We start from the raw sequence: 121,700 nt of genomic DNA, 5'->3' as shown, positions 1-121,700 counted from the left end.
GACAATTTTTCCCAACCATCATCAACCAAACATGCATTATTTTGAAAGGTGGGGCAGTCGTCACCCTGACAATATGTCTTTTTATTAATAAAAAGGACAGAATGTTCTGTCATAGGCTGGTAACCAGTCTCGGGAGGAACCAGCCTCTCACAAAGTCAGCTGGGATAGGTTCCAGCTTGCCCTCGATACCAATGAGAATAAGCGGTGTTAAAAAAAAAAAAAATGGTTGGATGAATGAATGAATTGGATGTATGTGAAGAGATTTACTATTGAGTTCCAATCAAATCTCATCTATATTTCACTTTCACGTTGTTGCAGTGAGCTCATGAAAATCTAACTTGTTACTTTACTGACAACGTCTTATCTGATTTCCTGCTTTGATTGCATCGTAATTGCTTTAAATGCCTCTAATTTACCGTCAAAGATTGTTCGCCTAAATGCGCAACCCGGGAGTAAATAACAACATGAAGTACACCGGAATGCTTTGCGTGGCAAGGCTATATTGTTGTATAACAAGGCATCATTTTAGTAATTCGATGATGACTTGCTTGAAGTACCGTGCAAATAAGCTTTAATTGTGTTTTGGCTGAAACACATTATTGCAAAACACAAAATCTTAACTTCAACTGTACAATAAAAAACAAAAACATTGAAGCTGTGACGTATTGTAACCCGTGTGTTGCCCTCAATGCCAGAGGATCATAAAGTATTCTGTGTGGATTTTTCCTAGTGTTTTTTTTTTAGCTCCCTATTAGATGGGTTAATGATTAGTGTAAGAGTAATTTTCTGTCATTACTTGGGAGTGACAGCAAACCATTAACCTATCTGTCGCTGTACACTGCATCTGCCCCTAGCTGATTGTATTTTGAAACATCCGTATCGAGCGCAACAAGAAATTAAATAACACTGCAAATGTGTGCACTTTTCTTTTCCCCACGAGTCACACTCAGCAATGGATTTCATGACAGATGTTCACAGGAGTGGTGTTATAACCTAGCTTCTCTTCAAAGGTCCATCTTGAAAATGGCCTCGCAAGTGTATCTGCAATAAAATCCACACTTTTCCCTCCTTTGGCCATTGTGGTTTAAAATAAATCTAGAATATATTTTAGATTTTTGAATGGTCGCCAGTTACTAATTTCTCGGGTGTTGATTCCGCAAAGCGCTGCCTCCTCACGAGTGAGTATCCAATCACAAGACCTACAACCCAAGGCCTGCAAGAAGGCCTTACTGAGATCTGATTGGCTATCGCAACTGTCTCTCAACTGTAAACCCCCCCCATTTACACAGAAGAGACGCCCGCATGATTGTATCTGAAGGCCTCGGACGAATAGTGCGTGCTTCTGGTATTATGAAATCTGCCTGGTAACACAATTCAGCTGAATTCTGATTGGATAAAAACTCTCACCTAAAAATAAAACATTACGACACAATATGACATCAATGTGAATAATATGATCATGATTTCTTGATTATGTTGGGCCAGCAGAGAAGGCTTTGAAAACTTTGAGAGCCCACCATTGATAAAAACATGTTAAAAATTATGAAGGAGTGTTATCAAAACTGTGCAATATTGTCATTGGAAAGGCGAGCCAATCAGTTCATTATGTGGGGCCTTCCATTTTGAGCGTAAAAATAAATTGGTGTTACTGTATTTCAATTGATGTTTTAGGGGGGAGTCCGGATCAGTGCCCTGGTCAAGAACCGGAAGTGACGAAGAAGTGTAAAAAAAAAAAGTGAAAATTCAAGCTATTTTTCAAAAACTAAATGAACTTTGCTCATTTTCACATCTCCTCGATGGACATAATGACTAGCTACAAAGAAAAGCGCGAAGACCAAGTTATCACTCTCATTCACAAAAGACTATGCTGTGATGATCGCCCCCCGATGGCAAGGAGGGGTACTACTTCTCACGTGAGCAAAAGCTCCATAGTAGTCTGCATCTCCGTCTGCATTTGCGGTGTGTTCTTCGTTCATTTCCGGTCCGACGTGCCGACTAGAACTCCGACGTGACAGTTGGCCACCACAGCCAACGTCAAATTGGTGTGTAGAGGCCTTTAAAGCCCAAATATTGCTCAGTGAAAACATACCACGTGTTCTGCGTGATAGCCGTAATGATGTGCTTCCTGCAGCCGTCCTGGCACGGCGAATGCTCTCGCTGTGGCTCAACAACAGTCTCGAATGTCAGATAAATGCTGTGAGACCTCAAATAAACCGAGGATGACATTTCTCTTTGTTTAAGTGTTGGCTACGCTAACAGTCCCTCTCAGCCAGTTAAGCCTGCAAGCATTAGTTTGGCCGGTTTGAGCAGTATCCCACTAATCCCGGAGACTCGGGGGAGGGTGAAAGGCATTAGCAGCTGTGTACAGCACTTACAGGTTGTGTGTGCATGTAATTTGTGCCAGGCATGTCCACACAGATGTGCCACTCAAAGTGGGGGCGCAAATGGTTGAGTAGGCTCACCTAAACGGTTACAGGTGGGCAAACCGTTCATTGCCCTGCATGTCAGTTTTCCGTTTAACTAGAGGGAAACGCCACAGGTCAGAGTTGTATAATTCATGTGCATGAGACTCCAAATGATAATTGCCGAACATCTGACGATTGAAAAAAAATCAACGTGCTTTCCTCACTCGAAAAACTGCACTTCAAGTCAACTTCTAAATTTGGCAGGCACATGTTTTTGTTTTTATTGTTTCCTCTCATGATTTGCTTGGGGCAGTTTTTACACTGGATGCCCTTCCGGGCACAACCCATCCAACTTTTATTTGGGCTTGCAGTGGCTGAGGTGTGAGGCACTGATGGGGAATGCAGTACCTGTCACTAAATGTATCGATATGAAAAAATAAAATATTTTTATTAAAGGGGAAGTCAACCCCAAAATTTTCTTTACAAAACATGTTCTATGCAGGCCCACTAGTCGAAACACGTCATTCTGATTAATATTGCTTCTGCGGAATATAAATTAAACCGTAAAATCCACCCATTTTTAGCCATCTAAGGAGGTAGCCATTTTGTCACTTCTGTCAACTGAAAATGACATCACAGTTGCTCAGGGCTCAGATAACGACCAATCATGGCTCAGCTTCAGAAAATATGCGAGCCTTGATTGGTCGTTACTTTCATCCCAGTCCAAAAATATGCAAATTAGGCGTACTCTAGATTGCCCATTGCGTGAATATGATTGTGAATGGCGGTGTGTTTATATGTGCCAGAGTTTGGCCACTCTACTGAGTGACTATTATGCACAAAAGGGAGACAAATCTTTTCACCTGACACAAACCTGCTGTTTTTGGAACGCCGCTGAGAGACAAACAAACCGCACCGACCTCCTGACTTGTCGACGATGACCCCACTCATAACATTATGTTGTTGAGCTCCAAATATGTAAAAGAGATTAACCTCTTGGCTGCCCTTCCCTTTGCATGTGGGAAAATTCCTTCTTACATCCCTTGCAGCTTTGGCTTTCATGCTGCGGGACCAAGAACGCAGACACAACTCTTGGTCTAATCAGACTAAAAATAGGAAGATGGCTGACTGCTGCTTTACCACCCAGGGATGTGTCAGGATTAACGGTGAACGCTCACTGAATGGAGGCTGCCATTTATCAAGTCGGCTGCCATCCTGATCTGACCTGCTGACAAGCCCGCCCTCTCTAATCAGAAGCATTTTGTAGTGAGGTGACTTTAAAGCTCTAAAACATTTTCTTACGACAGTGTTGTGCTTAAAATGTTTTGAGCAGATTTTTTTTTAAATCCAGTCATGGGGTCTGCATAACAAATGCTTTATTAACAATAATCCCCAGAGTTTTAGCAAATTAATGCCACATAATATTGACTGACCCATAAAACATGATTGATTGTTTTTTGTATTAAATCAACAATGTGTAAAACCATCCCATTAGTTCAATACAACTTACTAGGGTGTAAAAAAAAAACACAAAAAAAACAACCCAAGTGTTAAAATCGTTCTTTTTTTTGGGGGGGGAGTATATAAAATCGAACTGAATCAAATTGTTCCACTTTGAAATATATTAAGATAATTAAAACGAAAAAAATTAATAAAATAATTGCGTCATATTCTCTTGAACTCGGCTTAACCACAATGAATCCCACTGTTGAACCAAATAGTTCCACTTTTAAATCAAACAAGTCCTTGGATTATTATTATATTTTTTATTTTTTTTGCACTCCGCAGATCAACTTGTCTTTTGCACACCCTTACAATTTATGCAATTCACACCCCACTCTCTCAAAAAAAGTATCTATATATATATATATATATATATATATATATATATGGACTTCATTATTTGGATATTTCCAATATTTAGACTTTAAATCCTTTTTTTTTCTGCTGAGGAGTTGTAAAACCGCTTTATAAGACCGTAACGACTGTGTGATATCACAAGCCCTCTGCTCATGAGAGGATTACTTTCCACTCCATCTTCCGCAGCTGCTCGTCGTGCCTGCAGATATTCCTGCGGCTGTTCTCCCTCAGGATGCTGATGCTTCATATCAAAAGGCAAAATGCATCTGGCCAAATATCTGGCAAAGTCGTCTAAATCGCTCAGTCACTGGCCACAACATTGGGTACACTTGCACAATGAATGAGACTGCATGCAAGAGCTAAAGTTAAAAAAATATATATAATTGGAAAAAATATATAATTTTTGCTGCTGTTCTTTTTATGAAATAATAAGCTCGCCTTTTGATTTTGTCGAGCGTCATTTGAAAGTCAATCTGTCGCTCATCATTCTTCTCTCTGGACAACCGAAAGGCTTTTCCATACTGTCAAAACAAATTGTGATTTAGTGGCAGTTTGGGAGATAATAACACTTTGCTCTAATTACTTCTGCAGTGGTTCGTCTAATGTGAAGTGTGATTGACAGCACCTTCATAAGTTATTCAAGACAATATTACTTTATTGATCCAGAGGGAGGTCTCACATCATTGTTCGCTGGAGTTTGAATGTTTTAGAAGTGGGTTTGGAGCACTTGCCCAATTGATAAATGTTAAGGAACAGATCGTCAATTTTTTTAATTTCTTGGGATTGTGGCATTTTCTAGCAGCTTTTTGAGATCTTTTGGCTGACATGATTTGTGTTCGTTAAATTCCAACTTCCAATTTCTTCATTGAACAGGCATGGAGGTAATCAGTGAAAATGAACGTAGCGTTCCAAACTATCTGATTGGCCACAGGTAATTCAAGATTTATTGTGGGGGACAAGTATGTTTTCCACAAAGGACCAGGTAGGTTTGAATTTTATTTTCTTCAATAAAAGGAAAAAAAAAAATCATAATTCTGAAAACTGCATTCTATGGTTAATTTGGTTATCTTTATCTGAAATGTATATTTGTTGGATAATCTTAAACATTAATGTGGGGATGATAATAAATGTGAGACAAAACATGTTTGTACAAATATGTATTAAAAATGTGATGCATTTAAACAGCAAAAAGGTATTTCTGGATATGTCTCTCCACATCGTGATCTCTATTGTATAACTGTTGACAGCGGCAGCTCATCAGCCTGATTTGCTCCTTAATATTCATTTGTGCTATCCATTTGAAGTTGATACTCGAAAAAATACATTTTGATTTACAACAACATCCACAGCATCAGGTAAACCTCCACAAATCTTTAAGATTCACTACACGATCTGTATTTGTGTTTTTGCTCAGATTGTGGGCCGCAGCAGTTTCTGCAGTCATCAGCATGAGCATTGAAAAGAACGAGGTCACCGATGACAATAGAGGGCTGCACATGAACACCAAAACACTCATCTGTACCCAGCTAAAAGACTGTCTGCAACATAAAACCCAAATCATGGCGCGTTTGGATGACCCAAGATGAATGTGTCATTTGTTATTCAAGGGAGTTTCTACGTGAGTGGGATTGGTAGTCCATTAAAAAAAAAAACATCTTTTGTGTTTGGCTTTCTGTCAGGTTTTTGCATGGTGGAGGAACCAAATACAATATGTTTAATAACCAAAAGAACAAAAAAGGCAAACTCTGATATACAAAAATAGAAAAGCAACAAACACTAGAAAAGGCAAACTTGGAATTGACAAACAAAAGCAACTTGACTTGTCCAAGGGGACATGACAAACGACATGCGACAACAAACAATGAACAGGCCAGGACTGAAAAGAACCAGAAAACTAAATACAAACAAATTGACGAGGCAAACAAGGAACACCTGGACAAGAAATAAATGGTTGGAGGGAGCTGATTGGTCAACAGAAGGGAATGGATTGGGTAAACAAACGCAGGTGGACACAAGAAGCAAGACAAGAAAAACATGGAACTAAAACTCAAAACTTAAAACAACACTTACATTTACAACAACACTTCTGAATTTATTCATTCATTGGGTAAAAAAAAATAATAATCCATTCTATGGCTGGCAGAGTGGTACCATCAAGACAAACGGCACAATTAAATGAAATTTGTCCATACACATCTTTATCTATTCACCAAAATATATTTTATTTATTCTCATTCGGTACGAAGAAATCTTACTTTGTAACAGAATAAAAAAATCAGTACTATTTGCCCTTGACAGCGGTAATAAAAGATGAAAACATCTGTCAGACTTATAATTGTATTCGTTTGTGCAGGTGTGCCTAATATTTTGACCTGTAGCGGAGATAAAAAGGAAGCATCAGGTCCTCTTTCACTCGTATGGATATGAGGTGGATGCATTTTATACCCCCGCGGCTCAGATCTTTCTAGAATATCAATCAATTCTTGGCCATCACTTATTTAAACTTCACCCGCAGCGTCAGGCACACCGCAGAAAGACAACGGGCTGCAAAAACACAAGGTTAGTGTTACGGAATACAATTCTCATTACTCAGGACTCGCAAAAAAATATTGAAAAATGAGAAGAGCTCAGGGGGGAAAGCCCAAAATTGAGTTCTATACCCAGACTGAGAGAGGTGCAATCGTCAAGGTCAAAGTTAAAACAAAAGTCAGTCACACTCAGAAAGTTTATGATATTGACTTTTTTTTTTATGAGTCCTGGGAAGAACTTGGCTAGCGGAGCTAACTCGAAACTCGGCCAGTGATTTTCAACTCCTGAAGTGTGGCACTTGGAACTTATTCAATTCAAATTTGTAACGTTCCGAACAACTTTACAGCCAATGTCAAGTGATATCTAATTGTAAAAACGCTCGACAAACAGCATGATTAAGCACCCCAAAAAAAATTAATTGGGCATTTTTTTTCATGGATGGGGCAGGACTGTTCAACGGATGGATGGAGCTGCAAACACAAGTGAAGTCGCCCCCTGAGTATAAATGTGTTTAAATACGGGTAACAAACTGTGCTTTTTCATCCTTTTCAACGATTATGGTCTTTAAAGTATTTTTTATATATTTTTTTCCCCAATCTTGTTCTTGCACGGTATGTTATTTTGGTAATTGTAGTGAGCCACTCTGTTTTTTTTTTTTGTTTTTGTTTTTTTATTTATTTCATTTTATTTATTTTTTTTAATTTTCTTTTATTATTTTTTTTTTAACTTTGCTTTTAAGTTTGTTGACTCTTGTTTATAATGTTGCTTAATAATCTTAACTTGTGCCTCTGTAAACTCCAGTTGCGTCTTATCTATCATCCCCGAAGCATCGTAGCTTCTCAACATGCTTTTTGGCAAAATCAACTCTGATTAGTGTCACAGAATTTCAGTGATTTTTGTGGATTTCATCCATTCATTAATGTAAACAGCACCAACAGTTTTGTCCATGTGTGATTATATATCACCATAAAAAATGATCTGGGTCATAAAATCAGTTTACTGCAGGCAACAAACTCCCTTGTGGAAATATTACAGTGTAATGCATTTATATAGCATGCGCAAAAAACTCATTTTGTGGCATGTTGATTGGTTCGTCAAGGTATAAAAAAAAAAAACATTTTCATCAGAACATCTTATTATTCAGTCGAGCTGAAGAAACTGAAATTTTATTGTTTTCTGCGAGGCTGTTTCGCTCCACTGGGTACATTTAATTACACAAAGTGCTATTTCATTAACATTTCTGGTGAGGAAATGAAATGGACTCCTCCACGTGTCCATTAAGGCTGGAACCATGCCTGGTGGAATTTCAAATGGATCACCTGCTCTCGTCTATTCATAGTTCCACTCACTCGGGCGGCTTCATCTTTGCTGTTTAAACGTAACACGGGAAGCTATATAAGAACACACACACGCACACACACATGCACGCACAACAAAGGAGTAGAGATGCTGCGATGGAAGAAATGAAAAGAGCACTGCAACATTGCGAAAAACAAACTTGAGGTTATGTGAACTGACCAGGGACTACAAACTTGTCCTCGTCTTCCTCTGTCGGCTGAATTCATGCTGGAAATTTCCACGTATCCATCCATTATCCGAGCCGCTTCTCCTTCGTGTTTATAAGAGTACACAGAAGACGAATGGGAAAAAGGGCAAAAGGGATGTGCGACGATCGCATTTGTTGTATTAAATGTTTATCGTAGGCCTATAGCCAAATTACTTTTTAAAAAGTGTCTCGCGACATCACTGCTCACTGCATTTATCAACGGAATCAGTTTCAAACAAACATGACAAATGATTCATTCAAAAGCACTTGAAAAAACAAATTCCCTTCGGAAAACAGTCTATCAAGCAAAAACTTCAGTAGCTTATCTTGCAGTTAAAAATCTGTATAGAATGACCATTTTGAAAAAAAATTACTAAAAAAAAAAAAATCAAAAACATTATTATTATGTGTTTTCCCTTAATGATCATTTCTCAAACGTTATTCATGCAGCGCTTTCCTAAAAACTAGTCATCCTAACTCCTAATGGATTCATAACAACCAAAAAAATGACCTTACTTGGAATATTTTACAAAGAACATGTCATTGTTTTTATGGCTAGCCTTGGCACGTGATCATAAAAAGAACAAACTTTATTTGAAAAAAGTTAAGAAAAATATATTTCTCAAGGTTCTGTTGTTTGTCACTTTTTCAAATAGTAGGTTTTGTCCCTTTTCGTCGAGCCTGTGAGTCGGCGTGTATATTTTTAATTTCTGCAAATTATGGTTGACTGTTCCCTGTTCAGAAAATTTGGAGGTAATTACTGATTAGGATTTCTGTGGTGATATTTTTAGGTGGAAGAAGGCATGTCAGTAATTAGATTGGAAGTACATCTGAAATCTGAAATACATCCGTTTGCTGCCAAAGAAGAACACGGCAATGGAAAGAAAGAAAGCTTCTTCGTGGCAATTCAGGACATAAACAAAAATTTTGTTTCAGTCACAAAAGCAAATGCCGCTGAATGCATTAGCCAGACTGAAAGAAAACTGAAAGACTGAAAAAGCAGTGGTTAGTCCGCACTTAACTCATTCAATCCATAAGATGTATTTATACGTGTTCAAAATTGTAGTCCCCGCCTCCCAAAGACGTATTTATACGTCTTAGCCTTTTGCGTCAGAGGTCCATGTTTTTAAATCTTTAGAACACAATATTCCTAGGCCTTGCAAAATCAGTCAAAAGCCCAAAAAACCCACTGTGATTGAGGTGTTTCCTCTTGCGAAAACGGCTGGGATTAAATGAGCTAAGACCAACTCCGCCAACCGGGGAGTGGGATCAACTGACCCCCACCCACCTGCGGCTAATGGCAGTCATTGATTGTGACCATCGAGTTGACATTTCACTTTCTCTTGTCTCCTCCCTCTGACATAACACGACCAATATCCTATTGTCCTCCGATTTATGTTGTTAGATTTTGCATTGAAGCCCACAGAGATGGCAGTACATGGAAAAAATATATACCATAATGTTTTGAGTGAAATTAATTAATTAAAAAACAGACTACTACTATATTTTCCAGACGATAAGGTGCACTTGTATATAAACCGCAGCAATGATTTTTGAAAAAAAAAAAAAAAAAAAGAGATACAACCCACACCAGGCTATAAGCCACAGTTTTCTATGTCGGAAAAAAATGTTGTATACTGCATGTGCAGAATGATTTAGTTTTTTTTACAAAAACAGATTATTAAAACATTGCCTTTTAACACGGCAACAACTTTGCTTATTAAAACAGAACAGACCCAAGAAAAAAAAAAAATCAAGATTTAATGACATCAAGAGTGCGCTCACCTCCACAAACTCGGAAATATTTCTTCTCCACTTACACAGGTTGAAACGATTAATTGCATGTTTTGCACTTGATGATAACTCACAATTTGATTATAGTCCTTGAAACGTATGAAGAAGTCTAAAGCAAAATCCCAGTATTTTATCAACTCGTCCAGCCAGTGCTCTGCAAACCAGAGAAAAATATTTGACGAGATATCCAAATCAGTGCAAACTGTTCAAACTTTCTGTCATAAATGTTCCGCCTGATACTGAAAAAGATCTGACAGAGATGCCTCAATGGAATTTAGACAAAGTTCAAAGTTCACATTAGGCCGTGTTAATGTTTTTGTATTTTGAAAAAAACTTGACTTCTATTTACTAAATGGCGTACAGCAGCGCTCTGGTGTCTTGTGGTGCGACTCACACACTAACACATTCACAAATACACAACAAAGCGTATGTGGCGTGAGAAAGGCAATGCGAGGTCCCAGCGTTTTGGAGAGGACACCCGGAGTACACAGAACGCGTCTCTGGAGACTTGCCTCAGTCAACTCAGCCGGTGGTGCATAATTACTGGAAATGAGATTCACACAGTGTCAAACACAGGCCAACACATGGAGCCTGTGGAGCAAAGACTTCTGGGCAAATCGGGGTCATTTTTACCATTGTTTGTGTCCTCATGTTGGGGGGGGGCAGGCACTCGCTGTGACAATAAATGAATATTCTGCCCAAGCCTTCAGTTCCGATGATGAAATCTGTTTTATTTCGACTTTGCGCTTGGCATTCACTTACCCTGGGTTGGATTCTAAAAATGTCCGACCCGCCTCGGCACTCTCAGACCCCTCAGGGTTGCTAATCAAAAACTGTCAGTCACTCCAAAGTCGAATAACCTCAGGAATAGATTTCTTTCCCTTGTTTGGCAGCTGCGAAGCTGTCATCTGTCATTTCCCTAAAACGACATCGCTGCTCTGTAAAAGGAGACATGGCAAGATGTGAGCACTGCCATCGAGGTCATTTTGACTTCCATCCGTCACTCTGTGGCTTGCATCGTGTTGCACGGGCATATAATGGCATTACACATTAATAACTTCCAAGTCAGAGTTGCGTGGTTAGCAGGGTGGGAGAATACGGTTTTGACTTCCGTTTACAATCTTAACTTGACTAACCTGCATGATAAAAAATGAGGCAATGGATAGAGTCCAGTGGGTCACTTAGCCAATTTGTTTGCAACTGGCATGGGATCAATGCCTTGTTCAAAATTGCTCTAAGTCCACGCAGTCCGTTGCAATAGACTCAGGCGCCCCCTTAGACCCTGAACAAGAGAAGGACTACGAAATCTCTGGCGTGCTCGAACGTAATAGAATTATAGGAATGTAGCTCAAAAAAAAATAATTTTATTTCCCCTCTTAATCCGTTAAATCTTCAGTCCACCCTCAAATAAATGTTTGATTTTCTATTAAACCTCATATGAGATACAAAGACACACTAATATGTTGGGAGAAAAACACAAAGTATGCGCTCCAAAAATGCTGTTGTTATTTTAGTCGATATGATTCACTGCAAAGGTTAAGCCAAAAATAACAGATAGCTTTAATCTTGGGTAAATAGTGCTTAGAAACCTCGATTTGTTTGTCTATAAGCCGCTCATTGTGTGCCTTTTGCCCCGTCATGATACCAAACTCGTCCAAACACCACGCTGGATGCAAATATTTCCTCACTCCTCCACGAGTTTGCTGGGAAACCGTCGGCAACTAGGCATGCTGCTTATATAGAATGACAGACAGTCCCACAAATGCAAATAAAAAAACAAATACTACTTTTTGGAACTCATAAACTCCTGGCTCCAAACAAGCCAAATAATCCATTTCTAATGCACAATTTCTTTCATAAAATATTCTAATTATAGCCTTATATAAATTGTTTGTGGCATGGCACAATGGTAGAGTGTTCGTTTGCCAACCTGGAGGTTGTGGGTTTGTACTTCATGACCATGTTGAAGTATCAGTACCTGCGCCTAGTTGTATGATATTGATTCATCCCCCCTCCCCCCCCCAAAAAAACCACATTGATGAACATCCCTCCTAACTTGCCATGAATGATTATGGGAGAAAACCAGATTACCCGCAGAAAACCCACCCCGGGAGAACATGCAAAGGCCACACATGAAGGCCAACCCAGAATCTCTGCACTTGCAGGCAGACATGCTAACCAATCAAACACCTTGCCAAGATATAAATTTTCTCCTTCACTAGTTGGGTCAAGTGTTCATTGGTTAATTAAATTAAATGCATGAATTACAATTAAATGAATGAATCCATCCATCAATTATCCAAGCCGCTTATCCTCAAATTTATTAAATGAATTAAAATTAATTGCAATAAATACTACACACTGCACAATTGGGTTAGTGAAGTGTCCTCTGTGTAATCAATTTCATTGGTTGTTCGGTCAACCGATAAAATTGGTAGATCATGAATTGGTAATGTAACCAATATAAGCTTAACCAACTCAACAAGTATTTTTTAACAATCTGTTTTTAGAGTGGACATGGTATGAATTAAACACTTTTCCTGGGCAACATTTCTTTTCCCGCTGTGAATGATTTGCATATTCTCGTAAATGAAATTGACATTGAGTACGATAGACATTCTGTGTGTGTTTCCAAACGTCTATTTCAAGGAGCATCTCACCTGTGAAACTGCTGGCACTGTTGTGATCAGTGAGGCAAATCTCAGCCGACGTTGCCTTGATAACTGAAAACCGCCTTTGTGTGCGTTCTATTTTTATACGCAAGGTCTGTGAGTTGAAAATGATCAGATTCCCGCGTGGCTTGGGATCAGTAGACACAATCAGGTCAGGTGTGTTAAAAAGGCCGCCTCCGACATGCAACTTTAATGGTCATCAGCAAACAGAAGAAGTTGCCGAAACTTTTGGTTTATTTCATCATTTTCAGTTGCAAGTGCATTTTCTCTCTCTAAGTTTGCATTTTGTATTTTAAAAGTGTCTGACAGAAGAATTTCATCCAAATAAATTCCCCATATATCTTTCTTGTCCTTTGTCTACTTTTTGGGGCACCAGAGAAAATCACAAAGAAAAGAGCAAAGGGATTTTTACTGCAAGGCCTTCATTTACTGGGACCCAAAATGCTAATGCACACACAAACTGCCAAGAAACAAGAGTCAACGCAAAGAGCCCGAGAAATAATCCTAGTCATTTATCAGATTTATATTATTATGATAAAATAGTAATTTTCGGAATTTTGTCCCAGATCAAAATATGCCATTAAGTGAGCCACAGTTTGTCGCCGTAAGGCTCGTGAAGAAGACGGTTTGTAAGACTGCAAATTATATCCTTGTTAGACACAAAACTTTGCATGTAAGAGTTTACATCATTCAAAATCCTGAATGAATGTTGTTGCCGTGTGTGTGCATTGCAGTCAACAATACACCACAATTTGAACGATTTGATGAACGATTTGGAGGAGTGGTCTCCAATCGTGGGCTGCGGGCCACTTTGGACCGGGCTGCGGCGGGCCGCACAGATGAAAGGGAAGAAAAATGCAGTACTTATTTATTTATTTGGAGGCATTTTGATCGAGTTAGAATAGACAAATATTGGAGTTGCACAAGTGAACACCCCCCCGAGCAAATGGGATATCGCGATGTTCAGAATTGACAAATCACATTCAAACGTGTGTCAAATTGGGGTCATCGCACACATGCCTTTGATTAACCCCAAATAAATAAAAAAAAGGCCTTTCTACATGTTTTATGGCATTCTTGCCAAAGCCTGAAGGTTCCATGCTAAAACTTGCAGATATTTTGAGCTGTTCACAATAAAATACCTTTCACCTTCCTGTTAAAAAAATAAATAAATACAGTCCCAAAGCATGATTCTGTCACCATCATAACCCAATGTAGGTATGGTGTTCTTTTGTTGATGAGCAGTCTTGTGTGAAATTTCAGTCAGAGTCAGGAAAAACCTTCATGCTTCTGAAAAATATGCCAAGAGAATCCTGCTAGAACATCCGATTTTTTTTTAATGATTTAATTTTGTGTTAACTCCCATTAAAATAAATTTTCAATGTATTGGGTAATTCTAAACACAGCGAAATTCCAGTTATGAAGCTGTGTATAATTTTTAAAGATAGTGATATGCAGCATATCACAGAAAATTGGCATTTGGACAGTGCTATGTCGACTTTTTACGTCCACGACAGTCCTTACAGAGAAAGGAATACTATCACTGCATAGACCACCTGTTTTGCTTTGAAAACATTATTGCTTCTTGTAAAAAAAAAAAACAACATTTCTTTAAACATTCGACACTCGGAAGCGAGCAGCGAGACCATTTGACCTTTTGAAACAAGCGTCTTTTTGAAGATTCAGGTATGAAGTGATATGAAAGCACAATATGACCTGTGGCAAACTGAATTGCAGTCACTCTGCTGAGGCGTGATAAGTAGGCACAGTCACAGTCTACATGAGAGATTACCATACTGAGAGAGTGAGGGGAGGAAAAAAAAAAGAATTAGAGTGTGTGCTGCTGCACTTTAGGGGAAGGTGGGCAAAGGCTACTGGAACTGAATTTAAATCAAGCGCTGACTACATAAATAGAGAGAAATGTAGCTCAAACATCAAGTGAACTTGATGTCTCTTAGGCCCGCCGTATTTTGAGAGCGGTGGCTAAAAGAGACTGAACTGTCACGCAACGTGTTGGGTTGGGCATCTAGGAAATATTAAATGGTGTCTGACACTGGTTTTGTTGCGATTGAAAATTTGAATCAGTAGTGAAGAGTATTGCAAGGTTGTAGACCAGCCAACTGAAAATGCACAAGTTTTCACCCGAAAACATAAAAGTACAGTCATCCTTAGGCACGTTGCGCTTCACTTTCACTGCTTCTGTGTTTTGGAAATTTTTCCAACACATACATTAAAAGAAAAAAAAAATATATTTTTCTAATTTATTTATTTTTTTTTTAATTGGGAACCATGTTGAAGGTATAGCAACGGAGGCATAAATCCCCCCGAAAAAAATAAAAATAAAAAAACAATTAAAAACAAAGTCTACTTCTTCGCCGTTTTTCACATTTTTGCGAGAGGTTCCGGTCCCAATTTACCATGAAAAATGAGGGATTACTGCACATTTCAGGTTTGCACAAAAGTGTCAATCTGAGTCACCTTACACCACAAATGCTTACCAATACACTGGGTATATAGTAAACCTGGATTTAATGTCACGAAAATGTATATACAGTATTTAAAAATGTATATTTAGCATTTCCTTCATATGTGCCAGTGGAGAGAAAGCAAAAAATGTGTAGAGTCTCTTTCGGCAAATTGCACAATTGCAGCCAGTGAATCAATCATTGCCAACAGCCTTCAGCAATAACCCCACTTTCTCTCTTTTTATGGCCTGTTTTCTTTGTTTGTGCTTCTTTCTTGACGATCCCGTAATGTGTTGTGGTTCACTAAAAAAATAAATAAATAAATACAGTACTGTGTAAATGTATGCAAAGCCTCCAGCCCAGTGGTGGGAAAACTACGGCCCGGGGGCCACATGTGGCCCGTTAAATGTCTTAATCCGGCCCGCTGAACTTGAAAAAAAAAAAAAATGAATAAACCTTTTTTAATGTTTCATCTTATAAATACTGTGGTTTTTCAAAGCCAAATATATTCACTTTCATTTAAAATTAAATGTAAAATTAAAATTAACACTCCATCCATCTGCACCCCGGTCCGGCCCCTCTGTCAAATTTTAGAACCCATTGTGGCCCGCCAATCAATCAAAACGTTTGCCCACCCCTGCTCTAGCCTGATACAGGTTCGCAGGTTTCCCATAACGGTGTGTCAGTAGATGAGCGGTGCTCAGTCAGTAATCTTTTGCTTTACTTGAGTCGCGTTAAGCTTCGGCACTTCATGCGTGGGGGGGGGCCGTGTTAGCCAGTTCTTCAAATTGCGGAAGGATTACTTTTACTTTTGTCAGACATGTGGCTAATGAGTCAAATCAACTCAATTGTTCATTCAGATTGAAGAGAGCAGAACATGTTTTCCTCCTGCACAAGTATAATAATATAAGACCAGGCCTTTTGATAGAGGTCAAAAGCCTCTCGGCAGAGCGGAGTGCAGCAGAAGACACGGTTGTGTATCATGCACACTTTGCTTTAATGATCAATCATAGGTGGTATTAAAGATTTATAGTGCAGCGTGTTGGGAAAAAGTGCTATAGCGCATGATCATAATGAATCCATAAACTTAACAAATTCCTGCTTTAAATTGAATGAAACTGGCGAAGCTCCTTTTTTTTGTAATATTACAAATCTCAAAGTAACTGTTTTCTTTGACGAGCAATTTGGATAATCAATGACTTCATTTGAGGAGCAATTTACTCATTTTTTGGAGCAATTTCTCACAGGTTAATCAGGTTATATCAAATGATAAAAATATGACTGCATAACGGGGCTGAATGTAGGGCTACAGCTCGGCAATATTTCAGCATAAATATCCTTGGAGTTTCCTTCTTGAAAATTCAACATTTAACCTTCAACTTACAATTTCTTGTAAGATTTCATTTTGCGCATGCAGCTAGAACGGTTTCACAGAACGTGCTGGTCCTGCAATCTGAGAGGCACATTCACTGCTGCAGACACATATTAGCCATTTGGCTGCCATCGTTAACCAATTACAGTAAACGCGGCATCGACATAAAGACAGCGATGCTTGATTATGGCACGTTAAGGAGCAAGGCGAGAGATCCTGTCGACACATAATCGCCATTCTGCAACAGTTGGCTGACTGACTTTATGAGTCATCATAGCCACAACAGATGTGATCACCCTTGCATTACTGGAACACATGCACTGCAGCGAGCTTCCCATTTAAATTTTTAGTTTTTTTTCTTTACAGGACGAGAGTGGTAAGGTAATACTCTGTACACTGTGTTCTTTGCAAAGAAATGAGTTTGGTAATTTGTTCAAATGTGGCGTGCCCATGATGACAGGAAAATCACCCATTTATAATCCTCATTCATTTTTGTGTGTGAGTCATACAAAAAAAAAAAATGGAAAGAAAACCGTGTATGGATGTAGCCACCAAGGGTGTGCAGCGGTCTTTGGAGGGGCATGTGCTCCAAGATGTAAAAGGGTCATATGGAACATTTATGAAACAAAACTCATTTGTGCGGTATGGAATGGTATGGTCACTATCCTTCAGTGCACAGAAGCACTCAAAGGAACAAGGATCTATATAAATGAATACACAGACTCTGTAAGGGAAGAAAAAGCAGTGAATGCCGGAACTGAAAGCTGTTAAAGAAATGGGAAAAAATAGCCTACCCATGACATGATTACCGTATTTTCCGGACTATAAGGCGTACCTGTATATAGCTGCAGCAACTCTTTTTGGAAAAAAAATCATAATAAATTTAAAAAATAATAATTAAAAAAAATATATAAAAAAAAAAAACACGATATACAAGCCGCACCAGGCTATAAGTCGCAGTTTTCGATGTTGAAAAAAAATAGTTGTGTACTGCATGTACAGAACGATTTTGTACTGTGAATGCACATAAAGGTACGTTAAAAAAACAGTGCCTTTTAACTTTGCTAATTAAAACAGAACAGACCCAAGAGAAGAAATAAAAAAATCGAGATTTATTTAGCGTATTTTCTGAACTATAGAGCGCCCCTACTGGTGAAAGAAAAATCCACAAAAAAGCTGTACCGTTGTATTAGCCGCATGGTTCCAAATCTAGGAAAAAAATTAGCGGCTTATAGTCCGTAGTTGGTTATCCACCCCCGTATCAGTACACCAAAATCACCAGAAGATACTTAATCATATTCATCTCATCTCGGTGCGAACAAAAAGTTACGCAAAAAAACACTACACATGGCCTTAAATATGATATAGAACCTGAAACCAATTTATTTCATAGTCTAAATAACTTTCACTTTTACATGGACGAAATATTCAATAACATGACCAAGGTTGAACATAATTCGCCATACAATAGCAGAAACTTATATAAATGTCCAACAGATCAAGCATTACGAAATGTACCAGGGCTAAATGCACGTTTTTGTTGTTTTTTTTTTTGTTTTATTTTTGTTTTGTTTTTTTTGCAATGTGCATTCATTCAGCCTACTTTGACAAATTCTTTATTTTTCAACTTTGTGTCCTAAGTATTGTGTTTTCTACTTTTCTATGTAATGTTCAGTGATTGCTTCATAGCCTTTTTCATTTTGACCGACTTGTGGCACGATTTGTCGACATAGTTCAGTTTTCTGTCAGGTTTTTGGCTGTTGAGGAGGAGGATTGAGGTGGACCCAAATCCAGGGAAACACGGTACTCAGACGGAAAAAAATATCAAAAGTGTAAAACAATAATCAAAGTAACAAATAAATACTATGAAAAGGACACAGAAAAAGGGTACGAGAGAATCAACACGACAAGCATACATGACAACCAACATCAACAGTGACCCAACAAGAAGGGACCGGAAACAGGGAACTAAATACAAACTAATTAACGAGACAACGAGGAACACCTGGACAAGACGCAAATGCTTGGAGCGATCTTATTGGTTACCACGACGGAGTGGGACGACTAGCACAGATGTACACAATGACCTTAACGAGACAGACGGGACAAATGAAACGAAAGTTAAAAACCTAAACAAACAAAACCGATCTATTTAATAGAATGCGTCATACTCACCATGTGCTTTGCTAATCAAATTTGGCCGTAAAAAAAGTTCTGCTCTGACCAACCTATCAGCGGTTGTAAAACGCTGATGTCATCAAAAACCTCTTCGCTGGCCTTTGGAGGTCAAATTTGATATCCGACTGGTTCAATATTTGCTGTTATAGTTTACCTTACATCGGCCAGCATTTTGATTCTGAAGGTCTTGGACAAATCGGACTGACTCGCCAACATAAAGAAGCTGAAATATGATTGGGCGAAAAAACTGTGCAGCCAGGAAACATAAATACAATTGCTTGCGATAAACCAATATAATTCCAGTGGAACTTCTTAAAATTTCGATTGTAAATGCAGGTCAGAGCTTTCGATCGTGTTGAGGGCAGCAGAGAGTTGCCGTGTTGCTCCTGATATCTTGGGAATGAATAATGAAAACACATGAAGGGACTGAGAACTGTAATTGTTTTTCTTTTCTTACAGTTCTTATCTCGATGATTAGAGGCAAGCAGACTAAAGAAACACTTTGTACTTGCATTAGTCTTAAAAGTCAATGGTATAAAATGACTTGATTCCGGACAACACTCACACACACACACACACACACACACATTACAGAATGTTATTTGTAATTCGAATGTTTCTTTGAGCGTCTGTCCCATGATACATGAACAGGTCCAGATAATAGCTCTGCAATAAAACCTCCCCTTGGGATTGGTTAACCTCTTTTGCTTTTACTAATGGCGACTGAATCACGCTCCGGTAATTACATCACATCTATGTAAACAGCAAAGACCACTTGTGAAGAATCCAATCATGGAGGAAAATTTGCATAACATGCACACAACATAACTGTCGCTAATTAGGAAGGGTAATGTGACACAAAGCTCATTGACCCACATACGGTCAGCATTCACTTTTTCAAATACTCGCCGGCAGCGACAACATTAGGTAAACATGCACGGTCTAATGAGATTCAATACAAGAGGTAGAGTGCGTGTCCTCATAAGGGTCACGGGAAAGTTGGAGCCTATTCGAGTTGAGAGGCGAAGCACACTCTGGAGTCGTCACCAGTCAATCACTTATAGAAAATTTACCTGAATGCCCTGCGCAGATTATATTGACATGGAAGCATATGGAGGTAGAAATCGAATGGGGAAAAAAAAAATCTAAAATCCATGTACCGGTACACAGATAGGAAGCAGCGCACCCAGGAGAAACCAAATGTCGGGAATAAATTAATATAATTTCATGGAACAAATGTGTGGTTGATGTGCGTGCATTCATGCCACTTGATTCATCCCCGTGCATTGTAAGGCTTTTGGGGTTTTTAAGCTCGCTGTAGCTTGACGGCTTGACCTAGGGGAATTTCTACAATTTGTATGCGCCTGCCCATCCGCTTTAACTCTGCAGTTTACCTGCGGACATGTTCCCAATTTTAACTTTGAATGAAGTACTCAGCTTTCACTTCCAGTTACTTCTACAACTGGCCAAATGACCCATTGATAATATGCTTATCTCCATGAACCAATGTGAGCAAACTTGGCTTGTTAAAAAAATGCCTCAAGACACCGCAAACACAAACATTATATACGCTAACCCCAACAACAAAGCAAAATGCTTTTCATTTACATTTTCAATTAGTTATTGAGGCAGCCTTGACGTGAGGAGATTTTGAGTGGACTGATACAATTTGCGTGCGTGCGCACGCGCGCGCGCGCCTACGTGCGTATGACGTGGGTGGAGCTGCAGGTTCTGACCTGCTCTGGCTGACTCTGGGAGCCAGTTGATGGTCCAAATGAAGCCACCAGCGCACGCAGCTGCGCAGCCAAGAAGACATGCATGCCCATGGCGCAGAAATGGAGGAGCTTATATTTATTTTTGTTTCCTCCTGATCACCAACCGAGCCCTCGAGCGTGTTGCCAAAGCCTAAAATGTTGCTTATCCTTTTTGGGAGTGTTTTACGCACGACTTGAATGGCGCCGATGATGACCCGGTGACTTGAAAGTTACATTTTACGTGTGCTATTTGTTCAGTATGACAGACTCAAACTTAAGGAACGACAGCATCCACGGGATTTATTTCACGGAATCTCTCAATGGCTCTGCATTGGACCTTATGTTTCGAAACGACAGCACTACGACGTGTTCGAACTTTACGTTGGACTCCCAATCCGTGTGGCTCGTGCTTTTTCTCGCTTTATTTATTTTGGTGGCGATCGTGGGCAACATTTTGGTTATCTTATCCGTGCTGTGCAACAGCCACTTGCAAACGGTGACTAACTTCTTTATAGTTAACTTGGCGATGGCGGACTTGCTGCTGAGCATCGTGGTGCTGCCCTTCTCCGCCTCTCTGGAGGTTCTGGGCTGCTGGGTGTTCGGCCGGGTGTTCTGCAACATCTGGGCAGCGGTGGACGTCCTGTGCTGCACCGCCTCCATCCTCAGCTTGTGCATCATCTCCGTGGATCGCTACATCGGCGTCAAACACTGCCTCAAGTATCCGAGCATCATGACCGAGAAGAGGGCGGGCGTCATCCTGGTTCTGGTGTGGGTGTCGTCCACAATCATCTCCGTTGGACCGCTGCTGGGTTGGAAAGAACCGCCGCCCGTGGACGAGAGCATCTGCAGTATCACCGAGGAGCCCGGATACGCGCTGTTCTCCTCCCTCTTCTCCTTTTATTTGCCGCTCCTGGTCATCCTCATTATGTACTTTCGGGTCTACGTGGTGGCCCGCAGGACTACCAGAAGCCTGGAGGCAGGCGTCAAGCGGGAGCGAGACAAGTCCGTGGAGGTGGTTCTGAGGATCCACTGCCGCAGCGTGCTGGAGGATGCGCGCGCGGTCACCTCCAAGAGCAACAAACAGCACCCGTTCAGGAGCTCGCTCTCCGTGCGCCTTATGAAGTTCTCTCGGGAGAAAAAGGCAGCCAAAACCCTCGCCATCGTCGTGGGCATGTTTATTTTGTGTTGGCTGCCTTTTTTCTTCTTTTTGCCGATTGGTAAGTAGCGCTAATATAACGTGGATAATGCTTATTTCTCTATAGTGCAGTGATGTGCTGACGTTTTACACCCAGTAACAAATGTTTCATTCGTTCATTTGGACCATCAACTGGCTCACAGAGTCAGCCAGCGTAGGTCAGAACCTGCAGCTCCACCCACGTCATACGCACGCAGGCGCGCACGTGCGTACGCACCTAAATTGTTTCCAAAACGGTTTAGGTTTTATCCCTCGTGTTGAGACTAACTGAACCGCTGATTACTGGACATTTCAATTGAATAATTTAGCTTAGTTTATGTTAAACATGAATAAAACTAAAAAGTACAATACTTAAAGAATAAATAACACAAGTAAAAATATCAGCAAACACAAAAAGGAACAAAACAACACAAGCACGTAAGACATTGCCTCCTTAGAAATACCTGATCATTTCCCGCACATGTTTGAAAAGGCATATGAGGAAGTATTCAATAATACATCAAAACTATTTAGATATGTTCAAATCTACTATCTGTACAATACAGTTCTTGTCACAATAGCATATTTAAATTCCAATATGCAGATGTCCTTAATAAATAACAAAACATTTGCTTTTTGCTTAATATCGTTTAGTTTTTATGCTTGTTTTGACAAACAATGCACCTTAAAACCTACTTTTCCCGCAACAGTGGGCATTAGATTTAACTATAATACATCATCTTACCTATAGCGACAATTTTATCGTAATATATAGAGATATAATAAATATGATAATGATATGCATCACATTCATGGTTAAAAAAAAGTGTGTTGCTCAGTAACTTGCATAATAATTCGACCAGACTAAATGTTTCACAAATATCAATTCTTTAACATTGAATTCCAATGTATTGAAAGTTAAATACAACTGAGCTGTATCTAGGCAGATTTGGGCACGACTGCATTTTATTTCCACCCCTAACCTGCGGGTCCAATTCATTAGTCCAGTATTGAGCCTTATTGATGCTTGCTCTTGGCCAAAATGAAGTGAGTCAGAAGGAAGCACAGAGCTGGACACTCCACCCTTTTATGTCAGTCAGCCCACCGCCCTCCGTCCACGATCTTGAACCAGTTCCGGCCTTGACCCTCCGCCTTTACTCTCCGAATTGCCTCTAGTTGTGAATATTTATCGGCTTTTATGTGTCAGTCCTACGACCGACTGGTGATCTATCTGTGGTGTACCCCACCTCAAACTTATTGTGAGCCTGTGGAAAAAGTGGTATAAAAAAAAGCATGGATGGGATGGTGTAGATTGGACTAGCAAAGTCAAAAATGGAAGACTGCTCCCTTCTTGGACAAGCTTCACTAAAGCCAGAAAAAAAAAGTAAATTTCTTTTTCTGACCTTCATTGTACAATCCACACTCATACATTACAAAGAGGCCGCATGGAAACTCATCTATCTCACAGTGTTTTTTTTCCAACTGTTTTTACCAGGGTCAAAAATGAACAGGAATCTTTCCAAGCTTTAAAAGTTAAGCGCCAAGCAGACAAAAACAACACTTTTTGCCCAATTGCATACTTTTGGGAGCGTAGGGTCTTGCTACTTGGACTCCAAAGTTTCCAAAAACGACAGTTTTGCTCAGTTCAGGACAGTATTTTTCTTTCTTAATAAATATTTGTAAAGTGTTTCACAAATACAAATCAGTGTTGTCACCGCTTTTTATTGTGGCGAGAAATAGAGCATCACCGCTGAACAACAGTCGCAATATTGATAACAGTGCCAACCAAGAAACTTGATGCAGCTCTTTGCACTGGATATCATTCTAATGGTTTGGAGGAGGGAACAAAAAAATAAATCAAAGGGTGCAGAAAGGTTTGTGCGAACTCTGCAAACAATAGTGAGAAGTAGCAATGCAACACCACAAGTGACTGGTCGATATAAGTACAATGTAATTCCGTACGCTGTAAGTGATTCCCAACCATTTAGGGGTGCTGCGGGAAATTGTCCAATTTCACTTCATTGGTCTGGAAGCGATGTCTTGTGACAGGTCGAACAATTAAATGCTCTCCCACTAGATGGCAGGCGCTACATAGGCTGTGTAGCCACTTCTTGTCAAATTTTAATTTGGTGGTGCAGCTTGAGAATTTCCCAATGTCTTTATATGCAATGTAGATGGAATGCAAAAACATTGCATTTGATATTTTTTTATTGCAGTCAATGCAAACACTATTAGCCTTGATTAAATCTCGTCTTGTGTTCGTTTTTATTTATTTTTTTTTGATTTTGTAATCCACTTGTCAAACGGTTGCATGCTTTGGAGGTTTTAGATAACAACAATCAATTTAATAAACACAGTTTTTGCATTAAATTTGTTAAAAAAATGACATTAATAACCAAATCAACGTGAATTCACTTGAATTTATTATGAGTCAATAGTGTGTAAACACAAATGTTATCATAAATACGAAATAAAATAACAAAACACTGACTTTAAAGTTAAATGAATACGCCAGTTTTTATTGAACATCAGCTTTTGAATCAGTCATTTAGATAAAAGGGAACAAAATGACACCATTCACCAAAGATGAAAACAAGCCACTTCGATATTGTCTGTTAATCGGTGTCTTGAGAAGCCTTAATTGGTGCTTTTGTTTCTGGGAGTCCCTGGTGTGACCACTGATGAGGAACCATCATGATACTTTTATGACATCCAGACTATTTTACATACTAAACACTCACCCCCCCTGAGCCTTGCATCACATTTTCCACCCTCTCTTGCATTTTCTACTCAAGCAACTCCATTAGGATTTTGTTTGGCAGCAGAACCGTTTGGCGTGGAGGAAGCATCTTGTGCGCGTGTGTGGATTTTCTTCGGGTACTTCAGCTTCCTCCCACATTACAAATGCTTTTTCGGTTCATCGAAGACTCCAAATTGTAAATGGTTATTTGTCCAAGGGTGCAACATACACGCTACCTCTCCCCCAAAATCTGCTGGGATAGGTTAAAGCTCACAATATGCACTACAAAAAATGTTTGGGTGGATTATGGGTTGTTGGTCATTTCGAAAAAAAAAAATCATGTTCTGAAATGTTTACACACATTGTGAACTGTATACTGGGTATCGTATCGTTTTCACAAGCAAACCGTTGCCATCAAAATACCTGCCTATAACATTTGAACATGCTTAATTTTCCTTTTCGAGGTCTGCGCTGCTGTGGGTGTGGTCACAGCCAATTCAAATCATGAGTAATCAAAATGGCTCCTCACTGTCTCTTTAAATGGGTTAGTTGCACACAAAAATTTTGATGTCGTGGCATGCGCATCGGTGCCGTGACAGCCCTGCGATTGGCTGGCAACCAGTTCAGTTTTTACCCCGCCTACTGCCCGGAAACAGCCGGTGATAGATAGGCTCCAGTACCCCCGCAACCCTTGTGAGGAGAAGCAACTTAGATAATGGATGGATAATAATAATGTGTTATTTCTACAACATTTCACGGGGTTTGATTCTTGCTGCTTTTATATTTTATATATATATATTTATATTCTGTCTGCCTGCACCCAAATTCACCAAATGTGCAGTAAGCAAGAACTGAGCTAGATCGACTTTTTGCACCAAATTGTCACTGGGCCAAGCGTATCCCCGAAGACACATCCGATGTGGCTCTGGCCAGCTTGATGGAGCCAAATTGGCAGATACGCACAGCGAGCCTTAAGTGCTCTCGAGTGAAAATCAGGATCCACTTGCTGCCAGGGGCTGCCAGGATGGCCGAGTGGTCTAAGGCGCCGCGTTCCGGACCCAGTCTCCCCAGGAGGCCTGGGTTCGAATCTCGAATTTCCCCATTGTGGGACTAATAAAGGCATTATTATTATTATTATTATTATTATTTATGAAAATAGAACCCAAGAGTTTCCCCTCTATATCTTACAAATGCTCACGCATGTTTCTCTTCCACTAGGCTCCTTCTTTCCAGCGATGAAGCCATCAGAGACAGTATTCAAGGTGGTCTTTTGGCTGGGCTACTTCAACAGCTGCATCAACCCCATGATCTATCCCTGCTCCAGTAAAGAGTTCCAGCGGGCTTTCACCCGCCTCCTCAGGTGTCGCTGTCGCCACAGGCGAAGGGCTCTGCGTCGCTTCTATGACCAGAAATGGCGCTCGGCTGTCAGGGGAATGGCGTTGGAACAAAGAGGAGAGCATGAGTCTGGCTACACCACGCACAGCTCCTGCGGCAGCTCTTTGTTAAGCAGGCCCGGGGGCAGTTTAAAGAGATGGAACCTATTCCCACCGCTGCAGAAGTCCTCCTTTCAACTCAAAGAAACAGTGAACAACCTGTCGAATAAAATCAAGGGAGGCGCAGGGAGAGGCAGCACACCTGCAGTGGTCGATGCAGTTTCAATGGGGATTTACAACGTCTGTGAACAAAGCAGTTATCACATCTATGACTTGGCTGAGTGTTACGGACTGAAGGAGACGGACATTTAATGGATCACAAGTGGACACTTGATACTCGAAAAGCTCTTTTGGACCATCTGATCAGTTGGATTCAGAAACAACACAATAAATAAAATAAAGAATACGATTCGGTACAAACCTGTATCCAAAATGATGCTCAGTTTTTTGAATGTCTTAGAATGACGGCATGATCGCAGCACAAATGTGACGATAAACATTATTTTTAGCCTTTTTGACCACAATTGGTTGAACATATTGTTTCAGTTTTGCTTGGTTCACACATGTTTCAATTTTACATTTTTATAATTATCTGAATGTTGGTTTATTTTGACAATGCATAATGATACAGAGGGAGCAGGTGCTGCAAATTAAAATAATGTATTGTTACGGTTGCATTCAATGCATAAATTTTAACTCATTTAATCCCAGCCGTTTTCATTAGAGAAAACCCCTCAATCCCAGCCTCTTTATGGATTTTGGCAGATTTTGCGTGGCCAACAGAATATTGTGTTTTAATTCTATAAAAACACGGCACTATGACGCAAAAAAAAAAAAAAAAGATAAGACGTATAAATACGTCTTTGGGAGGCGGGGACTACGTTTTTGAAAAGGTGTATGTATGTTTTATGGATTGAATGACTTAAGTAACGCATTTTCTTGGCCATTATAACTGTCAATTCAAGTGCAGAGCGCTACTGTGAAATGACCAAGCATATATATTTTTGTCAATACTGTGATTGTTTCTTTTGTGTGCAAATTAAATGCAATTAATTTTTCATTTCCCTGATACTAAATTTAATGTGGTTTCAAAGCAGAATGTCATATTACATTTTTTTAAATGTCATATGGGGATTAACACAATGACCTGCGCCTTCCAGCAGATGATACTATTGCTCCACTTCTGTTAAGCGAATATTCACGTCACAGTAATGAAAATGTGAAAGACATCTTGAATCATTCTGATTGGGGGTAAGTAAGGTAACACACACACATACTTTAATATAAAAAGGATAGACAGTTAATCATTTTCCAGTCGTGCCACAAATAGACCTTAAGGTAGAATGAGGACAGAACAAAATACACAAAATATGTATTTATTTATCTCACACCTTGTCTTGGACTTTAATTAGCTTTGTTGCAAATTGAACTCACTTACATAATATCATTTGGAAAGAATGTGTACATCTCATTTAGAGTTAAAGTGTTTAATGATATATTTCATGTTTTTTTTTTCGTTTGTTTTGTTTTAGACTCTTGTTGCTTCCTAATTCTATTTGCGTTCTAATTCAAATTATTCTACTTAAGGAGCAATGTCCACGCTAAAAACAGTTGGATTCAAAATAACAAAATTAATAACACAATTTGGATAAAAAATGGACCGATCTACTTTAGTCAATTTGATCCAACTTTCTGGGTTGTTTTTACAGAAAACAACCCCAAAAATGAGTAGTTGGGTCAAATGGACCCAATAAACTAATTGGTCCATTTTTTACCCAAATTTGTGTTATTTTTAACCCAACTGCTTTCAGAGTATCGTGTATGGTTGTTGATGTAATTCAGGATGATAGTTTCACACAAAAATAGGGATTGGGAGCTAATGTGACATTTTCAACATGATGGCATCAATATCTTCCAAAGACACGCAATATAAGGGACAAAATCTTAATAAAGCCAACACTGGAACAGTAAATGTCAAATTCAGGAATGCAAATGAATTCATAGTTGACAGATGCATGCCACTTTTCCACATTTCTAACTTGACTCTACTCATCTCTGTTTGGGGTAGTAAGAATTTCACCACTTCCAAATGCTACAGTAGGAAAACTCGGGAAATCACAGGGCATTTGAATCTTCTGGAAAAAAAGAGACACTAACTGTCTTACGAACAACAGGTTGAGGAAAATAAAGCTCTCCTGTGTTTACATCTAAAAGGCATTTTTTTTTTTTACTAAGACTGAGTGCACCAAGACGAATCACTGCAGTGGAGTGGAAACTGTAGAGTGCAATAATGCAGCATCCATAGCGACAACAGGGTGAGCTTACAAATGTGTCCTTTCTAGATCTGTATTTTCAAAAGTTATACAGCGTATTGAACGAATAATTGAGCAACACAATGGTTTAAAACATTTTGAAAAGCACCAATAGTGAATAGAGCCTTGAAAAAAGACATCATACAGTTTCCCTGGTATGTGGCGGGCCGTGTATTTCGCACCTGGGCCATCAGTGAAGACCTATTTGAATAAATCCTCCTCATAATACCATCATTTATGACACCACGGCTGGACAAATAATAAACAGAAACACACTTACACAGTACTAAGTGAGTGTTGGACGACCAAGCTTCTCTTGAAAGACCCGTCTTGAGAATGGCCTCGCAAGTGTTTCTGCAATTAAATCCACACTCGTCTCTCCTTTGGCCATTGTGGTTTAAAAAAGCAAGATATATTTTAGATTTTCGAACGGTCGCCAGTTACGACTTCCGGGTGTGTTGATTCCGCGTAGCGCTGCCCTCTCACTAGTGAGTATCCAATCACAAAACGCGTAGACCAGCGAGAAAGCTTACTGAAACCAACTCGTGATCTGATTGGCTATCACAACAGTCTATCAGATCTGAAATCCCATTGGTTGAGACAGGAGAGATACCGGCACGACTGTATATGGAGCCTCGGAAAGAATAGTCCGTGCTACTGGTCTTTTGAAACCTGCCTAGCAACACGAGCTAGCGGAATTCTGATTGGATAAAAACTTTCACCTAAAAAATATAATGTTGGGATATAATATGACAGCAGTGCGTGAAGAATATGAATTTTTTTCTTGATTATGTTAGGCCAGCAGAGAAGGATATTCTTCTTATTATTATTATTATTATTATTATTATTATTAATAATAATAATAATAATAATAATAACCACTGGTTAATAAGTGTTTTTTTTTCATTAAGAAATAAAATGCCACAAGACTACATAAAGGGACGAAGATTCTCAAATGGGTCAGCTCTCAACCATTTGTCCCAACTCACCGCAAATATTGTATTATTTATCTGCACAGTCATTTGCTTCTTTCCTGTTATGTGATAACTCCATCCCAGGGGATATTCCAGGTCGACATACCCTACAGCCCATGAACATAAGGAATGCCTTACGAAAGGAGCGATTAAAGAAACTATACAGGAAGGGATTTAGTGAGGAATTGATATATCCCAGCCATAAAAATATGTCCCAGATCACCACTTCTGTACTGTAATCAATAAAGGGGTCCACGATGTTGACAGTAAAAAATGGCATCCAGAAGATGAGGAAGACTCCCATGATGATGCCCAAGGTTTTCGCTGCCTTTCGCTCTCTCCTCATGGTGTTACGGTGCTTTTTCTTTTTGCTCGAGTCTTTTCCCACTCCAGCGGCCATCTGGCTTTCCATGGCGCTGATCTGCCTTGCCTGTCGTCGGGCTGCTTTGAATATCTTCCAATAGGCGACCAGCATGACAGCCATGGGCAGGTAGAAGGCTATCAAGGAAGCCATGACAGCGTAGATGCGATTGACTAGGAAAACACATACGTCTTGAGGGAGCAGAATGTCAACTCCAGCAATATGGAGGCCGAGCATTATCGGACCGAAGGAGATAAGCAGGGGGACAACCCAGCAGATGACAAGGAGGAAAGCGACTCGCCCTTGAGACATTTTTAAAGAATAAACTAGCGGGTTGCAGACGGCATAGTAGCGGTCAAAGGCGATGCAACTCAGATGGAATATGGAAGCGGTACAAAGCATGACATCTAGGCTCGAGTGAAGCCGACAAAAAAGGGAGCCAAAGTACCAGCATCCTTCCACTGTCCGAATCATACTGTAAGGCATTACGACCAACCCCACGAGGCAGTCGGCCACAGCGAGGGACATGACGAAGGAGTTTGTGGGCGACTGCAGCTGTTTAAAATAGGAAATCGACAAGACCACCAGAAAGTTCCCCACCACTGTGCAGACGATGCCGATAAAGAAGAAGCCGTACAGGATAAACCGAAACGCCTGGTTCCTCAACATGGCGCAGGAATCCTGTTCGAACTCAAGTGTCGTGTTAGCAGCGTCTTCAAAGCTACTGTTGTCCATCTTCTTGTTCAACCTGTCAAAAAAATGCAGATTGTCAATGACACCACTTATTTGGGATTGTCGGGCAAAATGAAGAAATTGTAACAATAAATGAGTGGGGAGACGAAACTCTGGGCTTCCCACCATAAGCTGGTGCCCTACGATCTGACCCCGGATATGTGGAAGAGAATCCTGACTCGTCACAGCATCCAAACGGTCAAATGATTCCCCTTAAACTTGCAGCAGTACATGTCCAATCGATTTTGTGATTTCGATATATTGATACTCAAGAGTATCAATTGGGTTTTGACTATGCTCAAAAAGTATCAATATTAAACAATAAATGAAAAATTTATTTAATTATTTGTGGTGTTCCTCAAGGTTCCATTTTAGGTCCACTATACTCCCTGCATAATATATATATATATATATATATATATATATATATATATATATATATATATATATCAAATTTAGCAACATGAATCATTCAGTTGTTTTCCTCTTTCGCAGCAAGCCGTGCATTCATGTGTGTTGCACAGCAGACGAAACATGACAGAATTTTGATGTTTCAGCTGACTTGCAATTGACTTTAATGAAGACCATTGGGACAATGCAGTGATGCTAACGTGACACTTCAGAGAACACAATCACCGCAAGCTTTGTTTTACAACCCCCAAAAATCTGTTTATAAAAAAGGTAATTACTATAGAGCAAGCCTTTGTTTCCAATCATTAAGGATTATGACAGAAAACTCTTACGTCCCACTTCAGATATGACAAAAATCACACTTCAGTCAGCCTCTTGCATCATGACATCCGAATCTGCAATTTGTTTGAATCTATCGTTTTCAAATTTGACAATATGGATTTTTGCATTAAAAATGTTTTTTGTCCTGACCATCGATGTAGCTGAGACATATTTTGTTTGTGCAATATTTCTTGTATTCATTTTACAAACTATTGATTTCGACACATTTTTTTTCCAAAAAAGAAAGATGCACCTATTTTAATATCGTACCAGTGCGATTATTAGCTTCGGAAAGTACTTCAAATAATTTGAAATCTAAACATGATTCCTATCCCCAGTAGATAAAAGATGCTCTTCGAAAAAATTTTAAAACAAAAACACTCACTTGCGTAGATGAAAGAAGATGGTCCGTCCTCATGACGCTCTCAAAAGCAAATCCTTCCAGCTAGATTGAGACGGAAGGGATGCGAGAGGTGGGTCTAATGAATACATGCCACTATAATCACCGGAAGCAGCCAATGCATGTTTGCTTGCATAGATAAACAAATTGCGTGAGGAATTTCGAAAGAAAAAATATATATTAACTCACATTTATGTATATTGTCATTAGTCTGTTAATCAAATTTCGAAATATTTCATTAAAAAGCTATGCCAACTATTTATTAGAAAAATGGATAGATTTTGAGGGAGTTGCCTGAAAAAAAATATTTTCATTCAAGAATTGTGTAAAATGTCTGAGTAACTGTCATATACAAGAAAAGTTAAGTATTGTGTCATAAAACAAAAAGGAAACGGACGAAACCTTTGTAGCTACTGTTACAGAATAGTGTTTTATGTTGAATTTAAAAGTGTTGGTCATTTCTAAAATCAATTGATTGGTACCAGATTTTGACATCCTTTGAGGAAAAAACTTGTACACTCTACCCGTCAACGGGAAAATGACTAGGTTGCATCACGAAGCTCATGGAGTGTAAAAACGGCGCCAAACATTCATGTGAGTGACTTCCTGCAGTGACTCCTGACAAGGAAATGCTGAAAGTCACTTCTCAAGGTTACAACTCCAGACCTGTCCATGCGGGGCAGCCTAAATTCAGTTCCCATCGTGACAGGGTGAATGTGAACGTGAGTGGATGTCTGTCTATATGTGTACGAAGTGTACCTTATGTCTGCTGGGATAAAGTCCAGCTTTCAACTCTCCACACGAAAAGGTTTGTATTGTTATTATTCATCCTGTATTAATTTTAGACTCACAATAGATCAACATGACTTCCTTCCATCCATTTTCTGTACCTGATCCTACATATTGTTCAGGGTCCCAATGAGCACCCTCCGTTGAGCACCATATGAATGCCCGGAGCTTCAGACAATCACAGGCATATCTCAAGTGTGGGGGATGTGCTCTAATTAATCCTGGGGGGATTGATAATGAAGGCTGTAATAAAAGCCACATTGGCTCAGCTTTCAAGTGTCTATTTTCCAGACCAGCTATTCATATGTGTAATACAAGTGTGCTTTAAAGACTCAATAGCCTTTCTGCGCATCTGCGCTATTGTCAGCAAAAAATAAAAGGACAGCGCAGAGCTTGATTCCAGGCCATATTTATTCTCCAGGGGTCAATAAAGTGCTCTGTCAAACGTGATTACACATTTCATTAGAAGCAGTTTGGTACAGAATTGTGATTACTCCAACACCCTTGAGTCAGGGTCATTGAAGTCGAAACAAAAATGCTGATATTGCGTTTTCCCTTTTACTGTAATAAGTCAGGTACTGCTTTGAACTGGTTTCATTTATTTCATGTCACCATGGGTGAAGACTCCTTGTCAGGAAGTCACAGGTTTGATTGTGGCGTTCCTCAAGGTTCCGTTTTAGGTCCAATACTTTTTGATTTATACATCAGGAGTTTTCACATTCTGAGAATGTTTATTTTTGCTGACTTGAGAATTGATATTTTAAAAGACAAAGCCTGATTTGAACAGGCCTTCTCTCAGCTGAAACATTATTTTACACACTGGAGAGAAATAAGGTAACATTTTAATTGTGAGGATGAAACCGTTTTTTTTTCATGTACAAAATATACTGGTCTTACTCTGAACAGTTCAGGATTTTCACTGTCACTTGAAGGCATTCATCAGCAATAAACATTTGCTTTTGGATTACTGCACTTCTGTCAAGTTTTTTCCCAAATCATCAAGCAGCAAAATTATTTGCTTTACTTAAATTAGGAGGGAAAGGGAAAAGTAGGACATTCATAAGTAGGGTTAATTGTGGCTTGTCATCCCAATTGCAGAGAAACAGGCAAGGCAAGAGAATCTCAAAATGCTTTTTTACAGTTTTTACAAAAACAAATACAAAAAAAAAGCAAACAAAGGCACAGAGTACTTCCAGATACCAAAAACCAAAACTGACATACTGTATAATATAAACAAAGACCAGACAACAGAACAGTCTACCATGGAACAATGAACAAAGATAAAGTGCACAAAAACATGGAGCTCACAGGGACGAACACAAGTGACTGGAAAAAAGCTGATTGGTCAACACAAGGAGCGGGGCTCACAAGTCCAGGTGGAGACAATTAGCTTAATAAGCAGAGACGGAAGGCACAAAAAGTAAACGTTTACACACAGAACTCCAGACAACATGAAACAAACTAAACGAAAACAAAATGCAAGGCATCTACATATACTGTGTACACATACAGATCATATCAAGTACAATACACATTTTTTGCCATGTTTGCCACTTGGATGACTTCATCAGTCATGAATTAGTGGCTGGGTAAAGTCACTGTCTGTCATGGTTCTGGACATCGACTATAAGTCTTTAAGCGTCAGTGCCAAAGTCACTAGTGTCAGGGACATGACTGCCAGTGAGAGCACTACAGGCCGAGAGGCATCTGGAAGAATGCAGAACAACATGGGTGAATGCTAACGATAAGGCAGAAAAGAAAACGTCCACTTTGACATGACATTCTATAAACGAAAAATATTGTCTCAAGTCAACATTTCTAATACGATACCTGCTCGAAGACTTCCCGGTACAATGTTTAGGGAGGAGCTGCTGAGTTCAGCGGCAAGTCCGGTTGTTGCATCGCTAGCGGACGGAACGACAGATTGACTTTGGAACACAAGAGTCATGTTGGTAATGATTGATCCGTTCCTTCAGTGAAAAGAACACAAAGAGCATTATTGAAAAGCAAGTCTTTGGGACTGACCTTATCATATAGAAACACATTTTTCCTTACCTAAATGAGTTAACAAGAGATCGCCTGAAAGATGAACCAAAGAGGTTCTCACAGGCTGTGTTGACCTGAAAGAAACAAAATGAAAAAATCGTACAATTAAAGCTATAAGACATAGAACCGGTACTGCATCAGGAATTCATACTCAAACGGATGCAATACTTCAAATCAATTGATACAGAGACACACTGGAATGTGTCCACAATTTACCTCTGAGACTACCGTTGAAGCCAAATTGTTGAATGCTACTGAGAACACGTTGGCAAGATCTGATGTAAATGTTTGGTCTAGACTAAACACAAGAGGGAGGGTTCCTTCATTGGATGAGGGAGGATTTGTATTTGCAGCAGGGGCATCAGTTGTTGTTCCAGATGTTTCCAATGTTGTGGTTGCCTCTACAACTGTAATGATACAAATGAGAGAAAACAATGTTTACAACAAAAGCATGTTGGTAAAGTTTTGAGGAATAAGGACAAATTCTTACAGGATGCGGCAATGGTTGACACATTCAGAGGGAGGGAAAAGTTGGCGTTGCTGCTCGCCTCAGCCAGGGTCCTCTCGACAGAACTCGTGTTTGCAATTGTGGCGAAGCTGTTGAATATCAACTGAGAATTCACCACAATTGAACCTTGACTGGAAAAAAAAATAAATAAAAATAACATTAATCATGTGACAGCCATGTGACCTTGGACGCAAATGTTGCTGCTTTGCCAAAACGGCAACAAAAATTCAAGTGATGAATAGAGGAAGACTGACCATGTGAATGGTCACAAATGCAAACGTATCATTTTGTTGCTTTGTGATGCACTATGAATATTGGAACTTACCGAAAAGAAAGGACTTCAGTCCGGATGAAGTTTCTTCCAAATTGTCTCGAATAAACGGCATTTAGCTGAAAATAAGAGATATAATATGAGTGTTTTTCCTGGGCCATTTTAAAGGGTTAATGGTTTCCTCTTAGTATATGCATTGTATGAACAGGTGTGAGCGGAATCAGTCTTTATAGAAATACATCAAGGATGGGCTACCAGCGGGTCGTGGGCCGCATGCAGCCCCCAACCTCACTTTGAGAGGGGTCTGGCCGGAGCATATTGTATTTAATGAAGTTCATTTTAAAAACAAACACTATTCGAAAAATTACCTCTTGTTCTATTTGGTTCGCCAATGCTTGAAACTCAGAAGAAGATGGATCTGAAAGTTGTGGCCTGAAAGTCTGGTCCAAATTGAATCTGAGGTCAATCCTTGTGGCTGTAGGATCTGGTCCTGTAGACGAGCAAAAAAAAAAACAGTGAATGAATTTTCTTTTTTATTCTATAGTTTTGTCTATTAATGATGAGGAAACAATACCTTGTGTTGCTCCTGATGGTGAAGTATTTTGTGGTAGAGTGGTCACAGTGAATGGAGGTCTTGTCACAGCTGGAGGTGTAGTTGCAATTTGAGATGGAGAGGTCGCATTGACTGGAGGCGTTGTGACGATGGCTGGAGGTGTGGTCAGATTTGCTGGAGTTGTGGTCACATTGACTGACGGCATTGTGACGTTGGCTGGAGGTGTGGTCGCATTAGCTGGAGGTGTGGTCACATTGACTGGCAGCGTTGTGACATTGACTGGAGGCATGGTCGCATTTGCCGGAGGTGTGGTCGTATTGACCGGAGGCATTGTCATGTTGGCTGGAGGTGTGGTCACATTTGTTGGAGGCGTGGTCACATTGACTGGAGGCGTGGTCATGTTGGTTATAGGTGTGGTCACATTGACCGGAGGCATTGTCACGTTGGCTGAAGGCGTAGTCACATTGACTGGTGGCATTGTGACATTGACTGGAGGCGTGGTCACATTTGCTTGAGGTGTGGTCAAATTGACTGGAGGTGTGGTCACATTGACTGGTGGCGTTGTGACATTGACTGGAGGCATGGTCGCATTTGCCGGAGTTGTGGTCACATTGAATGGAGGCATTGTCACGTTGGTTATAGGAGTGGTCACATTGACCGGAGGCATTGTCACGTTGGCTGCAGGCGTAGTCACATTGACTGGTGGCATTGTGACATTGACGGGAGGCCTGGTCACATTGACTGGAGGCATTGTCACGTTGGCTGGAGGTGTGGTCACATTGACTGGTGGCGTTGTGACATTGACTGGAGGCATGGTCCCATTTGCCGGAGGTGTGGTCACATTGAATGGAGGCATTGTCACGTTGGCTGGAGGTGTGGTCACATTTGTTGAAGGCGTGGTCACATTGACTGGAGGCGTGGTCACGTTGGCTGAAGGCGTGGTCACATTGACTGGTGGCATTGTGACATTGACTGGAGGCGTGGTCGCATTTGCAGGAGGTGTGTTCACATTGACTGGAGGTGTGGTCACATTGACTGGAGGCGTGGTCACATTGACTGGAGACATTGTCACGTTGGCTGGGGGTGTGGTCACATTGACTGGAGGCGTGGTCACATTTGCTGGTGGCATTGTGACATTGACTGGCGGTGTGGTCACGTTGGCTGGAGGTGTGATCACATTTGTTGGAGGTGTGGTCACATTGACCGGAGGCATTGTCACGTTGGCTGGAGGCGTGGTCACATTGACTGGCGGCATTGTCACGTTGACTGGAGGTGTGGTCACATTTGTTGGAGGTTTGGTCACATTGACTGGAGGCATTGTCACATTGGCTGGAGGCATGGTCACATTGACTGGTGGCATTGTGACATTGACTGGAGGTGTGGTCACATTGACCGGAGGCATTGTCACATTGGCTGGAGGTGTGGTCACATTTGTTGGAGGCGTGGTCACATTGACAGGAGGTGTGGTCAAATTGACTGGAGGCGTGGTCGCATTTGTTGGAGGCGTGGTCACATTGGCTGTAGGTGTGGTCACATTGACAGGTGGCATTGTGACATTGACTGGAGGCGTGGTTGCATTTGCTGGAGGTGTGGTCACATTGACTGGCGGCATCGTCACGTTGGCTGGAGGTGTGGTCACATTGACTGGAGGCGTGGTCACATTGGCTGGAGACGTGGTCACATTGCCTGGCGGCATTGTTACGTTGGCTGGAGGTGTGGTCACATTGGCTGGAGGCGTGGTCACATTGACTGGAGGCGTGGTCACATTGGCTGGAGACGTGGTCACACTGCCTGGCGGCATTGTCACGTTGGCTGGAGGTGTGGTCACATTGGCTGGAGGCGTGGTCACATTGACTGGAGGCGTGGTCACATTGGCTGGAGACGTGGTCACACTGCCTGGCGGCATTGTCACGTTGGCTGGAGGTGTGGTCACATTGGCTGGAGGCGTGGTCACATTGCCTGGCGCCATCGTCACGTTGGCTGGAGGTGTGGTCACATTGGCTGGAGACGTGGTCACATTGCCTGGCGGCATCGTCACGTTGACTTGAGGCGTGGTCACATTGACTGGAGGCATTGTCACATTGGCTGGAGACGTGGTCACATTGCCTGGCGGCATCGTCACGTTGGCTGGAGGTGTGGTCACATTGACTGGAGGCATTGTCACATTGGCTGGAGACGTGGTCACATTGCCTGGCGGCATCGTCACGTTGGCTGGAGGTGTGGTCACATTGGCTGGAGGCGTGGTCACATTGGCTGGAGACGTGGTCACATTGCCTGGCGGCATTGTCACGTTGACTTGAGGCGTGGTCACATTGGCTGGAGGTGTGGTCACATTGGCTGGAGGCGTGGTCACATTGGCTGGAGAGGTGGTCACATTGCCTGGCGGCATCGTCACGTTGGCTGGAGGTGTGGTCACATTGGCTGGAGGCGTGGTCACATTGGCTGGAGACGTAGTCACATTGCCTGGCGGCATCGTCACGTTGGCTGGAGGTGTGGTCACATTGGCTGGAGGCGTGGTCACATTGGCTGGAGGCGTGGTCACATTGGCTGGAGACGTGGTCACATTGCCTGGCGGCATCGTCACGTTGGCTGGAGGTGTGGTCACATTGGCTGGAGGCGTGGTCACATTGGCTGGAGACGTGGTCACATTGCCTGGCGGCATCGTCACGTTGACTTGAGGCGTGGTCACATTGACTGGAGGCATTGTCACATTGGCTGGAGACGTGGTCACATTGCCTGGCGGCATCGTCACGTTGGCTGGAGGTGTGGTCACATTGGCTGGAGGCGTGGTCACATTGGCTGGAGACGTGGTCACATTGCCTGGCGGCATCGTCACGTTGACTTGAGGCGTGGTCACATTGACTGGAGGCATTGTCACATTGGCTGGAGACGTGGTCACATTGCCTGGCGGCATCGTCACGTTGGCTGGAGGTGTGGTCACATTGGCTGGAGGCGTGGTCACATTGGCTGGAGACGTGGTCACATTGCCTGGCGGCATCGTCACGTTGACTTGAGGCGTGGTCACATTGGCTGGAGGTGTGGTCACATTGGCTGGAGGCGTGGTCACATTGGCTGGAGACGTGGTCACATTGCCTGGCGGCATCGTCACGTTGGCTGGAGGTGTGGTCACATTGGCTGGAGGCGTGGTCACATTGGCTGGAGACGTGGTCACATTGCCTGGCGGCATCGTCATGTTGGCTGGAGGTGTGGTCACGTTGGCTGGAGGTGTGGTCACATTGGCTGGAGGCGTGGTCACATTGGCTGGAGACGTGGTCACATTGCCTGGCGGCATCGTCACGTTGGCTGGAGGTGTGGTCACATTGGCTGGAGGCGTGGTCACATTGGCTGGAGACGTGGTCACATTGCCTGGCGGCATCGTCACGTTGGCTGGAGGTGTGGTCACATTGGCTGGAGGCGTGGTCACATTGGCTGGAGGCGTGGTCACATTGGCTGGAGACGTGGTCACATTGCCTGGCGGCATCGTCACGTTGGCTGGAGGTGTGGTCACATTGGCTGGAGGTGTGGTCACATTGGCTGGAGACGTGGTCACATTGCCTGGCGGCATCGTCACGTTGGCTGGAGGTGTGGTCACATTGGCTGGAGGTGTGGTCACATTGGCTGGAGACGTGGTCACATTGCCTGGCGGCATCGTCACGTTGGCTGGAGGTGTGGTCACATTGGCTGGAGGTGTGGTCACATTGGCTGGAGACGTGGTCACATTGCCTGGCGGCATCGTCACGTTGGCTGGAGGTGTGGTCACATTGGCTGGAGGTGTGGTCACATTGGCTGGAGACGTGGTCATGTTGGTTATAGGTGTGGTCACATTGACCGGAGGCATTGTCACGTTGGCTGAAGGCGTAGTCACATTGACTGGTGGCATTGTGACATTGACTGGAGGCGTGGTCACATTTGCTTGAGGTGTGGTCAAATTGACTGGAGGTGTGGTCACATTGCCTGGCGGCATCGTCACGTTGGCTGGAGGTGTGGTCACATTGGCTGGAGACGTGGTCACATTGCCTGGCGGCATCGTCACGTTGACTTGAGGCGTGGTCACATTGACTGGAGGCATTGTCACATTGGCTGGAGACGTGGTCACATTGCCTGGCGGCATCGTCACGTTGGCTGGAGGTGTGGTCACATTGCCTGGCGGCATTGTCACGTTGGCTGGAGGCGTGGTCACATTGCCTGGCGGTGTGGTCGCATTTGCTGTATCATTCGTCCCATTTACACAATGCGTGGACTCCAAAATACCTGCTAGGAGCAGAAGGAATATGACAGCTTCCATTCTTCTCATTTCTTCTTCCTGTTATGAACAAATTAAATGATAAATTGGACAATCAATATCGTTGCGTACTCATCAGACTTTTGGTAGGCCTTCACAATTTATTGATATGTGAAACAAGTACTGTAAACAGTCATAAAATAAATCCTAGTTTGACGAAAAGAATAACGTTTATTGTTCCCACTGTTTTATTATTTTTTTTAATTGGAGTGATCGTTTCCACTTCATCTATCAACCAAACCATTGACCTTGAAATAAAAATGACATTCTTAAAGCAAAAAATATAATTTGGCCAGTTCATGGTCATCGCTGCCAAAATTGCAAAGATTCTTCTCAATGGCTTTGGCTCATGGATGGCCGAGTGGTCTAAGGCGCTGCGTTCAGGACCCAGTCTCCCCAGGAGGCCTGGGTTCGAATCTCGAATTTCCCCATTGTGGGACTAATAAAGGGCAAATTATAATTATTATTATTATTATTATTTGCATTTGCTTCCTTCTTTTGCAAAAAAAGAAAAACCTGAATGATTCAGCACAACCTGATGGACCACCTTCAAAAGCTCATTTCACTCCCAAAACAGTCTACCTGTCTCAAAACTAAATTTGTTTCTCGTGAAAATATCCATAGATGTTTTGTCAATGAGGCAGGGGTCTCGCTAAGAGAAAACAATAATGCATACATTTGAGAGAGAGAAAAAACATTTACCTTCAAAAAATAATTAAAAAAAAAAAATAAAGCATGGATCTTGATGTTTTCTTTTGAATTTCATGCTGATCTTGTTGGTGTCACCAGCAAGAGCAAACCCAACTTTGCATCAACGAGACCGCAACTCTACAAACTCATCCACAACTGACCAGCAGGATGGCCCAGTGTGGAGCTGGTCATCACTGGTGACCAGCTGGTCATCACGGGTGACCAGCTGGTCTTGCTGGTGACCAGCTGGTCTTGCTGGTGACCAGCTGGTCTTGCTGGTGACCAGCTGGTCTTGCTGGTGTCGCCACCTACCAGCAGGGCAACAACAGCCTGTTGGCCTTGCCGTGTCTTTGCCTCAACTGGGGGAGCGTCTTACCCAGTGAACCCAAGTTCAACTTTTTGAATCGTGGCTGTTTTGTTTTGCCGCTGTTTTGTTCTTACTGGTGACACCAGTAAGACCAGTATGAAACACAATAAAATGTTGTTGATCTCGGCAGAGTATTTTTTTATTTATTCATTTATTAAGAGCAAGGCTCATAGCAGGAACTTCCTCCTAAGTTTGACATCCCACACACTTGACTCACACTACCAACGAAAGTGTAACCATACAAAGTAACATTTTATTACGCTAGGATACATACAAATGAAATGTATCACGTATTCTGTACATTTAAGAAATATAAATACAAACAAAAATCTAACCCAATGCTGTCAAAAAAATTGTTTCATCACCACAGTAACACTTTCAATGGTTGCTGTCGTCGCCATCTAATTTTGACAATTTCGCATATGATGACTTCCACAATGAAGTCATGCTGACATGTTTCGGAGAGCATAATCATTTGACAGATAATCAACGCATACGATTCGATAAGCAAGATCTATTTATTTGGAAAATTTGCTCCATCATTGTGCTTAGTTTTGTAGCAAAATATAGCAACAGTATCTGTAATTACGGAAGGCAGAATTGAATTCAAATAAAAATCAGAGCAAATGTTTCCACTATCCGGAATGACTTGACGCTGAAGGAGTTCGGCTGACATTGTAGTCTCAGATATTCCGAAATTATGTTTTTACAACTGTCATTTTTTTTTTTTTTAGAAATAATAACCTGAAACTGTTGGATGTGGTACACTCAACGCTTTTTTTTTTTTTTTTTTTTTTTACCATTAATGCGATTTTTTGAAAAATAAATAAAATCCTCCCCAAAAAGTTTTGTTGTGGTTGTTATTATTATTTAAACACGTTATTTTTATTTTATTTTTTTTTGCAAAGGTGATGGTTCGCAGAATAAAATCACCACTTACCTCACAGATGAGTACGACGATGATGTGTTCACCGCCGTTAAGTCAATACGCAAGTGGTTACAGTATGCCATTTATATGCCATGTCATATTGGGGTTTTTTTTGTTTTGTTTGTTTGTTTGGTTTTTTTTTGGAATGGGATGTGTTTTAGAGGATTGACCAAAAACTCGCTGAACTTGTTCTATCTTGTTCTAAAAATGATGCAGTCTGACTCATTCGGAAATGGGTCGCTTCTGATCTCCAACAACGTGTTGCACATTCATGAGGTGTTGAGTGCATGATGACATTGCTGCTTGGGGAAAAAAAAAACAGTGTTTATCATGTTATAGTTCCGATCGCTTGCTGTATGTCTATTCAATACATAAACAGGAGTAGGAATGTGCATATGTGGTTGTAGATCATGCATCATAACTGTGGTATAGGTGGGCATTAGTATATAAGCGAGTCATCCGTAGTTGGGAATATGGTCAAATGTGTGGAATTGATTATCGATGAATAATTTCTTGTGGAAAAACGGCATACCCAAAATTGATTGCAAGCGGTAGAGGCACGATCAGTGGCGCAAAAGGTAAGTATGGGGCTAATGCAGCGCATCGGGGCGCCACGCTAGCGGGAGCGCCAAATATTTTTGGAGTGTGCATTTTATGGATTAAACGGCAGTTTGTTCACGGGTCTGGTTTGATCTAATCGCGATTACTAATAGAGGCACGTCACTGATGGGCGCCCATGCGCTCAGTGGCTGTCAGCGGCGCCCCCCCCTCCCACCCTTTCTGCCCGCCGCGCGCACACACAGACTGAGTCCAGTGCGCGCGCCCTCGAGAACGCGAGCGGCGAGTGTTTAGAATTCAAACGTCTGACGATCCTAAAGATGGAAAATTAAAATACAAAGTGCTCAAGGGCACAAAACCGAAAAAAAAGGAGAGGGAGAAAGACTATGCAGGCACAAAAACCTGCTTTTCAAAGTGGTTAAAAGACAGGAGGAAAGTTGTGATGAGTCAGCGTAGTAAGAGTCACATATGGCTCAATGAAACGTATGTAAATCTATTTATAGGCGACATATAAAAAATGAAATCGTTATTATTATTTAGGTGCGGTGGGGCGGGGGACGCCTGTTATGTGTCTGCATACCCCCCAGAAAGTAGGTAGTTGCCCCCCGGGCACGATTTGAGGTCGAACGACCACCACGTGACATCCGTACAAGCACTATGGCATAATGAATCTGATCATCAATGCATTTGATGTAGCAAATTTGTCAAGATGTTATGAAGGGGGAAAAATCACATTGTGCAAAACAAAACAAAACAATTTGGTTAAAAATATATTCACATATTTTCGCAAACCAATTCTCTCGCTATTGGGTGTGGGGACAATTATAGTAATTATTATACAGTTGGGGTATGCCGGCCATCGGGGTTTTCGGGAAAATGTGTTGATTTTCCCGAACGGCTGGTCGAACCGCGCGTGACTGCCTCCCCGGGTCGTGTGACGTTCACCGTTTTGCTCAGAAATTCCATACAACATTGCGGGGGTTTTCCTGTTTTGAGGTCAGAAATACACGTGCCTCTCTAATTATGACATCAATTGAATAGATCCATTATTCTTATTTGGCAGAGCAGCATCGGTGTGGAATGTTGTCAGGACAAGATCTGCAGCTGAGACTCACACTTCTCGTAATTTTGTGTTGAAAGCAATTGTATTATATTATTAAGGTATTTAACTTGACAAGCCAGAGACACTGGTGTCACTTTTAGACAATTTTTTTCTTACTGGGTAAAGCATCAACCTAAATGGAATAAACCACAACAAAAAGCTTGGTAAAGTGGAAATTGGGTGCTGTAAAACATCTGCCACGCATGACAACGGTTTCAATTATCTAAACATAGTGTCTCAGAGACATGGTATTTGTTTTATTAAATGACCAAAGAATACAGAAGGTGAAATTGTAAAAAGGTAAAATGTTTATTTGGACATGTTCCATTCCATGTACAAGGGGAAAAATATACAGTACTAAAAACCGATGACCCTGTCTGGTCCCATTTTTTTTTTTTTGCTGTTGTTTCCCACTATGATTTCCATTTTAGATTTAAAATGTATTGTTTTATGATTTGAACGCCAATTTTTCAGTTCAATACTTTAAGTACAATAGTCTGTGAGATGGATTAAGAGGAAAACAATAAAATAATTGAAATATCTATTGGTTAGCCACATAGCATTACTCCCCAAGTTATTTCAAATTTACGGTCAAAATTATGTTTTTTTTTTTCCTTACCCAAACATAAAAAAAAAATGACAAAGGTAATTTGTGCTGTTAGGTTATTGATATGTTGAGGTACATGAATAGATCACACAACAGTGCTGGATTAACAGTGTAGTCAGACTACATTGGGGACTGAATGATTCTAAAATTTCAGTGAAACAACATAGATGGAGGCCAAACATTGGAGTGGAGTTGACAGTCAAGAAGGCCGACAAGCAGCTTGTCTATGACAGGACATTAGCAAGTGCCGGAGTCCCAAATGTGGCCATTGGTTGGAAATCATAGGGGCCTGAGCAGCAACTTGTGAACAGTCAAGTCAAACGAAACCTTGAACTCGCGCCAGTCAGGTCATCATTATTGCGCTAGCGTGGGGGAAACCCCCTGTGTGGGCCTCCCCGCCCCCGGAAGCCACCTCTGTCTCCGCGGAAGTTTGGTCGGTTTCTTTCCCGACCTCTCTCGCCACCTCTCCCCGCGTTGGGACCACTGCGCCCCCCTCTGGGTGCTCCGCCGCCACGGTCCGACTTCATTTTAGAAGGCGATTTGGGCCGAAGTCGCTCTATTTCCTCGGTGCAGCCGGAGAGGTGGGATTCGGGCAAAACAAAATGGGAGGCGTAGCTCTCTGGGTTGAAGTTACTGTTGGTGAGAGTGGGACCCACTGTCAGCCAGCCTGTAGGAATGGGCGGGGGGGGGGGGGGGGGTGACATCATCCACTTAGAGATTTTTCCCAACCTAACAGAACAAGAAGAGACACAACCGCAAAATCCGAACAAACGTTTATCGCACCAGGTCTGATGGTCGAGTCTCGTCCAAAAAGGTGCAACCTCCTGCGTCCTAAACAGAAGTGCTCAATGATGTGAAAGATCTCAACGGGCTTCTCGACGTTTCCCATCTCGGGCTCCTCCGTGATGATCAAGTCGATGTCCACGTTGGCATGAATGAAATCGCCGTCTGTGCTTCTCCGCACCGTTCCTTTGATTCCCATCAGGCAATGTTCCTTGAAAGAAGCCATGTGTCACATTTTGGTCTCATTTTAAAGTCACACTTCATATATAGTTTGAGTCGCTAGTGATGGGAAAATGAAGCTTCAAGATGTTTCATGAACCACTTGTTGTATTTTTCAACTCCTCTAGATGGCACTTTTGGTTTAAATAAAGGGTTTCAAAAAATGGCAAGTCAGTGCGCTTTCGGCGCAATGTTGAACAGAGAGTGTCATCCACAGGAGTCCAAAAATATTACAACTGGTTCATGAAGCAGATTTGAAGCTTCGTTTACCCATCACTATTAGTCGCCTTCCTACTTTGTCACAATAAAATGTTTAAAATGTAATGTCTCAGCAAGATTCCAGAGTACTGGTATCTAATTGTTTTTAAATGATTTTTTTTTTTAAATTTAGTTAAGGGGAAAAAAAAAAAACTACACAAAAAAGTCATTGCCAGTGAACCTACTGTACAGTAATTATCGCTTCTGCCCCCCTTGGCAGTCATAACACATTTGCAGGAAGTAGTGATTAGGATTTTGCATCACTGTGGAGGAATGTTGGCCGACTTGTATTCACTGAATTCTTCAACCGCTGGCATATTGGAAGGCTTTCAAGCATGGACTGCCTATTTCTGGCCAAACCTCAGCATCAGCCTTGAAAATAAAAATGGATACTCGACTGCCATTTTAATGTGCTGTACCTTGGTCCTCTGAAATACTGCTTTTGGGTCCAGTGCCTTTGTCTTGCCTGGGTTATTCTTGTTGGTCTTAATCCAGCAGATGTCTTCACAGCGCCTGAAGCCCCATTTCCTTAAACACTGCAAACATTGTGTTAAGAGTGAACACGATGGCCAAAGGTTAAGATTCAGAAATCAATAAAAAACGTTTTTAAAAAAATCCTCTGAATGCTCACGTTTTGAAGCTCAAATGTGGAGGAAATAAAAAAAAATTGTTCATTGTAGCACCGATGAAGCAATACTGTAGTTGACGGATTTCTCAAGAAAGAGTTTAACCTCCTGAGTCAGTCAACAAAAGTCCAAATACTCCTACTGCAACACTTTGTGAATAATCCGTTGAACAGGATAGCCATGTAAAAATAGTTGTGCCTAAATGTAGCATTCCCCCGCCCCTTTTTTTTTTTGCTCACATTAGCAAAGGGCCAATTTTCAGAGGTCTCTAAAATTTGTTTTAAGCATTATTTTTTTCTAACTCTGCATCTGCATGCAGGACAATCGTGCTGACAGTCGTCTATTTTAAACTTGCTGAACAGACTTTTTGACTTAAGTGTGTGGTCAACAACTATGGCGGCAGCGGCACAGACTCAGTGAATGTGATGTGAAACGGACTGATAGCCAATTAGGAAGCGACTTGAAGCTCCGTTTCCAGACAAAGTGAGGAGTAAGTATGACATGTCATGTTTTTGCACCCCGATTTAGCAAGAACCACTTATTACAGACTAGTAAACTATTTAGCAATAAAGTACATAAAAGGGTTCCTGCAGACTGGCCAAACAGGGAAGTCTGTTTCTCTATTTGAGGATCACCAAGTATGTCATGAACAGTGGCGCTCTGGAAATACCCGAAACGCAACCAAGTCATCACTCCACAAAATTGTCTATTTGACTCACTCAAAGTAAAAAAAAAAAACACAAAACAAAACTAAATCATAAAAAGCATTCCTTGAGACATGAACTCATGAGCCCAGCGAATAAGACGGAGTGAGAGGCGGAGTTACCATTCGTCCCAAGTCCAAGCCTTCGCCCGAGCCGCACCAGAGGAAGACGAAGGACCGAAGGGCAGAGATCTCTTCAATTTCAAGCTTCATGATCTACAAACCACACAGAGGAAACTTAGGAATAGTCCTTCGTTCCGTTCATTTTAGGACACTTTGCCAGTTTTATTATAATTGCAGCCGAGTTGGAGCCAATGCTAGCGGATTTCTGGTGTGTGTGTGTGTGTGTGTGTGTGTGTATGTGTTGGGGTACCAGTCACCAGCCAATTGCAGGACACATCCAAGATAACTTGTGTGCATTCAATGAACCTAACATGCCTGTTTTTGGCATGCCGTAGTGAGCCACAGTACCTGGAGAAAACCCTGTAGGTTTGCACCCCAAACCTCAGATCTGTGAGGCAGGAATACAAACCGCCAGGTCACCCCACTGCCACGGGAACAGTCCAAAAATAAAATCAAGTCAAATAAACGTGTGCACGTCGGATAAGTGGACAGTACTGGACAGTTCAGCAAGAAGGTTCAGATGAGCGCATGTCGCCCTCTGCTGGACAAAGATGGGTAATTTGCACAGTACTGCTATTCCAGTGCAGCTGCTCACGTCATGCCCAAGATAAAGTGGGCATGCAAAAACGTACATCATCCCAGGTCCAGAAGCGCTCTGTGTGGCTGATGCCTGACTCTCTGTAGTATTCCTCAAGAGGAGGCTCAAGCAGGATGACATCAAATTCGCTTTTTAAATCCTGCAGGTCAAAGTGCTCCAGGTCGGCCTGCAGGTACCTGATGACGACACACATGGCACAAACACCTCTATGTCAAGGTTTGCAGTGCGGTCAAAACATATTTTCTGTGACGCTGCCTGACTAGTTGGTCATTTCAAACCGATTATAATTAGTGCTGTCAAGTGATAATGATGTAAATGCAGTTAATCATGTTTTTCAACTACAGTTTTTTTGTGACGCTTGTAGCTTGAATATCATGTAATTAATGCAAAATCACCAAATATGAAGTTTATTTAATTCAAAGACTGTTCTTATAGTTTTCTTTGATTCTTGCTTTGGTAAGTTGGCTTCTCCTTGGCGGTGTAAAAAAAAAATGCCTTGAATATTTTTTTTAAGCTGAGGCACACAAATTACTGGAATATTCATTTCAGCTTTGGTGAAAAAGTAGTTCAATACAGTTGCTTAGCGTACATGGGAGGGGTGTTGGTAGTCGAGATGAGTTCATCCTTCAGTCGGATCAGCTCTCGCAGTTTGGGGTACTCCTCAAATCGATCAGCCAAGCCTGATCCCCACACAGGAAAAAAAAACGTAAAAAATGAGGCATGCAAATTCACCATCACTTGCCTGAGAACAATACACTCACCGACATCTCGAATGAAGTTCTGTGGCCTGTGGCCCGTGTCGACAAAATGCTGACAATAATCATTGTGAGGGTTCAAACTCTGCGTACCCTGAAAGTAAATGAACGCAGCGAGAACAGACGGCAACATTAAAGTATATACACGTGATGCTGTCAAATAAGATCCAACACAAGAACTGTGACTAATATTCTACATTAGCAACACTGTCAGAGCGATACAAGCAACACAAGTATAATTTAAGTACTGCAAAACTAATGTCGTTTATGCACAAGAAAGTTAGATTCCAACCTTAAGAAAAGTACTTGAGTCCTTGTAGACTTCCTCGTATGGATTGCTCTCCTCAGCCGGCACCACCTCCACCTCATCCTGACACACAGCAGCAGAAGTATTTGTTGGTAAGCACAATCATCCCTATTAGTAAAACAATGCAACCCAAAGCAAGAGTTCATACGGAAATTATGATGAAATGACAACCCAAAAATTATTTTTCTGTTCCATCTGGTGCAAGCATCTGCTTGATACAATAGCGTGCACCAGTTGAAAACGATAATTCCTTGCAATGGTAGTTATGGCATACTTCAAGGGGACGCCAACGCTCACCTTTTGTTCCTCCACATCTTCCTCAGTGTCTTCACCCTCAGTCAGAGTCTTCCTCTTGGATGTAGGGGCGGAATCATCCAATGACGCCCTGCAACATTCACAAAAACCTGGGTGAAATATGACAGAACCATGCAATTTCCAGCAGACAAAATTTGGATGCAACTGTCTAGGCCTCTGGCTCTATGACTGCTGACACCTTGAAAACTGTTATCAGACCAGCCTTAAACAAGTTAAATGCCATTTTCAACTCCAAATGTGACACGATACCAGTAACGGTTGAAAGTCACGCCTATAAATGTCGAACAGATCCTGGTCTAATACATGTATGTGGAAATCAAGACTTGTTTATGATATAAATCCATACATGCTTTGACTGACATTTATTGACAGCACCTGATAAACGTTTTGTTGTCAACTAGTAGTTTTCACAGACCGAATTGACATGAGATCGAGCAAGCTCGATGCTTATTATGATTAATCCTGATGGAAATGACAAACATGCCGCATCCATGTGGTTTTGCAACTTCTTACCTGCACGTTTCTCTTGTCTCTTCAATCTCTTTGAGTTCTTCTTTACTGTTAAGCACAGCCCCGATGCTATCTGCACTCTCAGCTCCCAACTGTAGACAAAGTAAAAGTGAGTAACAAGTTTAATCGTTTCGCCGTGGTTATGCATGTTCCTCATTTGCATATAAAAACACAAGTTGAGTCTAAAGTAACTCATTAAAAGTGCAGGTAGTCATTTCAACTGACGTGCATTCTGCACAACAATTTTCTGCATCCACACACGTCCTTGCATGCAATTTGCATTTTACTGTGCTATGCACATCATGCGTTACAATCACGCGTAATTGAGAAGAACATATTCCAACCTTCCCACGTATTCGAATCAAAACACTGGAAATTATTTTAGCAATTTATCGACGGCTGTATTATATTATTGGGTTAGCCGCTGTTCTCACAACAATGGTTCCGAAGCTGAAGGTACATGCCTGTTGAGCTAAAAGCTGCCGCCTAAGTTTTTGTCGCTCGCGGATTTCTTGCAGTCGACTGTTCATTTCGTCAGTTTTTTAAGTTTCTGCTAAACCAGCCGAATCCAATTTAATTTATCGGAATGTTTACAAAAGTGACCTGCTAGCAGTGACGCAAACGACTAGCAAGCACACGAGTAAACTACGATGGAAGCGCTCGATATATTCACCCGGGCGTTTTGGTTAAAACAGAGGGGAGGTGGGTTTGTAGGTTTATTAAGCACCAGAAAAAAACACTGATCTTTTTTTACTTCAACTTATGCTAATTAATTGGTTGTCTTAATGAAATACACTCCATTCATGTGCTATTACCGATGGAGATTTTTTAACAATGCAGAAATATCAACGGATGACACCGCCCATCTGAAAGTGTTTCGGCGTACGCTTTTTGCAGAAATAAGCAGTCCCCTGTAGGCGTCTTCCAACTGGGCACCGTCGTTATGACGTTAGCTGCCGGCTTTTCCTCTCCAATGAGAAAGCACGCTACTGTGTCCTACGTACGGAGATTTTCTATTAGAGTAAGAGAGTCTACTCAATAAAAATAGACTGTTTTAATTCATCGAGTGTTAACTGCTCTATCCAATTCAAACCCTCCTTTTTAACCTATATTCAATTGAATACACTCCAAAGACCATGATGAATATTGTGTTATTATTGCAAATGGGCTCTCATTTTGTATTTGATATCTGCTACACTTTCCCCAAAACAATGGAAGCAAAAGACTGGGAAGGTTGAGGAATGCTAAAAAAATAAACTGCCCATTTTGAATATTCCACCGGTTAATAGCAAAAAGGTGAGTGTGAGCATGTCTAAAAGTCTCAGATGTTCACAGGTAAGAATGGGGCTAGGTTCACCACTTCGTTAACAACTGTGTGACTAAATACTTGTGCAGTGTTTCTATCTACAATTAATAGAAATTAGAGGATTTTAACATCTATGGTCTATAATATTCTAAAATGATTCAGTGAACCTGGAGAAATTTCTCTAAATGGGCGGGAAGGTGAAACAACAACATTGAATCTTTAGGACCTTCCCTCAGTCATGCACTGCTTTAAAAAGCAACATCATTGAGTAAACAGTAAAGCATATTGTCATGTGGGGTCAGTAAAATTGAGGAAAGTTTTGTCAGTTCAGAGTTTGTCGCTGCAAGTTAAAACTCTACCATGCAAAGCAAATGCCAGATACTATATCGACAACACATAGAAACTGCGACAACTGCTCTGGGCCCAATCTCATCTGAGATGGAGTGACACCAAGTGGAAAAGTGGGCTGTGGTCTGACGAGTCCACATTTTAAATTGCTTTTGGAACTCGTGGATGTCATGTGTTCTGGGCAGAAAAGGAAAAAGGCTGTGATGATATGGGGGTGTTTTAGTGCCTATGGTGTTGTGAGATGTTGTTGTCAGTTGCTATGGTCCATTATTGTGACACAAAATGTTGGGCAGGGCCTGATGTCTGGTATATATATATACGCTGGAGTTGCTCAGTGAGACGTCAGAACGTTAAGCTTTCTTCCTTGTCTGATCGTTAAGTTTTCTTTCATGGTATGCTGCACGTAGTCCTGTTCTCTGTTGGTAGTTTGTATTTTTACATATAAAGACTTTCGCAATTCAACTTGTGTCATGTCAGTTTGTAGATCCAAATTCTGCTCCTCACACGAAACCTCTCTGTTGTTACTTTTTATTTATGCATACAAAGACTTCCTTTGCCACTTCATCTCCTGTCTGTTTCTGGGTCCAAATTCTATTCCTCACGTGATACTTGGCATGAGTAATTCACTCATCTGCGAAGGCGTCATAAATGCCGAAAAGTATAAACAGGTTTTGGAGCAACATACTTTATGCTGCCATCAAGAAACTTCTTTATCAGGTACGCCCCTACTTATTTCAGCAAGACAATGCCAAACCACATTTTGCACATGTTACAATGATGTGCCTTTGTATAGTAAGGAAGCACTAAAGTCCTAAACTGGCCTTCCAGAAGTCCAGACTTCTATTGAAAATGTTTTTGTCATTATGAAGCACAAAATATGACTGCAGACAACTTCTACTTCAAGGAAAAATAGGAAAGAATTCCACCAACGCAGCTTTATCAATTAGTATTTGCAGCTCTCAATAGATTATTGACTGTTGTTAAAAGGACAGGTGATTTAACACATTGGTAAAAATGTTCACCTTCCCAGTCTTTTTGGGCTCGAATAAAAAAATTGAGTGAATATTTGCAAAAATCATTGAATCATTTATATATATCTTGTCCTTATCGTGAATTTAAATGAACGTAGGTCGAAGAAGATTTGCAAATCATTGTACTGCATTGTGTTTTAATTCACGTTTTATCATATATCCCAACTCCACGGGAATTCAGGTTTGTATTTTTAGTGACAATAATTTTGTTTTGTGACATTTTGATATTTCATTTTTATTTATTTTGTTATTATTTTATTAAGTATATTTGTTGTACACTGAGTATAATGACAATAAAGGGCAATCTGATTCTCCTTTATATTTGCGTAAATGCAGGTCTCTCTTTTAATAGGCACTCTGATTTTTTTAACATGCACAAATTAAGAAACAGCAAGTAGGGGAGATGAAAATGATTTGGTGCCTCCTGTGAAAAAATAGCAATTGAAAACAGTCCCTACTTTTTAATTAGTCTTCATCGACACGTTTCGAATGCAATTAGTGCGTGCACCATTTGCACATGTGTGTATAGCATCTTTTTTTAGGGAGTCAACCTTCTTACTGTATTTGCTCACACGCGTAGTTGCCTACTGTAATGCTGCTTCATTGATTTGCTCCCACCCCACTCTCCCTCCTGTCCCACGCCAGGGCGATGCGTCTGGCTGGGAAGCTTCCTTCTCCTCATCTGATGCCATTCCCGCCGCGTGCGAACCTCCGTCATCCAAGCGCCAAATCCCCGGCATGACTACGATCTTCCTCGCCCTCACGGCGGCGCTCCTGTGGCCGTGCGGCGGCCACTCGTCATTTATTCAAGCGGTCGGCGACTGCGCTCAGAGCCGTGGCACCGGCGCGACGTACCGGGGCGCGATCGACCTCACCGAGTCCGGCGCGCGGTGTATGAACTGGAGCGAGGTGGGAGGCTTCACGGAGCGTCACCCGGGCAAAGGTGTCGGGGAGCATAATCAGTGCCGGAACCCTGACGGCAGAATTCGAGCTTGGTGCTTCTTCCGGAACCGGAGAGGCAGAGTGGATTGGGGCTACTGCGACTGTAAACAAGGTAAACACGCATGCAGCCGACCTGGAAACACATCACATGTAAGGAACAAAAAAAATAATTCTCTGTTTTTCATGCATGCAGTGCTGACATGCAATTGTAATTATGATTTCAAAGTTGTTTAACATTGCTGGTCAATAAAAAGTAGGCCTTTGGCACCCTGCAATAACGTTTATTGTGTTACTAAACCAATCCAGGACTTGGAAAATCTCCTTATGTTGACCTACTTTGACACAATAGGTTTACACAAGCAATTTATATTTCCGTAATTAACAGCGATTAATCAAAAATTTCAATTACTATTTTTTGTGAAGCATGTATCATATTTACTTCAGTAATATCTTGAAATTAATGTAAAATCATCAATATGAAATATATTTTAATTCAGAGACTAATTGCTTTCTTTGATCCTTGAATACAATCTAAACCAAGTCATCTTTACGGGCATTTGTCTTAGAAACAATTCTCAAAACTTAAACAGTACATTTAGTTCTGGCCATACGTACGGCACTCCAGCAGTGATGGTTTGCAAGGCCCAGTGGGAACTTGAGCGGGGTGTTATCTTCTTTGATGATATGGTACAATATTTGGCAGGCAAATTATTTTTGAAGTTAATAAAACTGAGTTAACTGTGTTAAAATATTTAACTGCATACAAATTTCTAAATGAATCTCGTGAGTCAACGCTTGAATTTTTACAGCCCTCGTAAAAATATATAGTGGTGTTACAAATACCTTCACTTTTTATATTAATAATAATAATAGTGCAAATGTACTGACTGCAGTGTGTGCTTCATTTTCGGGTGAATCTCGAAATGCTGATTTTTATCAAACAACATAATCATTCTGCATTGATAATTTCTTTCAATTTCAATCCCTGCTTGCTCACCCGGTATAGTTTAAGCAGCAATCAAATGTTGCTGGTCCTTTATATCTTTAATACATTTGTAGCATCTTGTAATTGTTAAGTATATTCAGACTTTCAACCCAAATTAGGCAATTAATTAAATCAGACTTTTAACGTATTTATAACCACGTATGAAAGCAACTGATAGGTTTCCTTTTACTGATAAACGGATCGTATTGATGATGAAGCCCTGCTTTTACACGAGACGTCCACTGCTCTGCATGCCAAGGTTCCGTGCGTCTGCAAGGGGGCCGCTCCAAACTGGATGGCAGGGTGGAGGTCTACCTGGGCGGAGTGTGGGGGTCTGTTTGCAGCGACGACTGGCGGGATGAAGACGCTGCAGTCGTGTGCCGGCAGCTGGGCAAGGGGTGAGTCTGCACGCTTTTTTTTATTTCACATAAAAAGACCCCCGGTTTTGTGCAACCATCTCTTGCGTAGCATACATATTCGATGCAGGTGCACCATAAAAAATCACAATGCTACGCTGTCTTCAATTATTTGACAGATAATGAGCGCATGATTCAAAAATTGGTGGGGATGTTTAAGAATGGCCCTTTACGTCAGTACTCCTTTTTCGTTTTTTTTTTTTTTTTTCTTTTTGTCAGTGACCTTTGCATTCCAAACCTCCATTCCCCGGAGGTATTGGAATACCTTTAGCTTTCCATTTATTTACTTTGTTACCACCACCCCTGCTATTCACTCTCTCACACCCATCTCAGCCTAAATCAGAACTTACTTTTTCTTTCACCTCAAAATAAATCATTATTTATTGTAGCACTTTGAATTGTGGAAGTTAAAAAAAAAAAAAAAGGTCACCAACGCATGGTGTCATGACTTAGGGGACCACGTTGCACACTTCCATCTGTTGACACTAAAATGAGCTTTGGCACACATGCTTGCATTTTCATGCAAGAGGCAAACTCATAGCAGAAAGCAGAGAGAGCAAATGTCAGCCATATGTCTGGCAGAGTGGCCGCAGCGCTGATGGGCGTCACATGGACGGTTATTGGACACTGCAGGGTGCAAAAGTGCTTACGGTATATTTGCTCGGGAATGGCAGATCATGAACTTGCACGTGGCTAAAGGGCATCGCAAGCAGCTTGAAGCCTTTCCGCTTTCAAAAGCGCACAAATGAGCTATTCAGCAGGATCGGAAGGAAACACTTAACAATCAAAACGGTCACACTGTTTCCCTGCCAAATCATTTCCTAATTTGAATTCTTTTCCATTGCCTGGATTTATATTTTGAACCCCAATTCTCCCCCCCCCCCCAGTTTCTCAGGCCGTGCTCATGCGCTCCTTCTGTCTCGTCCGAGCATGGCTAAGTTCCACTGGCGGGCTGTCCGCTGCCAGGGAGATGAACCTGATCTGCTCCAGTGTCCCAAAACCACGTGGAATGGAGGCGAGTGTTCTATGACAGCAGCTGTGACCTGCACTAAGCAGCACGGTAGGTTGACCTTCTGAACGGGGAGAAGGTTTGGATGGATTTGATCAAATTCTTCGAAACAAAGTTGTACGTTTCCGTTTTCATCAGATGCAGTGATGCTACCAATAAGGCTGGTAGGCGGCCGGTCAATGTCCGAGGGCACAGTTGAGGTGTTCCATGCGGGCCAATGGGGCTCCATTTGCGATGACCAGTGGGATGACAGTGATGCAGAGGTGGTGTGTCGACAGTTGGGGTTGAGGTGAGGGCGCACGCTTTTAAAGTCACAAGATAGTCATCAAGCAGAAGCAGCCAGACAGAAAGTCTCGTATGTTGCTTTAATACTTCCTGCACTTTCTTATTTCCTTTCAGTGGTGTAGCACGGGCATGGGGCCAGGCCCATTATGGAAAGAGCTCTGGCCGCGTTTGGCTGGATGAGGTGAGATGTACAGGAAATGAACTCACTGTGGAGCAGTGTCCGAAAAGTGCTTGGGGAGAACACAACTGCGTCCATTCCGAGGATGCTGGCGTCTCTTGCAGCCCTCTGACAGGTGAGGGAAGCTGCCTGCTCCATCATGAATCAGTGGAACTTTTTTTTTAGGGAGAAATAAGATGACATCAACCCCTTAGATCGGGGGTGGGCGAACCTTTTGATAGACGGGTCACAATGAGTTGTAAAATTTGACAGAGGGGATGGAGTGATTTGGTAACCTCACCTCATCGGAGAAAAAAAAAATACATTTAATTTTAAATGAAAATGAACAAAAGAATTATGACAAAATATCTGTCTTTAACACACCACAGTATTTAAAAAATAAAACATTAACAAGGCTTATTCATTTAACTTTTTTCAAGTTCGGCGGGCCGGATTAAAACATTTAACGGGCCACATGTGGCCCTCGGGCCGTAGTTTGCCCACACTTGCCTTAGATATTGCTCATACTCTGTCAAAAATAAAAAGGAACTTGCCCTCATCACCCAAGCACCATCTGGCGCATATACAGTAGCAGGATGCAAAATAATTTACGTCACCAATGACTGCACAGAAATCACTGAATCTTAGATCAAAATTATCAGCTCTGCCCACCGGGTGTCCAATTATTTAAATTTTTTAAAAATAATAATGGTTGCATTCTGGCATTGCGTTTTCATGCTCTACCATTTTTTCTGGCACCCTCCCTCATTTTGAAACATCCACGTGTGATTAATTGAATTCCTTCAAATTATCCGTAGCTATGAATGTGAGTGCGATTGGTCATTTACCTCTATATATATATTTTCCCACCTCATACTACCAAATTCCACAGATGGTACCTCTAGGTTAGTGGGCGGGCCTGGAGGCTACGAGGGACGCCTAGAGATCTTCTATCACGGACAGTGGGGAACAGTGTGTGATGATGGCTGGACAGACTCAAACACTCAAGTAGTGTGCCGCCAACTCGGTTACAGGTAAATAAGATGTGTATTGTCATTTCCTATCGCTGCATTATGATACATGTGTGGACCGTGCAGATTTGGCCAAACTCTGGTCCCTGAAGGACTAGACATCACGCCGGTCCCTCGCTTTGGAGTTGCGTCTGGTCCGATTCTTCTGGATGATGTGAGCTGCACAGGCAAAGAACCCAGCTTGTTGCTGTGCAAACGGGAGGAGTGGCTCCGTCATGACTGCACACACCATGAAGACGTTAACATCGCATGTAATGCAGAACGCATTGGCGACGGGCTTCCAACAAGTAAGACTCAATCTTATCTGACAGTGATATTTAAACTGCCAGATATACTCCAAGTGTGCACACAGAATATATGTAATATGTAATATACGGGCATGTAGGTAGAAGGTCACTATGGCTTTAAAGGGGAAGTCAACCCTCAAATATTCTTTGCAATAAAATGTTCAATGTGCCGATCTATGCGCCTTCACTAGTAGAAATATGGCATTCTTATTAAATGATTATTATTTTAAGCCTCTCTTAAAGGAGAAATCTACCCCCAAATTAGGTCAATTTATTCTGAGACCACTCGTTATAGTGGGTTTGTTTCAAACGTTGCATTGCTATGTGTCTAACTATGAATTTAGGACGTTTGCGTTAAAAAATCTAGCGTGAGTATTCTTACCTCATTCACTGCCATTGACGGATATAGAAGTCAAAAATGGCATTCATCTTACCCGGGTTGGCAGTGAAAGAATGTAGATTTATTACTCAAAATACGGTGAGTCAAGATTACCTCAAACTTGGTCATCAAATCATTATCATTAAAACAAGAGCTCAAAATATTCAGAGAGCGATTCTACATATGCATTAGAAAATTCCATTCATCCATCTATTTTCTATGGTAAACGTCTTTATTAGGGTCACAGGTGAGCTGGAGCCTATCCCAAGTATTAAAGCAGATGCTTTTTTTTAATCGTTACAGTATGTGAAGTTCAGCGCCAATGCTACACACTGAATTCTCCCGATTACACATTTGCTATACACAATACATTTATAAGTCATAAAATTAGAATGAACAAACCATGGATTATCATTTTCATTACTTTGTACAAGAATCTACAATTCAGAGACCCTCTACTGACCCCTCGGATACCCAATAAACACTAAACACCAGCGCGGGTTGCTAACAAGCCCCTGGAAATTTGAGATAATTAACCACAACTTCTAATTTTGTGCTCAAACAATACATGCTATAATGATTTACTGATCTTATAGTGGTTTTATTCTTTGTGGTTAATGCATTAACTATTCAGCCTGCTCCTGATGTGTATAGCACACATATTCCAGAGCAGCCAAAGTCTTCATTTACACCAATTTCCTCTGTCTACTACGTCATAGCGACACTTGTTAGATCTTTGTCAAACTCAACCTGCACTCAATTAAAATCTCATCTCAGAAAATCCGACATCCCTAAAGTGGTGGATGGTGATGTCATGCGAGATTTTGCAAGCATGTCTGCTGATTAGCCTGCCCTGCAGTAACAACTGGAGCGATTGTGAATGTACAGTGTCTGCTTGCCTTGCTTGTGACCAAATATTGCATGCAAGCATTTGTGGGCCCACATATTGCTTTCCCAAGTGGAAAACTGCACCTCACCAGTGTCACTCCTGGCAAAAAGAAGTACGGGGGAAGGGTCTCGGGTGTTAGCACCATTAATCACGCTTATGCCAATGGCCTCTGGGCGATAATAAAAGAGAAAGGGCCTCCAGCAAAGTTGTTTTAATGGGTTCGGTTCGGTTCCCTTTGCCACTGCTGAATGCATCATAAAGTAAATTGTATGTGATAAGTCACAGCAGTGAATGTATGTGCGACTTTTCTTTGGTGAGAGATCACACAGTGGAGACAGAAATAGCAGTTTCACATGCTGGGGGTTTATTGATGCAGCTTAGGTAGCTTTGGCATGAGCCTGAGGAACATTCTCGCTCGCTCAAGAATTATGTCATTACTGCAAAGCATTTGTGAGTTTCCTTGTGTGTGTCCAAAATCAACACAAAGCATTGTAGATTGCTTTGTGTTGATTTTGGAAAGGACGGGCAATGTAGGGCTTTCAAGTTACACTGTGCGTTTTCTTTAGTTTTTTTTTTCGTTCTCTTGTCGGCCTGCTGAGGTCATCATAGTGCATAGATGTTGTAAGAAAGCAGACAAAGATAACAATGAACCTTCCTCTACTACCACCATAGACGTTTACTTGGCGAGCAACCAAAAGCGGGCGGCCACAGTGAACCCCTGATTACCCGCTATGTGTTACACAAATTGCATGATGTCACTCAAGCAATCAGTGAAGAAAGACAAGTGTCCTTAAATGTGCAATGGAAAGATGTTGTTACAAGGGATACTTTTACAGTCATGTGACTGATTGGTCGTTAGCGTAGGTTGTACCGCACTATTGTAACAATTGTCAGCTGTGATCCTCAATCTGCTATGCATAGGTGGGAACGTCAGTCCGTCAGAGCTTCCGTCATTATTTCATTTTGAAATGCTGTGAATTGGGCATTTGGAGACCGCCATCCACTCTGATTATACGTATCTGTGTGTGATCCCAAATAGCTGGGGATGATTTTAAAACTACAATACAGATTTTAATCATAATAATGAGTTCAATTACCTTATTTTTTGGACTATAAGGCACATTTGTATATAAGTCCCAGCAACTCTTTTTGGGGGAAAAAATAAATAAAATAAAATAAAATAAAATAAAATAAATATATATTCTATTTTGAAAAAAAAATGTTTACTTCATGTACAGAATGACTTTTAATGTGAATATTGTCTTAAGGTACATAAACTTCATAAACTTCACATAAAATTCTTAAAACAAAGCCTTTTAACACGCCTTTTAAAACTTTGCTAATTAAAACAGAACCGTCCAAAGAGAAAAAAAAATAGAGATTTATTTAAAGAATTTTCCACAGAAAAGCCGCACCTTTGTATCAGCCACATGGTTCAAAATCTAGGAAAAAAGTAGCGACTTATAGTCCAGAAAACACGGTTTAAAGCAAGCTGCACGATTTCTATGATTAATGCTGTGAATAAACCAAGCAAAAAGACAAAGAGCAAGAGTGTGCATTCAACAGAGAGACTTTGGGAAAACGTGGTGTTTTTCAAACCAGACAAAAAAAAAAAAACGCAAACGGAAAAGTGGGGTGATTTTCAGGAAAGTAGGCACGTGCTCCAGCTGTTTCCTTTGTTACAAACATGAGTGAACATGACTGGCTTTTCAGAAGCATAGAGCATTAACTAGATAGGGACGAAATCACTGCTATGATCCGAGTCATGGTCAGTCGAAATTCTGTGTTTGTGTGACCTTTAACAATAAGGGGGTGGGGCGGTTGTTCCAGGTCGAGTTTTTCCTGGTGGATGTTGGGGAGCATTACAAAGACAGTTACTTCACTTTGTCGTGTGTGTATGTCAATGTGTGTGTTATCCAGGTGTCCCAGTGAGGCTCGTGGGAGGAGAAAGCCCCAGAGAAGGGCGGGTAGAAATCTATCTGTCTGGGCAGTGGGGGACGGTGTGCGATGACGGATGGACTGATCGAGATGCTGAAGTTGTGTGCCGACAAATGGGATACAGGTATGCGAATGAATGTAAGCGGCTGAAACTGTGTGTGTATATTTATATATATACACAAGTGTGTATTTGTGTGTGCGTGAGTGTACTCACACATTCTTGCGAATGGCTTCTCCGTAAAAAAAAGTCTTTTTTTTTTTTTAATTAATAATTTCTTGAACTCATGGCACCGAAAATCTACGGGGAAAGTCTTATAAGATTCTGCTGTTAAGTTAAAGGAAACATTTCCGTGAGCTGTTGCATAGCAATGTGATCACTCGGCAAGTTACTACGCTAGCGTTTAAATAAATCCAGAACATCATCTCTACTTGGGGAATCCATCATCACGTTTTGGATTTGGCATTTGCTTCACTCGCATCCCTGATTTCTCCGTTTGCTTTTCATCTCTTCATCTCACACAGTGTCTCTGTTTCCACTTAATAACTCATCACACTCAAACTGAGCTTTGGGTTAAACAGAAATGGCTTAACATCCGCCGTTGAAAAAAAATTGTTTTACTGTAATTTTTTTTTTTTACTTTTAAATGGCTAGTTCATCATTTTGTGCAAATCAAAATAAACAACCTCTTCGGGGAGAATATTGTATTAAGCGGCGTCCTATCATCTCATCCTTCTGAGAAGCTGTCCCCTTTTCCATAACAATGAATCGTCGAGGGAGTGCTGTCATGCAGACACAAACCTGTCTTCGCTCCCCCAGCAACACATGGCTTGCCGTTTTCTTCCACACACGCGTGTGTAGGTGAACGCCACATCTGGAGAGCATAAGCGTGAGAGCGCAGTGGAGCGTGTTGGAGACGTTCGGATCATCATTCTGTCTGAAGCAGGGCGTGGTGAAAGGTCGTTAAATACACAACACCTCCCCCGTGGTTCGACGGTTCTCTTGGGGTGATGAGGCAAAAATGTATACAAATTATACACAGCCTCATCTTTGACCCAAATTGACCCGTATGACACATACTGGGATTAGTCTGTCATACTGAGTCATACTGAAACGCTGACGAGCGTTTGGATCATATTGAATCATAGTGAATATTACTTGAACTGGGATTTAAGTCAGTTGTTTATTATAATTTTTTGCCCTTGACATTATGCCGTGTCATTTTCAATATGCTTGTAATTTGAAATTGTTTTTGGCAACTACGACATTTTACATTCATACGTGAGTCCAATAATGATTGTGTTTATCGTGAGTGTACATTAATTAATTAACGGTACAGTATTATCAAGTGGGACTTTACTATCAATCCACAATTACTTAATTAATTAATTTATTTTATTATTAATTTATTTATAAATAACGTATTTAATTATTGTACAGTAGTGATGGGAAAATGAAGCTTCAAATCTGCTTCATGAAACAGTTGTAGTATTTTTGGACTCCAGCAGATGGCACTCTCTGTTCAACATTGGGCCGAAACCACACTGACTTTTCCATTTTTTAAAACCTTTATTTACACCAACAGTGCCATCTACAGGACTCAAAAATGCAACAACTGGTTCATGAAGCAAATTTGAAGCTTCATTTTCCCATCACTACTCTACAGTATTATCAAGTTGGACTTCACTATCAACCCACAATTACTTAATTAATTAATTTATTTTATTAATTTATTTATATATAACTTACTTAATCACTGTAGAGTATTATCACGTGGGACTTCACTATCAACCCACATAAATAAAATAATTTCCAACAGGCTTCTCTTTTTCTCTTCTCTTTTCTCTTGTTCCCACGGCGGTTGTTTTAGGACACTGAAATTGGGAAGTATAAATACTTATCCTAATATTGTTCTGTTGAAATACAGTCCACACCGATAATGCGTACTTGTCCTTATCTTACCAACCATGACGTGCTCGGATAACCCGACAACCGCTAATTGGTTTTCCATACATTCATCTAAAAAAAAAAAACACACTGATGCCACGGCTATCCAATAGGATTGCTGATAAATTCTAATAATTGGGAAAACATGCTCAATCTGGCATTTGTCCCCTGCAGCGGGCTGGCCAAAGCCCGTGTGATGGCGTACTTCGGCGAGGGCACGGGGCCCATCCACGCGGACAACGTGAAGTGCAGCGGCGACGAGCGCTCCATCGCCGACTGCATCAAGCAGGCTCCTGGCACGCACAACTGTCGCCATAGCGAGGACGCCGGAGTCATCTGTGACTACGGTGAACTCAAGCCTGCCCACAAAGAGGTCAAAGGTGAGCCAGGTTGTAGAGAGCCAGGTGTGTTGAACGCGCTGCAGTTTATCGGTTCTGTCTGCATGTGTCGTGAGTCTGCACAGCTCTGTGTGGTGCACTTTACTGAGGAACTAATGAGCCAGGATAAATCATGGTGATATTTTTAGCACGGTGCTTCTCAGTGTGTGTAAATATGTCCAGATGGCGAAATAGACCTTTTCTATGTTTTTTGCTTCACACATGCGGACAGACTCACTTTGCCGGTTTGGACACTTGCACCTTGTTAGTCAACCCCCTTCAGGGGAGATGTTTTGTCTCCGAAAAACAACTTTTTTTATATATGCAGTAAGTGATCATTTTCCTTGAGTAACTCAGACCACTGTTGATCATAAAAAAAAAAGATGAATTACACGTCTTAAATAAAAAAAAAAAAAAAAAATCCGAACCTGAATTTATGGTTTAGTAATCACCGCCGTCCCAGACTTTCCTCACGCACGCTGCTAGATAAACATCTCTCTTCTGTCTCAATCAGCTCCCGTCAATCAGATTTGCGGGCTGCGGCTCATACACACTCGGCAGCGTCGAATCATCGGAGGAGAGAACTCTCTCAGGTGAGGCCACAATGTGATGGAGGAGATTTAAAAAAATAAAATAAAAATAAATTCCCACAGAACAGGATATGGCTTATGGAACACATTTTCCAGTCAAAACAATAAAATGGTCAGCTAAAGATTACAATATTATTATATGTGTCAGAGGCCAAGCGAGGATGAATGTGAGGAGTACGGCTTGCCCCCCCCCCCACACACTTAAATAAACATACATTGAATTACGTAAATTAAAGCATAAAGTGTGTCTCCAGTGTTACGAGAATTAATGATTGATGATTGCTATAAATGATTTTTAGGAGTGCCCATTCAATCTACTTCCTCATACTCAACAGTTTTATTTTGCAACAGTAAACCTGCCCTGCAGCTCTAATGTTCGACAATTTCCATTTTGACTACCTTGAATCTGTATTCCGGGCCTTGACTTAACCATCAAGGCCTCTGCCGGTTTCATCCAAATAGCCCTCATCATTTTGTGATTAATTGTCTCATAATTGACAGAATTCTTAATTCTGTCGCTCTATGTACGTGAATACGTTTACACTTGTGTCTTAGGGGCGGCTGGCCGTGGCAGGCTGCGATACGCTTGCGGGGGTCCCGAGGAGACGGGAGGCTGGTGTGTGGAGCCACTCTGATTGACACCTGCTGGGTCCTCACATCGGCACACTGCTTCAAGAAGTAAGAGCGTACGCCTGATGGATTTATTTCGGCACTTGCACAAGCATATTGGGGAATACAGTTTCTTATTTTTGGGAACGAACCAGCAAAAGAGACGTTATGAATTGCAGAAGTTGGAGTAATATACTCCCGTGAGCATCAGTAGAATCCAAGTTAAATACTTTCGAATGTACTCGCAGCGTTTTAGCCAGTAAAAAAAATGTTTCCTACATTTCCAGTTCCACGCTTCCGTTCTTATCCGAGATTTTTGAACGAGCCACAAGAGTGCATGCAAATTTAAGCATGGAAAAACAAGCAGAGTAAATCGTGTTGTTACGTTCAAATTTTGGTTGAACAGGAAGTTTGAAATCATAAATGACTTGTTTTCTTTGTGCAAGTTGTAACAATGCAGTCGGTAGATAAAACGGAACTCCAAAAAAGCAGAGTTCAGAAGAGAACAATCTGCAGCGTTTCTGGTAAACAGCCTACCTAAGGGATTTATGCCTTTCCACATAAACACTGAGTTGTGGAAGTTTGGCTTAAATATGAATTTTCCTCAAACTGTGTGTGAGGATTCTCAATAATAGATTTCTCGTAACTGACTTTTTTATGTCCAAATGTGAATCAAGATAGACGTAGTTTTGGAAGTCCGACAATGAAGTGATCAGCTGTGGTTTGGTGCTCACCGTAACTGAGACGTATAGTTGATCCATAAACTTCATCGGTTTCACTAATGCACACAGCAGAGAAGCCAGCAGGAAGGAAAAGTGACATACAACCTTGCGTTTCATTGTCAAACCTGACCTTATTACAGACCCCACACAAATAAATCCCAACTTTTACACATTAAGGACAGGAAGCAGTAATTCAGTAGATCCTTCTCTTTACCTTTTCACGAACAATTCTACGTTTTAAAAAAAAAAATTTTACTGTCGTGAAAAAAAAAGTGCGATGCAAACTCTGTGGTGAATCGTAAACCTTCTGGAAATTCAAAATCAATTTGACTTTCTGGACAATTCTTTGACTCCATTATGCAGGGAAGCCCGGTAGGAGTTACTTCAAATGGGAATTTAAGAAAACAGAGCAAACAAGTGAATAAAAATAAAATAAAAATAGAAAAGTACAAAATAACAAGGATCAACAAATTACATGGAGTTAACTTGCGAAACCGAGACTGGCATGGACAACAGACAAAGACAATGAACCGAAAGCAAACGGGGAACTAAATACAAACAAATTAACGAGACAACCAGGAACACCTGGACAAGACACGAAGGGTTGGAGGGAGCTGATTGGTTGATACAGGGGCGTGGGTAAACAAACACAGGTGGACACAATGAGCTTGACGAGGCACAGCAAACACAAGGAAACACATGAAACTAAATTCTGAACCAAAAAAAACAAAAAACAAACAGATCATGACACATGCAAATACAGTGCAGACTTTAAAGGGGAAGTCAACCCCAAACTTTTCACGACAATTCGTTCTATGCGAGCCGACTAGTCGAAACATGGCATTCTGATTAATATTTTATTTGCGGAATATGAGTTAAGCATTCAAATCCACACGTTTTTAAACATCTCAGGGGACGGTCATTTTGTCTCCTCTGTCACCTGAAAATGTTGCGCAGGGCTCAATTAACAATCGATCATGGCTCAGATTCAGAAAACAGGTGATTGTCGTTACTCGACCCCTGAGCAACTATGAAGTCATTGTCAGTCGACAAAAGAGACAAAATGGCTGTCTGCTGAGATGGCTAAAAACGGGTGAATTCCACAATTGTGATATTTATCGGAATGGCATGTTTCGACTAGTCGGTCGACTAGTTTGATGAAGAATTGATGTTGAAGATAATTAAATGTATTAAAGTCAACCCTAAGCCAATTGGTTAATTAGTTGATTAAAGGACGTGTTATGTCTCAAGACAGATAAATAGATATATAGAACGAGATACAATAAGTGGGATTAAAAAAAAATAATATAAAATGAAATCTACACTCATACACTAAGAATGTCACTTTTCTCGCTTGCTTCTTACAAATATTCTCATGAATCAAACAATGGTTCTTCCTTGTTGAAAATTCATGCATGACGTATTACATTGCACCTATTGCAGCTTGAATTCTGGTTGGCAAAATGCCCCGCCCCCCTCCCCCTCCCCATTTCTTGCATGTCATGTCATGTATTAAACCTCTATCGGTGGTCCGTGCGGCTCTGCAAAGACGACCTGATATGATTTGGCTTCCTTGCAGCCAGCAGATTATCTCTATTTATATTTTGTGACTGTACAGCTCCGGGCCTGCCAACTGTAACACAACTCCAGACCATTTTAAACCTCGAAAAGGTAACTTAGGACTCATGATTACGTGAAAGTTAATATCGACTGTAAACCTGACACCAAACACATTAACAGATGGAAAAGCGTGTGTGCATATAAATGTAGTCGCTGGCCGACGATTCTGTTTGGATTGTTGCGGTATTTTCCGGGTCTTGGCACTTTCAAAAGTTCTTATTTTTCTCTTTCCTCCTTCTTTGTTGGCCTTAAGATAACTTTGTCTCCTCAAACACGTTTTCCAAACATGTCAACAGGTGACTCGAAACACTTCATCATCAGCCCTTGTGACGCAGATGGACTCATAAACGTGCTGACAGGACGACAGATTTACTGTTATCATTCTCAAATATTTTGTAAACAAGTCCTTTTCGTGTGTTTGTGTTCGTGTCACTGGCAAGTTGGTGATCCTCAACAAAGCTCCTTTGAAGACGCGGAGAAATTTTAGATGAATTTAGATTAAAGGATAACAAAAAAAACCATCTGCGAGATCTACTACTTTGGTACATCGGAATTGTGATTTACTAAGATCCAGTATGAAATGAGTTACTGGATGTGTTTGTGTGTGCGTGCTTGCTCTTGATTAACTCATTCACTACCAGCCGAGTAAAAAAAAAAATAAATAAAAAAAAAAAAATGGAGATTTGACGTCTTTAGCCGTCAATGGCAGTAAACAAGTTAAATACTGGCAACATTATTGCTCTTAAAATGCATTTTAAATTTGGATGAATTGGATGACATGAGAGGAAATTCTGTGTGACTCTTGACTAAAAAACATTTGTTGTTGGCGTCGGCTACGGCCCACAGTTGACGTGTTTTAGCGATATAAGGCAGATAGCTAAACGAACGTCTGACATAATATGTTTGGAAGACATTAGAATATTTTTCAGCCTCCAATATAAAATAATAAACTGGAAATTTTTCATCTGTGCGGCCCGTGGAACGGTACCGGGCCGCGGCCCGCTGGTTGGGGACCACCGAGATACTGTATATTACTGAATAACTGCAATCCATTTGTCATACCATACTTTGTTGACATCATTTAGCATAATGAGGGATCTTCAAACTATTCGAAATAGCTCTCACAATCATTTCGATTCGTTCAACACTCACAATAATAGAACATTCTGTTTTGTTAAAGAATACTTTCATAAATCTCATTGGGAATTCGCTGCTGAATATAGCTCATTCCTTTCGTGCCTCCTCTCCCTCTATTTTGCGCACAGGTATGGAAACAGCACCAAGCAGTACAAAGTCAGAGTGGGCGACTATCACTCGCTTGTCCCTGAGGAGTACGAGGAGGAGTACGGTGTCGATCAGATTGTCCCGCATCCGAGTTACCGCTCCCACAGCAACGATTACGACTTGGCCTTGGTTCGGCTGTCACCCGGGGCTGTGGGCCACACGCCGGGAGAGTGCGTATCATTCAGCCGTCACGTCCTTCCCGCCTGTCTGCCCCTGAGGAAGGAGAGAGCGCTCAAACAAGCCAGCAACTGTCACATCACCGGCTGGGGTGATACAGGTGAGCTTTTGTGTGTGTAAGTGCGTGTGTGTGTGGGAAGGGGTGAAGGCAGAGTGGCTCTTAGCTGCAAAACAAGCTGGAAAACTGTCATGGATGACCGTATGTGGTGAGGCGGCTTCATGCACCTTGAATGAAACTTACAATACTGACTTATGGACGGGTCACGTGAAACCAGCATCGTAAAAGTTAGCCCGTTGAGAGCAATTTGAAGCATTGTCAGCGCACCACCCGCTGATTTGTGGTTAGCGATTTACGTATTCACCTATTTATGTTTTTTTTCTGTCGAACTGATCCTCTAGTATTGGCTGGAAAACTCACCTATTTATGTTTTTTGTGCCGTTTGTATTACACTCATGCTCCCACAAGATGGCGCCAAACCCCCTGGCTAATAGAAAGATGAGGTCGGAATTGGTGTCAAGGAAATATCTTGACATGATGATGACTGAGAGATTCACATCTTTGTGTTGTGTTATGGGAAGGAGCCTGGGTTGCTGCTCGACAGCATAGAAAATCATATGTTCATGAACATGTGAGTTTCCGGTGCATCATTGCAATCAAATAATCTGGAAATCAATTAATGTTAAAGATCATCTTGTAAAATGAGTTTGAAATGTGTTTTACGATCATACTTTGTGGTGTAATTACAGTTTAAAATGAGAGGATTGGCTGTTATATCATTTTTATCGCATTTTGAATTTGTTTTTTACGAGGGTGTCAATTATTCACGTTTTTTTTTTTTTTTTTTTCTAATGGCAGGGACTTATTGTTATCCATCCGCACCCACTATTTTATTCTTGTTTGAACTTTTTTCTCATGCAAACTACACAAATTCATAAATTGGATATATTACACATACAAATGTGAGATAATATATATATATATATATATATATATATATATATATATATATGTGTAGATATAATCTTTGCACCATTTTTTGTGGGGGTTCATTCATAAATATCATCACCCAATCTACTGTATGTGGCGCCTCAAAACCTGATGCAGCGTCGGCGTTTTTCCATTGCAGTGCATCGGTAGTGCATCGGATCATTATTCTAAATTTGTTCTTGGCTGCCATCAGTATTCCCTAATTGCCGTACAAACGCAGACAGTACCATAATGTGTTTTTTATTTTCGGTCTGTTTTTGTGGTTAGAATGAAATCTGCTTCTAAGGGACTTTACAAGAAGTCTGTTGGGGGCAATTTCTGTCAACATGTATTATTGTCACCACATTGAAGTCATTGTACATCAAATCATCTCTTATTCATCCTTACATGAGAACGGCATTGGTTGCTGCTTATGCAATAAACTACTGGTGCCGTGTTCTGAAATCCATGACTGCTTGACGCATACGTACGTGCGTAGAAGGGGGGAGGCAAAGGAGTGTTTTATTGGTTTACTCGAGAGCGGTGACAACACTGACTATTTCAAGCGTCTTATGTACTTAAGTGTGGCGGCTGTTTGACTTGACAACAAGACGTGTGCTTTGCACATGTGCTCGGATTTGGCACCTTCATATCACTCACACGTACGCGCGCTGGCATTTTACACATACGTAGCGGCCCAGGACTTTATTACTGTAACAGGCTCAGCCAAGTCATGGAAGAGAGTCTCCGAGCTATGTCGGAACTTGTGTTGCTGTTCCTGACTCTTCTATTTAACCTACTGCCAACGTTCCTGCAAAGCACCTTTTCAAAGCTAGCGATGTTCACGTTTGGTGTGGTTCACTCGTCAAATTGGTGCATGTTTCTTTTTAGACCAGGGAAGTCTTCTACTACTGTTTTTTTTTTAATTTATTTTAACTTTCCATGTATTTTCCTTACTATGCTGTAAAATATATGCGGCGCTATGTTTAGAAAAAAAGTCAGGTTAGAAGATATAGTGGATTTTATTTTCGATAATTAGCTATTGCATTGTATTTTATGATGTTTGACTTGTTAAAGATTTTTTTTGTTTAATCCAACTAATATTTTTTTTTAATAGCCAGGTGTGCAAATTTCTTTAATGGCCATTTAAGTTTCAAGGATCAGTTAATGGCTGGCAAAAAAAAAATAATTGATTTTCACCCGTTTAAGGACTTCGGCTCAATATTTTAATTTTTGACTTTCAACAACTGTTCATCACTTTAGTGTGCAATGTAAGGTAGCTAGAGCAAAATGTCAACGTCGGTGCCGATTCGTTGGAATTTTCAAGGGCTGTCATTTTTCGATTATTCTATCGATTATTATTAGTCCATTAATCAAATCATACATGCACATTCAGTTCATATTGTTTTAGAAAACACGGATACTATAGCTCAAAAATTTGACTTGATAGAGAAAACCGGCTTCCTGTCCCATTTAAAAAAAATGAATGTAGGTTCAGCCATTGTAACCCAAATAATGAGAGCGCTTACAAGGCCCACTTTTGAACTTCTCCACAGGCCGCTCGTACTCCAAGACCCTCCAGCAGGCGCCGCTCTCCCTCCTCCCTCGCCGCCAATGTCAGCAGCATTTCCGAGGAGCTTTCACCAGCCGCATGCTGTGCGCCGGCAGCGTCCAGCAAGAGCGCCGTGTGGACAGTTGCCGTGGCGATAGCGGGGGGCCTCTGGTGTGTGAGCGTCCCGGAGGAGGCTGGGTGCTTTACGGGGTCACGTCGTGGGGTCACGCCTGCCGGACGCAGCAGTCACCCGGCGTCTACACCAAAGTGTCCGCCTTCAGTTTGTGGATACACAAGGTGATGGCGCATAACGAGGGAAAAAAACGAAGCCGATAAAGCCAGTCAGGCGGTTGAGTTGTATGAGGGTCACATGACCAAAAACAGACAATGTCCTTTTTGAAACAAAAGCATGTCTTTATCATAAGCACTTATTTACATACAGGCAAAAGCTTCCTTCATACGTGTCTTTGTCATATTGCGCCGAAAGATTATTTTTTTATTGTTACGTATTTTGTCAATAAGTTGCATCGTAGCAACATTTTATGATATGTGTAAAAATGTTTAACGGGACCACAGGTACTAAAGCATGCATGCGTGAAGTGATTGCATGAGTGTCTGCAGATTTGCACTTAATGCTTTTGTGCTCGCTTGTTTGATAAAGTGAAATATCTCATTTCATCCGGTCGTCATTTTAAAATGGCGCTCACATTTTTCAGGTCCGAGTCTGTCACCAGGGCTTCGCAACTTATCAGAGTTTGTCCTTAGCAGGGCTTAAGGTGATAAGAAATCAAAGCACATTCTATTATTGATTTTTACATATTTACTTCCTGTTTGTGATCATTTATTTTGCTCGCAGAGTTTAACTCCGTGGGGACAATCTGATAAACTTGAAAAAGACAGACGATTCTTAATGCTGTCTCGTTATTTTGATGAATGATTTTGTCTGTTTTAATGTACTGTACTGTTTAATAATAAAGTAAGATTTTGTAAAAAGAAAAAAAAACTTGCCCAATGACTTTCTTAAAAAAAAAGAGAAAAAAAAAAGAAATCTGTGTTTCCCCGTCGACACGTAGTGCTTTGTCACCATGTGGCAACTATTGGCAATTAAAAAACCCGTTTTAGAAGGGTGTGAATTACTCGTGGTTATTACTTGTAATTTCGATGTTAGCGCTGGGTCCAAAAAGACACTAAACCCATTTTTTATACCCAATATGGGATACACACAGCATGATAATGAAACTGAAATTGATCCAAATTGCCCCTTTCTGGTCAGCAAAGTCCTGATGTACATGACAGAGATGATTCTATTCGATATCTCCGAAAGATTATCTTGTGGTGTTGGTGAGAGTAAAAAGCGATTTTATTTGATTTATTATTTTATTTCATTTTATTTGCCATCTGTTACATAAATGACCGGGGGCGACAATCGTAAAAGTAAAACGACATTTTTTTCCCATTAGCATATGTGGCCTCTCTCAGATTTTTAAAAGATGTTAAAAAAATCAGCGTGCGCCCACTTCATGTCAACCAAGCTCTTTCTGTTTTTAGGTGCAAACCGAGCACCAACTTGTCAGCCAATATGTACATAAAAACATACACACACTGACACACACAAGCGTGCGTGCTGTCTCCCTCTTTGTTTCTGTCTCTCTAAGAGTCTCTGCTATGTGAGACCACGTCTACAGGAATAGCTGCCATTTTCAGGCTTGTCCCCATTCACTTGAACATTCAAACATGGTAACAGCACGTTTAAAAATGGAAGCGATTGTGACAACGACAGGCTAACACTTGCCCTGTGTAGTTCCATTACCTCACTTCAAATGTGGAATACGTCCTGTGCAAATGTCTTTGATCCTACTATAAAATTATCTCTCTGGCGTGACAATCATTCTCATTCCTTCACAAGAGCGCCCTCGTGTGGTCATGTTGTTCACTGCCCTCCCCACCTCGAAATATAGTACGAGTGACAGAAACAAAAAAGAACTTCGAAAAAAAAAACATTTAATCTAAACTGTCAATAAAAACGCAGATCATGAAAGGTGTTGATTAATATTACAAATCAATACCTCGCTAAAATAGATTGCTTGGAAAGACAACATTTCTGATACAGCGCTTGTATTGGACTGTAGGTGTACCTAATGTTGTGACAGGCAAGTGCAGATTGTATCGACGTGCTGGCTAATATCTTCTCCTTGTCTCTCACTGTCTCTGTTTTACAAGAAAATGGCTTTTTTTTCATGGCTCCCTTGTCTCATTTTTTTTGTTTTGTCTTATAATCCTTCTCACATTCTTTCATTTTATTCAAGGCTTCCCACAAAAAGTTCAGATTTTATGAACAAAGAAAAAAATGGAAAAAAAACAGAGCGCTAAAAAAAAAAAAAAACAACTTTCAGTTTAGTAGTTTGATCTCTTGCAGTCTGTTTTATTCACGTTTTGGTGACTTCATGTCGCAAGGAACCACACACAAGTTCCGGCATGTGCATTTCTTTTAATTTTGGTTTCTCGTTGTGACATTTCAACACTGTAGTCATAAAACAGAAGGTAAACAACTTAAAAAGTGGTGTCAATAAGGAAAACATGAAAATCGAGGCAGATACCGCAACAAAATGGAGAGAAAACAAAAAAACACCTTGGCGTCTTATCGTTTGCGTCACGTCAACTCGTTTTGGTCGGTTGCCTTTGCTGCCGTTCAGCGTTGATACCATCAACCTTGTATATTGGATGCAACATTCTTCTCCTTCATGCTAGAAAAAAAATTACGCCCGGGCTCCTTGCCTCAGTGACGCCGTCTCACCTCTTATTTTCTGAAGACAGCCTAAGGTGACATTACTGAAGCGAATGGAGCTGCAGGATCTACCAGCAGCTACTTTCACTCGGAACAAACAAACTGATAGAAAATCAAACGACAGGCTGCCACACACCCTGAGACGATGTCCCTTCTTCACATTTGTAACTGTGGCAGGAACAACACAAGAAACTAAAGGGAATCGTTCATTTATTTCTTTTTTTTTCTTTTTTTTTAGCTTCGAGGAAGTAGTGCACATGATGGGATTCACACAGCTGACCAGCGCTGTTCCGGTGTGATAAATTAAAGGTGAATATCACACAAAACCTTCAAAGTTACTGCAGGTCTGCGTGAGAGTTCAACTTTGATGAACTCATCTTTGTCCTCCGTGACTTCCGAGCCAACCATTCATCCCTTCACCCAGCCCTTTTTCTTTGCCCTCTCGTCACTTCTTTGCCCTTCAGAGGTGGGAAACAAAGCCTGGTGTTACTCGGCTTGCCCTCGGCGTTCGCTGGAGACTGCGTCTTAGGGGCCGGGTGCTCCAGGTTTGCTCCGTACTGTTTCACCTTTGGCCTTTAACGCCGGCTCATGGATGCAAAGGTTATCTAACCTTAAGAAAGAGGTAAAGAACGAATGGATGTGGACACAGAGGGAAGGGGGAAAAGGGTGGAAGAACATGAATTTATTCATATGATGTGATTTGTGGACACGTTTGTAAAATTTGAAACGTGGTCTTGTCAAGTATGTAGATAGAATATTGAGTATTCGTCGATCGTTATGCTGTTCAAATGATAAATGTTTTTTTTTTTTGCTCTCTTCATGTAGTATAAAACCCTAAAACATAATCTACCCGGAAACGTAATCAACCAATCATAGGGCACATAGAGACAAACAGCCATTCACAAATTCCAGGTAGTGACTCACACCCGTCACCAGGCAGGCGATTGACACTCTCTTATTACCAACTTGCAAGTAAAAGGCGGCCATTTTGTCATTTCTGTCGAATGAAAATGACTTCACAGTTGATCAGGGCTCAGGTAACAAGCAATCACGGCTCACCTGATTTGAAGCTGAGCCATGATTGGTTTGTGCGTGGAATTAAAAAAATATGATGAATAATCAAAAGTGTTTTAAAGCTGCACTTTGTAGGATTTTGAGTTTCTAATTGCTACTGCCACCTGTGGACGGAAATCGAAATTGCACACTCCTTTTTTTTTTTTTTGCCTTCCCCAGAGAAACTGTGGGTGAACTAATCTATTTTGAGCAGATGTAGTATCCATTATGAAGAAATAATAGCTCCTAGCCACAACTCTGTGAGACAATCCAAAGAACGCGCATGACGTCACAGCCACAGAAAGAGCGTGGGAAATTCAAACCCGATTCCAGTCTGAAAATTATTTTCCAGAAGCATAGACTCCAACCTTTTCATTATTTCCCCCCTTCCCTCCAAACGTGAACGTCAATTGAATTGTACTGGTTATAGTTCACATCATTAAAATGAATATTTTTATTATTATTTTCCCCATTTCTCTTGGGTGTGAACAAAAAAAAAATAACAACCCTAAATAAAACCGTCCTATATAAAACGCTTTGACGCAAGTGAGCTCGGTAGAGTTGAATGCTGCTGACCTTCTGCAGCTCCTCTCTCAGCCAGGAGGGAAGAGGCTGTCCGAGGCGATGCAACAGCTTTGACAGCTCCACGTTGTGTTCCCTGTAGTACCTGGACAGATAGGCCCGAGCCTACACACGGGCGAGCGTATAATAGGACAAATGTCAAAAGTGGAACGACGCGATGGAGGTGCAACAGACGGGATGAGGCGCAGGAAGGAGAAGCAATAATAAGAAAAGAAAGAAAATTTTACGATGTACACCCCCGTTGAGCTTCATTTATCTCTTCAGTGATTCCCGACCTTTATTGAGCCAAGGCGCCTTTTTATCATGAGGAAAATCTCACAGCAAACGACCCCCAAAAAATATGAATACTGAAATAATGATCTATTTGTCTCGTTTTACAAATGTACCATATTTTCCGGGCTATAAGCCGCTACTTTTTATAGATTTTGAACCACACGGCTAATACAACGGTGCTGCTTTTCTGAGGATTTTTCTTTCACCGGTAGGGGGCGCTCTATTGTTCAGAAAATGTGCTAAATAAATGGCGATTTTATTTTTTTCTTGGGTCTGTTCTGTTTTAATTAGCAAATTTTTTGCCGCGTTAAAAGGCACGGTTTTATCAATCTGTTTATGTACCTTTGTGTGCATTCACAGTACAAAATCGTTCTGTACAAGCAGTATACAACGGATTTTTTTTCAACATAGAAAACTACGGCTTATAGTCTGGTGCGGCTTTTTTTTTTTTTTTCAATTTATTTATTTATTTATTTATTTTTATTTTTTTTGTTGTTGTTGCTGTGGCTAATATGCCGGAGCGCCTACCTGTCCGGAAAATACGGTACGGTATCTTTCTTTGAACTCAATGTGGGCCTGTCAAATTGCAGACAAAGCTGACTTTTTTTTTTAATTAAGTCTGTAAAATATAAATTATTGACATTTATGGCAACATTAAGTTAGCAAAAAAAAGCAAGAAAGTTGTCTTCTCTAAAACAATTTGCCGAGTTATTTTTATTTCAATCTTTAAATTGGGGAAGAATACAAAAGACAATTCATTTTGTAAAATTGTATTTCCTTGTAGAAAGTTGTAGTATTTTTGGACTCCAGTAGACGGCACTCTCTGTGCTGAAAACACACTGACTTGCCGTTTTTTTAAAACCTTTATTTAAACCAACAGTGCCATCTACAGGACAAAAAAATGCAACAACTGGTTCATGAAGGCAATTTGAAGCTTCATTTTCCCATCACTTCTGTGCACTCTAAATGTAAATGCTGAATTGTTTATTCCAATCCTGCGATTTCTCAGAAAGAAGAAAAGCCATTACAATAATCATGAAAGAAATACTGAAAAGCCCCCCCCCCCTTTTGCGTCCTCCCTGGCGGAGGCTGCTGGGCCACCGTTTAATTACAGGTGAGCGCGGTGCTCCCATTAGCCATGTGTGACTGCACGTGGAAGATGGATTGAATCCATGTGCGCTCATCTTCATTTGAGAGCAAATGTGTGATTTTGTCACTCTCTGTGGAATCACTGGCCTGGACAAAGATTTATAGATTGGATTTTCTGCTTCTCACATCCTCACGGCTCACTCCATCTTAATTTCACCATCCTGCCCCCTATCAAGAGTGTCGTGTCATTACTGAGGCCTGATAATGACGTGTTACTTGAGATGTGTTTGCTTCGCGCTGACCGTCTCATGCGGGATTTCCCGGGAGAAATGTTGCAATGTCTGACGAATTTCTGCCCCCCCCCGCCCACGTTCTTTTAATACACAAAATATTTTGAAATGTTGGGAGTATATGTGTTTACCTCTGGTTCCATTGGAGGATACTTTCGCCCTTTGCTCCTCCCCAAGCACTTTGTCTTTCCTCCCTCAAGGAGCTGGCACCAGAAGCCCTTTTGAGGGTCAAATCTAGGATGGAAAAAAGGAAGGATGATTTATTTATTTATTTATTTTTTTAGCTTAAACACATACAGTAGTCAAACTAAGCAGTTTCTGTGCAAAAAAAAAAAAAGATAATTAATTTATTATTTTTTTTAATTATTAGTTCAAGAGTACGACAAACCAGACAATTGAGGAGTGATTTCTTTTACGGCTTCTTTTGAAGTCTATAATTAGGAAATTGCTTCACAAGAAAGAACTGTGACTCCTGATTCGGACATGTACTTTAGTCTTTAATGCCAATGTTCTTTTTTTTACTAATTTTGCAAGCTTGTGGGTTTAATTTTAGCGTAATGTAACGGAGTGGTGCGCGAGTGTGCGGCCTGGTCCAAAGTGGCCCGTGGACCGATACGGGGCCGCAGCCTGGAGGTTGAGGACCACTGTTGTAAATAACTGTGGTATTTTGTTATTTCCGATCCAGTCTCCATTTTGTCTTAGTTAATCTCTATTCTTCATCCAGGCTAAAAATAATACTAAAGTTAATAATAATAGTAATAATGGTAAATGAACCATGACATACAATGATGTATTACAGATATATACCATTGTTATAAATCCACATAAACAAGCTCCAAAACCCATCCAAAGAGCCAACAATTACAAAACACAAGTATCATGGTAAATAGAATCATGCAACAGAGCAAGTGACGCTCGCCCACCAATTCATTTTAAATGGACTTTTTTGCCCATCGTTTCAAGCCCTCACATAGAACATTCTATTTGTTCCATAATTTCACACCCACAAACGAAATCCAGAAACTTTGTGTGTTTTGTGGTGTCCTATTGTGTTTTACTTTAATATTCAATATTTAATATGAATCAACATTGAACGTTGTTTACCGTTTCAGCCGTTTTCATAGTCCGTCAGTATTCATTTTGGCGCGTACATTAATTAATTAATTAATTGTTATTTTCTCCTCGCCTTCTCTTTCTCTCACTGTCAAAAATTATCACGAGACACAAAGCATTTTGATGCATTTTTAATTACGACGATTGAGACTACATACAATGATTGCTTTAAATCCAAGAAAACGCAATTCATCGTTTTTTTATTAGACGTTTGGAGACCCTGGATATTTTCTTGTGTCCAGCCCCTGATTTTTGGGCAAACGTGAATGTGACTAAAAGACGTAAATATTGCTGGTTATCTTCATGCATCATTTGGCGTTTTCATCAAGTGTTCTTTTTCTCCATGTGACAAGTCAGGAGGAAGAAAAGATTAAATAAAAAGGCTTTGTTGTTGAGGAGCTGTCAGGCCGCTGCCATGTCAAAAGAACAAGACAAAAAAAAAAAAACATGCTTTTTTTTTTGGGACTGTCTTTGTGCTCCCCACCATGCATACACACATATACGTACGCACACACTTTGTCACACTGCTGTCAAGATGCATCTCTTTGCACATTATTTTATATGCGTGTCAGTCTGCCATCTTTGACAGAGGCGCTCTCTGTCCCCATGTACAAAACTTGAGACGGCCCTGTCTGGAAAAGAGAGACAGGCTGCATTCTGATGAGCACTGCTTGGCTAATAAACCGTTTAGCAATTCCCCCACCCTCCAGGGTGCAAAAGACTGCAAAGAACCTCTTTGAGTTGTATTACAATGCAAAAAAAGAAATGAACTGGAATGCCAAAACACCAAAAGCAAACTTGACTGGTGTACACATGTACTGATAATTGGGCCAGAAATCGGAACATTTTGCACCAAAGGCGCATGTAGCATTTCTCTTCAAGATCAAAGTGAGCGATTTTCTTGTAGTTTGGGCTGTGTAAAGTGTGATTTTTTTCCCCCTCTCGATCGACAAATAAGAAAAGTTGAGGTCGACGATCATAATTATTGAATGGTGATATGCATGCTCCTGATCTTTACATGGTCAACACCAAGTTTAATAAAAATGACACAAATCACACCCTTGCCATTATATAGCGCCCTATATTTTGAGTTCAGCATTTTGAAATACTGTTTGATTCTGTTGTGTAGTCACTATACGGTAGGTTATCCCTTATATAGTGCCCTCGTAGTTACCCACAATCCATCTTGAAAAGTAATGAACTAGACTACAACTAGGTCACCGGAAAAGAAATACTGTATACCCCGTGACGGCAACCAGAGACGGAGTAGTGGAGCAGAAGGAGCTGTCATACAAACGTTCATATTAATTTGCTGAATACACTCAACCCAAAATTATATTTAATTTAATTTAATTTAATTTAATTTATATTATTTTATTTTATTTTATTTTATTTTATAAACGGTCTATCAACTGACGGTGTCAATTATGTGACAGAAATGACAGTGGAGGCAATTGCTCCAATCAGGTAGAAGTTAGCAATCACGCCGATTCACCTTGCATGTGCTTCGATTAGTCCATCGTCCACATGTGAAAAAGTCTTCTCAAAAATAGACATGACTACAAATTGCGAGGGAACACATCATTTTGAGCCAGAAATGTCATTTTTCAAGTTGATTCCCGTATTTTCCGGACGATAAGCCGCTACTTTTTTCCTAGATTTTCAACCATGCGGCTAATACAACGGTGCAGCTGTTCTGTGGATTTTTCTATCACTGGTAGGGGCGCTCTATAGTTCAGAAAATATGTAAATAAATCTTGATTTTTTTTTTCTCTTGGGTCTGTTCTGTTTTAATTAGCAAAATTGTTGCTGTGTTAAAAGACACGTTTTGACTGTTTCGGCACCTTTTATGTGCATTCACAGTTCAAAATCGTTCTGTATATGCAGTAAACAACAATTACTTTTTCAACATAGCCTGGTGCGGCTGGTATGTCGTATTTTTATGCCCCCCCCTGCGGTTTATGTACAGGTGTGCCTTATAGTCCAGAAAATACAGTGAGTGTTCTTGGAGCTATATCATGTTGAGGTTGTTTGTGCTAATGTTTAAAGTGTTCTCTCTAAACCAAGCTAGCTTATTGCTAATGGACTTGGGGACCGTTGTAACAAACATAATCGGGGTAAGTTTATAATTAGATATTAATTATATTTAAGTATATAAAAGTATAAAAGCTAAATTTGAAATTCCACATTGCAAGAACACTCCACAACGCGACCAACCAACCAAGCTTGTGCTCCAAACCTCGGCCCCCGACTACCGACCAAGCTTCTGCTCTGACTACCGCAAGGTCGTCTGAAAGTTGATCGTGAGGGAGTCGCATAAAGGTATCAAATTATTATGGCAAGATTTGTGAGTGTTAATTTTGTTTAATTAGGCTCTGTCACTCCAACATCGGATGTGTCTGGATGAATGGACACAATTCTCACACACACACACTCCTAAATCACACTCGTATAAGTGCAAAGAAGGAGCAACTCCATTTTCCACCATTATTAGTTCCCGTGGGGGCAATGCCTTGATTCTTTCGTCCACATAAAGCGTGTGAAGTGTTGCTTTATGGGACGCGTGACTTACGTGAGGGCTTGTGAGTAGTTGAAATGAGGAGTGACTCCCAGAAACTTCTGGACTTCATCCATGACAGCTGCAGGGTCTGCTCTCAGCTGATGGCCGTCTATGATCATCACCTATAAGCAACGTGGTGGTATTCATTTCTTTTTTTTTCGTGTATTTTAGGTGGCGGTACATCATTTTCTAATCAATGCCGAATTAAAACATGGTATATTAAAAATACGGTATATGTTGAAATTCAAATGCCGTATCCCAGACGACTTGAAGCGTAAGGCACCTGGTTAGCAGGGTAGTGCGTGAGCCACCTCTCAAGGTGCGTGGCGTACAGGCCGGGGTTCAAACAGCGATTTTGCAGGGAACGCAGTTCGGCCGGGGCTCCTGCTCTGGCGCTGATGACATCGTAGAAGGTAAAGCGAAGTGCTGCATGGTCCTCGTGAGCTCTCTGATGCTGGGGTGATGAAAAATTAAAGAAACATTCATGACAGTATAAAGGCTGGATCTGTTCGTAGTGCTGAGAAGTAATGAAGTACAAATACTTAATTGTTGGAATTAATGAGTTTTTATGTGTGTGGTTGAGTTTTTATTTTTCCAACAAACCTTTATTTTTAATCTCTACATTTTAAAAAGGATATCCGTCGTCACTACTCCCTATGTTGGCGTGGGTGACGCCAATGAAAAACAAAAAAAATAAATAAAAAATAAGTAGAGTTAGGAAATGTTAACTGTGGTTGGAGTCTTACTCAATTGAAGCAGAAAATAACAGCTACAGCAGGGACACAGAATTTATTTTTATTTTTTTTCAGATGTTGTTGTTCGCTAATTTAGCATTTTTAATACTCATTTCCAATATTTTTGCAAAGTTGTTGTGTCTCTGACATTGTCAACCAATAGTGATCATCTTAATTTTTGTAACGGCAGAATTAAATTTTGTAATGTTTTACCAACGTGTTTTATTCTGCATGTGTGATTGCACGTACTTGGTACCAGCTGTATGCTCTATCCGAGGGATTGATGAGAAGAGTGATGATCTTGGCCTTGGGCAGCAGGGCAGCAACACGCCGTGGGGACTCCTCTGAGGGGAAGTAGTTGGCACTTTTTTCAAACAGGAAGTCCGTGCTCACGTTGGAGGGTACCGGGAAAAACTCCATGTACCTATGACAAGAGATACGCGCATTTCATTTCGGCTCTGTTTGGAGCATTTCCTTATTGCAGTGGAGATATGTGTGTGTCCGAATGGTAGTGATGGGTAAATGAAGCTTCAAATTTGCTTCATGAACCAGTTGTAGTATTTTTGGACTCCAGTAGATGGCACTCTCTATTCAACATTGGGCCGAAAGCACAATGACTTGCCGTTTTTTTTTTTTTTAAATTTAAACCAACAGTGCCATCTACAGGACTCAGATGAGGTACCAGACAACCCCTAAGATGAGTACAATTATTGGACGATGGTTTCCCCTGCCAGGGCGTAGGTCACTAATGCCTAGTGGCAAGGCATCGACTCATAAGCCCTGATGGGGCACGGCCTGATGAGGGAGAATGGGTCCCAATTCTGTGGAGGAGTCCAAAACAGTCGGTCCACAGGCACGGTCTAATCCCTGGCTACCAATGCGGTCTCTAGCAATGTGGATCTCACTTCCCTAGAGGGGAAGAAGCCTGAACTAATGTACGAGGTCGCAAGGTTCTGATTAGATGTATCTACCCCGCCTCGACACACAATATGTTTTTGGTACCAGTTCTCTTAAGAAAGGTTTGCCGTTATTGGAGTCATTTGATCCCAAAGAAAACCCTCGCTGGAGACTCGCTCTTTCTGCTGATGGATTTCAACGTTCAAGAGGACAAATGACAGTGAGACCTTGAAGCGCGGAATTGTGAGGACAGCCTGTGTATCAGAACCCAAGCTGTGCACTGTTATTGGATTGCACTGAATAAACTGTGGTCATCTACAGCCACATATTCAAAATTCACACCGCACGTAGACGTATAATATGTTGAGGTTACGGAAATTCCAATCAACTAATGAAAAGAAATTGTGGCTAGCCCACCATTACTGTTCGTACCCCATCACGAGGAATACATGACAACACTTGCAGATGGTACCAGATGGAGCGGAACTGGTGTCCTCAAAGTCAGACACAAGTTGTAAAAGTCATTTCTAAACTTTAACAAAAAAAAAAAAAAAAAATAGATAAATAAATTGAAATGGACTTGTCTATACAATTCCAACAGATGACTTTCAAGTGCATCCCATCTGTGTCCCTGCCAGCTAAACAACCCATTTACTGGACAATTTAGCCCCATGTATGGCTGCTAGTTTTTGTTTTTTTGTTTTTTAAAAAAAGCTTGAAAGGATAATTTTGAAGACAACCAAATGCTTTATGTGTCATTCAAGGCTGCGAGGAAAATGAGACTTCTTTATGGGATGGCTTGTTTATAACCATTTTCTTCTTCTTCTGTTGTAGCCAATCAGGGAACAGAAAAGAAAGAAGCAGAGCCGAGAATATTAAAGGATAGCAAATTGTGTGTCGCCCACCAGTCAATTCCTTTGTGGTAGTTGTTGGTGTTGAAGAATTGGACCTCCTCGTAAGTCTTTGGACTGGGGAAGTTGCTGGAGATGGATGGATGCATGAGGAGGAAGAGATAAAGTGCTGTCGTCCCTGCAAGAAACGGCATAATTCATGAGGTGCTCATTAATTCAGTTGAGCGGAGGGGCGTGTGTGTGCATGTGTGACAAACGTCATCCTTTCAGCCATACCTGATACTTTCTCTCCTTTCCACGAGTCAACTTGCTGACAATTCGGCACGTACGTGTCTCTTATGATCACACGCATGCCCATCAGATGCTTCCAAAAACGTTCTTATATGTCCCGTATACCAGCAGCACGTCTCGTCTGGATTTTGTTCCGCCTCTCATTTAGTGCCAAGCTTTCTGACAGTCAGTATTCAAAAAAATGTGTTTGAATTATAGCTACCGGAATGCTCTCGTTGACTCGCTATCATGATATCAACACTTGGTTAATTAGCACCATTACAGAGACCTTCACACCCCTCGTGCTAAGCACTAATTATAGCAGTAAAGAATTCATAACGTTCAAGCCAGCAATCCTGTGTGCAAAAGTTTTTTTTCTACAGCCGCACGAGACATTTCATTAATTCGATTTAATATCGTAATTCAACATGTTTATTGTTGGTGAGGTAGTTTGCAATCATGTAGGAATACATTGCATCACATTGAGTATTTAAAAAAAATTGCCTCAATGATAAAATGATTTTTGTACTGTTTCATGAATAACTGAGCATTATTTTTTGGGGGGGAAACAGGATTTTCTAATGCAGCCCTTATGTGTCATCTCATTAGATTTTAGACCAATTAATGTATATCCCATTAAAATATATATATTTTTTTTTAGAGCACCACCACCTTCATTTGCCTGAAATACCATCCAGCATCACGCCATCCTTGAATTGAGAGTCTTTCATTCCAGCTGAATACACCTTTTGAAGCCCATATTTAAGACGCTTCACATAGGCTCCTCTGAGAAATAATAAAACAACTTCAAAAATTGTCTTCAGGAATCCTCCCCAAAAATAAGCATCATTTGACTTCTTACATAATTGTGCTTGGCTATTTCTTCTTAATTTTTCTTAAAAAAAAAAAAAAAAAAACGAAAAAAAAAAAACACTTGAAAACTCATGGATAATAATGAGGAAACTTTATTATTAAAAAATGTGAAAAATATTTTTTATTCATATAATCAACATTTGAGAATTATAAAAAAAAAATATTTAAGTAACATTGCTGTTAATGTAGGGCAACTTTGGCATCAACCTTCCTTTATGTAGTGGTTGAATACATTTTTACAAATGGCATGTCTTTGTTGGTATCCTTAATAGAAACTCAAATGGAAAATGAAAGACATGAGAGGTGTTTGCTCAGTTCTTCATCTCTAAATAAAAGAGCACGTAGGGAGAATAATGGTCTCCCATTCGCAGTATCCAGCGATGTAGATGGATTCAAATAATTGCCTCTCATGAATCGTGTGGAAAATGGCCTTACTTACAGAGCCGCTATTATTCCAAAGAAACTGAATATAGTCGTGTACAACATACTGACCAGTCACAGCAGTTGTTGCCCAAAAATTATTAATATATATATATATATATATATATATATATATATATATATATATATCCAACAGAATGAATTTGCACTTTGGGATGACTTATTTTCTGCTGTCATTTTATTTCATTTGCATGCAGCATCACACCAAAATGCTGCTTCACCATGTTTGCTTTAAGCTCTGGGCTCCACTAATTCTCTTGAATCCCCAGACATCTGGACTATGAATTTATAAAATTATAGTCCATCATCAGTTCTTTAATGTAATCATGACTTAAACAATTCAGTGGATTATAAACCAGTAGGAGAATTTTAAAATCTATACTACAGCTGGCTGTGAGCTAGTGTATTACTTTTGTTAAAAAAAAATAAAATTAAAAAAAAGCCTGACCCAGTGCTGTATGTTTTCATCGGTGGGTTTTTACCTGTTTTCTGTGGTCCTGCCACCAAGAATTTGGGTAACCTGTCACAGGTCTTCTCTTTCGACCAGATATCTTTGTGTCGTTTGTCATCGCATGGGTTCTACAGGAGCACAGGCAAACGATGAGTACGGATATATGCAGTGCAGTGCTACAATGCAAACGTAACATATAAACATGCATGCATTATTGAAAAAGGCTTCACAACTAAATCATTCATGAGCTGTTACAACTGCACTCGTCTGCAACAAACTCTTTCAATCGGCAACATGAAACCAATTTCACATCATTTCTTCATTGTGCTCACAAAACCAGATCATATACTTTAATGAGGTTATATATGAGTGGACCACCTCGGGCACATCTGGACACAAAGAAGGAATTATTATTAAGTCAGCAGGTCCTGAGGAAGGTTAAGGCTATTTTGAATTGTCCTAGTCATCCTCTCCAAAATGAGTTTGAGCTTTTGCGCTCGGGCCGTCAGTTTGAGGCTCCTGGGAGGCGAACAAAAAGGCTCCAGGTTTCATTTATCCCGAGCGCAATTTATTCACTTCATGGCAACTGTCCATGCTCTTGCTCTCAAGTAGCGTTGCATATTTGCACATCTGCACATGACACTTTTAGCAATAACTGATAATAATTGTCTTGTCATGATATTAGATCTGGACTAAACACATGTTGGCGATCTTGTGAAGTTATGTAATTTCCTTTTATTTTGTTCTTTTGTATGGAGTCTGTGTTTTAATTTTTAAGTGATTGTATATGATGTAATATTTTCATTGGGCGCCTTGTCCTTCATGTTTTTCTGCTGCAACAACATTTCCCCTCTAGAGGACAACAAAGACTGATTCTGACAACTTGAGCCGATGTTTTTTTTTTTTTTGCAAGATTAAAACACAAATGACTTAGTGTTTATCACATGTTGTTACTCCTGACAACGACATTGTATCTATTTCCTAAACCTTGATATATCAATAAAATATTGGCACGTGAGCCCTTAGTATGGCATTTAGTGAGTGAATTATTCATCAAGGAAGCACCCATGCCTGCAGGTGGAGCGCTAGAGTAGAGAAACACAAAATGTTCTTACTGTTGCTTTTAATGATATATATAAATAACCTAACCTGTACTCTGCCAACTAAAGTTTTCATCACCATGACGACCAGAGGTAGAATAAGGCCACGGGATATGAAGAGAAATGCAAGCCCATTTAAACACTACGGGTGCAAGGCTGCCTCGGGTTTGCCCTTGTCACATTCACGGTCGACAACATCATCCACAAGGGGCGATCTTGCAGTTTACGTGTCAATATGAAACAATGTCCTTACGGAATTGACACATCAGACTCAAAGCAGATCTTTTTTTTTTCATTTGATGTGGTTCGTATTTAGCAAGTGAGCTATATTCGATGCCTGTGACAATCATTGCTACCATGGGATAGAAATGACGAGGGCGACACCCATGGAATTCCTACGTTCGGCATTCGGGCTGTCTTCTGAATATTTGTGTTTTTATTAGAGCAGCAAAATAATTGTGTGGATTAAGAGCAACTCATTCAACGCAGGTTTCTAATTTTAGAACCGCATCAGCGAACGCATGCAGTAATCCGAAGGAGACGTGTTCTGCGTGCCCTGACCCACAACAAGCCATAATCAGAAGAGGGAGGAGCTAGTATGAACTTAAGAGCAATATTCACAAAGGGCTCATTTTTTCCGCGATGACCGGCTGTGGTGGCTTGTTAGACCCTGTAGTTGATCGGATCGGCAGAGTTTTGCATTCACACTTGAAGCGACCACCTCGTGGGTGGGTTCCGGTCTGGTTCTTTGTTCCGCATCAGGATTCATTCGTATGTATTCAACACCAACATATAAGGTGAGAGAAACGAAGCGGTCTGTTTAAAGCCCGCCCTTGCCTCCTCGACTTTTATAAACATTTTTAGTTCGCCATATTATGCAAATTAGGCACACCGTTTACCCAATCTCATGAGATTTAAATTTAATTGTCGGGTAAACAGAAAAAAAGATTGACTTGATGCTTTTATGTCACTCTCGATTGCTAGCTAGGCATCCCAATTATTTATATGCAAGCCATTAAAAAGTATAATTTTCACGTCATCTTTAGAGAAAGCAATGAACACAATACATCACAAATAAAAAAACTCAAACACACCTGCCATTGTGGGTCCTTCTGTTCAGGGAACAACTGGAAGTACTTGTGCGCCAGCTGAGGAGGAGGAAGCGTATGGAGTCTCAGGTTTGTCCAGGAGCGAAGAAAAGAGGCCAAGTGCACAAAAGTGTAGAGACCGAGACGATCGTTGCCATAGTTCGACAGGTGAGTCATGAATATACTGATCTGTGGAGGGAGGAAAAATAAGAGACTGGTAAAAAAAAAAAAATGATATAAAACCTGAAGCGGGATGCCGCATTGTGTAATAACACTGTAATAAAGTCCAAATTGAATTTCCCAACTTCTCATGTTTGTGTCGGATTAAGGTAACGCAGGAAATCCAATTGCTATTGCTGGGACTGCAGTAGAATGCAAAAAGATTATTTGAAAGTCAGAGCGCCTAGCCAATGGGAATCAATATTGGTTAAATTGAAAAAAAAAAAAAAGGCTGATTTAGTTATGTAACACTGAGTTTTGCTTTGAGAAAAAAAAAGCAGACCCTTGGAAATGGATATATTTACTCTTTGCGACAGATCCAGTTGAGCCAATACGCCTAACGGCCACCGGGTGTTAATGGCAGAGACACGCTTCACACGTATTCTGTGTTTGGGGGGTGAGGGGGAGGGGTTCCTGGGGGGGGGTGCATAGCGGAGGGTGATGATGTGCTCATCCGCATTGGTGCTCTTACAGGATGATCAAAGAGACAAGGGATACGAGCGCACACACGCTCACACACACGCACACGCTTCTTTTTTTGTGATTGGACGATCCGGGAAAAGTCTGGAAGGAATGGTAACATTAGCCATTAAGACATGAATAATTTGTTGGGTGTGTGCATGAGGGATTGTGTGTCAGAATATTTAGGTCTGTGGATGTGAACACTTGCATACACACGCACATGCACGGCACGTGCACGTCCGCATACACGGGCCACGCATGCGGAGGACCGCCGTGGCTCTGTTTTAAAGCATGAAGTTTGCCGCGGATAGAAAGCGACAGCGTTGGGGTTTGACGGATCAACATCCGGCCAACCTAGAAAGCTGTCGGGAATACCAAGGCTCACAATACTGATGTGACGACGCGCGTGTGTGTGTGTGTGTGTATTCTTTTGACAACAGTTACACACACAGTTGCTGTGCACACAGGGCCAATGCACCACAATTACGTGCATGTGCCTCGCGTTGGCCTCTCACAGCTGACTCGTCCATCCTTTTCCATCACAATCTAGCAGGTGGGTGCGCTAACATAGCGGAGGGACATTGAAGATCAAGCATTCAACCACTAATTCCTTTTCCTATAAATCACAGTGTGGAAATCTCTTTCATGGATGTGAATTCTTGGAGATGTGCAAAATTGAACGAGACAATCTCTCACTGGAGATATCTATTCACATTTGGGATGTGAAAGGGATATCGCCTCTGGCGCCAAGCAGATGGGGAGGTGGGGGAAGACGGGGAGCATAATGTGGACGTTAGAATATAAATATGCAGTGATGTAAATAAGACTCCTTCCTCACACTCTCTCGTTTTTTTTTTTTAAAAGCAGACAAATCGATCAAAAGGTGATTTATGATCTCCTCCGAACACTCAGTAGCTTCGGCTGGGAGGCACGTGTGTGTGTGTGTGTGCGTGGTGTGAATATGTGCAGGTCTGCGAGAAAGAGAAGCTAAATGGATACTAAAATGGGAACATTAATTATAGAGTTTGAGCGTTGGCTGCCAAATTAAACAAAGGGCGAAAGAGAGGCTGATTGCATCTCGAATTGGAGTGCTGCAGAAAAATGGGAGAAGTGGTGACCATACAAGGAGAATAAAGGAAGGGAAAGAGAATGTAACCTTGGTAGGTCTGAATTTAAAAAGCCACTTGACACAGTGGAGGACCCGAACTCTCACAGTGGAACAAACCAACTGTGGCTTACAATTCAATTAACTGAACCGTGTAAACTTTTTTTTTTCCCCCTGCATCCACTGTGACTGTTCCGAGGCCCATTTGCGTCTTTAATAAAGAATACACGGCGAATAATTTACCATCGGGGTTGCGCTGAAATCATTCGTGCACAAGTTTGAAAACCTGAGAGAAATAAAGCCAAGCGCGCAGCCTCCGTCATTTAATCTTCGTCCCGCGTCTCGTTCTCCTGACGCGCCCACGCAAAAAGCTCCAATCCCGCCCTCCTCTCTCATCTTTGGACGTCTTGCTGGAGAGCCTTCGTCTGCCCCAAAACGTCAGTTTATGTTTTCCTCCCCACTCCCGCTTCACACTGACCTAGATGTTCTGATGAAGCACGTCACTGCTACATGGAGGGATGTTCTTCAAAATCAATCAAGACCAACACATGCACGCAAATGCGCGTGCACGCATGCACACTCATTTACAAATATAAAAATCTTGTAGGATTAGGCCAGTCATGTAGTTGTGTTATGACATGTTGTAAACTTCCGCTAACATGAGTGCATGATTGGGAGAAACGACTTGTTTTATTTGTTTGTGGTTAAGCATATTTCAGAGTCTCCTCCCATCCAGCCATCCATCATCCATCCATCCTTCAATCTTCCGTCAATCATCCCGTTTATATCTACTGGAACTGACGACTGTATTGAATTCAACATCCATCCACTGACCCATCTATGTACGGTATCCAAAATCTATCATCCATTGTATCTTTCTGTCTACCAACAGCTATGCATTCTTCTATCCATCTCCTTCAATCAATCTATCCCTTTTGTGCTTTAGCTGCCATCCATCCATCTTCCATCCTTCCATCTTTGTATTGGTAATCCATCCATCCATGCAGCTATCTATTGGCCATCCATCCATCCATCCATCCATCCATCCATCTATCCATCTATGTTTGTATTGGTCATCTATCCATCCATCCATCCATCCATCCATCCATCCATGAAGCTATCTATTGGCCATCCATCCATCCATCTATGTATTGGTCATCCATCCATCCATCCATCCATCCATGAAGCTTTCTATTGGCCATCCATCCATCCATCCATCCATCCATCCATCCATCCATGAAGCTATCTATTGGCCATCCATCCATCCATCTATGTATTGGTCATCCATCCATCCATCCCTCTATTGGTCATCCATCTACCGGTGCATCTATCTATTGGTAATCCATCCATCCATCCATCCATCCATCTATGTATTGGTCTTCCATCCATCCATCCATCCATCCATCTATAGTTCATCCATCCACCCACCCATGTATCTATCTATTGTTCATCCATCCATCCATCCATCCATCCATCTATCCATCCATCGGTCCATTTTCCCCCCAAAGGCATATACTCCATCAGGATTGCGTCAGAGTGCACAAATAAGAAAATCCCAGGTTTGTTTGAGCATGCAGTGGAAGAACGTAATATCCATCACCTTTGACCTCATCATACATTTTTTGAGACAACCTTGTAGAGAGCTAACGATATAGCAGGCCCTTTTTCAGGTTCAGCACCATTGCCTACGAGTGCTCCACTATGAAGAACAGATGCGGTGTGAGGAAAAAGTGAGGACCAACTCCAGCCTTTATTGTACTTGCACATGCGGTGAGTGTAATCACCATTTGTCCTGAGAGTGCATACATCCATTCATCCACCGTTGGATGTTTATCAGCCTATTCCCCATTACAAACCACTTAGTTCCACATACAATTCTGCTTGATTGAATTGTTATTGCTACTAAAAAGAAAGCCGCTCCCCCTCATGGTTTCATTCTCCCTTCCTCTTGCCCTTGCCTCTCTCTAAGCCCATTTAGCTATCTTTGCCTCCACAGTGGATAATCGAAAGCTGAATGTCAATACAGCAAATGATTCCAATTCAATTTATTCTGTCCGCTCCAGTCCACAGCGACTGTGTCTTTCCCTTCCGCTCTCTTTTACTGCTTTGCTCCCACTTAGTAATTTCTCCCGGTTTGTCCTGTTGCTGCATCACGTGTATGTATGCGCACGTGCATGTGTGTGCATGTATAGCTTCCAAAGCTATTGGAGGTGAGCAGGAGAATGTGAAGGGGGAGTGGAAATGAGACAAGAAAAATAAAAAAATAAAAAATAAAAAGTAATGAGTGGGCAAAGTCGGGACGCTCCGGCTGGGGATTTGGAAGTGAAAAAAGAAGAAAAGAGTCCACCTCCCAGTATAGGAGAGCCTGGGTAAAACAGAAAGCCAGTGAGGCGGGGGCGGGGATAGTGCTGACTTTTTGGGGTTTGGCTAATAAGCAGAGAGGCAGAGCTAATCGGTAAATGTCAGCCCTGATAAATGTCTACGTCTGTGCTGATGTCAGCAAGTCGCACATGATAAACATACAGTCGGGCTCATGCGGAAACATTAACATATGCATTTGTGTGTGCTCCTATTCTGCGTGCTTCTGGATTCTCAAGTGACAGAAGATGCCGTGACCTGAAAATTAAAACTCGTCTGCTACATTCTCCTCCTCCTTCATCCCACTCTCTCCCTTGGCTTTTTCACCACTTCTCTGTCCATTTATCGAGGGACTGCTTTGCCCTTATTGGCTGTTTGCAGAGCCCAGGTCAGACAATCAATTGCCAAGCTTGTGCTCGGGGTGGGGGGGGGGGCCTCAATGATTAGCGATGTGGCACCGGAATGATGAAAAAGTGTACAAACATGCAGGGACACATGCATTTGTGCGTCCAATATGCTGGTGGTTGTCACTGAACTGCCACCATGGGCCAAATGTGATTAAAAATCATTGAATGGGAAGTGACAATGTTACCAACGCGTGGATCATCACACAAAAGGAAAGCCTGGAGGGATGAAAGCTACGCGCTTCAGAACGCTATTGATTGCAAAGCACACACTCTAATGAAAGCTTTTGTCTCTGCAAATGGAAACCTAGCAGGGAGACAGGAAAGTGAATCATCAGTGGCTGCATGGCGCGTGTGTGTGGGGGTGCGCGTGGGTGTGTGTGTGTGTGAAAGTGTGTGTGCTGTGTGTTTGAGTTGTGGCAGAGGACTGTCATGTAGGGTTCAAATTGCTTTTGTGTTTAAAATGGTCCCTTCGTTAGGAGCTACAACATAAGCTCCATCACATATCGTAAGACAAATGGCATCAGGCGCATAACGAGCCACTATGTGCACGTGTGGTTGAGAGCGGAAGAGAAATGTGAAATATTTGACTAAAACGGACTCATCCAAACTGAAAAGAAGGAAAAAGAAGACATTGAGCCCGATTCGCAAATTTCATTAGAAGTTCTATTCATCTATTGATAGGCCGTTTTCTGTTTGTCGATGACTTGAATGCACCCCAGTGCACAAACTTTGGTCCTCAAAGGTAAAATTGGATGAGGTTTGGTATGAGAGAACTAAAGATCAAAGAAACAAACAAAAAAAAAAAATCGTTGGGACGAGCTATAGAACAGAGTACGACTCCCACAGGCAAACATTCATGTCTCGTAGAAAGTAATTTCTAGCTGCAAAGGGATCTTGTATTTCCTCTTGGCCTAATTAACTAATCTAAAAAAAAAAAAAAAAAAAAAAGGGCAAAATGTAAAGAAAAAAAGTATTCATGCGTAATTTGATTTTACTTGATTTCTACGTAAAATGTCCATGAAATGTCATCTGATCTTCATTTAGGTCACAAAACCAAACAAACAGTTTGCTCAAACGAACACCAATGTTATTTATGGTTTTGTGTAATGGACGCGTGTAAATCTTTTTATATATTATATGTATATGTATATATATATTTTTTTTCCTAGTTGGCCATGATGATGGTCTCGTGTGCATGTGTGCAATTGTCGTCACATACGCATATCAGATAAGAATTAAAAGTGATCAATGATCATGCATATCAAGTCAAAGCAGAAGTAAATTCAACTGATAAACGCGGCAGTACGTTTCGAGATGATTTGGTCTGTTTGTGCGTCTGCGTGGGGAGAGGGGGGGGGCGTTTGTGAGTGGGTGTGCGTTGTACGCGTGTGTCTGAAAGAGCAACCCACCCTGCGGTGAGGCCTGATTTAAATTGGAAAGATTGGAAACAAATGGAATGTAAAAAGATTGTCACACATGCAGCAGAAGCTGGGAACTGTCTTGATGCTGCATTTTTTTTTTTTTTTTATGCAATGATCCAAACGAGAGTGGACCATTCCCACGTGACAGTACGCATGTAAGTGTCTGCTGGACTCACGGGGTTGAGAAGTACAGTGAGGAACAACTCTCCTCCTCGTATGCTTTTGTCCAATTCTTTCGGCCCACCGGGATATTCCTTATAGTAGATGGTGTGGGTGAACAAGCCGCACGTCTGACGAGGTAGCACCTACACACAACACAGAGACAAAATAAAACATGTAGAATGTACATTGTTTATGTATGATAGAAATCAACAAGATAAAGTTTGATTTACAAAAAACAAAAAAAAACAAAAATCCTTGGCCTTGATGCCAAGTCAGTTTTGAGTGTAAATGCTTTTAAATCTAGATTAAAATAAACTCTGCTTTCTTCCCCCGCATACCTTTTATGAATTTTTTTAATCATTTATTTTCTCTTAGTCACGTTTAAAAAAACCTACTTATATTTCTTTGCTTGACTTCAAAATGTTTTCTGCAAATGTTGTTATTGAACATTCTTTTCAGGGTTCCAAAGTGGCTGGTGACTCTCTGAACCAGCCAATTAGAATCACCCCTCGACTTGGGCATCATTTGAATTTGAAAGATTCGGGTCTCGATTCCGATTCTAAACGATTCTTGCTTCACCGTTTGCTGTTAGCTACGTCAATAGACGTATTTTATTGTAGAACTCCTCCTCCGGAGGCTTTGGCTGGGAGCGGGAGGTAGCAGTAAGCTCATCAGACACGGCACGATGTTAACGTACACATGCGTGCCACTTCTTTTGCACAATATCATCTCTTTGGAAGTGCTGCACTGAAGCGACTCTTCATTTAGTTTAACAAAGTTAAAGCCATACTTGGTAATCTACTTTTGTTTCCTCTGCTTTGCTTCGGAATGCCATTGTGAGTGTAAATCCTTTGTCTCTTTGCTTTTGTGAAGCACTTTGAGTTTAAAAAATTTGCCTTGCCTTGTACTTATAACAAAGTAATTACTTACTTTCTGCTTTTATATTTACAGTATATGGGAGGTTGTTACAAATTTTACAACATCTATCAGAAATATAAAACGCGTTTTCAACTGGACTAATTTTGAGTATTCACGGGAGTGCAAGGGATAGATTGCGGCGAGTTGGTGGATGGAGTCTGCATCAGTGACTATGATTGAGGCGCCCTACAGAATCCCCCAAAGACTCATCTTATGGGTGACGTCACCAATTAATGGTTCGATCATGTTGATATTTCTCCTGCACGTGTGCTCGGCTCCGTGCTTTGTCACAAAATCAGTTTTGGTGACATGCAATGAAAGAAAATGCTGGTAGTCCTATGTGGTTAGTTCTGAACTTGATTTCACTTTATGTCATGCTTTTAGTCTTCCGTCGAGTCTGACGGCTAGAATCTGTCATGATCTAATGATATTATATCAATTTCCGGACTATAAGCCGCTACTTTTTTCCTAGATTTTGAACCACGCGGCCAATACAACGGTGTGGCTTTTCTGTTGATTTTTCTTTCACCGCAAGGGGGCGCTCTATTGTTCAGAAAATTCGCTAAATCAATCTCAAACATTTTTTTTCTCTTGGTTCTGTTCTGTTTTAATGAGCAATATTAATATATAATAATGTATAATAAGTTGTTGCCATGTTAAACATAAAAAACTGCGGCTATTAGACTGGTGCGGCTTGTATATCTTTTTTTTTTTTTTTTTTTTTTTTGATGTCACAGTTTGGCAAAATTCAGAACGTCAATGTGTAGTGTAAATTGAATGATAGACAATATACCGTATAGGGCAGTCTCGGTGACATGGATGGTAAATGACGGGAAGGTCAAGCAAAGACAGGGTTGTTAATCGTCCAAACCAATTCTGTTTTTCTTCAATATTACATTTGAGAGCGTTACTATATTATTTAGGGAGAAATGGTGGCCTCATTAGCCAGAGTCATGCGAGACTCGGCCTATTTGTATATTTAATGTGCATTAATTGGAGCAGCATTAATCTTTTCATCTTATTCTCTTCCAAGATGTTTCACAAAATGCTGAGTCGTTTTCCATTTACTGCGGCACCCTCATACATCCCGGTGACAAATTGACCGCCAAGGTGGCAACAAACATGTCAGGCTGATATTCGTCACCACGGAAATAATTCATCAAAGGGCATAAAAAACGGACAGACGAGCAGATGAAACACAACTCCAATGTCAAGCTGGCATGCAGCAAATTTTAAAATGCGTGACGTGTACCTGAGAACAGGTCACGGGTGTTGTGAAGTGTCGCGTCATATGGCAGATGAGAATTTCATCAAACACAGCCACTTCTTCTACATGGTTTGCTGAGACCTTATTTAAACAACATCAAATCAAGCGCAACGGATGGCATGTTAGGCGCATTACTTCCAGAAAGGTGAGGGCAATGAGGCACATAACGGAACAGCATTTAAATGCTGTTAGTTTAATGTGCTCTCCATGTGATGACAAGTCCATATGTCTGTGGTGAGAGGGGGTGCCGAGTCCAAAAAATGGGTCATCCCATTTTTTTGGGTGTTTGAGAGAGGACCACAGATGAGCCGCACAGATTAATTCCACCATGCGGAAGATGACAGACACGCTTGTCAGGTGACATCAAGACCTCACTTTGCATCAGATGTTACCTTGAAGAAGGAACATTTCACGTGCATGTTTTGGAATATGGCAGGAAGGCGGAGAATGCAAGGAAAACGCACGGACATGGACAACAGTTCACAAAGGAGTATGTGAGCTAAGATTCAAACCCAGAATGTGCGGAACGGAACTCTGAAAAATTTGGACGATTCAATTTTTCTTTTTCTTCCTGTTCCAACATGACAAGATCCAAAAGACATGACAAAGTTTTCTGTGGATGAACTTGTTAAGGCCAGAAACCTGACCTAAACCCCATAGAAAACCCGTGGGATCAGAAATTTAGAACTTAACTTTCTTGTCCATCATCAATGTGCGACCTCATAAACACGTATCTGGAAGAATGGTCAGAAATGTCCCCACACGAACACACACACACACCCCCACCCACACACACACACACACACACACACGCACACCTATACCTTGTGTGCAGCCTTCCCAGAAGAGCCGAAAATGTTATAGCCGCAAAGCATGGACGGATGTCATATTAAAACTTATGGATTAGGAATGGGACGCCACTTAAATTCATAGTGCATAACCCACAAAGAGTTGTTCTTGTTTTTCCATTAGATGGCAAATTAAAAAGCGCAATAGTATACAGTAAGGTATCATTGTAAAATTCAACGCTCAATATTGCGTAATGTAGAGCAGTTCTGTATGTGGAATAAAGGTTGAAAGCGTCGATATTGGTTTAACAGTAAAATAGTCTTTGCACACACACACGCACACACGCACACACAAACACAGTTCAGAGATGCTGTTGGCGTGTTTGGGCAGAGCGAGAGAGTGAGAGAGAGATGGAAGGCCACCGGAGCTTCAGACACTCAGCACTATTTCACCAAACCAATTATCCACAGAGCTATAGCTCAAACTGATATAGTACATTTTAAAAAGACAGCGCAAAAAAAAAAAAAAAACACAAACACACACATGCGCTCGCACACAATCCCATATCTCCCATATCTCAGTCTGATTTGTTCTGATACCGCGGGTCCAGTGGGCGTCTCTCAATCTGCTCGCAGACACACGGAGAGCAATTTTACAACCTTAAGATGACTTCCTGTCCTCTTCTGAGCCATCAAAGATGAAGTGAGAGGCACACCAGGAAGAGACGGATGGAGAGAAATTGAAAAATCATAGGATGACATGGAGGCTTTAGGTTTAGTATCTGTCGAACTGGACTTTTGCTAAATGTGGATGATTACACATTTTATCATAACATAAGCATGACTCGGCAGTTTCACGCCAGCGTTGGGCAAAAGAAGAAAAGTCATCTTGCCCGTCGCGGTGTTCACGTCAGACATTCAAACGGTGTGTAAATGAAGCCCCGAATCTGTCGAGCCTTCTCTCATTTGTCACCAAACGATCCTCATGAGGATCACCACAGAGGCCAACAGTGCGTTTTATTTCCGCATGAAAACGATTGTCACATCATCCAACCCGGCGACAAAATGTGCCGTTTCATCACCCGTTGTCATGAGAAGGGAGTGACTGGAAAGGAACACCGGCAGTGGGAGGTTGTTGTTCGATTCAGGCCAGCGTTACATATCTGAGCTTCTGAATGAAAGCTGATCCTTCGTTGTGGATTCGGGCTATCATTTTTTTGTGAGGTTTTTAAAATTTTGCAGGGTGAAATTTAACTTCAGGGCAGCTCTTCACTGCAAAAGTCATTTAAGAGTTTTGTGTTCTTCTCCTTTGCTATTTTTGTTGAGCTTCGTGTTGTATTGTATATTGTGGTTTAATTGACAAAGACGCTTTGAGTGCTGCACAAATAGAAAATCAACAGCATAATAATAACGTGTCCAATTGTCAGCTATGCATTATGAAGAATGAAGTGCTGCCCATTTCAATGTCACAAAAACAAAAAAGCCAGGAAATAAAAGCAGACTTTAAAAATAAATGTCAGGTCAAAGCGTTCTCTTGGCAACTGGTAATTTTGGTGTCCAATGTAATTGGGTTTTTTTTTTTGTTTTTTTTTTCTCTCGTGGAACTGGTAGCAATTGTCTTGACAAAGAGCCCGGCTGACATGTGAATGTAGGAGGAGGAGCTGCAACGTCAACAGATGGAATGAATGACAAGATGTCAATTGCTACATTCTGATTAACAGACTGGGGAAATGTGTGAGAGGGGCCTGAGGTCCTTATTTTGTTGAACAACAAGGCCCCGAGCCAGAAGCGACTGGTGGCGCATTTTGGGAAGGGAGTAGAAAAATAAATAAATGGAAATTGATATAAAAAAAAAAATCAACATAACATTACGTAAACAACTCATATTTCTTAAAGATATTGTAAATGCTGCCTTCCTAACATTTTGGTTTTCCAGTCTTTGAACAGTTTTTTGATTTTGTGTGTTTTTTGAATGTTGGCTCCTTCTCAGTCACTAAGTAAGTCTGCCATAACATTTGATGAACTACCAGCCGAGTAAAAAAAAAAAAAAAAAAAAAAAAATGAATCTTTGACGTCTTTAGCCTTCAATGGCGTTAAACGAGTCAATACAGCTGGTCATGTTCAGGTTTATTTTATCACGTGTGTTGTTAAAAGACACAGTGCAATTAGCGCACCTGGGATGGAACGAGCCAGTGGATGCCCATTTTGGGGGATGAGAAGTTTTTAAAAAAGGGCGGACGAAGCAAGGCCGGTAGTGGGTTTTCGTCCGTGTCTGTAGTCGTTCCTAAGTCAAGTAACGCATGCACAGAATTAAAATATTTGCATTTGGAGCAGAATTAAATCTTGTAATGCTCTTCCTTGTACTGTCCCTTCAACTGAGAGTTCAATTGAGAGAGAGAGAGAGAGAGAGACAGGAAGAGTATGCGAGTAGGCAAAAACACAAAAGCGAATATGCAGCTGTGAGAAGAAGCAATTGAGAGCCAAAATAAACATCTTAAATTGCGTTTAATTTGAGCATAGGGATGAAGTGCAATAAATACAGCCACCTTATAGTGCGACCGCGGTCCGAGCTCATCTGTAAATTTGTCTCGTGTGACAACAAGAGCCTCAGAAAGGTTTCGGTACGCTGTGTGATCGGTGCATTCGGCATCGTTTGATGTTTACAATAACGCAAACACCCCCTTTAATAACATTTGCGAAGCCATTAATGTACACGTTTGTTTTTATGGCTAAATTTACCTATTGTGGGTTTTAATCAGGCGTGTGTTATAGTCCGGAAATTACGGTAAGTGGATGTGAATAGGAAATTAGCCAGCTAATGAGCTTTAAATTAATGGTCATGAATTATGAATAATGACTGTTTTATGAATAAGGACGATGGGGACGATGACCGAAGGATATCAACGTCGCAGACGGAGGACGGCGAACGGGCCAGCAAATAGAGAAATGTTCCCATCTCTGCAGAGCACATTCAGCTACCAACACTTAGCTTCTCTGTATCAGTCACATTGTGCCCAAAATGTACTTATCGTATGGTAGGTCGTTTAACTGGAAGAAATGAGCGAAATGAGTTTGAAAACGAAATTCAATTCAAAATGAAATGATGATGTGTGACAACTTTGAACTGCTTGCATCTTAGTATCTTCAAGTACGATTCTGGTGCTCAGGAAGCGATGCACTCGAAAAGGCCTGCCTCTTAAACCACACTGGCCGCTGTCAAATATTGAATTATAGCGCAGAAGAGGACGCTGTGGTTCGCCAAGGTCAAACAAATCATATAACCCACTTAACCAAACACACCAAGGTTACATCCAACACACCCCGACACATGGCATCAATGATTTTCAGTTTAAGGATGCAAGAAAGAATCGCCGCATCAAAGTAAGTCATTTCTTACACGGCAGAGCTATCCAAGCGATTGTCTCTTTTCCAGAGAATCGCATCTCATTTCGCCGTGTTAAGAATTTTAAATGGATGTTTTTCAGTCGGGCAGAATGCTTTTGAATTTGCTCGAAAATATAAACAGCTTCTCTCTTATTTTTTTTTTATTTTTTTGGACAAGCTAGATAAATAGCCGGCTTGACAACACCAATAAGATCGCCCATTGAGATGTTGTCGAGGTGCGAATTGTTCAATTGTTTCTAATTTTGTGGATGCCGCGTGAGTGTGTGCTTACCATAATGTTACTGTGGATGAAACCCTTGCGGTAGCGGGCAGGCTTGAGGTGGGGGTACTCCTCCGTGCTGGTCACTCGGATGTTCCACACGCGTCTCCAAGCCTCATAAAGCTGCAGATGAACCGGGTAGACCCCCGAGTGGTGGGGGGCCACGGCGTAGCCCATGTTCACTGGAATGTCATGTTGCTGCACACAAAATTCACTCATGAGTTAATATAGAGAGGGGGGGGGTTGCTTTTTTAATGTCAATTTTGGCGTCAATAAAATAAACAATTCCTGCTTTCTACTTTAGCAATGAGTCGAAAGCTCTGATATGATTGTGACTTGAATTATACATAGTCACGCATGGTAACGTCAGAATTACGAGGGAGTCCTTGGAGAACCCCCCCCCCCCTCTCCAAATATTTTAAATCCATCTCCCGTGGTAACTTCAGAAGGAGGATTTTAAAAATAGATGTGTTCATGAGCGCGATTGTGAGGGCGGATGTTTTGTGGGTGCGCCTCGTGGACAAATGGTGTTGTCCTTCGCAGTGCCGCGCATCCACTTACGCCATCAAAGCAAAGCATGAGCGAGCGGAGTGTGCGCGCAATAAAGTTTAGTGATTGCACTTTACGATGGCATTCACCTTCAATAACATGAACCTACATGCAACCTCGTTGTATCATTGCTTATGTATGACACCCCGGCACGGCCGTACAAATTATTCCCGCCCACATACACGCGCAGACATCGAGCGGTGGCAACGAGAGCGCAGCAATAACAGCGGCCTACCTTGAGGAATTCAGATTAAATAGTCGGAGATAAAAATGGCTCCTGGGTTGCCATTAAGGTCAATGCTCCATTAGCTGTGCGTGTATTAAGATTTGTTTGGATTTAGGAGATTAGTAAAGTGTCGGTCAGGTGAGGCCCCCAACACCGAGCTCATTTGCATCTACGGTCATTGTTTTTTTTCCAACAAAGGGCTAGTGCGTAATCGCACCATAAGGCAAAAGGGAAAGCCTCCGGAGATGAGACGAGGCTCCAGGGAACGTTGAAGGGAATAATGCTGTTTGCATTTAGTGGGTTTGCTCGTGTTTGAAAAAATCATTCATTCATAAATATGACAACGGCATGCATGGAATCCTCTATGAGGGTCATACATGGACTCGTACTATCGGGGTCAAAGGTGGTCCCCGAGTGTCCATTTTGCAGCGGTAATCTGTGTTCGCCCTGACCAACTTTACCATGGTCCACTTGCAGGTCCTTACAACTCTTGCATGGACTCCCAAAATGTCAAGTGCGATGCGCTTCCTGCATATCATTTTTAAAGGGTATAAAACGAGCTGATTGGCTGTTCATGCCCACAACGGCGCAGACCGCCTGTTCCAAACTGCGCCAAACTGTGTATTAAAACTTGGTGTCGCCTGACCATTTGCACAGTTACCAGATTTGCACTGGGCACAAATATAGACGTGATATGCCTGTTCCAATTTATCACTCCACTTTCAACGTTTGTTTTTGCTTTATTCCTGCATACTTACAGTGAATGCAAACATGGATAAAATTGTTTTAGTATGTGACTATCTTGCATTAGCAAAACTATCATTCTGCCCAACTTGCTGTCCTTTCAAGAGCATAATCAAACTTTTATCCGTGGTATAACGTAATCCTGTGACACACTGTCGAAAGAAAGGTGTGTGCGTGCACGTGTGTTTGTGTAAAAGTGCATATTATGTTTCTGCCTTCAGGTCCTTTGTGGCAAAGAGAAGGCAATTATTTCACACAGAGGTGGTTTCAGAAAGCAAATATGATTTCAAGGACGCATGAAAGGGAAGAAAGACAAGGGAATAGACAGTGCCAAATTCGGCGCGTTTGTGTGCGTGCACATCAATCTCACCAACGCAAACTCCTTGTTGAGCACCATCTGCTCCAGCAGCGAGGACTCGTTGTGAAAGAGGTGAGGCTGCATGTGGCTCCACATGTGGGGGAACCACCAGAACTCATCCACGTACTTCAGCAGTAAATCGTCTCCCTCATCCTCCTCCACGGTGCCTATTGAGGCGCACGCGCAAGCACACACACACACACACACAAGGACAAAAAGGACGCAGTGTGACAGATGTAGCGACACACCACTTCACATTGCCGAAGGTTAGAGTTCGTCATCAAGCAGCGGGCTTCTCTTAGGCCCACATTGTAAGATCAGATGGATGTCAGATAGTACGCTGATGAAATGTGGTGCCATCCCAAAAAGATGCCACGCGAATGCATGATATGACTTTTGTTTGCAATTTTAATCCTTTTAAATCCAAACTTGTGTTTTTTTATTTAAACATGAGCCGCTTGCAGCAGGTTGAATAACAACTAAAAATGTCCTTGAAGCCACAACGGCACACATCCACGCACTCGCAAACCGCAGTTCTGTGACTCCAAATTACTGAGATAGCATCAACTAAAAATGCGGATTGGAAATAATTTGACCCACTCACACCCTGCTACGGAAAAAAATAATGCTTTTAACATTAATTATTGTGTAGTAGCACAATGTTTGGGATTCAAATGTCCTCATGTTTGTTTTTTTTTTGGGACATAAAATGGACAGTTTTACCTGAATGTAACATTCTTGTTTTTGGCGCATCTTACGTAGCACTCAGACTGCTTCCTGAGCAAACAAACATCCAAGGACATGCCTCTCAATCTTTTTGTCTGTGTGTGTGTGTGTGAGTCTTGTTCAGCTGCATGGTCATGGAGAATTGTTGCTCAGAATGCCCTTATAATGTCAGAACAGCTCTTCCCTGTGCAACAGCGAAGTTTAAAATACTTCCTCTGTGGTTGTTTATATTGTGATATTTATTGGAAATGATGCCAGACAGAACAATGTTAGTGAAGGGATGGAGAGAGAGAACAGCACAGAACATCAGAATAAAAGAACCATAGAATAAAATGGTACATGACAACTACAATATGATGTCACAAAATGTGTCAACACTAGCTTGCTTGTCATATTGTGTAAAAATGGGCAGTTGTGTTAGACTGGATAATGTCACAGACACATGCAGGCCGGCGTATTAAAAAGAAAAAAGAGGGGAGTTTGCGCAATTGTGCACGTGAACACAGCAAACTCCATTCGCCACCAATCAAAATGGCTTGGCTTGGCTTATTCCGTTTAAAATGGGGAGACAGTGATCCCTGCGTGACCAGAAACAGACATACAAACATAAGCGAGGACCCTCATTAAACACACAATGAGCTGGTGACAACCGCTAGTGACTTAAAAATGTCCATGGACCTCATTTATCAATTTCCACCAATGATTGTTCGTGAGCCCAACAACCACACTATCCCCCAATACTTGTTGCCAGTGGAATGATTTAAAAACAACATTAATAATAATAATAATAATAAGAAGAAATTAATTAAATTAATTAATTAATTAAATTGATAAATTAATAAATTAATAAATAAGTAATGACTAATAAATAAATAAATAACAATGCTAAAAATAATAAATATTATTATTATTATTATTATTATTATTATTATTAATACTACTACTACTACTAATAATAATAATAATAATAATAATAATAATGCAGCCAATGAATTAATTTATACAAAGATTCAGAGGATTTAATTCCTAGAGTTATCATATTTTAGAATGGCATGCATCTTGCATCTACACAGATATCCGTGGAGCACAGAATCTGCCTGTGCCCTGATCAAATTCACCAAAATAGGGCTAGACTACCCAAAGCACTATTTAGACGTGGGCAAATCATTTTGACAGACTTTCTTCCACCAAATTGTCATTCCACGTGGTGTAACTTCAAGGACAGACCCTCTCGATGCCAGATTGTCCAGAATGGGACAGAGCGGTCAGCCAAATTAGCAAACAGGTGCAGTGTGCCTTGCACAAAAATCAGGATGGACCAGCATTTCAACATGCGGCAGATACGGAAATAAAGCCACTTGATGCCGGCACATTGAGGACTCAACCATCCACCTTGTTAAGAGGATAACACCCACACCCAGGGACCAGCCATCCATTCACTTCTGCTATTGTAGAATTTGGGTCTATTTTATAAGAATCAAACTATTGCACCTATTTTTATTGCACACTGTATTTGCTCTGTTTTTCCACCTTGACTACTACTGGCATGACTTACCTGTGTGATAGAACTTGCCAGAAAAGCCCAGGTTGAAGGTGAAGTTGGAGATCTGAGCACGCAACTGTCTTTGAGTATCCAGAAGCGCCTGCAGATCAGATTAAACTCAGTTAGATTCTATATGATGGTCGGATTCAGTAAAAAAAAGATACAAGTTGGGTTTTCTCCTGTCCTTAAACACACCTCAGTGTCAGGTGTTAATGCTCGAATCCGGATTTTCTTCCATTTTTTTTAATGACTTCATTAGATTACTGGCCTTTAAACAAAGACTCTGTAATGAGTGTTAACCAAAGAGCATTACACAGAGAGGCAGTAGCACGAGTTAATGAAGGTCGATGAATTAAAGGTCTCTAGAGGATCGACGAATAACCCCCTACCCGACCCCCAACACACACACACGTACGCGCACACGCCTCCCCACACACACACACACACACACACGCGCACCAGTCCCAGGCACTCCTTTTAATCCATCCATTACCAAGTAAACCTGCATCAGTCCCACCCATCCCTCCTTTGCCGCACCCTCTTTCTTGCCACTGTGGAGAACCTGCAGTTCCTCTCGCGCACATTCGTCTCAAACTCCATCTCTCCATCGCTTGCTCAAATGTCACATTCTCAGGAGACGGCCTTGTTCTAATTTAAAAGGAAGGCTGAAGCAGCACGCAGGATATATCTCTTCTCTCTCTCTCTCTGTCGTTCTCTAACTACCTCTGTTCTCTCCCAGCCCTTCTTGCTATCATTGCACTTCTTGCTGTTTGCGCCCATAAATATTTTTTATGAAACTTTTATTATTCTGCGCGTATTTCAGGCTGCGGGGTCGTTTTGTTGGGCTCAGCGCCACGTCTCTATTAAAAATGTTTGTCGGGCCGCTTTTAATCGATCCCCGGGAACCTTTTCTGATTTATGAGATGAGCAACTGATGTGAGAGCGAGGAGGCCGTTGCAAACACGGTTTCTTTCTCAGTGTGTGCGCGCGCAGGGGTGTGTGTGTGTGTGTATACAAATATAGAGACACAAGCGCAGTATCTTCATTAGCGCTAATCGAATGGTGTTGAAGATGGCTGCATGCTGACAGATGTGCACAACCCTAATCTGATCCCTTGTCTCCACTGTGATGACATCCTTTACATCACACACACGCACACACATCCAAATACTCAGAATTAAATTAACTTTGTTGTCAAGCGCTTTACATTTTAACTCAATCTACTCTTATCGATGCACTTGGCCAAAATGCATTATTAACGCACATGTCGGGAAGAGTGAGCCCAAGCGTGGGAGTTATTCCAAGTGTGTGCTGTATTAGCGGAGACACATCATTTATATTCCGCAAGCTAACATACTACAGGAACAGGAACAGGAACAGGAGCATTAAAAAAAAAAAATTTTTTTTAAAACGCGGTGAGGCATAAACATGCACTCAGGTGATTCTGGACTATAGATGGCATGTTCAATTCAGGAACGGTGATACCGCCTTACTCCAAAATGTGGATGTTTTCCAATACGACTAATAATAACCCGTCCCTTCACAAAAATGCAACTCTAGTGTTTAAAATTTGAAGCAAAACATTTTGAGAGCCTTCAGTTTTGACTTCAGATATCCGCATGTCACGTTTTCTGTATTTTGAGAACTCACAGCTTCATACATCATAATGGGAGTGTTTTAAAACAAAATATAATGATGATGACGATGATGAATGAAACATCGACCACACATCACAGCCAAGCGCAGAATCTGTCTGGCTGCACCATAACCAAATTTACCGAAATGGTATTACACCACCTACGCCGCAACTTAGACCTGTTGTTACGTGGTCTAAGGTTTAGTCTACTTTGTTTGAGGCATAACTGTCAGGTGCTACAAGAGCGTGAAATAAAAACTGTCCTTCGTCCACACGGAAAACTAAACTTTCCCAGGCACAAAAATTGAAAAAATGCCCGTTTTTACGGGAGACTGTGGTATTAATTCTTTAGAAAGATGCTCTGAGCTGAAGTCTCATGAGTGTGAGATAGAGAGCTAAAGTTGCATGCAACATCCTGCTGTCATGTTGAATGTTTGTTTTGGACTCATAGGTTTGCGACTTGAGGGTCACATTCAGGAATGCGTTGCCTCAGATGTGAAAAAATATGAAAAGTATCAGTAAAATATTCAGAATGCAAGTGCAAAAAAAAAAAAATGTGTTAACATCGTAAAAAGAAAATCTGTCAGGCAAACTGTCGGTCTTTGCTGCCATCAAACACAAGCGTTGTGTTTTGTTTTGTGGTTTTTATCAAGCGAAGAACGGATGATCATTACGACACGCCCTGGGGGGGGGACTACGAACTGCACCCAGCAATTAAACGTGACGTACCTCTTAGACAGAAACACATTTCGAAAATCTCAGAGAAACAATCAAGTCATCCCCTGCCGGCTTTTTTTTTTTTTTTTTTTTTCTCGGAGGGGAATGGCAGCCGATCTCATTGAGCTGAGGCCTTGAAGCAATACCGGGCCAATCTGTCTCCTGGATGCTGAGCGTGGCGATAAAACGCGCTGTAAGAGAGAAGGCTGCATGGGGAGGGAGTGTGGATGGCGGCGAATGGGGGGGGGGGGGGAGGACGCAACATATGAAGGTAAACACACATGAGGATTAGCGGTTAGCGATAGCCCTGCTCTCGTCTGCCCAATCCCACAGCTGCATCACACTGCCAATGTCAGAAGTAACAGTTTGCTTCGGTTGTCGGAGTCCGTGTGCATTCAGGTATGTGTGTCGTAAGAGGCGCCAGCGAGATTTGGGGGTTTTTATAGATGTTTTTAGTTGGTGGAATTGACATGTGGACGAACTGGCTTGTCATCTACTTGACGAGTCTATAACCTCATTCTGTCATTCTTATAAAAACCTTAAATTCTTCTATTCAAGTCATCACACGCAGCCCAATATACCGTAAAAACAATGCTTATATTCAACGAGCGTGTGCAGGACAGCAGAAGTGATTCTTCCATTAGAGACACGGTCCGTATTTGATATTGTATACAGAGTAGTGATTTGAAAAAAAGTTTTAGATTCACAAATGCTGGAGTTTGATTTTAGTCCGCTCCTCGTGCGTGCGATGAACCTACTCACGAAATGGGCAAACAACAAGAATCACGTCAAAAGCGCAACTACCAACTGTTTGTGTATGAAGAGACGTGAGCACGCAGTGAGCGTTCAAGCATCCCTGTTTCCTCATTCTGACATCACGTAACCGTGCTTCACACCTGCTACCGGGACATACCATTACAAAAAGGGGGGCAATGCCGCAATAGAAGAAGAAAGAAGAAGAAGGAGACTAATAATGAGAAGGAGACAATACGACCATAATAACCCCCATAATAAGGTAAGTGGATTTGAATAGTAAATTATACAAATTAAGGGGCCGGAACGGGGTCGAGGGCCGACAATTTTTATGGATAATGCCGGCGGTTCGAGGCCAAACGGTACAGAGATCGTGGCCGGAGGGCGGGGGACTGACCGACAAAAAAGGGTCAAGTTCCGAGTGCTATTCAGTAGGCTAAACCTTGGAAAAAAATAAAAATAAAATATATAATATATAAAAATAAATAAACAAAAAAATATAATATATTTTATATGTATACATATTATATATGTATATATATATATATATATATATATATATATATATAATTTTATATATTTAAAAAAAAATAATAATAATAAAAAAATAAATAATAGTAGTAGTAATAAAAAAAAATCTAGTCAAAATTCAGGACAATTTATGGTTAGTTAGCGTGAGTCGTTTCAACAGATTCTGCAACATTATCTACTCTTATGTGCTTATTACTATATATTCTACTTCATAAATGTTGTAGCTGTGCATTCCTTTCCTCTTTTATTTCTCATTTATTTCTTCTTTTTCAGCATGAAACATTTGCGGCATGTATATGTAGAGTCCCTAGTATAATTGCTTCGGCAGGCCTATGAAAGCACATTCGGCAGTGAGAAAGAGTAGTTTTTCTGCTATGTAGCCTTCTTAAGTGGTTTGTGCCCCGATGTTTTTTTTTTCATTGAAAAACTGCGCATGAGATTTAATTCTTGCTATGGATTGTCAAGTGCGTGCGCCTGTTTGTGTAGCTATGCGTGTAATATGAACACCAGACCAGCAAACTTAAGTGGGTCAGGCATCTCTATTTGATGAGAGAGTTGATGCCAGTCTCGGCGTCGCTCTCACTGCTCTCTGTCTCCTTTGCTCTTCAACTTGGAGCCAATGCCTGTTTTATATTCCATCGTTTCACAAAGCACTCCATTTACTCGTGTTTTTGGATCGCAGGTAATTTGTGAAGTCAACAAAAACAAGCTTGCGCTGTTCTCTTGTTTATTGAAATGAAATTTTAAAATTCCAAAAAGACAACAAGTGTCCCTCGCTCGTACGAGGCTGACGCCAAAACAGAAAAGTGCTGTTGTTTTTTTGTTTTTTTTTACTTATCTCGTCTGACATCTCTTGGTTCCACCATCTCCATTAAGGATCATACCTTCTGCCATGAAAGAAATGAATGACGTAATCTGGCCTTGTCATAGAAATAACTTTGAAACGCTTAATAGCATTTTCTCTTCCCTTTCCAACTCTGCTTTGCCTTTGGCTGGGTGACAGATGGATATGGACTCAGCTCAATTCCGCAGATTTAAGTGGCGAATATGCATCATATTAATTAGCTCGAAAGATTAACTCGAAGGAGGAGTGTGCAATAAATAGCGGACTGCTCAGCCAAAACCTTGACTGAAGTTAGGACTATTAGCATATTATACAAAGCCTTATCTTTAACTTTCAATTTGAAGTCAGCGTGAGAACCAAAGTGAACATGAGGACAAACAGAACTTCTTGTGCACATCATTTGCGCTCGAACCGAAAAGTGTCCTCATATTGACTGTCCATGCATCTTCTGTGCAGCTTTTCCTCATGAGGATCTCAGGTGCGCTGGGGCCTATCCCAGCTGATTTGGGGTGAGAGGCGGGCTATTCCCCGGGATTGGTCGTCAGCACAAATGTAGACAAATGACCATTTTTATGAAAATAATACACGCTATCCCTGAACGCATTGCTTGGAATTTAAAGTAGAGTTTTGTGGCAAATATGGTGGAGCATGTTTCTGGAATGTGTCACATGTTAACCTCCCAGTTGTGAATAATGTTATTTATTTATTTTTTTTTTTTGGGGGGGGGCAGTGGGCCAAACGGGGTCGGGGGCCGACAATTTTTATGAATAAGGCCAGAGAGTCGATCCTGGAAGGGGACCTAGATCGCGCGTGGAGGGCAGGGGACTGACCATCAAAAAAGGGTCAAGTGCCCATCTCTAAGTGCCCCCCCCCCATAGCGCTGCCTCCCAGTGGGATGATTTCAAAAATGTATTACAATGATTCAGAGGGTTTGATGCCTGCTGTTCACATTTTATTAACGAATGACATCCACCACGCGTGTCGGCGGACCTCCGAATCTGTCTGCCAGTGCTCCGATCAAATTGGCCAAAATTGCATTAAACTAACCGTGCAGATTTTAAATGTGGTCCGAGCAGGAAGTCAGTCAATATGTTTTGTATTGACTGACTTTCTGCTTCCAAATTATGACTCGACCTTGTGCTTCCCCAAAGACGCTGTGCCGCAACACCCAGCCTGATGGAGATCGGTCTGTCAAATTGGAATACGTGCAGCCAGCCTTGCACGGATCAGGATCGGCTTTTGCACAGATGTGCTTTCTGGGACAATAAAAGTTTTCAAGTTTTCCCAAATAATTTGAATCCCTAGAAATGATGAGGAAATATTTTTACAAAACTCTCGATTTGATTAAATCCTATGACATAGTCTTTTGCGTCCTTTTTTATAACTAGGCACAGATAACTCTATGTTTAAAAAAAAAAAAAAAAATGACCCTGTGTGAAGTGGATCCCTCAACGTCCCCTTCTTTAAACCTCCGCTGTGCAAGACACAACGCGCCACAACGCAAACACGAAGGACATTTCTTTCTACATCCTGGCAGTTCATCTCGAGTTTAACTCGTACAAACATCCAAATAAATGACTCATCGCAAAGCATTCAGGGAAGAAGGATGTGACACTGCTTTTCCACAAAACCAAGACCTTCCTTTAAGGCCTCATCTAAATGCTTTGGTCCACAGAGCGCGTCGTGAGCAAAAGAGTGAGGAGGAGAATATTAAGAGGCCGCAGATAGTGATCAATGACTTGGCAGGGCGGCGGGGGGTGGTTGAGAGAGGAGGAGGAAAACGAGGATGGGGCACCTCCTTGATGACAAGCGGGACAAAGGCGCAAATTAGAAAAAACACAAGTGCAACACGCTCGGATCATTGATGGCACTTTTTGACTGGCATCATCCCTCATTTTGAGAAATGTCATCCGCTGGCTGCCTCCCTGTGAATCATTTTTAATGGAGGAAATAAAGGTGTGTGTCTGTGTGCGTAGCCAGGAAGGCTGTGTGTCATTTTTTTTGTCACCAGATGAACTCGTGGGGTGAGACTAATGAAGAGTGGTGAGAGAAAGAGGCTGGCATTTTAATTGGTCCTCCTCACTCGTCGCTTTTCTTCTTTGTTGGAAAATACAAGAGGAGAAAAAGAGGTCTGACTACTCAATAATACTTTTTAATTTGAAGCCGAGTTCCATACAGATTGGTTCTGAGGGAATTACTGCATTCCGTTCTTTAAATCCTCTCATTTTTTGGAATTCAAAAGCAAGCAATTTTTGATATTAGGCCGAACATGAACTTCAACACATGCCAAAAGTAATATTTGTTGCACTAATATCCAATAAGAAATAGCATCCCAGAGAGAAAACCTATTAACCAGGATTCATTTCCTAACTAGAAACACTCGATATAGTGCAAACATCTGCAAATGGTTTGGGTCAGCACCAAATTTAACACCTTATATTACCAATTCCTGCATTTGCATTTTGAGTCGCTCGATTATGAAAAAAAATGAAAAAAATCACGATTATTTTTGTAATAATCAAAATCCCAATTAGTCACTGGGTTCTTTTTAGGGGGAACAGAACAAACCAAAAAAATAAATATAATACACAATAAATATGTAAGTTCCTATTGGATTGGGGTGTTTATAAAACTAGATAATTTAAACTGAAAATAAATTGAAAATGTATAAATTCGAGTATGGTTTTCTTGAATATAAATACTTTTTTATTTACTTTCTATACATTTACAAATTGCCATAACTGTTGTAACATTTAAATAAACAATTCCAACAGAATGCTAAAATTTTTAACTGGCGTATACTTAAAATAGTTTAAAAAAATTTAAAATGTGCACTATTTTAAAAATGTTATATATATAATAATGCTGTCATTGTTTTTTGACGATTATGCTAATTTTTAATCATTGATTGTAATAATCGTTATTGGATGTCGATTAATTGCACGGCTCGATTTGAATACATTCTTCACAATTCAATAACTAAAAAACAGCGATGAAAAACAACCTTTCCTGAAGGCTAGAAAATTTCCTTAGATGTTCATCTATTTATGCCATTGACGTATAGTGACAGTCAGAACAACGAAAATGTCTTCCTTCCTCAACCTACGCAATGTATTCACTTGTTGCCATCCATACACTACTTGGATCTGTTGACTTCAGGCGAGTCGATGCGCTTTGTTGTCAACACGACAGGTGCGTATTTCACATTGACATGTACATTTGTCAATAATTGAGAATAACTAATGTAAGATCTTTGTTATTTCAGTATTTCAATTTATAAGCATGGCATTATTGTTCGGTGATTTGGTACAGTGAGTGTTTCCTCATGGCTCAATAAAGGTTGGGAAGCACTATCCTGTCGAGCACAGGACCTCAGATTACATTAACGGAGTTTACTTCAGGAAACATCAAATGATTAACTTGTTGGTTTTTTTTTTTTGGTTTTTTTTTTTGGGGCAACTCTTGTAAAAAACGTACCAGCCTTAACAAGTAGTGAACGTGAACAGTGAAGAAGCACTGTTTAATAAGCAGACTCACAACTTCATTGGGTTTTGTAGTGGTTAGCTTATTTTTACACTTGAGAGAGTTATAGTTGACAAAATGGGATGCGTGATCTGGAACATTTGAAAGTTTTGCAAGGCTGTTTCATTCTTTTGATGCATTTTTACATAATAGCAGTTGCTACAATGTCATTAAAGAAAAATAACAAAGTATTTCTAGTTAATAAATAGCTTAGTATAAAGTATATTTTGAGCCTAGAACTGATTAAGTCAACGCTCAGTTGCTATAGTTGCATTTAATAACGGGAAACAAATTGAGGTTAACCCGAATAGATTGTGTTCCGCCATTAAGATTCCACCGTCTTCAATAAATTAAGAAATAGGAAATAATTACACCGCACATGACAGATTGATCACTATTGTCACCTTGTTCAACCTTCATCACCCATTTACAGGAGGAGAGAGACATTTGCTTCTCATCATCATATTTCTATTCCTCCACCTCCCCTCCGCTTCCTCATTTCCCCTCAGCATTTTGTCTCGGTGAAATGAGGAAGTTTGCTGCAAGCTCTTCCCCCGAGGCGCCACTCACCCTCCCTTCCTGCTTCCTTTCTTCCCGTCCTCCTCTCTGTGATTTCCTGCTATCCTGAAGGAGCAAATGTGGCAGCCGCGCGTACGCGTTCGAGATGGAACGCCTTGTGTCTTTTCGTGCCTCTGTCTGTACGTCTCTTGACCCCACAACCGCGCCCCCCCTCCCACCCTCCGCACCTCCCTGTCGTTGTGTTTCACCACCAGTTCATCCTCATGTATATTTATGTGACAAAGCTGAGGAGTCAGGCTGACTTAAAATGAAAATTCATACTAGAGGGAGCGAAGCTGATCAATAAGTGGATAATACTCTTTTTTTCTACTTTAGGTTTATTTATTTATGAATTTTACTCGCCACATGCTTCACATCTCAGCCATGGACAGGTGGGACCTTTTATTGCCAGGCATTGATGGAAAGTGGCATTCTATTCTAAATGTCACAGATTGAAACACAATTGAAATATATCACAGCCCTGACACACACACGCACACACACACCCCCACACGCACCCCTACTCGTTTCAGATCACCTGTGTATGGTCACAGTGGGAGAACATGAGAACTGGAAAGACACTGAATTAAAAAAAAGATGTTGCTCCACAATCAATAATTTTTTTTAAAATATTAAAGGCAACTTAAAATGTAACTTATATATATATATAATTTATTTATTTATTATTATTTATTTGTTCATTTATTTTGACCTGAAGTGAGCATGATTTCACACAGTTTTAGTTTTCATTCTTCTTCGCTACAAATGAAGAAAATAACATATCTCAAAATGCCTTGTGCTTTTCTCAAGCTTGCAACAAATGTGCGTAACGACTGTAACCATCCATATGGGGAGACGCATGGCTTTGTATGCGTAGGCCGAGTGTGGCCGCTCAAGCGAGCGTGTGCGCTGAAACAAAAGCTGCCTTGAGAGGTTGACTCTCCTTTCGTTTGCCTAAGAGGAGGAACGTGAGAAAAGAGGAATAGGAGCCATTCATCTTTTCACCCGCTCATTCACTCGCTCACTCTCACCCCTCCTCTAACCCTCTTTCACTTGGTGTCTTTGTCCCCATAAATGGCCTGTAAACTCCCATTTCAGATAATTACTCTCTTGCTGTACCGTAACACATATGTTTCACACTGCGGGCACACAAACACACACTGCGATATATGTCCTGTCAAGTATTTTGCTGAGATTTTCACATTTCCAGGGCAACAGCTTCATATTTCTTAGATTTGCCAGCGCTGGGCAGACATAAGTTACGAGCTGGAAGCCGAATGATTCAGTCTCCCATCACCCCCCCGTGAAATACCTTCACATCCTTGACGTTCATGCGGGTGCCTTCCTTCCCCACAAAAATGTCATCTATATCCACCAGGATGTGCCGGTCCAGACCCAACGTCAGCTTCCTGTCAGTGAGGTAGGAAATGGTGTCCACTAAGATGAGTCTGTGGAGCCAGTAGTTCAGCCCCTGGCCAAAGAACACCCTCCTCACGCCGTCGTAGAGCCCCATATCCTGCACCACCGTTGCCTGCAGGCCCAAGCTGAAGCCAGGCCCGGGATTGTCACCGCTGCCCGCCCCTGCTCCGTCCTTGGCGCGGGCGTGAAGCACAGCTTGGTAGGTGGAGTGATTGGAGAAAAAGGAGGTCCAGTCCTCGCCGGGTAAGGCCCCACGGTCCGTGCCGGGTTTGGTTAGGGTGAGGATGGGAGAGCTGGACACCACGCAGCAGTCCCAAAGGGCCTGATTGGTCCTGAGCACTAGTGGGAAGTTTCTGAGTTTGAGCAGAGGTGGGGAGGTGTCCGTGGAGCGGTAGAAGCCGATGATGCCCACCCGAAACTCGGTGCAGTACTGATGCAACAACTGTCTGTTCCATGTGTCTGCATGTGCATACTTGAGGAGGTTCTCATAAATGATGAGCGAATATCGTCCGCGGCCCTTGTCTGTCAAAGGCGGGAGGTCACCCTTCCCTGAGGCTATTTCCATGCGGAACTTGAAGTGCGCAGACTCCAATATAGCCACGATGTCTTGACCCAGCTGAGAATACTGAGACTCCACCAGGACCAGCACCGCAGGGTCAGTGTGGACATGCGTGTGAGGTGGATCCGGAGGATACGGGTACGGGAGTTGGCGGTACGGGGACATGGAGAGGGGCTGGGAGCAGGCGGGCTCGGAGGATTGTCCGATTTGCATGGAAGGTGCGGAGTTGGTGAAGAGGAAGTACGCAGACAGGAGCAAAGAGACGAGACAGCAGGAGGCCAGCAGGAGGAGGAGCCGCCGTAAGTGGCGGCGGAATCGCACGGCCACCGTCATGGCGGCTCGGCCAGCGGTCGTCTGTTTCGGAATAGAGCGCTTTGTCGGGTCTGGGGATGGGAGAGCAAAGTCACTCAGGGGTGCATCATGTGACCATGGCAGGTGGAGACGGGGGCGGTGCTGGAGGTTGAGGCACGCATGTCATTTTTGAAAAGGATGTCGCGGGGGGGGCGTTCCAGTCTTCACATGGGCAGCCAGTCGGGATCAATGTCTGTGAAAAGGACATGGAAGTGAATAGCAAGATTGAGTGGTACACATTTGTCATCAGCGGGAAAGGTGGGAAAGAATGGCGTTTAAATACTTTATTACTATACCAATAAGTAGATTTTCAAATATCTGTACTTTTCTTGAGTTTAAATTTTTCTGATTACTTTTTGACTTTTTCTCTATATAGTTGCAAACTTTCAACCACTTACATTGTCAAAAATAAGTTACTTTTTTCAACCTCTGCCATGACAGCGCCACAGTTTAGAGCTTGATTGATTGATTGATTGATTGATTGATTGATTGACATCTTACAAGGTAGAGAAATACAGTAACAGTTGTGAAGGAGGTGTTTAAAAAGATTTGGAGAAGCAAGGAATTCACCATCAATTGCCTAATGTTAATGTTGTTGGTAATAATAATTAAAACAAAAAATGTTAAAAAAATAAAATAATAATAAAAAAACACACACACACAAACAGACACAAAAAAAAAACACATTTTATTTCTGTTGTGTCCAAAGAAAGCATTAAAATGATTTGGTAGTTATTTTTACTTTTGTATATAACTTTGTACTTTCTTAGAAATAAATAAATAAAATAATTTAAAAAAAAATATATATATATATAATAATAATACCAATACTAATAATAATTATTATGAATAATAATAATAATAATTATTATTATTATTACTGAAATAGAGACGTTGAAGCAGTACCTCTACTTTTGCCGCAGTCTTTATTTGCACAAGTATCCGCACTTCTGCATGAGTACAGAAAGTAAGTACTTTTGCCACCAATAAGCGGCGCATCTGGTATGTTCGCATGTGACTGAAAACAACTTCCATCCTTGGGGTTTATCCAACACACACAAATGTGCACACGTGACATCCCAACAAAAACACAAGTCAATAAACAACAGCTGTCCTGTGTTAATATGAGGGGAGGTGGACGAGAGTGCAACTAATCAGTCCCATAAAGCTCTGCAAAGATTCCCTCTAATTGCAGCAAACTCCGTGCACTTCTGTCCTATTTCTGAACCTAATCATCTAAAGTACCACAAAATTAGAGTTGGACTCCTTTCGCCAGGAGCGCTAATCTGAGGGTAGTCCATGACAGTGGAGGAAAAAAATGGAGAGAAATTGAAAAATAGAGACAAGGCGCAAAGACATAAAAAGAGAGAGGGGAACAAAATGCAGTGAATTATGGAAAGAGACAAAAAAGGATTAGCATCTTAATGTATGTGCCGGGAGCCAGAGAGAAGAAAAGATCCCTCAGCATTTTTTTTTTGCGCCCCTTTCTCGCCATTCTCCTTCGCCCCTTTTCCCATTCTAACATGAATAGCATTTTTCCCGACACTTGTCCTCTTGTTCTTTATCATCAGATGACACAATTCACAGAGGAGGGAAGAATCCTTACATACTCTGAATGCGGAAATGTTTACTCTTTATCGTCTCTGAACAAAGTTGTCTTTTCCAAATGATTGGCTCATACACGAGGAAACAAAGCTTATGCTTGATTAGTGATTCAACAAAGCAGAATAAGAAACATTGCAGTTAATAGTGAGTACAAAGATTGATTGAATTTGATTGATTCCATTTTTCATGCAAAAACATGTAAAAAAAACCTGTTACTCTCCAGGTGCAGTGTCAATGGATGTCACACGAGGGCGCTAAATTTAGAACACAAAGCACATATGGAAGTTTATAATTGGACTAAAATCCTTATAGCGTGATGGAAGAGCAATATGTACGATTTTATTGTTTTAAATTAAAGCATCTTAATTTTACATAAAGTTTGTGATTGTAATTGGGAAAAAAACAACGTTCTTTTATTTAAACTTCTGTTTGATTGATAGTTTAATCACTTTTTTTTTTTAAATAACATACATTCGATTTGAGTGAAAGACATTTCATGCAAACCTGACACATAGTCGCTAATAGTGGAATAAAAAGAAAATAGACGTAAACGACGTCCGGACTGTTGCAGATGCAGGAAAGCATGAGTGCAACAATGCTGAATAAACACCACAGAGCAACGAGGCTCAAATGGCAAAAAAAGAACGTAAACAAAACACCAGGTGAATGTACCTCCATCCAGCGGTCTCGAGGACCCGCTTACCTCTCGCCGGAGCTGACGCGCTGCTGCGCAGGGACGAGGTTTGACGGAGGACCGGTAAGCGTGATGGTGCTCCGCGTGGGTCCGGTGCTCTGGTCTCCGTGGTGCACCTCCCCCGTGTGTTTTGGATGCTGAAGCCCTGTGCCATCTCTCTCTCTCTCTCTCTCTCTCTCTCTCTCTCGCTCTCTCTCTCCCTCTCTCTCTCTCTCTCTTTCTCTCTCTGTCTCGCTCTCTCTCTCGCTCTCTCTCTCTCTCTCTCTCTCTCCCTCCCGCTAGAGCAGCAGGGGCAGCCACCCGGAATGATACGCTCGCCTCCCCCTTTTATCATTCCTCTCCATTTATCCCACTCTCTGCCTCCCTACACGCTGCTTCCTCTTCGCTCCCGCCAAGTTGCCTTTATCTCCGCTTTTAAGGCTGGAGATTGGCAGCGAGCAGACAGACAGGGGAGCACCGATAGTAGGCTGTCCGTTAACGACTGGCGGCCGTGCGTAAAAAGAGCGTTGTGGAGGAGCGCCTATACACACAGGGGGAGGCTCGACTATAGTGAAGAAGTGGGAGGGTGAAGGCTGGGATGGATGATTGACACAAAAAGCACCCCCCACCCCACACATTTTTACAACCCCCGCCCCCCTTTAGTCTAGCACCAGCGATCACGGTCCCGGTAAGAGCTCACGGCCAGTTAGTTGACGTTAGTGGAATGAAGGATGTGTCATATGCGGTTACGCACCAGTGGGAGTTGATGTTGCGCTCAGATGATTCCCTCATTGCACATGTTTTATTACTCAAAACATTGTATGAGGAGGACGGACACGTTCGCAGTTGTTCAAAATGTTATAATAATGAGAAGTGGCGGTCGTATCTTTAATGGCGCCTTGTGCGATAGCCCCCTTTTGACGACCCCCGCCCACCCATTTATCTGCCCGTCGCCAAACCCCGGTTAAGGTATAGCTCAATAACAGTAAAGCATAAGTAGGCCGATAATTAAATGCCCAATGGTTATATATTGAAAAGCAAAAATTGAGTAAAATATTTCCTCCTCTTTCACGAAAATACTTTCTTGATTTCCTTTGTGCTCCATGTAAGCAGACACGTGGTCTTTGTTTTTGGAATACCCCATAAAATGAATTCGGATATTTGTTTGTAAATACATTCTGAATGTTTGACAATATTGTTAAAAAATATGCAAAAACTTACTAATCGTTATAATACTGTGGAAATATAGTGTTAAATATATGTTATTATTTTATTTTTATCATTCATATTTGAAAGGGTTGTTTATGCACTTTTCTCACACCTTGAAGAATGTGCACGTTTACCCTTATTTGCAGAATCAAGCAAGTAAAACAGTGAAGCACAATGGAAAATTTAAAAAGGAAAAGTGTGTATTAACACATTTGCATGTTTGAATAAGTTTAAATATGTATAAAGTGTGTGAAAGTACCAGTTAGTTATCCCCACTGTGATAAAAGAGGGGGGGGTTCACTTTACAAGATATGATTTTCTGGCAGGGGCTGGCCCACTCGCCTCCTTTTAGGCCCACTAGTGCCAAATGTCTATCTGCCAGGCAAAGCATGTCAATCCAGCAGGTTTAACTTGATTAGGTGTTCCTTCTTTCCCTCCTCACGAGTTCATCAATCTCCCCCAAACCCATTTGCACTGACACACACTCTCTCATGCACCTCCAATGGAGAAAGCGGACCCCCTCATTCACATTGTAATGGCTGCACAAAAGAGCTTATTTGGGGGGTGTGCGCGTGCTTTTAGTGAAGGCTTGTTGTGAAGATGAAGAGAAAGGGGTGGGGAAACATTGGAGCCTCTGGCAAAGTTGTGAACTCTGGAAAGAAAAAAAAAAAATCATTTGGCCATTAAAGTGGAACCTTTTAGGTCGAACAAAATCAGGTCATGGATCAGAAATCGGTGCTGTTGAAATTAAGAAGCAAATCTTTCAACGGGAAATAAATGTTGTTAGTTCCAGCGTTCGCTTTCGACTCAACACGAGATTGTTGCTTTTCTTCTGGTGTCCTGTGTTTATGTGTTTTCATTTGTGTTCTAATTTCCAGCTAATTCATATTACGCCATATGAAAAGCGCTCTGTTAAAACTCCCGCTGTCATGAAATGAGGTATATAAATAAAATTGTATTGTATTGTTCTGTAAGAAACTCAAACGAATACATGCACACGCCACGTAATCATCATCTCAACTCTGAGAAAGAACTCAGCGGTATCACCTAACCTTTTAATATAGACTACGGGAGGAAAAATAAAGACATCAGAGTGAAAACACCCCTACCCAGTTGCTGTGGTAATTATGCAGCAGTGCTGAGAAACGGAGCTTGAATGAAATATAGCAGCAAGAATATCATGCCCTACAAGAATGGAATTCTGAGATAATGAAGGTTTTGGACTGGAGTGTGATTGTGTTTGTATGTAAATGAGTGTCAGTGGGTGAAGTGTAATTAGAGATGTTGTTCCCCCGTTTCCTCCAGATTACAAGGAGAAGCACTTCTGCTTGGCCCAAATTGGAAATGGCGAAGCAGAAATACGAAATGAAATGCTTCGCGTGGACAACTGCATGGACGGAGTGTGTCAATATCGTTGTGAATGATAGAAATAAACAGTATGACAAAAAATTCAGATGTGGATTATACAATCCGTCACATTGACAAAAACTCGGGTCAATTTTTAGAGATCAAGCAAACACGGTGAAGCATGTTTTAGCTGTTATGCTGCACAGAAATGGAATACGCTGGCAACAAAAGTAAAGTAAGCACCAAGGGTTAGGGTTAAAAACAACACCCCCCCTACCCTCCCCCGCTCCTCATACGTACTGTATGACTGAGGTCATTTGAAGAATTTTTAAATTCATCCATCCATTATCCGTGCCGCTTATCTTGATGAGGATCACGGGCGTGCTGGAGCTTATTTCAGCCGTCTTCAGGGTGAAATTAAGTTTTCTTGCACTATTTATTTTTTTTTTTTAATAATTTTAGCAAGATACTTTTTATTTCTTTAATTTGTTTAGAAATGTCTTGAGATTTTTTGTTTGTAAATGCATTTAAATATACTTTTAATTATTATTATTCAATTATATGAAGTGTTTGTGACAAAGAAATCTTCATGAAGGTTTGACAAATTCTGTGTCAAGTAATTGAAAAATACTATTACTACTTAAACACATTTGAGTGTCCAATTAAAAATCATTTTGTCACAATTCTACATACAATTTGAAAGAAATGGCTCCAACATAAACTATTGGTTAGCTTTCTGCTAATTGCTTGCTAATAAAAAATAAAAAAATAAAATAAAAATATTAGCATATTCTTTGGTAATATTTTAAATATTGTTGCTGTAACAAAAAGGTCCTTCAATTAAGAGTTGATTTTTGCCTGGTAAAGAACAAAAAAATTATCAGACAATTTCCTAATGTATCTTTTAAACGGTTCTGTCCATTATCGGTCAATTCAGGACTTGGAGGAGCATTATTTTAAATCTGTCTGACTGTAACCATTATGAACGTCTCGTGTTATGATTTCTGAAAAATCTATTTCATAGTACTTGCTTTGCCACCGAAAGTTTGAGGAAGTTTGCGTTTGAGAGTATTCAGACTTCAGTGTGGAATTAAAACATGTGCACAACTGCTGTTTTGCTCCGGCTAAGCCACCTCATGCTGCATTCTGCAACATAAGAGGATTCCTGCTTTGACAGAGAACAATATCTCACAGCAAGAAATAATAGTTTGTGTCTTAAATAGTTCCATCTGAGTACAGAGATATATTCCTATAAACAGACGGAAACGTGCGCTCTTCCAAAGCCGGAGAACAACACACAAACCGTGCCAGGATGCGGCAACGACACACAATTTTATTATATGCTGTCTGACAACAAAAGATGTGTGGAAAGTGTTTAGGCTGCCACATCCAACCGGAGCTTTCGCACTTTTGAACTGAGGAGGGCCACAGATGCTTGTTGTCCTCATCGTAGGCTTTGGTTAAGTGAGAGACAAGAGAAGAAGAGTGACTGAATCGCCTCCTCTTCATCTCTCTCCCGGCTGCTCGTTTCGGCTGTGCTTTTGTGTTTGCGTGTGTGTTTTGTGTGCGTGTGCTTGCATTTGTGTTCGGTTTGACTCAATTGAGCTTCAGTGTAAAAAAAAAAAAACAACAAAAAAAAAAAGCAAAAAACACAGAATCCTCACATCATAGTTGTAAGAAGGCCTCTCCAGACTGAACTTATTTTTCCATGCCTCATTCTCCCAATTAGAAGGAGCAACCCCGAAACCTCAAACTGACGCTCTCCACATCTTCTCAACTCTGAGAGAAGCAGCAGCTTGTTGCCTCCTGTAAGTGTGTGAATTTAAAAACATTCTGCTGGAAGATGTTGCTATTTTAATGATTGCAACTTCTTTATATGACTGTAGTGTGTGTGTGCGTGGGTGTGTGTGTGTGCGCAGGTGATTGTGAGATCGACCTTGCCATGCCTGGAAATGTTGACAGATAGATGTTCTCCGAAGAGCTCGGAGGCTAAGTGAAAGCTGCCCCGACCTCCCACCTTGTGCACATTAGAGCAGGTTTCTTTTAACCAATCAATACAGTGGCCAAAGACTGATAAGAAAATAACACGTGAACAATTCAAGCGCGATATCTGTGCGGTCTAGAATAACAACTCCTGCAATGTAACATTGTCAGACTGGTATCATTACAATTGCAACGTGCAACATTAAAAAATTAAATTGGGGCATGAATTATATCCTGTTAGTATTGATTTAGTCAACCCACTTTTTCTGTAACCTCATACTGAAATATAAGCCCTCTTTTTTCACTGTGAATTGGGACCGTAGTCCCCCGCGAAAAGTGAAAAAAACGCAAACTAGTGGTTGACTTTGTAATTTAAATTTAAATTTAAATTTAAATTTAAATTAAAATTAAAATTAAAATTAAAATTAATTCAAATTAAAAAAAAAATT

General features: G+C 41.1%; 5 protein-coding genes across 5 annotated transcripts; 2 read left to right on the top strand and 3 right to left on the bottom strand.

Annotated features, from left to right (window-relative positions):
- Positions 1 to 20,603: 20,603 nt before the first annotated feature.
- Positions 20,604 to 27,449, top strand: adra1d (adrenoceptor alpha 1D). The gene is made up of 2 exons (XM_088302833.1): positions 20,604 to 21,792; positions 25,708 to 27,449. The coding sequence occupies exons 1-2, from the start codon at positions 20,835 to 20,837 to the stop codon at positions 26,232 to 26,234; spliced, it is 1,485 nt and encodes a 494-aa protein (XP_088158959.1). The 5' UTR covers positions 20,604 to 20,834; the 3' UTR covers positions 26,235 to 27,449.
- A 1,787-nt stretch (positions 27,450 to 29,236) lies between these two features.
- Positions 29,237 to 30,304, bottom strand: LOC148332387 (5-hydroxytryptamine receptor 4). The gene has a single exon (XM_088303387.1). The coding sequence runs from the start codon at positions 30,302 to 30,304 to the stop codon at positions 29,237 to 29,239; it is 1,068 nt and encodes a 355-aa protein (XP_088159513.1).
- A 13,508-nt stretch (positions 30,305 to 43,812) lies between these two features.
- Positions 43,813 to 49,996, bottom strand: mettl14 (methyltransferase 14, N6-adenosine-methyltransferase non-catalytic subunit). The gene is made up of 11 exons (XM_088303848.1): positions 49,796 to 49,996; positions 49,335 to 49,423; positions 48,804 to 48,891; positions 48,492 to 48,569; positions 48,206 to 48,293; positions 48,034 to 48,124; positions 47,479 to 47,620; positions 46,847 to 46,939; positions 45,814 to 45,930; positions 44,918 to 45,128; positions 43,813 to 44,801 (listed from the first exon to the last, which is right to left on the bottom strand). The coding sequence occupies exons 1-11, from the start codon at positions 49,859 to 49,861 to the stop codon at positions 44,497 to 44,499; spliced, it is 1,368 nt and encodes a 455-aa protein (XP_088159974.1). The 5' UTR covers positions 49,862 to 49,996; the 3' UTR covers positions 43,813 to 44,496.
- Positions 49,997 to 52,601: 2,605 nt separating this feature from the next.
- prss12 (serine protease 12) lies at positions 52,602 to 71,173 on the top strand. The gene is made up of 13 exons (XM_088303762.1): positions 52,602 to 53,070; positions 54,203 to 54,341; positions 55,247 to 55,419; positions 55,507 to 55,657; positions 55,768 to 55,946; positions 56,703 to 56,844; positions 56,908 to 57,128; positions 60,317 to 60,458; positions 62,454 to 62,659; positions 63,171 to 63,249; positions 63,802 to 63,924; positions 67,463 to 67,758; positions 70,182 to 71,173. Exons 1-13 carry the CDS (start codon positions 52,755 to 52,757, stop codon positions 70,511 to 70,513), a joined length of 2,499 nt encoding a protein of 832 aa, XP_088159888.1. The 5' UTR covers positions 52,602 to 52,754; the 3' UTR covers positions 70,514 to 71,173.
- Positions 71,174 to 72,645: 1,472 nt separating this feature from the next.
- ndst3 (N-deacetylase/N-sulfotransferase (heparan glucosaminyl) 3) lies at positions 72,646 to 116,890 on the bottom strand. Its single transcript, XM_088303578.1, has 15 exons — positions 116,743 to 116,890; positions 113,418 to 114,627; positions 103,557 to 103,644; positions 101,288 to 101,442; positions 99,411 to 99,596; positions 92,776 to 92,904; positions 86,634 to 86,816; positions 84,471 to 84,567; positions 82,459 to 82,582; positions 80,906 to 81,080; positions 80,206 to 80,376; positions 79,935 to 80,044; positions 76,381 to 76,483; positions 74,592 to 74,702; positions 72,646 to 73,567 (listed from the first exon to the last, which is right to left on the bottom strand). The coding sequence occupies exons 2-15, from the start codon at positions 114,414 to 114,416 to the stop codon at positions 73,538 to 73,540; spliced, it is 2,661 nt and encodes an 886-aa protein (XP_088159704.1). The 5' UTR covers positions 114,417 to 114,627; positions 116,743 to 116,890; the 3' UTR covers positions 72,646 to 73,537.
- Positions 116,891 to 121,700: the final 4,810 nt, after the last annotated feature.

The sequence above is a fragment of the Idiotropiscis lumnitzeri genome, chromosome 8 (assembly GCF_059441095.1).
Source record: "Idiotropiscis lumnitzeri isolate Australia: NSW breed Sydney's pygmy pipehorse chromosome 8, RoL_Ilum_1.0, whole genome shotgun sequence".
Classification (NCBI taxonomy): domain Eukaryota; kingdom Metazoa; phylum Chordata; class Actinopteri; order Syngnathiformes; family Syngnathidae; genus Idiotropiscis; species Idiotropiscis lumnitzeri.
The sequence above is the reverse complement of the archived record's forward strand: the minus strand, read 5'-3'. Positions and strand labels throughout refer to the sequence as shown.

Bases quoted from the DNA above. Each gene is read 5' to 3' on its own strand.
- ndst3 (XM_088303578.1), bottom strand. From the start codon at position 114,416: ATGACGGTGGCCGTGCGATTCCGCCGCCACTTACGGCGGCTCCTCCTC. The intron at 81,081-82,458 runs GTGGGCGACACA...CTCTTGTCATAG, and splicing joins TACCACAAAGGAATTGACTG to GTACATGGAGTTTTTCCCGG. The intron at 80,045-80,205 runs GTGCCTTACGCT...CGTTGCTTATAG, and splicing joins CGCACTACCCTGCTAACCAG to GTGATGATCATAGACGGCCA.
- prss12 (XM_088303762.1), top strand. From the start codon at position 52,755: ATGACTACGATCTTCCTCGCCCTCACGGCGGCGCTCCTGTGGCCGTGC. The intron at 53,071-54,202 runs GTAAACACGCAT...CTGCATGCCAAG, and splicing joins CTACTGCGACTGTAAACAAG to GTTCCGTGCGTCTGCAAGGG. The intron at 63,925-67,462 runs GTAAGAGCGTAC...TTTTGCGCACAG, and splicing joins TCGGCACACTGCTTCAAGAA to GTATGGAAACAGCACCAAGC.
- adra1d (XM_088302833.1), top strand. From the start codon at position 20,835: ATGACAGACTCAAACTTAAGGAACGACAGCATCCACGGGATTTATTTC. The intron at 21,793-25,707 runs GTAAGTAGCGCT...CTCTTCCACTAG, and splicing joins TTTCTTCTTTTTGCCGATTG to GCTCCTTCTTTCCAGCGATG.
- mettl14 (XM_088303848.1), bottom strand. From the start codon at position 49,861: ATGAACAGTCGACTGCAAGAAATCCGCGAGCGACAAAAACTTAGGCGG. The intron at 49,424-49,795 runs GCATGTACCTTC...CTTTGTCTACAG, and splicing joins GGCAGCTTTTAGCTCAACAG to TTGGGAGCTGAGAGTGCAGA. The intron at 44,802-44,917 runs GTGCGATAAACG...CCATTCCTACAG, and splicing joins AGACTCGACCATCAGACCTG to GCTGGCTGACAGTGGGTCCC.
- LOC148332387 (XM_088303387.1), bottom strand. From the start codon at position 30,304: ATGGACAACAGTAGCTTTGAAGACGCTGCTAACACGACACTTGAGTTC.